The sequence below is a fragment of the Coregonus lavaretus genome, assembly GCF_964263955.1.
Source record: "Coregonus lavaretus genome assembly, chromosome: 20".
In the NCBI taxonomy this organism is placed as follows: Eukaryota; Metazoa; Chordata; class Actinopteri; order Salmoniformes; family Salmonidae; genus Coregonus; species Coregonus lavaretus.
Genome location: NC_140007.1, coordinates 15844854 through 15969953, shown reverse-complemented (window position 1 = coordinate 15969953; position 125100 = coordinate 15844854). Strand labels below are relative to the sequence as shown.

Sequence of the window (125100 nt, the reverse complement as noted above, 5' to 3'; positions counted from 1 at the left end):
TATTTCTAAAACAAGCCATAGAAAGTTGGTTGCAATTTCAATTTAATCCTCCAGAAACGACAGAACAAATAATGCAACAAATATTGTGTTTAAACTCAAATATACTAATTGACAAAAATACTTTTTTTTTTGACAAAATGTTTAAAAAAGGTATAATCTTTGTAAATGATATCATCGATAGGACTGGTGGAGTTATGTCGCACATGCAGCTAACAAAAACATATGGAAATGTCTGCTCTACCCAAAATTACAACCAAATAATTGCAGCCTTACCGCAAAAATGGAAGAGGAAAGTGGAAGGGGGAGAAAGTAAGGAACTTGTCTGTCGGCCTTGCATTAAAGAACATAATTGGTTAAGGAAAACTGTGATAAATAAAAAAAAGTATATCAGTTTAATTTAAGGACCAAAGGATTGACAGCTGTCCCATATAGATTGCAAAATAAATGGGAGTTTTTTGACGTACCGATCCCATGGCATAGTGTTTATGAACTGATACGCAAAACGACACTGGATTCAAAACTTTGAATCTTTCAATTTAAATTATTATATAAAATTCTTGCTACCAATAGAATGTTATTTATATGGGGGATACAATCTTCCCAGCTCTGCAGATTTTGCAGCGAAGAGACAGAATCATTAGATCATTTGTTTTGGTATTGTCCATTTGTAGCTTGTTTTTGGACACAGGTCCAGGAATGGCTAAAGGATTGCAATATTTACCTGGAGCTAACCCTGCAGATAGCACTACTGGGTGATCTGAAAAGTCATAGTCAATCGATCAATAACATAATAATACTATTAGCAAATATGTTTATTTTCAGTTCACAATCTGTAGAAACAATGAGAATAGAAAGGTTCAGAACATTTGTAAGACATCACAGTACAGTTGAAATATATATGGCAAATAGAAATCCTATATGGATGGTGTTAAAAGATAGATGGGAGGTGTTGAATGGAATTGAAGGATGGGACTAATAACAACTAATAACAAACAATAACAAGATAACTAATAATGTAGCCACGCTGTGTCCATAATACATACATAGCTTGGGCTTTGTCGAGTAAGGCTTAAACTATGTATTTAGATTGTAGTTAGGTATTGTAGGTAGTTATCGTGGGTTGTTGTATGTAAATATTGTAGGTTAGTATTGTATTCGGCGGTGCCCAGTGTAGCACGAAGCTAGCTAGCTAACCCACCACCTGGACTAGCTGGCGAGTAGCTATTAGCAACGGTATAGTTGTTTCACGCCTGAGAGTGCCTGTAATTACGCCAGCTGGCTGCCTACAATAATTACAATAATTACATACAATAATTGCCTACCATTCAGCTGTTTTCTAACCTCATTGTCTGAGCCGTTAACGTTAGGTAGCAAGTGGCTACTGTGCTTGAAATTTAGCTAGCTTGTTGCTACCTGGATAGCTACTAGTAAACAATAGCTGGAACGACCGATCGAACAGACGCGAACTGGCTGAGTCAATTCAGTGGCTAACTTTGCACTTGGCTAGCTAACAGTAGCTGCTAGGGTTAAGTCATAACCTACATTTGTGTTTTGTTTTTTACATATTGATAGCCCGAGTCGTTCAAGGAATTCGGGACATGGGTGACTAGTTAACGTTAGTTTGGCTCTCTCTGTGTGTTCGTGCCGTGAAAGGAGGGGTTCTTCTTTGTCTGAAAGCAATGGCTAGCTAGTTTGCTAACTATTCTAGCTAACTAACTGGCTGAATAAGTTGACGACGGACTCGCTCAAGCTGTCGGGACTAACCCACAACGTTAGACACGGACACGAACGATCTGCTTGCGTGTTGATACACTGGTGGTTTGTTGTGGCCGAGTATTGGCGCTAAACCGTGTTGTTGGAGTCCGGCATGCTAGCTGGCTGTGGCGTCTTATGACTAAGTGCCCGGACGATTTTCACTGAATAATACTGCACCTAGTTAGCTAGCTGAATAAACTAAGTTAGTCTATTCCTAGAAAACATTGAACCGCTGTAGTTTACAACAATTATAGTTTCTGAGGTGGAAGTTGGTAGAGTTATATTTGGGAGTTGTGGTGAGGGAGGCCCCGCTCCCTCCTTTCCCAGATGTTTAGTTCATTTCATTCCGATCTCCTCTGCATTATTGTAGCCATCTGCTGCAGCCTGTCAACTATGCCTCTGCCTATCCCTGTTCTCTCCTCTCCGCACAGGCTACACAAACGCCTCACACCGCGTGGCTGCTGCCTCTCTAACCTGGTGGTCCCTGCACGCACCACCCACGTGGAGTTCCAGGTCTCAGGCAGCCTCTGGAACTGCCGTTCTGCTGCCAACAAGGCAGAGTTCATCTCAGCCTATGCTACCCTCCAGTCCCTCGACTTCTTGGCGCTGACGGAAACATGGATTACCACTGAAAACACTGCTACTCCTACTGCTCTCTCCTCGTCTGACCATGTGTTCTCGCATACCCCGAGAGCATCTGGTCAGCGGGGTGGTGGCACAGGAATCCTCATCTCTCCCAAGTGGACATTCTCAATTTTTCCCCTGACCCATCTGTCTATCTCCTCATTTGAATTCCATGCTGTCACAGTCACTAGCCCATTTAAGCTTAATATCCTTGTCATCTATCGCCCTCCAGGTTCCCTTGGAGAGTTCATCAATGAGCTTGACGCCTTGATAAGTTCCTTTCCTGAGGATGGCTCACCCCTCACAGTTCTGGGGGATTTCAACCTCCCTACGTCTACATTTGACTCATTTCTCTCTGCCTCCTTCTTTCCACTCCTCTCCTCTTTTGACCTCACCCTCTCACCGTCCCCCCCTACTCACAAGGCAGGCAATACGCTTGACCTCATCTTTACTAGATGCTGTTCTTCTACTAATCTCACTGCAACTCCCCTCCATGTCTCCGACCACTACTTTGTATCCTTTTCTCTCTCGCTCTCCTCCAACACTACTCACTCTGCCCCTACACAGATGGTAATGCACCGTCGCAACCTTCGCTCTCTCTCTCCCGCTACTCTCTCCTCTTCCATCCTATCATCTCTTCCCTCTGCTCAATCCTTCTCCCTCCAATCTCCTGATTCTGCCTCCTCAACCCTCCTCTCCTCCCTTTCTGCATCCTTTGACTCTCTATGTCCCCTATCCTCCCAGCCGGCTCGGTCCTCCCCTCCAGCTCCGTGGCTTGATGACTCATTGCGAGCTCACAGAACAGAGCTCCGGGCAGCTGAGCGGAAATGGAAGAAAACTAGACTCCCTGCGGACCTGGCATCTTTTCACTCCCTCCTCTCTACATTTTCTTCATCTGTTTCTGCTGCTAAGGCCACTTTCTACCACTCTAAATTCCAAGCATCTGCCTCTAACCCTAGGAAGCTCTTTGCCACATTCTCCTCCCTGCTGAATCCCCCCCCCCCCCCTCCTCCCTCTCTGTGGATGACTTCGTCAACCATTTTGAAAAGAAGGTTGACGACATCCGATCCTCGTTTGTTAAGTCAAATGACACTGCTGGTCCTGCTCACACTGCCCTACCCTATGCTTTGACTTCTTTCTCCCCTCTCTCTCCAGATAAAATCTTGCGACTTGTGACGGCAGGCCGCCCAACAACCTGCCCGCTTGACCCTATCCCCTCCTCTCTTCTCCAGACCATCTCCGGTGACCTTCTCCCTTACCTCACCTCGCTGATCAACTCATCCTTGACCGCTGGCTATGTCCCTTCCGTCTTCAAGAGAGCGAGAGTTGCACCCCTTCTCAAAAAACCAACACTCGATCCCTCTGATGTCAACAACTACAGACCAGTATCCCTTCTTTCTTTTCTCTCCAAAACTATTGAGCGTGCCGTCTTTAGACAACTCTCTTGCTATCTCTCTCAGAATGACCTTATTGATCCAAACCAGTCAGGTTTCAAGACTGGTCATTCAACTGAGACTGCTCTTCTCTGTGTCACGGAGGCTCTCCGCACTGCTAAAGCTAACTCTCTCTCCTCTGCTCTTGTCCTTCTAGACCTGTCTGCTGCCTTTGATACTGTGAACCATCAGATCCTCCTCTCCACCCTCTCCGAGCTGGGCATCTCCGGCGCGGCTCACTCTTGGATTGCGTCCTACCTGACCGGTCGCTCCTACCAAGTGGCGTGGCGAGAAGCTGTCTCCGCACCACGTGCTCTCACCACTGGTGTCCCCCAGGGCTCAGTTCTAGGCCCTCTCCTATTCTCCCTATACACCAAGTCACTTGGCTCTGTCATATCCTCACATGGCCTCTCCTATCATTGCTACGCTGACGACACACAACTAATCTTCTCCTTTCCCCCTTCTGATAACCAGGTGGCGAATCGCATCTCTGCATGTCTGGCAGACATATCAGTATGGATGACGGATCACCACCTCAAGCTGAACCTTGGCAAGACGGAGCTGCTCTTCCTCCCGGGGAAGGACTGCCTGTTCCATGATCTCGCCATCACGGTTGACAACTCCGTTGTGTCCTCCTCCCAGAGTGCGAAGAGCCTTGGCGTGACCCTGGACAACACCCTGTCATTCTCCGCTAACATCAAGGCGGTGACCCGATCCTGTAGGTTCATGCTCTACAACTTTCGGAGAGTACGACCCTGCCTTACACAGGAAGCGGCACAGGTCCTAATCTAGGCACTTGTCATCTCCCGTCTGGATTACTGCAACTCGCTGTTGGCTGGGCTCCCTGCCTGTGCCATTACACCCCTACAACTCATCCAGAATGCCGCAGCCCGTCTGGTGTTCAACCTTCCCAAGTTCTCTCACGTCACCCCGCTCCTCCGCACACTCCACTGGCTTCCAGTTGAAGCTCGCATCTGCTACAAGACCATGGTGCTTGCCTACGGAGCTGTGAGGGGAACGGCACCTCCGTACCTTCAGGCTCTGATCAGTCCCTACACCAAAACGAGGGCATTGCGTTCATCCACCTCTGGCCTGCTGGCTCCCCTACCTCTGCGGAAGCATAGTTCCCGCTCAGCCCAGTCAAAACTGTTCGCTGCTCTGGCACCCCAATGGTGGAACAAGCTCCCTCACGACGCCAGGACAGCGGAGTCACTCACCACCTTCCGGAGACATTTGAAACCCCACCTCTTTAAGGAATACCTGGGATAGGATAAAGTAATCCTTCTACCCCCCCCTTACCCCAACCCAAACCCCAACCCCCCAAAAAATAAATAATAATAATAATAATAATAATAAATAAATAAACATTGTAAAGTGGTGATCCCACTGGCTATAAGGTGAATGCACCTATTTGTAAGTCGCTCTGCATAAGAGCGTCTGCTAAATGACGTAAATGTAAATGTAATAATAAGTGTATAGGTTGTAGGTTGGGAGCTTTTGTGAAGGAGCACAGTTAGAAAGATATGGCATATAGAAGCAAACCGGATGGACATCATGAAAATGATCAGAGAGGTTGAGAGTAGAAGAAGTTCAGGAGAAAGAACAAACAAAATGTAATTATTGTAAAATTGACTGTCCATAAAATGTAGATAGTAAGTATAAACTGGAAGTAGAGGCCTAAGCATTGTTGTTCACTAGTTTACTCCAAGTAGGGAAAGGGTGGTGGGGTTGGAAAGTAATAAAGGGGAATATTATTTTTTTAAAGGATATGTATGTGTATGTATGTATGTATGTATGTATGTGGATGTGTATGTGTGTGTGTATGTGTGTATATGTATATGTATATATATATATATGTGTATATGTATGTATGTGTGTATATATATGTATGTGTGTATATATATTACATTGATGGAAGTTACAATCTATCTGCAATATTAAGCTGATCTACCCCCCCCCCCCCCCCCCCCCACCTCCCCTCCCCAAAAAAATAAAATAAAAATAAATACATATTGTGTGTAGATGGCCGATTTATTTATTTTTTAATCCATTTTGAATTCAGGCTGTAACACAACAAAATGTGGAATAAGTCAAGGGGTATGAATATTTTCAGAATATTTTCTAAAGCTTACTTACTTTCTCATGTTCTTATTTCTATTTCTCATGTGTTTTTGTTCTACTTTACTGTATTTGATAGTACTACTGATATTGATTACTGCATTACTGGGAAAGAGCTTGCAAGAAAGTCATTTCACTGTACTTGTGCACTTGACAATAAAACTTCAAACTTTAAACTCCTTTTATGACGTGAAGGCCAGGTCTCATATTTACTCTTTCACTGGCTAAGCCTTCATTGAGAAGCTCTATCCATACTTCAGCCCTGGTGTTTATACTTCTGCTAAAAACACAGCCCCATTGGTCATTTCTCCTATCAATCACACAGACTGAATTAGTCCAGGGGAAAACAGACTTTAATTTGGATACTTAAAACATGGACCCCTCCTTCTTTCTTTTGTAAAATAAATCACTGATCTGCCATGGTAAGATTGGTGAGAGAAATTACATGGACACCATGTCTTCACCCATCCACTTACAGATCAGTGATTACCTCCAGGAAGTACAGCACATGGATGCTTTACACCACATGTAATTCATAGGAGACACAATGGTTATTAATCATTTTATTTAGATATAATCTATCATGGGATTGTAAGATGTTCTCAATGTGTTATTAAATACATTTGTCATTACTTATAATGCCAGCCATTATGAGTGTTCTCAATGTTCTTGCTCTCATTGGTAAAGTTATTCAGTAAATGTTCATATTCTTCTTGCTCTCTGAATTTTTTTTTGATTTTTATTGGAAAAATGGTGCACAGTATTTTCATGTATGTTCATTTACATTGTATTATCTCTATCCAATGTATAGCACAGACTTATTTGTATTTCTTGTAATCATCATTCCTTTCCCTTACCAGTAAAGTTTGTGAGGAGAAGGTCATGGATTTGGCCCCTGGGTGGTGTGGCAGTTACTATAACTCAAAAACACCAAGTTGAGAGTCACATTTTTCAGATGCAATTGGAACTGAGTTGATAGCCCATAGCATTCCAAAGTTAGAGCTAAAAGTCTGATGGCACCAACACCCATATAACCTATATCTTAGGTCATACTGTTATGTCAGATTAGCCAATTTCTCAGCCTCTGAGTATCACAGAAACACTTCGAATAAAAAAGTGAAAATAACAAAAATAACAACAACAACAACATTTAATACAAGTTGCTATGGAAGAAATTGATCAAAATAACTGTTAAAAACATGATTTTTTTTTTTTTTTTTACTTATGTTTTTAAACATCCATAAAAAAAAAAAATATGCTTATTTTGGGGAATGTTAACCATTTACTTGTATTACAAAAGGTTAATAAAATAAAAAGTGTTACTGCTTGACAGACAATGTCTCTTTGAAATCGCGGCAACATATTGTATAACGTTTTTCCAGTGTTACCCACCAGCTAAAAGTAGAACCTAACAAGGAATGATTTTGTCGAACATTTTTGCCAGAGGTTAAACCACATAAGCAGAGGATCAAAGTGAATTCAAGTTGGGCCTGATGTGAACTGAAGTATCGAACTGATGTTCAGCTCCAATTAATGTCTCTTCTCAGAACTGGTTCTTGTTGTAGAAGGAACGATAATGGGAATCAATGGGCCTCAAAACCATGAGGTCATCACATATGTGTGTGTTACATAGTGGACCACGGGAGGGCGATGTCACCATGTGGTGATGAAAGAGGATTGGTAGAGGAGCTCTTTATTCACTAGAACGTACTGATTGGGATTTTGTAAGCTGTACTATGATTATTGATTGGATATTATTTCCGGAATCTTTATCGATGTTATTAAATAAATCAAATAACTACACCAATCATTTACCAGAATTAAACACAGTGGTTAAAGGCACAATCTGTCCCCAAATATTGTTGGAGATTGGTAAGATGATTGACTGTTCAGGCTTTCAAATGGGCACTTTAGGATGCATTTCATGTTTTTCCAGAAATACCAAACCACAAACCTGAACAACTACAAGAGGTTTTATAGCACAGGACATGTTGGTCAGGTGCAATAACTACTGTCCTACTGACCTATGAGACGAATCCCTCTTTTAAGTGTACTGCAGCAACCTAATGGAAGGCCCTGTTCCCTTAAAGGAGAAGTTCAGTATTCTCTCAGTATTCTCATTCACTTTCAATTATTTGGGTTGGGGTTGAGGTACAAAAAATAACTGGCTTATTTACATTGCACTTTATATTGCATGTTTTGCTAACAGTGGCTAAAGCAGGCTGAAGTTTGTAATGGCTGTTTTAAGAAAAAACTAATCATGGCCCATAGACTACTTTTACGGTGAGGAACCATCTAACCTCAAGTTGTAAAATACTGAAATACAGTATGTGTCACATTAAGGACAATATCTTTACCAACATCTCGCTCGTCTGCTTTATGGCTTACATTTAAATACAATTCAATTTAGGGTGGGCAATGCCCAATCCAGCACCCTCTTAGAACCAGCCCTGGATGTGATTTCTGAACAATGTGTTTGTTTTCCAAAACAGAAGAAAAGTTTAACTTTCCTGAGCGGCTGCAAAGGACTATCTAAACTGTTGAACATTCAAAAATGCCAACCAGTTAGTTGAAACAATCTGTCACATTCAGTCCTTTCTTTATCCCACCCCTGGATTTTAGGGATTTTGCTTACACATGCAGCATAAAATAAATTCGATTGTTCAGGGAATGCGTGGCTGCAAAGTTAGGATAATTTGAAAAACAAGTACGCCTGCTGTGATAGCCACTGAGTGTACAAAACATTAAGAACACCTTCTTAATATGCGATAAGATGTAAAGCCATATGTATACTGTATATACACATTCAATACAGCTCCCACAATCTTCTTATTATCAATTTCTTTCAGCCAATTATCAATTGTTTGTGTCAGTGCAGTAGATGTTCAGTGCCTTTCTCTATAAGCATGCTGAAAGTTGTTAATTTGTTCACAAAGAAATAGCATTGTATCTGGTCAAACACAATTTTCTGATTATTGATGGACAACAATACTTTTTCCACCTCTCCCACACTAACTTTACATAATTCAAAATTACAGTGCTTTTCTTTCATTATTAGGTATTTTGTGCATGAATATGATGACTCACAGTTTGATGTTGGCATTTCATGCCTGAGTTTGCCCACTTTGCCAATGAAATAGTCATTTAAATAATTGGCAATAACAAAAGGTTTTGTGATGATTGAGCCTTCTGATTCAATGAAAGATTAAGCTGTTTTCCATCATACTTTTCCCCATCATAACATCATGGCAACCAGTCACATGGAACGTCGCATATAAATAAAATAGTATTCTATTTCTATAGACCCATTTCCAGGCTGTGTCATGAAAAGTTGTGCGCGCAATTTGGAATCAGAACGCTCTTTGCTTACCTAGCAGTGGATACGACCACATGCAACTTCAAATGCAGCTCATGCAAGTTAACAAAAACGTAATCAGATGGTTATTGTCTACAACATCGCAAATGTCATCATTAATTACCTAGAAAGCCAGTTAGGCAAGGTAAAATATTACAAATAGAGATAGATAAAGCCAGAAGAAGAATATACTTATTGAACATAGCTATAGCCATCAGTCTTGCATGTTTTCATGGTCATCACTCACACACTGTTAAGTTTGTCAAGGTCCCGACTTTAGCATTAGCTATTATCGGAGCCAAATAGGTAATATTGTATATTTGTATGTTTCCAATTCATGATGCATTTCTGTTGAATGTGTGTTTGCCATTAATCCCCTGTCAAGTGTGTGTACCCCCTCTACAGGCCAATGAAGAATTACAGTTAAAAGGCATACACGCTCCAAGGCCTACTGGGAGTGACTGGAATGGCAGCACACAGTCTTTTGACCATACCAGACCATGTTTACCATGCTGTTTGTTTATTTAGTTTAATGATCATAATTCGTTTTGGTAGAATTCTTTACATTTTTGTATCCAGAAGAATAAATAAAGTATTATTAGTTTTCAACTTGAATCAAACTCTGGACATTGGATTTGTACAGTATGCGTCAAGACTAACATGTCACCACTCTCCATTGTGGCTAAAGAATTAGAATGGAAATTGTATTGGGACAATTATATCGGACAATTTAGCCACTACAGCTATCCTGCTACAGAGGTTTTTGGTGCAGGGATGCGTGCATCACTCAAACATGAGGTTTGCTTGTAAACAAAAAAAGGGCTCTATGAAATAGGATTCTATTTCTATGTGACAGCCCCTTAAAGCGGCGTCCATTTTGACAAGCACATTTCTGTGGCCAAAGATTATTTGCAATGACTATTTTACCAGTTGGCAGCATAAAGATAGTTCTTGAATTGTGGTGGCATTTGGGAAGGGCATTTTGGAAAAAAACGATTTTTTTTTCTAGATTTGTTTTATTTAAATGTCTTTGGGTACATCTTCCCATTCTAAATCAACTAATACAGGATGGCAGCTTAATGACTTGAAATCATTTTTACCATTAGGATAACATTGTTACACCAGTAGTAACACCAATGATGGTAACACCATTGAGACATTTTAGGTTATTGATGGCTCTCTCCTGAGTCTGTAGGGGTAAAATAAATAATATTTTGCAGTATAAATGACTTACATTATGTTTTATCATTTATAAATAGTTCAATATAAACAAAAACGTATGATGTATTACTATGTCATTTTAAAGTGTTTTTCATGGGACGCCAATGCCACTCTAATTTAAGAACAACCCATATGAGTTTGACCTAATTCTGTTTAGAAAAAGCGCTGTAATTGTTGGTTGTAAACCTATCTTCTTTCGGAGTCCTTGTTTATCTTTTGAAAAAAGAACCAGTTTGACCTGACAATCGACAAGCCTCGGTGGTTGGTAAACACCTTGGTCTGTGTTGTGGTTTCCTGTTGAAAAACAATATCCCACGTATAAATACAGTAATGTACACACACTTGTTTTGAGCAAAATAGTGTTTTTTAGACAGAAGTGAAAACTTAATGAAGTAGGCCATTCAAGGAGTTGGTCTGATGGTGCCCTCTGATGTCATCGGCCACCCCTTGCTTGAGGAACAATAGAGAAGCAATAGAGAACAAAAGACGAAAGGCTCACCCCTCCACTCCTACCATGTCTTGAGGATATCTGGACCACCTATTGAGATGTGCCTTTTGTTAAGTAAATCAGGTGATAAATGAGCTGAAAAGAAGACTGGAGTAGGACTCTATCTTTTTGGTCACACTTTACTTGATACTCAGTGTCACAGTCATAACAATTTCATAATATGTCATAACAGCTGACATAACTTGTCATAACCTGTTACAGTATGGTAATAACACATATATTTAGACCTGTTGTGACATATATTGCGTTATTTTATGGCTGATTATTACACCTACGCAAGAGTGTAAAAACCCACAAAACCTACCATGGTAGTTATTTTATGGCTGGCTATGACAACTACATAAGAGTGTCAAAACACACAAAACCTACCACACAAGGCAAAACATATGTTTATGTTATATAAGATTTTTGGAAATTGTCCATATTAAATTATCATTGTAATTGCACACACATTGCTGTCAGACATGCACCTACCCAATGCTCTGTTGCTGATGACTGGGATGAATGCAGGAGCAGATTTCAGGAGCAGCACAAGACACGCTCTTTGTGACTGATGACTGACATAAGGGCATGTACCTGATAGGCCTATCTGGCTTATATGATTGTGATGGTCATAATGCTTCATGACAGTGTCATAAAGTGTATTTTCTTAGTCCAAGTAAAGTGACAAAGGATGGTCATAATGTTTCATGACAGTGTCATAAAGTGTATTTTCTACAAGTTATTTAAAATATGATGAAAAAAACATGACTGTAAAGAATCCATTACAACAACAAAGGATTTAAGAAACAAACTTTTAACTGAAAGGAAACTTCTAGGCAGGTCAAAAAACTAATTTGAATAAATGTGGGTTTTGAGACGTTTATGTAGGTATCATAACCAGCCATAAAATAATACAATATATCAAATAAAATCTAAATTTCTTGGTCACATACACATATTTAGCAGATGTTATTGTGTGGGTAGCGAAATGCTTGTGTTCCTAGTGCAGTAATATCTGACAATTCACAACAATGCACACACATCTAAAAGTAAAAGAATGGAATTAAGAAATATATAAATATTAGGACGAGCAATGTTGTAGTCCGGAGTGTATATATATATATATATATATATATATATATATATATATATATATATATATATATAGTACCAGTCAAAAGTTTGGACACACCTACTCATTCAAGGGTTTTTCTTTATTTTTTCTACATTGTAGAATAATAGTGAAGACATCAAAACTATGAAATAACAAATATGGAATCATGTAGTAAACAAAAAAGTGTTAAACAAATATAAATAGATTTTAGATTTTAGATTCTTCAAAGAAGCCTCCCTTTGCCTTGATAACAGCTTTGCACACTCTTGGCATTCCCTCAACCAGCTTCATGAGGAATGCTTTTCCAACTGTCTTGAAGGAGTTCCCACATATGCTGAGCACTTGTTGGCTGCTTTTCCTTCACTCTGCGGTCCAACTCATCCCAAACCATCTCAGTTGGGTTGAGATTGGGGGATTGTGGAGGCCAGGTCATCTGATGCAGCATTCCATCACTCTCCTTCTTGGTAAAATAGCCCTTACACAGCCTGGAGATGTGTTGGGTCAAGGCCCTGTTGAAAAACAAATGATAGTCCCACTAAGCCCAAACCAGATGGGATGGCGTATCGCTGCAGAATGCTGTGGTAGCCATGCTGGTTAAGTGTGCCTTGAATTCTAAATAAATCACAGACAGTGTCACCAGCAAAGCACCCCAACACCATAACACCTCCTCCTCCATGCTTTACGGTGGGAAATACACATGCAGAGATCATCCGTTCACCCACACCTCTTCTCACAAAGACACGGCGGTTGGAACCAAAAATCTCCAATTTGGACTAAAGACCAAAGGACAAATGTACAGTGGGGAGAACAAGTATTTGATACACTGCCGATTTTGCAGGTTTTCCTACTTACAAAGCATGTAGAGGTCTGTAATTTTTATCATAGGTACACTTCAACTGTGAGAGACGGAATCTAAAACAAAAATCCAGAAAATCACATTGTATGATTTTTAAGTAATTAATTTGCATTTTATTGCATGACATAAGTATTTGATACATCAGAAAAGCTGAACTTAATATTTGGTACAGAAACCTTTGTTTGCAATTACAGAGATCATACGCTTCCTGTAGGTCTTGACCAGGTTTGCACACACTGCAGCAGGGATTTTGGCCCACTCCTCCATATAGACCTTCTCCAGATCCTTCAGGTTTCGGGGCTGTCGCTGGGCAATACGGACTTTCAGCTCCCTCCAAAGATTTTCTATTGGGTTCAGGTCTGGAGACTGGCTAAGCCACTCCAGGACCTTGAGATGCTTCTTACGGAGCCACTCCTTAGTTGCCCTGGCTGTGTGTTTCGGGTCGTTGTCATGCTGGAAGACCCAGCCACGACCCATCTTCAATGCTCTTACTGAGGGAAGGAGGTTGTTGGCCAAGATCTCGCGATACATGGCCCCATCCATCCTCCCCTCAATACGGTGCAGTCGTCCTGTCCCCTTTGCAGAAAAGCATCCCCAAAGAATGATGTTTCCACCTCCATGCTTCACGGTTGGGATGGTGTTCTTGGGGTTGTACTCATCCTTCTTCTTCCTCCAAACACGGCGAGTGGAGTTTAGACCAAAAAGCTCTATTTTTGTCTCATCAGACCACATGACCTTCTCCCATTCCTCCTCTGGATCATCCAGATGGTCATTGGCAAACTTCAGACGGGCCTGGACATGCGCTGGCTTGAGCAGGGGGACCTTGCGTGCGCTGCAGTATTTTAATCCATGACGGCGTAGTGTGTTACTAATGGTTTTCTTTGAGACTGTGGTCCCAGCTCTCTTCAGGTCATTGACCAGGTCCTGCCGTGTAGTTCTGGGCTGATCCCTCACCTTCCTCATGATCATTGATGCCCCATGAGGTGAGATCTTGCATGGAGCCCCAGACCGAGGGTGATTGACCGTCATCTTGAACTTCTTCCATTTTCTAATAATTGCGCCAACAGTTGTTGCCTTCTCACCAAGCTGCTTGCCTATTGTCCTGTAGCCCATCCCAGCCTTGTGCAGGTCTACAATTTTATCCCTGATGTCCTTACACAGCTCTCTGGTCTTGGCCATTGTGGAGAGGTTGGAGTCTGTTTGATTGAGTGTGTGGACAGGTGTCTTTTATACAGGTAACGAGTTCAAACAGGTGCAGTTAATACAGGTAATGAGTGGAGAACAGGAGGGCTTCTTAAAGAAAAACTAACAGGTCTGTGAGAGCCGGAATTCTTACTGGTTGGTAGGTGATCAAATACTTATGTCATGCAATAAAATGCAAATTAATTACTTAAAAATCATACAATGTGATTTTCTGGATTTTTGTTTTAGATTCCGTCTTTCACAGTTGAAGTGTACCTATGATAAAAATTACAGACCTCTACATGCTTTGTAAGTAGGAAAACCTGCAAAATCGGCAGTGTATCAAATACTTGTCCTCCCCACTGTATATATATATACACAAAAGTATGTGAACATCCCTTCAAATTAGTGGATTAATCTATTTCAGCCACACCTGTTGCTGATAAGTGTATAAAATCGAGCACACAGACATGCAATCTCCAAACACAAACATTGGCAGTAGAATGGCCTTACTGAAGAGCTCAGTGACTTTCAATGTGGCACCGTCATAGGATGCCACCTTTCCAACAAATCAGTTAGTCAAATTTCTGCCCTGCTAGAGCTGCCCCAGTCAACTGTAAGTGTTGTTATTGTGAAAATTGTCTGTCATCGGTTTCAACACTCACTCTCGAGTTCCCAACTGCCTCTGAAAGCAACGTCAGCACAATAACTGTTTGTCGGGAGCTTCATGAAATGGGTTTCCATGACGGAGCAGCCGCACACAAGCCTAACATCACCATACGCAATGCCAAGAGTCGGCTGGAGTGGTGTAAAGCTTGCCACCATTGGACTCTGGAGCAGTGGAAATGCGTTCTCTGACGTGATGAATCACGCTTCACCATCTGGCAGTCCAACGGAATAATCTGGGTTTGGCGGATGCCAGGAGAATGCTACTTGCCCCAATGCATAGTGCCAACTGTAAAGTTTGGTGGAGGAGGAATAATGGTCTGGGGCTGTTTTTCATGGTTCGGGCTAGGCCCCTTAGTTCCAGTGAAGGGACATCTTAATGCTACAGCATACAATGACATTCTAGATGATTCTGTGCTTCCAACTTTGTGGCAACAGTTTGGGGAAGGCCCTTTCCTGTTTCAGTATGTCAATGCTCCCGTGCGCAAAACGAGGTCCATACAGAAATGGTTTGTCGAGATCGGTGTGGAAGAACTTAACTGGCCTGCACAGAGCCCTGACCTCAACCCCATCGAACACCTTTGGGATGAATTGGAACGCCGACTGCGAGCCAGGCCTAATCGCCCAACATCAGTGCCCAACCTCACTAATGCTCTTGTGGCTGAATGGCAGCAAGTCCCCAAAGCAATGTTCCAACATCTAGTGGAAAGCCTTCCCAGAAGAGTGGAGGCTGTTATAGCAGCAAAGGGGAGACCAAACCCTATATTAATGCCAATGGTGTCGACCTCCTTTTTTGTTGACATGTTTAACAATTATTCTGTTGCTCTCCCTTATTATTATAAAGGCTTCCTGAGGAAAGGATCCACCTTAAAGGGCACACAAATGAAAATCTCTGAAGTATCTAATGCCCGAGTTTTGGTTGCACACATGTAAATTCTCTTGATAAGAAAAGTACTGAAAAACCCAATGTAAACCTGATACACAATATGTTTGGAATGTTTGAAATATCTTTAAATAATGTCTGAGGTATGAGAAAAAAATATTCACTTAATGGGTTGAATGACCTCTGAACTCTGTTCTGACTTTCTGGTGAGGCCTGATCACCCTCACGAGAAAGACTAAAGACATTGGGTGAGATTTAAATGGGCTTTGTAAATACTAATAATTAGAAGTAGTTTATAATTTATCAATAGTCCTATGTGTGATTCGGACCACGAGAAGGACAGAGAGAGAGCGCTACCCCTGAATGAGGGACACCTGTCTCTAGTCTATTTTACCATTACCTTATGGGATACAATTAAGTTAAGATAGAGTCATCAAGGGTTGTAATTCAAATTTTATTTGTTATTTTGATTTAACAGGCAGTGTTGTTGTTTTTTTGGATGCATGAATCACGATGTGAGTCATGTGTCCAAAAGGGGAATTACCAGTCGCCTGGGGCCCTTTGGTAAATATGCAAATTGATTTTCTTCACATGCCTGCCTTTATAAGGAAGAACTATATGTTGGAAAACGCTTGACAGTTACTCCAAATGGATTGAAGTTTTCCCCACCTCAAGTGATATATGTGTATTGCTGTTGTTGTTATGTTTTGTTTTCTTAGTTTTTGTCTTGCTTCAATAACAAGTCTCACCAGATTGGGTCTGCTGGAAAGTCGGGATTTCTCCCTAAGGATTAGCCCTCTGAGTCCCTGACCCTGTAACTCTGCGGTGAGATCGCCAAGATGATAGGGGAGTATAAGCCAATTTGGGTGAAAAGAAAAATGGTTTAAACTGTGTGTTGTTATTCTATTTGACATTTGTCTTAGACATTTGTATTACGAATATTGGTAGTAGTAATAATTTGTCATACAGTGAATCATTTGTCATTTGTTATACAGTAAATCATTTGTCTGTATTTCCCTGATTCAGAAATGCCCTAAACTAAACTGTTGTTCTGGTCTGTCCGAAGGTGACCACATATGGTATCTAGATGCATGGAAGGGATAATTCGGCCGAGAACAGTGTGAACCTCACCCCCTCTAACCGGCTGAAGTAATGGCGACAATGGCTTCACTATGGTCCTTCACCACTTCTACCGTGAGACTTGAGTCCGAGCCAGCAACCTTTACACAGCATCCAGTCGAAGCTATCAACTGCCTTTTCTCTCATGCCTTTTCTCTCAGGAGTGCGACATGAGTCCACGTGGAGTGAGCATGGAGAGAGATCCCGTCCAAACGTCTCTCATGCTGCTGGTGTACTGGTAGGAAAATGGACAAAAACACAATGGACTGTAAAGGACGTGGCAGCTAAGGTGAGTGACATTATCAACGGCCATCCACTTTGAACATGTGCCATTGTGAGGATGAACTGAAACACTATCTGAAGAAGAACATGAAGAAACGGCAGAAGGATGAGTGGTGGGAGGGAGGGGGTTGTCAACCGTGCCCGTAATTGATTTAGGATTATCCTAAATTGTTTATTTGGGGTATCAGGTTGATTGTGGAGGTCTGCACACTGCGAAATGTATAGTACTTTAGACTAGAAATGCATTGAGATAGCGATCTGTCATTAACATGCCACTTGCAACAAAAGCTCCAGCTGAAATGTCATTGCCAGAATCCATAAATGAAATTGTGTAATGAAGCATATGTGTAGCTGTATGAAGCGAAGGTATTAAGTTAAAACATTCTACTGCAATGGTTTTACAAGTACAACCCAGAATGATTGTATACCCCAGAATGAAGGGTTTGAAATGATGGTGTCTGGTTTTATGTGTTGATTTCCCTTACTTAATAGAAATATGATATAGAAGCAAAAATCTAATACTTACCTTAAAATGTAATGATTATTATCACACAAGTGATAAGAGGATGGAACGTGATGGACATTTTTATGTTTGTGCTTTTCTAATAACCAATTTCTGTGTTCATGCAAGTGACTGATTGAACAAATCCTCACTATCAGTATCTGCAATTTAGTAGTACGCCCAGAACCTTGTTTTGAGAAAGGGATATCTCAGTTTCAAGGTCTCAGCTTAGAGAGAAGAAGCCTTGTGAGGTATTGGTCTGTCACATGCATGACCCGGTATTGGTCGGTCACATGATTGAAGCAAACGTTAATGATTAATTAATTATGAATGATGAATAAGCTAAATCATGCAAATATAACTATATATAAGGATCTAACGGGACTGCCCCGGGTAGAGCTTCTGATCGCATATGTACTTGGTGCATTGAGTTGGTTGGTGTGATGAGTGATTTGAAGGAGTCAGGCGCAGGAGGGTTAATCACAGAATACAGAGTTTATTCCGGAATACAGTGTTACGCAGAAATGCTTCAAACAGTCCAGTGCGCAAAACAGGCGCACTGGAACCAAACAGGCACACGGTGAAAATATACCCTGGCAATACAAAATACACGGAGCTCAACCGAGCTCCACTCTCCTCACACTAAACAATCACCCACAAGGACAAGGGGGCAGAGGGAACACTTAAACACATACTAATGAGGGGACATGAACAAGGTGTGTGTAATAAACAAGACAAAACAAATAGAATGATGAGATGAGGAGCGGCAGTGGCTAGAAGGCCGGTGATGATGAACGCCGAAGCCTGCAAGAACCAGGAGAAGAGGCAGCTTCGGAGGAAGTCGTGACAGTTGGAAACTCTCCAGCATGCTGATAATAAAGAATTATTCATTTAAGATTGACTTCAAGTGTCACTGTGTAGAATTTCCATGACAATATATATATACAGTTGAAGTCGGAGGTTTACATATACAGTGGGGGAAAAAAGTATTTAGTCAGCCACCAATTGTGCAAGTTCTCCCACTTAAAAAGATGAGAGAGGCCTGTAATTTTCATCATAGGTACACGTCAACTATGCAAGACAAATTGAGAATTTTTTTTTCTCCAGAAAATCACATTGTAGGATTTTTAATGAATTTATTTGCAAATTATGGTGTAAAATAAGTATTTGGTCACCTACAAACAAGCAAGATTTCTGGCTCTCACAGACCTGTAACTTCTTCTTTAAGAGGCTCCTCTGTCCTCCACTCGTTACCTGTATTAATGGCACCTGTTTGAACTTGTTATCAGTATAAAAGACACCTGTCCACAACCTCAAACAGTCACACTCCAAACTCCACTATGGCCAAGACCAAAGAGCTGTCAAAGGACACCAGAAACAAAATTGTAGACCTGCACCAGGCTGGGAAGACTGAATCTGCAATAGGTAAGCAGCTTGGTTTGTAGAAATCAACTGTGGGAGCAATTATTAGGAAATGGAAGACATACAAGACCACTGATAATCTCCCTCGATCTGGGGCTCCACGCAAGATCTCACCCCGTGGGGTCAAAATGATCACAAGAACGGTGAGCAAAAATCCCAGGACCACACGGGGGGACCTAGTTAATGACCTGCAGAGAGCTGGGACCAAAGTAACAAAGCCTACCATCAGTAACACACTACGCCGCCAGGGACTCAAATCCTGCAGTGCCAGACGTGTCCCCCTGCTTAAGCCAGTACATGTCCAGGCCCGTCTGAAGTTTGCTAGAGTGCATTTGGATGATCCAGAAGAGGATTGGGAGAATGTCATATGGTCAGATGAAACCAAAATATAACTTTTTGGTAAAAACTCAACTCGTCGTGTTTGGAGGACAAAGAATGCTGAGTTGCATCCAAAGAACACCATACCTACTGTGAAGCATGGGGGTGGAAACATCAGGCTTTGGGGCTGTTTTTCTGCAAAGGGACCAGGACGGCTGATCCGTGTAAAGGAAAGAATGAATGGGGCCATGTATCGTGAGATTTTGAGTGAAAACCTCCTTCCATCAGCAAGGGCATTGAAGATGAAACGTGGCTGGGTCTTTCAGCATGACAATGATCCCAAACACACCGCCCGGGCAACGAAGGAGTGGCTTCGTAAGAAGCATTTCAAGGTCCTGGAGTGGCCTAGCCAGTCTCCAGATCTCAACCCCATAGAAAATCTTTGGAGGGAGTTGAAAGTCCGTGTTGCCCAGCGACAGCCCCAAAACATCACTGCTCTAGAGGAGATCTGCATGGAGGAATGGGCCAAAATACCAGCAACAGTGTGTGAACCTTGTGAAGACTTACAGAAAACGTTTGACCTGTGTCATTGCCAACAAAGGGTATATAACAAAGTATTGAGAAACTTTTGTTATTGACCAAATACTTATTTTCCACCATAATTTGCAAATAAATTCATAAAAAATCCTACAATGTGATTTTCTGGAGAGAAAAAAATTCTCATTTTGTCTGTCATAGTTGACGTGTACCTATGATGAAAGTTACAGGCCTCTCTCATCTTTTTTAAGTGGGAGAACTTGCACGATTGGTGGCTGACTAAATACTTTTTTTACCCACTTGTTAACAAACTATAGTTTTGGAAAGTCGGTTAGGACATCTACTTTGTGCATGACACAATACATTTTTCCAACAATTGTTTACAGACAGATTATTTCACTTATAATTCACTGTATCACAATTCCAGTGGGTCAGAAGTTTACATACAATAAGATGACTGTGCCTTTAAAAAGCTTGGAAAATTCCAGAAAATGATGTCATGGCTTTAGAAGCTTCTGATAGGCTAATTGACATAATTTGAGTCAACCTGTGGATGTATTTCAAGGCCTACCTTCAAACTCAGTGCCTCTTTGCTTGACATCATGGGAAAATCAAAAGGAATCAGCCAAGACCTCAGACAATATTATTGTAGACCTCCACAACTCTGGTTCATCCTTGGGAGCAATTTCCAAACGGCTGAAGGTACCACGTTCATCTGTACAAACAATAGTACGCAAGTATAAACACCATGGGACCACGCAGCCGTCATACCGCTCAGTAAGGAGACGCGTTCTGTCTCCTAGAGATGAAATCAATCCCAGAACAACAGCAAAGGACCTTGTGAAGATGCTGGAGGAAACAGGTACAAAAGTATCTATATCCACAGTAAAACAAGTCCTATATCGACATAACCTGAAAGGCCGCTCAGCAAGGAAGAAGCCACTGCTCCAAAACCGCCATAAAAAAGCCAGACTATGGTTTGCAACTGCACATGGGGACAAAGATCGTATTTTTTTTTAGAAATGTCCTCTGGTCTGATGAAACAAAAATAGAACTGTTCGGCCATAATTACCATTGTTATGTTTGGAGGAAAAAGGGGGTAGCTTGCAAGCCGAAGAACACCATCCCAACTGTGAAACACGTGGCAGCATCATGCTGTGGGGGTGCTTTGCTGCAGGAGGGACTGGTGCACTTCACAAAATAGATGGCATCATGAGGAAGGAAAATTATATGGATATATTGAAGCAACATCTCAAGACATCAGTCAAGAAGTTAAAGCTTGGTCGCAAATGGGTCTTCCAAATGGACAATGACCCCAAGCATACTTCCAAAGTTGTGGTAAAATGGCTTAAGGACAACAAGGTCAAGGTACTGGAGTGGCCATCACAAAGCCCTGACCTCAATCCTATAGAAAATTTGTGGGCAGAACTGAAAAAGCGTGTGTGAGCAAGGAGGCATACAAACCTGACTCAGTTACACCAGCTCTGTCAGGAGGAATGGGCCAAAATTCACCCAACTTATTGTGGGAAGCTTGTGGAAGGCTACCCGACACGTTTGACCCAAGTTAAACAATTTAAAGGCAATGCTACCAAATTGAGTGTACTTAAACTTCTGACCCACTGGGGAGCCAGGCCCAGCCAATCAGAATTAATTTTCCCCCACAAAATATATTTATTAAAGACAGAAATACTTCTCAGCTCTAACTAACTATTGCTCACAGGGATGTAAACAAATATGTGCACAAAATTTGAGAGAAATAAGCTTTTTGTTGCATATCGAACATTTCTGGGATTTTGACCCTGAAGAAGGCACAGTGATGCCGAAACGTTAGTGTTTTTTTACCCAATAAATTACTGGGAGATTATGCATATGGGGTGTGCGACTCGCTTTGTTTTTATAGCTTACAGTTTATTCCCTGTTAGTCAGCACCTCTACACTAAACTATTTTCTCTGGGTGTGCGCCAGCTCATGCTTTTTATAAGGTCATGAAACATGGGATCAACACTTTACATGTTGAGTTTATATTTTCGTTCAGCGTATATATATACAGTACCAGTCAAAAGCTTGGACAGACCTACTCATTCAAGGGATTTTCTATTTTTTTTTTTACTATTTTCTACATTGTAGAATAATAGTGAAGACATCAAAACTGTGAAATAACACATATGGAATTATGTAGTAACCAAAAAAGTGTTAAACAAATCAAAATATATTTATATACTTCAAATAGCCACCCTTTGCCTTGATGACAGCTTTTCACACTCTTGGCATTCTCTCAACCAGCTTCACCTGGAATGCTTTTCCAACAGTCTTGAAGGAGTTCACCCTCCTTGGCATTTTTCCTATTTTGTTGCCTTACAACCTGACATTTTTGGGGGGTTTGTATAATTTGATTTACACAACATGCCTACCACTTTGAAGATGCAAAATATGTTTTATTGTGAAACAAACAAGAAATAAGACAAAAAAAACAGAATACTTGAGTGTGCATAACTATTGGATGGGTTCCGGTGGTGTACAGCAATCTTTAAGTCATACCACAGATTCTCAATTGCATTGAGGTCTGGGCTTTGACTAGGCCATTCCAAGACATTTACATTTTCCCCTTAAACCACTCGAGTGTTGCTTTAGCAGTATGCTTGGGGTCATTGTCCTGCTGGAAGGTGAACCTCCGTCCCAGTCTCAAATCTCTGGAAGACTGAAACAGGTTTCCCTCAAGAAATTCCCTGTATTAAGCGCCATCCATCATTCCTTCAATTTTGACCAGTTTCCCAGCCCCTGCCGCGGGGTGAACAGGCCGTGGCTCGGGTGGTTGATGTCCTTGATTATCTTTTTGGCCTTCCTGTGACATCGGGTGCTGTAGATGTCCTGGAGGGCAGGCAGTGTGCTCCGTGTGATGCGTTGGGCAGACCGCACCGCCCTCTGCAGAGCCCTGTGGTTGCGGGAGGTGCAGTTGCCGCACCAGGCGGTGACATGGCCCAACAGGATTTCCTCAATGGTGTATCTGTAAAGATTTGTGAGGGTCAGGGGCCAAGCCAAATTTCTTCAGCCTCCTGAGGTTGAATAGGAGCTGTTGCGCCTTCTTCACCACACTATCTGTGTGGGTGGACCATTTCAGGTTGTCACTGATGTGTACACCGAGGAACTTGAAGCTTTACACCTTCTCTACTGAGGCCCCGTCGTCCACGATCAGCTCCTTCGTTTTGTTGACGTTGAGGGAGAGGTTATTTTCCTGTCACCACTCTGCCAGGTCCTTCACCTCCTCCCTGTAGGCTGTCTCGTTATATGTTACAACAGGTGTAAATATATGGGTCATTACAGTTTTATTACCATATTATGACAGGTTATGACAAGTTATGTCAGCTGTTATGACATGATTATGACCGTGTTATAACACTGGGTGTCAAGTAAAGTGTTACCAAATGTTTGAGTGCAAAAATATAGGCTTAAATGAGAAAATTATGAATATTTTAAATAATAGTTAATTAGTATGTTTAGTATGCTATTCAATAAGGGGTGAATCCTAACTTCCCATTGACGTCAATGCATGACTTAGGAGGGAAAATGCAACATAAGCAAGTGGAACTTCAGATTGGCACTTAAGTATTTTAACTCTTCAGTCATATCTAGCCAAGAGGCCAAGAGACAGTCAAGCTATCCTACTGCAGAACCTATTATGCAAGATGCAGAACGTCTCGCAGAGTCTCGTTCATGACATCAGAGATACATGTGAATGGAATAGAAGAATAGGACCACTGCATTGGCCTTCACTGTACCAAAATCATCTGTTAGCTCCGTTCACAGGCCCAGAAAGGCCACTGTGCTGATAAGCGCTGTAAAAAAATTTACAACATTTTTGAATTGAGACACATTGTATCCGTGGTTTCCCTTGTCAGTGGCCCATGATTCAGTGCGAGGGTTTTATAGTTTAGTTGTTAATGGAATGGATTAATCTATTCACAGTGTGTGCTGAGCCGTGAACTGTGGAGTGAGCGTGGGGGGTACGGAGGACCAAAGACAAGAGGCTGCTGGTTAATGGAGGGTGGAGAAGAAATGGCCTTAAAGTGTATGATTTCTTTCCACCTCTGACCTGTTGGACTCTATCAATTCAGAGAAATGCTGTTCGGTATAAAAAGTAGCCCAGGTGCTTTTTGAGTTGAGCAGTTCAGAGTTAAGTAATACATTGACCATCAAATCCCTCGGTTGACAGCGCTGGCATTGACTGAGTATTAATGACCCATGCATTCCTGGATAATTCTAACATACACAGAAATAGTAATGACTGATTAACTAACCCTGACACTTCCTGTACTTGTAGCAAGGCATATTTCATATTTGAAATATACAGATCTTGAAGCACTCAAACACAAAGTTGAATGCCCCAGTGTATCCCACCAAAACTGGCTTTAAAACACAAATAACACATAACAATATTTTACAAGACACTTGTGACTTGAAATAGAAGCCCATGATAAACTTACTTTAAATGAAACCAAATCGCTTCGTTCCTATCTTGCTTTAAGCAAATTCTCCAACAGGCCCAAAGTAAACTGGGTTGCAGGTAGCTGCAGGTAGCTGGCGTTGTGCCAGTAACTGAAAGGTCGCAGGTTCTAATCCCCGAGCCAACTAGGTGAAAAATATGTCGATGTGCCCTTGAGCAAGGCACTTAACCCTAGTTAAATGTGAACTGCCATGTAGATAGTAAACATAATATTATTTTATTGCCCTCTCCGGGGGCTGGTTGGCCATCAGACTCCAGAGTGGCGCAGTGGTCTAAGGCACTGTGCCACTAGAGATCCTGGTTCAAATCCAGGCTCTGTCATAGCTGGCTGTGACCGGGAGACCAATGGGGCGGCGCACAATTGGCCCAGCGTCATCCAGGGTAGGGAGGGAATGGCCGGCAGGGATGTAGCTCAGTTGGTAGAGCATGGCGTTTGCAATGCCAGGGTTGTTGGTTCGATTCCCATGGGGGGCCAGTATGAATTTAAAAAAAATAATGTATGCACTCACTCTGGATAAGAGCGTCTGCTAAATGACTAAAAATGTAAATGTAAAAATGGTTGCACCAGTTGCGCGTAAGTGGGTTGTAACTCTACGTCCGATGTAAAAAGTGCTCTACGCCGTACCTGAACATTTGACCTGTTGCACCACCTGGGTGCAGCCCTTCTATGAGCTACGCCTGGTTCTAGATTCTATGCCTAGTAGGGAGCAGGCGTAGGGTGTTAAATTGGGACTGTTCTCTCATGATATGCACAGAAAATAATAGACATCTATATTTTCAAAAGGATGTGAGTCTAGTGTTCATGTTTCATAACCTCTACAGGCTTTTCGAGTTGCCTATGCTCGATAACAAAATAATACACTTGATTTATGCTACATAGCATGCTAAATGTGTCTGATCAGATATTAGCAAACAAATACACTGCTGAAAAAAATAAAGGGAACACTAAAATAACACATCCTAGATCTGAATGAATGAAATAATCTTATTAAATACTTTTTTCTTTACATAGTTGAATGTGCTGACAACAAAATCACACAAAAATGATCAATGGAAATCAAATTTATCAACCCATGGAGGTCTGGATTTGGAGTCACCCTCAAAATTAAAGTGGAAAACCACACTACAGGCTGATCCAACTTTGATGTAATGTCCTTAAAACAAGTCAAAATGAGGCTCAGTAGTGTGTGTGGCCTCCATGTGCCTGTATGACCTCCCTACAACGCCTGGGCATGCTCCTGATGAGGTGGCGGATGGTCTCCTGAGGGATCTCCTCCCAGACCTGGACTAAAGCATCCGCCAACTCCTGGATAGTCTGTGGTGCAACGTGGCATTGGTGGATGGAGCGAGACATGATGTCCCAGATGTGCTCAATTGGATTCAGGTCTGGGGAATGGGCGGGCCAGTCCATAGCATCAATGCCTTCCTCTTGCAGGAACTGCTGACACACTCCAGCCACATGAGGTCTAGCATTGTCTTGCATTAGGAGGAACACAGGGCCAACCGCACCAGCATATGGTCTCACAAGGGGTCTGAGGATCTCATCTCGGTACCTAATGGCAGTCAGGCTACCTATGGCCCCCCAAAGAAATGCCACCCCATACCATGACTGACCCACCGCCAAACCGGTCATGCTGGAGGATGTTGCAGGCAGCAGAACGTTCTCCACGGCGTCTCCAGACTCTGTCACGTCTGTCACATCACATGTGCTCAGTGTGAACCTGCTTTCATCTGTGAAGAGCACAGGGCGCCAGTGGCGAATTTGCCAATCTTGGTGTTCTCTGGCAAATGCCAAACGTCCTGCACGATGTTGGGCTGTAAAGCACAATCCCCACCTGTGGACGTCGGGCCCTCATACCACCCTCATGGAGTCTGTTTCTGACCGTTTGAGCAGACACATGCACATTTGTGGCCTGCTGGAGGTCATTTTGCAGGGCTCTGGCAGTGCTCCTCCTGCTCCTCCTTGCACAAAGGCGGAGGTAGCAGTCCTGCTGCTGCATTGTTGCCCTCCTACGGCCTCCTCCACGTCTCCTGATGTACTGGCCTGTCTCCTGGTAGCGCCTCCATGCTCTGGACACTACGCTGACAGACACAGCAAACCTTCTTGCCACAGCTCGCATTGATGTGCCATCCTGGATGAGCTGCACTACCTGAGCCACTTCTGTGGGTTGTAGACTCCGTCTCATGCTACCACTAGAGTGAAAGCACCGCCAGCATTCAAAAGTGACCAAAACATCAACCAGGAAGCATAGGAACTGAGAAGTGGTCTGTGGTCACCACCTGCAAAACCAGTCCTTTATTGGGGGTGTCTTGCTAATTGCCTATAATTTCCACCTGTTGTCTATGCCATTTGCATAACAGCATGTGAAATTTATTGTCAATCAGTGTTGCTTCCTAAGTGGACAGTTTGATTTCACAGAAGTGTGATTGACTTGGAGTTACATTGTGTTGTTTAAGTGTTCCCTTTATTTTTTTGAGCAGTGTAGATGAGCTGCCACCTCCACTTATTTGCCCAGAAAGAGATCAATTAACCAAATATACAGAAGGAGATTCAGTGAAACAAAATCACATCGATTGATCATTACATTTTACACATTTAGCAGACGCTCTTATCCAGAGCGACTTACAGTTAGTGAGTGCATACATTTTCATACTGGCCCCCCTTGGGAAACGAACCCACAACCCTGGCGTTGCAAGCACCATGCTCTACCAACTGAGCTACAGGGGACAATTCAAGGGCTTTTAGTTGGGATATAGCTTAGGCTACTACGTGAGTGAAGAGAAAAATAATACACCTGATATACTAGGCTAGCGTAGGCTACATAGCTAGCTAACATGCTAGCAAAATGTTCTGATAACACTGTTAGATTAGCAAACTAGACTAAAGATTATCACCATGAGCACTCACCTCAATTTGGCTAACATTATCCCTGCCTAATTGTAACCAAATATCGGAACATAGATTATGTGAGAAAAAAATCAGACATTGATTGATTTATCATGATGAGTCCCCACGCTTGTCTCAAAGCAGCGCAATAACGCTGTCCCAATCAGAACTGTGCTGAAATTATGGTTGACCACACACGGCTATTGCTTTAAAGTATTTAAAACGGTTGGATGAGTTTCAGTAAGCAACAATATGATAAATGCCTTCAATGGCATTAGCCTACTTTATTCCAATAGTTTTGTCATTCAGTGATATTCATTCCCACGGTGATTATTGATTGATCCATCCAGTTGTGGTTAAGAAAACGTGCATGCATAGGGGTGAGCTATGCGAAGTGATGGGCGAAGCGACATGCCTCGCAATGTTTAGAACTTCCACCAGGATGGTAACAGCCTAGTAATGGGCGCTGCCTAGCAACCATCATTATGAAGCATCAAATCTCATGAAAGCGCATTGCTTACGCCGGACTTAGTTACGACTAGTCTTATATTTGGTTGGTGCAACAGGTGTAGCTACGCCCGACCTAGCATTTAAGACTAACTTTTTTTTTTATGCCCAACTGGTGCAACCGGCCCCTGGAGGGCAGCGCATCAACCATAACTATCCGCTCACGTGGGGGCACCAGCTACCTCTAGCAACCAATGGAGATAAAACAGCCTTCTTTCTCATTGGTGGCTGTGTGCGCTGTTGCTTATCTTCGGTTCAGCCTCGCAACATATTATGGGCAAATGCATAAATTCCAGGTAGGAAAGTACGTTTATTAAAGGAAGTTTACCTCTGTTACTGTAATTGGCCCCTCCCTTCCTCCCGCCTCCGAGCCCCCACACCTCAGCAACCAATAAATGACTGTGATACAGCAGTATTTGTATTCCAGTTACTAAATAACAGGCGGGCTATGATAACTGTTATCACTAGGCCAAGGTATTGCTAATGGCCCAGACCCATGTCACCATAAACTGCCATGCGTAATCAAACAGACATGCTTCCCTGAAGCAAGCGGATGTGTGATACACCATTTTCCATGCCCCACCTTGTGATAAAACGACTTTGATTTAGGATGGATGTCTAGATTATCTGTTTGACGTAAAGCAACATGCAACATTAAAACCTTTTACTGCAGTGGGGTAAATCAGGGTCACACGGAGTGATTCTTGGTAGTCTTAAATAAATCTACTTTGAAACAAAAGTATTCAACTCACACACATGGTTATGGGCTTAAAAAATAAGACACCTGTACCATGTCAGATATAGAGTCAAAATGTATTCCATTTTGAATTTGCATCCCAATATTACACTTTATATACATCACAGATGACTAAAATATAACAACTGTTTGACATAGAAACACTGGATTTTCGTTGTATAAAAAAAGTAATGTTTATTCATTATGAAAGATATTAATAACATTCCACCTATGAGGCCGATTTTGGTCATTGACTGCAGGAAAGGGCTACTGTGAGGTGGTGATGTAAGCTTGTAGCCAATGGTCCAAATATCCATAGATATGAACAACTACATTTACCTTTTAGTCATTTAGCAGACGCTCTTATCCAGAGCGACTTACAGTTAGCGAGTGCATATATTTTCATACTGGCCCCTGTGGGAAACGAACCCACAACCCTGGCGTTGCAAGTGCCATGCTCTACCAACTGAGCTACAGGTTCTCTACTTGTCATCCAGTGTTTTGTGTGACTGTTCCAAATTGGAGCCAGTTTAAAGTAGGGGACTCAATGTGGATACACAAATGACTGGGGATTGCAATCAGCTTGTCAATACAGTCAATGAGGGAATTGTAGTGACAGTACATACCCATTCATATGGTGTGGTGCACTGTGAATCTGACAGAACATACTATTATAGAACCCTTGATTTGAACTTTCCTGAGAGATGGCTCATACTATAGGCCTGAAGTGTGATCACAGTATATGGGAAGGCCCTGAGAACAGTTAGTTAGGCACCCCCCCACCCCCCCCCCCCCCCACACACACACACACACACACACACCCTGGACAGGATGCTTGTCTATCGCAGGGTCTAAGAGCAGTAGCAACATCTTATTTGATTTGAGAGTTTCTGTGTGTTTGTGTTGGTGGGAGATAGGGAGAGAGAGAGAGCTATAGAGAGAGAGCTAGAGAGAGAGAGAGAGAGAGAGAGAGAGAGAGTGAGAGAGTGAGAGAGAGAGAGAGAGAGAGAGAGAGAGGGAGAGAGAGAGAGAGGGAGCGAGAAAGAGAGAGAGAGAGGAAGTAATGAAAGGGTAGAGAGACAAGAATGTGAGTTTCACTCCTGATGGAGGCTCCTTAGCCTATCCCTATCCCCTCCCCCTACCTGCCTCCCCCCTCCCCCCTCCCCCTCCTTCTCTGACACTCCCTCAAGGCCACCTTATTGTTCCCTGTATATCAATGTCATTTGTCATTTACATAGAGAGTTGAAAAGGGAGTTGGCAGAGCAGGGAAGGTGAGAGTCGACCAACGGACACAGTGAGAGAAGGACCTCCAGGCTAATACTAACGCTAATCCTCATGCTACTTTGAAGGCTTTGTGAGCACACTTGCAGCAGCTTGACTTCTTCTCCTTTAGCCTATATAGTGTAGAACCCAAGGACCAGGGAGCACTGTATAGTGATCCCACAGCTCACACCTCCTACGTGGTACCCCACCCACCCCCACACACACCCCCCACCCCCGAAGGCTGGACCAAATACACTGTAATACACTACAAAGAAAAATAGTTGGAGGATAATCTGGCAAAGTCATCACTAAACAGGTAAGGGCAAACTTTATCAGGAATTGTATAACTGTTGTTGAGTACAGTGCAAACAATGTTATGGGTTATATTTTAACACCAATACTGGGAAGTGGTAACATGAAATAAATACATGTGAGCTTGTCACAACTGGTAAATACAGGATAAAACATGATAAAACAGGATATACACACTGTAAGAGTTGTATAAAGGTTGTGGGTCCGTTTCCCACGGGGGGCCAGTATGAAAAATGTATGCACTCACTAACTGTAAGTCGCTCTGGATAAGAGCGTCTGCTAAATGACTAAAATGTAAATGTATGATATGTATTTTTTTCACGTGGGTCAATTAACTTCATATTAGACAGTGCAAGTATTAAGGAGAACTGTATGCTGTTGCACACCTCACGTTTCTGAGGATCAAGCTACGTTTACTTTACAATTGGAGAACAGGTAGAGCAGCAATGGAAGAAAGGCAGTTTAACTGTCTATAGGCTACAACAGATGACCTCACAATAAACAAAGCTGAAGAACACATTTATAGGCTACAACTAAATAAGTTCAGGAGTAAACATGTGCTTAACAAGACACATAATAAGTTGCAAGGACTCACTATGTGTGCAATAATAGTGTTTAACATGATTTTTGAATGATTACCTCATCTCTGTACCCCACACATACAATTATCTGTAAGGTCCCTCAGTCGAGTAGTGATTTTCAAGCACAGATTCAACCACAAAGACCAGGGAGGTTTTCCAATGCCTCGCAAAGAAGCACACCTATTGGTAGATGGGTAATAAATAAAAAAAGCAGACTGAATATCCCTTTGAGCATGGTGAAGCTATTAATTACGCTTTGCATGGTGTATCAATACACCCAGCTGAGTCCTAACTCAGTTGCCGGAGAGGAAGGAAACCGCCCAGGGATTTCACCATGAGGCCAATTTTAAAACAGTTACAGAGTTTAATGGCTGTGATAGGAGAAAACTGAGGATAGATCAACAACATTGTACTTGCTCCACAATACTAACCTAAATGACAGAGTGAAAAGAAGGAAGTCTGTACAGAATAAAAATATTCCACAACATGCATCCTGTTTGCAATAAGGCACTAAAGTAATACAGCCAAAAAAACTGGCTAAGAAATGTTACTTTTTGTCCTGAATACAAAGCATTATGTTTGTGGCAAATCCAACACAACACATCACTGAGTACCACTCTTCATAATGTCAAGCATGGTGGTGGCTGCATTATGTTATGGATATGCTCGTCATCGGCAAGGATAAAAAGAAACGGAATAGAGCTAAGCACAGGTAAAATCCTAGAGGAAAACCTGGTTCAGTCTGCTTTCCAACAGATACAGGGAGACAAATTCACATTTCAGCAGGACAATAACCTAAAACAAATATACAATGGAGTTGGTTACCAAGGCGACACTGAATGATCCCAATTTGTAACACAACAAAATCTGGAAAAAGTCAAGGGGTGTGAATACTTTCTGAAGGCACTGTATAATGGGATATTCATGAAAGTTATTATACAATGTTACCAAAGACTTCAAACAAGCTAAGATTCCGCTTTGTACATCTGAAACACAACACAAATCTCAAAATATCTCAGCTCAAGCAGCATGTATAGATTTGCAGGCAGTCACAAAACCAGGTCAGTCGGCTAAGCTGGCGATAGGGAGAAAACGTGCCGCTGATAGCCAAAGCGGGTCATATAGATAGTAGGCAGCACTAGTGTGCAAGGCAAAACAAAGGCTCTCCTGCCTCATGCTCCTGTGGTAGATAATAAGGTCAGATTTGCCTGAGAGAGATTAGGTTAATGACTAACTGTCATTTGTCCCACACACTAAAATGTGCCCCTAAGCACCTGATCTGTAGTCAGTGTTGTGGTTTGTTGACTGTTAAATAAACCAGATTGTTCCAGTTAAGAGTTAGGGATGGTAAACTGATCCTAGATCTGTGTTTCAGGGTTAACTTCTACCTGAAGTGCAAACAGTGGATTGGGGATCATGGTAGGACGCAGTTAAAAGTGGTTTAAACAAGTTTAATTGACAAGAAAGCAGTTGATATCAGCTCCATTAAAGTGAAGGTTATAATTAAATCCATAGGCCACAAACAAGCTGGAGATATTCTCACTAGGTCCACTTAGTGATTGTTGTCCATATTTTCCAATGTAAGAGCAGTTGCTACATTGTAGTTTGCGGAGGAGGATGGGGGGTCCACCAATCCTTATTTTTGAGGGACTTCAATTGTTACTGTCTCTGACATGGTGGTGAGAAAGAGAGCGAGAGAGGGAGCGAGAGGAGGCCTGGGCAGAGGCTGGCCCTGCAGGAATGCCAAGGGTAGATGGAGTGATGAGAGGAGAGGGGGAACAAGCAGGCACATTGTGTCAGCCGGCTGGCAGAGCTGGGGCCGGACAGAGAGAGATAGGGGTAGGGCTGCTCCCGCATGGCACGGCGAGAGGAACACCTGCAACTCAACCACCCCCCACATCCCACCCTTCCCCCTCATCACAGCTCTCACCTGTCCTGTACCTACTAGCTACCTACCTATCCTGCATTAAAGGAACACAGGTGTCAATCACACTCGAACCAATACCAGACAGTTTGTCATTTGTCAGGCATACGTAGTTACAGCTATTCTGACTGCTTCTAGTCATCAGTAATCCAGTCATGTTTTTTTAACGTTCAAATGCCCCCCCTGCGATAGACCCCCCCACCCCCCAGGACTCAATGTGTGATCTCTGATGGTGTAAAGTCTAGTGTCTTGGATATTACAAAAGCTGTACCGCAAGGATCAGTACTGGGACCTGTTCTCTTTACTATTTATATAAATAATATTGGTCTATCTGTTCAAACTTGTAATATTAATATGTATGCAGATGACACTGTTATGTGTGCCACTGCCCCATGTCAGGGGGTCAGTGTGATGCGGTAGGACAAAGTCAGGCGCAGGACACAGAGCTAATCGAAAACGTACTTTACTCGTAGGTAACGTAAATAACATAACCTCCACGCAGGGAGGAACAAACCCACTCACCAGACGACAACCAAACATGAAAAAACACGCACAAAACACAGTGAGAGCCAGAGGGTTAAATAGGGAAGAAATCAATACATGATGGGAACCAGGTGTGAACAATAAAGACAAAACAAGTAGAACACAGAAACATAGATCGGTAGCAGCTAGTACTCCGGCGACGACGAACGCCGAAGCCTGCCTGAGCAAGGAGGAAGAGCAGCCTCGGCTGAATCCGTGACACCCCAACTGTTGATCAGGCTATGTTAGTTTAGGACTCTGGTGTTGAATGAAATAATTGAGGATTGCAGTTGTTTCGATTGATTGTAGGGCTTTATTTGTTGAAATTGTGGTGTTGAGGTTGTGGTTATTTTTTTTCTTCTTGTTTTAATTGTAATGTAAATTGTTCTTCCTGTTGTGAGACAATTGTTGTACTCAGGGTACCATTGGGAATCAGACCCTGGTCTCAATTGGGCTACCCTTAAGAAAAAAATTATCAGATATAGGTTTCCAGGTCGCTCCTTGTAAAATAGGTATCTTAATTCAAGGGTCTTTCCTGGTTAAACAAAAGTGAAATAAAATATATAAATATATTATGTAGAACAAAAACGCCTTTGACATTTAGAATGACGAATCGTGTCAGTTCTATTAATGACATTTTTATCTGCAACGTGTCACAATGTTTCCCTGATGAACGTGGCCCAGACTTCAGTGGGTTTAGTTGGTAGTGAACTAACACATTAAAGTGAATGGATGTCAATCAGCCCCATACTGTATAAAGTAGAGAGTAAGCAAGAAATTAATTAGAGCTGGCATGGTCTGATATGAAAAGTAAAAAATATACAAAAAAATATATACATTTAATTTATAGACAATTAAATTCCACCAAATGCTGAATTATTTGTGACTACTGTGTAATCTCTTTAGAATAGGTCAGAATGTAATCGTATTCTGAAGGGAATAACATAATGGTATTGCAACTCTGCCTGCATGGAGACATTTAACCTACTGTATTTTATAATATGCGCTTGAATGAAATACAGACACAAAAATCCTGTTAACAGTTTGGGATTATGTCCACACTGCATGATTTTTAAAATAGATTTCACACATCATCTGAACACGTTATTGAAAGATAATCTGTATTTCCATTCATTCTCAGATAATCCACACCAAGGACAAAGAAGAGAAAGGGGGACAAAGACCAAAGGAAGGGAGAAAAGGATACAGAACATCCCTTCAAAATGGCGCAGATCCCTCAAGTGTGGCACACCCAGGAAGAGAAAGTGGATCTGGATATAATGGTGGCTGTTGGCAACCAACCCGAGTGCTCTATCTGCTACAACACCTACGACAACGTTTTCAAGACGCCCAAGCTGCTGGACTGCACCCACACCTTCTGCCTCGAGTGTCTGTCACGCCTCATGGCTATTTCACTGGGAGAGCAGGAAGGAGGAGGCAGCAGCAAGATCCTGTGTCCCTTCTGCCGCCACCCTACCCTCCTAACCAAGGAGGGTCCCCCGGCCCTGGCCACCAGCAGCGAGGTACTGTGTAAGCTGCCCAGCCACCAGCAGCACGAGGAGCCTGTGTGGCTGGACGGAGAGAAGCTGTGCTACAAGCGGGACCTGGAGGCCAGCCCCGGGGCCTCTAGCTCCACCTCGGCCTTCTGCATCTGCATCGACATAGGGGCCAGCAAAGCAGGCGAGGTCCCAGCTCAGACACGCCCCCACAACATGGGCGTTATGAGGCGTCTGACCAGCTGGAAGCGGCTGCTGCTCTTCATCGTGCTGATGGTGCTGCTAGTGGTCATCGTGCTGTGGCCCCTGCAGTGCATCGTCACCACGGGCAACATGCACTGCATGCCGCGCTCTGTGGGCTCAATACAAGGTTCCATCACCACCACAGCTACCCCATTGACCAGTTCCACAAAGTGAGCCTTTAAATAAATACATGTATGTAGTATGCCAGGTTCCCTCTCCGCCACCAACTGGGGATCTGTGTACCTGGTTCACAAGCACACATATCCCCAGAATGAGCTCTAGTAAGAGGTTGATATATGTATCCCCTCTCTGCCACCTTCTCCTTCAGCTCCACTGAAGGGCATCCAGCCACAGCCCCCCAGTCCACACAGAAATGCATTCCCTCAGTCATGAGAGGGCTAAAATACCACAGATAAGAAGGGGGAAAGATGGCCATGTAGTTAAGGCCCACAACTGAATCAAGGAAGAATGAATCTAGAACCCACCTGTGAGAAACTCTGCATACTCCATCCAATTGTTTTAACAATTGATAATGGCGTGCTCAGCGTCATTATTCTGACAAGGAAGTTACAAATTCATACGTGAATTCCACTTGCACTTTGATTAACAGATGTTTATTTTAAAAAAATCTTTATAAAGATGTTATTTTGCTGTAGAAATCAAATATGTGAATGAAATATGTTGAAATATTCAGACAGACAATCTGGGTGAAATCTATTCATATCTGCAGTATCAGATCTGATGGCCACAGTGCAACCTCTACTCAAAATGTTCAGTTTTTAAGAACAATGTGCAAGTTTAGCTGTCTTATGACTGATTAGAAAAAATGGTATGCCAAAACATAAAGCTGAAATTGTAAGTGTATATACATGTATAGTTGATTGTACTACTTTGATATATATTTTGTTTACAAAATGACAATAAATGAAAAACAACACAGGCATGGTCCAGGTTTTTCTTAATGAAAAATATTCTGTAGCTTTGTTTATGAAAAGCTTTGACCAAAATCACGTAGACATGGATGGGTGGCCGTGGTAGGAACTAATGATTACTGGCCGTTTCCCACTTCCTGTTAGGATCTTATCTGGGCACATTTTCCAAATACACAACGATTATTACTAACAACAAGGTGTTGCAAACTGCTTCAATGAAATTGAATTACAGTAAGGAGTGGTGTTAACAGTAAGGAGTGACATTTCCTGTATTTGTGTGAAATTACTGGGTAGGTGTGTATAAGAGACGAGGGTGAAGTCTGGGGGAGTCTTTGTGATGCAAGGTCACAGGTGTTGGGTCGTTCCACGAAATGAGTGACTTTTACATCCCTTTGATATTTTAAGTAGAAATTGTGCACCAATATTGAATATTTTAATATTAAGAAAGACTTGCTAAAGTGGCAAAATTCAGCATTTTAGCATGTCCCTTTGTGCACCCTCTGTAACCCCAAAATTGTCCCTAGTTTTCACCATCATTGTAAAGCCTTAGTTATTTTGTTGCTTTGACAAAGTCATTTCTGGATATTATTATTTACAGTATTTCATGTGATTAGTGAAACATTTTAAGGTTAAACAAAACCTGTCCATAATTTTAAGGTCAACCCTCTTACGTGAACTGAACTCTCGTTTTAATATGGTGAAACTATTCCTTTTGAAATATTTTTTCGAAAGAAACATTGAATAGCTAATACTAAAATCCTAGTGTTAAAGCAGGTGAGTTGGTTCTACGTTTTTTGCAATTTTCTGGTGTTTTGTGGTGGAAAACTGAGCGGGTTGAGCATAACGCACCAACCCTGTTACCCATAGATAGACAGGCTAGAAATGTTTTAACAATAAATACAAATGTGTGAAGATTGCATTAAATTGCCCCTCCCTGTTGCACACAACAAGCTTCCTCCCATTCCTCCTTTCAGAAGGGGATTTATGGCTGATTTAATATGAAATCGTCAACCCTGTTATGGTCAACACTGTTACTTTATTTGGCACTTAATATCATCATTTTGTACTGACTTTTTTATGGCAGAATGTTTTGTTATCACCGATGACCTGACATGGACCAACAACACCAACACTCTTGTCAAGAGTGCACAACAGCGCCTCTACTTCCTAAGGCGACTGAAGAAATGTGGCATGCCACCACGGGTCCTCTCCAAATACTACCGCCTCACCATTGAGAGCGTCCTGACCAGTTGTATCACGGCCTTGTACGGGAATTTCTCCGTCCACGACCGCAAGGCTCTCCAGTGGGTGGTGAAGACGGCCCAGTACATCACTGGGGCCGTGTTCCCACCCATCCAGGACATCACTGGGGCCGTGTTCCCACCCATCCAGGACATCACTGGGGCCGTGTTCCCACCCATCCAGGACATCACTGGGGCCGTGTTCCCACCCATCCAGGACATCTACTTGAAACAGGGGAAGTCCCGCAGCATCATCAAGGACCCCACACACCCCAGCCACGAGCTGTTCTCCCTTACTGTCGGTCAGACGGTATCGGACCATGAGTCTGATACCAACAGGCTCAGAGACAGTTTCTATCTACAAGCCATCAGACTACTGAATGCTTGAACTGGACTGACCACCTGCACTGACTCCCCGCACCTTAACATACATGCACTCAGACACACCCACACCAATAAATTAATGCTACATAGACATCACAACTGCTGCTACCAGACTCTTATGTACTATTGCTAATACTGCACAATTTACACACTTGCCCCCCAATCCCCCCCTTCCCTGATACATGTGAAAATATTGTACTATATATTGTGCCTTCCTGTATTATACTTATGCTAAAATGTTTACTCTATTCCAGTGGTTTCCAAACAGGGGTACTAGGACCCCTGGGGGTTCTTGGCCTATCCACTGGGGTACTTGAGAAGATTCATGAGACCATAGGCCGACTGGTAAAATGCACGAGGGTGTACTTCAGGGGTACTCTGGGCAGAGCAAAATTCAGTTGGCGGTACAGTAAGTGAAAAAGTTTGGGAACCACTGGTCTACTCTACTGAGCCATTTTCTTTATGTTCGTATTCTTATCTTGTATTATTTGTTATTGTTGTTGCAAGTAAGCATTTCATTGGATTGTGTATACCATGTGTATCCTGTACATACGACTAATAAAACTTGAACAATTATGTAAAATATGTTTTTTTGCGTTTTGCTTTTACCTAATAAATAACCAATGTCTTGCAGAAGAAAATCAGTCCACATTTCCCTGCTTAAAAGGAAAGGTTGGGCTATCTGTCCATGGACATCAGCGACAGAAAGTCACATTAAATCAGCATACAAGAAGGCACTTGACATAACAAACTAGCATTACACAGAGGCAGGAATGAGTAGAGAGCTTATGAAATATTGGATATTTCCTTCATAGATTTTTATTAAACTATTAAATATTTAATCATTTTGTTGTCATTTCTGACATTCTCATTGCATCAGCGCTATAAGCCTGGACAGAAGGCGTTTGGGCTGAGCCAGTGCAAGAGGGGAAAACAGTCTTCATCTGAATACACGAACAGTCAGTACACCACTACTCAAATCAGGCATATTGCAACCAACTATGTCGACATCATATTCAAGTAAATTAAGGAGCAGAAATAAAATAACTATAATTTCTGTATACTTTCAAGAACACCTGCTTAGCTGACAATTCATTATCATTATGCTATTATCAATGGTGTAATAAACACCAAATAGAAACAAAAAGAATAATAACAATAATTATACAAATAATCTTATACATACAAAATGCATCAATAGGAAATTTGAAACACCTCAGTAAATTAAAATAAAACTTACAACACTGATGTCATACTTCTAGCAGACTGTCAACATACTGTACTCGTTTAAAACAGCCAATGGACATCCTGACAGTCACAGATCACAAGCCTGCAGCTAAAGGATTTAGCAGTTTTCAATAGAATTTCAAGTATTGAAGTGTTAGGAGCGAATACTAATTTCCACTTCAGTCAAATTTTCACTTAGTCTCCCACTGACATCAATGCATAACTAAGTGAAAATTCATCTTTAAGTAAAGTAGGATTCACCCCTCAATGTTTCATCACATCATACAAAGTTCTGACCCATAGAGGCAAAGTGAAATACAATACAAATCATCATCAACAACAGTGCAACATAATTAAGGGCTCTACTCAATCAGATCCGCTTTAGCCGACATCCACATAGCGGTAATTTTGGCGGTGCTGGAGGTGGAACGGCATTAGAGCTGTCAAATGCATAAGCGGCTCGTAGCATTATACCTAAAGCAGACATTGCCATTGGCTGAATGGAGTCGCATTAAGAGAAATCCCATGCAGCCTTGTTTACAAGTTGGAACACTGGAATGTAAGGTGTAATCTACACCATCGATTAGGCTGAAAGAAATCCTCATTATTTTGTTTAATGATTTTCAATTTGAGCGTCATTATTTATTTATAGGCTAAACTTTCTCCTTCTGAACTAACGCGAGTGGGACAGGTGTGGCTTTGTGACAATGACCACAAGAGCAGCTGCTCACCGATTTGACAGCTCCAATGCAGTTCCACTTGCCGACACCGCCAAAACATCAGCTATGCGGGTGTCGGCTATCACCTGTTAACGCTTGATCTGATTGAATCTAGGCCTAAGAAAACAGAAACCAAAAATGTCAATTTTCATTAATTGGACAAGATTGAAAGTTCGGCAGACAGTTGAACAATAGAGAGGGATAATTTCACAAACATTTCCAGTGTTCATTTCAGTATAGCATACAGTGGGGAAAAAAAGTATTTAGTCAGCCACCAATTGTGCAAGTTCTCCCACTTAAAAAGATGAGAGAGGCCTGTAATTTTCATCATAGGTACACGTCAACTATGACAGACAAATTGAGAATTTATTTCTCCAGAAAATCACATTGTAGGATTTTTAATGAATTTATTTGCAAATTATGGTGGAAAATAAGTATTTGGTCACCTACAAACAAGCAAGATTTCTGGCTCTAACAGACCTGTAACTTCTTCTTTAAGAGGCTCCTCTGTCCTCCACTCATTACCTGTATTAATGGCACCTGTTTGAACTTGTTATCAGTATAAAAGACACCTGTCCACAACCTCAAACAGTCACACTCCAAACTCCACTATGGCCAAGACCAAAGAGCTGTCAAAGGACACCAGAAACAAAATTGTAGACCTGCACCAGGCTGGGAAGACTGAATCTGCAATAGGGAAGCAGCTTGGTTTGAAGAAATCAACTGTGGGAGCAATTATTAGGAAATGGAAGACATACAAGACCACTGATAATCTCCCTCGATCTGGGGCTCCACGCAAGATCTCACCTCGTGGGGTCAAAATGATCACAAGAACGGTGAGCAAAAATCCCAGAACCACACAGGGGGACCTAGTTAATGACCTGCAGAGAGCTGGGACCAAAGTAACAAAGCCTACCATCAGTAACACACTACGCCGCCAGGGACTCAAATCCTGCAGTGCCAGACGTGTCCCCCTGCTTAAGCCAGTACATGTCCAGGCCCATCTGAAGTTTGCTAGAATGCATTTGGATGATCCAGAAGAGGATTGGGAGAATGTCATATGGTCAGATAAAACCAAAATAGAACTTTTTGGTAAAAACTCAACTCGTCGTGTTTGGAGGACAAAGAATGCTGAGTTGCATCCAAAGAACACCATACCTACTGTGAAGCATGGGGGTGGAAACATCATGCTTTGGGGCTGTTTTTCTGCAAAGGGACCAGGACGACTGATCCGTGTAAAGGAAAGGATGAATGGGGCCATGTATCGTGAGATTTTGAGTGAAAACCTCCTTCCATCAGCAAGGGCTTTGAAGATGAAACGTGGCTGGGTCTTTCAGCATGACAATGATCCCAAACACACCGCCCGGGCAACGAAGGAGTGGCTTCGTAAGAAGCATTTCAAGGTCCTGGAGTGGCCTAGCCAGTCTCCAGATCTCAACCCCATAGAACATCTTTGGAGGGAGTTGAAAGTCCGTGTTGCCTGGCGACAGCCCCAAAACATCACTGCTCTAGAGGAGATCTGCATGGAGGAATGGGCCAAAATACCAGCAACAGTGTGTGAAAACCTTGTGAAGACTTACAGAAAACGTTTGACCTGTGTCATTGCCAACAAAGGGTATATAACAAAGTATTGAGAAACTTTTGTTATTGACCAAATACTTATTTTCCACCATAATTTGCAAATAAATTCATTAAAAATCCTACAATGTGATTTTCTGGATTTTTTTTCTCTTATTTTGTCTGTCATAGTTGACGTGTACCTATGATGAAAATTACATGCCTCTCTCATCTTTTTAAGTGGGAGAACTTGCACAATTGGTGGCTGACTAAATACTTTTTTCCCCCACTGTACCACTTATAGCAAACAACTTATAGCATGAGCATTATATCAACAACCAAACTGCAGCGAAATATGTGTCCTATAACACTTAGAACTGACTTACTGAAACATCATCTGAAGGGAAATACTGAAACATCATACTTTCAGTATTGCTGAAAGTTACTGCATTGGTGTTAGGATGAGCAAGGGATGATGTAGTCAAGCCCTAGTTGAAAGGCCTGAACACTATGTACAAGAAAAGCTCTACACAACCAGCAGATGACACTACACAGCCTCTGTGTAGCCAAACAACTGGGTCGTTCAAAAGGATGACATCATTGAGCCGATAGCTAAATCCAGTGTGAACATCTTTGACATTAGATTTTTATGCAAAATGCTAAGAATAGTTAGCATGACGTCTGTCCAGAAAGAAGCCACTGCCCATTATATATATATTACTGAAGGCTCTATGCTGTGCGGTGTCACCCTTCCTATGACATCATCACTGATGTTGGCTTTTACTCTCCAAACAAAGTCAAGCCTGGATTATAGCCATTTTGTAGATTACTTTTTGGAGACAAATCTATTCTTTAATCTTGGGCTGTAGGCCATCTGGCCCAGTAATATTTGTAAAGACTTCAGTGATGGTAGCGTGGCTAGCATCCTGACTTTTCTTCTCTCCTATCCCATTTTCTGCTACCCTTGTCTATCTCTCACTTGGCAGATGTTTAACCCTGTTTATTGTGCCATTCGATTAGGAGGAAAACCTTCGCAGACATGAAGCCAACGGGAGTCACAACCTACACAGAGAGAACGACTGCAGATCCGACCGATTTTATAGTTGAACGTTGACCTCAAATTTCCCACATATAAACCAGGATCTGCAGAGCAACTGCAAATTCAGAGAATTGTGCTTTTTGTCGATTGATAATAATGGAATTGGATCTTTCTTTATTCAGAGGCAATAACGCACTACTTTTTTTTAAAAACATTTTTAAAAAAAAACATTAAAAAAACATGTCCTGTACATTACAAAATAACACCAATAATAACAATAAAAGAAACAAGAATCAATTGAAAGGACACAGATTAAAACTAAATAAATAGAACAATTGCATGAGTAAGTTGGTGCTTCAAGCTCCCCCTCCTTGAGCTTCAAGCTCCCCCCTCCCAGCAACCACAGGACAAGAAACAAAATGGAGTCCGGAGAGGAGCTCATTATCCTTGATTGAATAGGCTCTCAGCAGCTGTGATGGTGGAACCGGTGGAACCACTACAGTAGATGAGCATGGCACAAAAGACCATCGGTGGAACCAGTAAGATAAACACATCAGCTCCCTACTGACAAAGGGCCATTGTGAATACCCTGGCTTTCCTCTTGCCTTTCAAAATGAAGTGTTTTCATAAAGGTATGGGAAAGGGTTGTGTAAGGAGTTTGCTTGTCCGTGCCGGTGCCTCTTGTGGTAGCAGATCGCTTCACTGTTCCCCCGCCATTACTCAATGCTGCAGTAATGACTGCTGCTAGCAAAAACAGAACATTGCTAGAGTCTTTGGTTCAAGTAGATGACAGCCAGCAGAGAGAGAAAGAGCCCTTTGCATTGAATTGAATAGTCCCATGTAGCTTAGTTGGTAGAGCATGGCGCTTGCAACGCCAGGGTTGTGGGTTCGATTCCCATGGGGGGCCAGTATGAAAATGTATGCACTCACTAACTGTAAGTCGCTCTGGATAAGAGCGTCTGCTAAAATGTAAATGTGATTGAGAGAGAGAGGAGCGGATTCCAACAGTGCGAAGAGAAATGGCTTAGCTTCACCCTTTCTTGTCCCGTCCACCCCATTCATGGTTGAACATGATGGAGCAAAACATCACTTGAACATTGAATACACCATTGTTTGTTTCTTGTGTCGATTTAGTTCAAGAGTCTACAGAAATAAGCAAAGGACATTTGTTGGGTTGGATGATGAGATGGAACAACTGTGGGAGGAAATAGGGGGGTTACAGACATGTCTGTAGACGAGGCACTTTGTCAGTAGACAGGAGAGGCTGTAGAGACTTGAAGTCATACAGAGGTCATAGAGAGAGAGGGGGGTGGAGATAGAAGGACAAGAGCACTGTGCTGTACCCCTCTCTCCTTGGAGAGGTAGGCTCCAGACAGCCAGAAGGGCAGCAGAAGGAGGGGGGGGGGAACTAGGAGGGGTCAGCACCACCACCTTCACCCCAGGTAGGGTCCACCGCCAGGGGGTCAGAGCTCCACAGGCCCCCCATGGTTCAGGTGCTGGCAAAGCGGCACCTCTGCTGAAACTGAAGCACACACAATGGCACATCGCTTTAGACATACACAGAACCACTCTGCATAGAAATGCACACAATAAACAAAGTAGTCCACATGACATCCTAATTAATACTATAATCACTATGATAGTCAATAGCAAAATGTATGTGTTTTTGTGATGTCTTTCCTCATCTGGAATATGTCTGGAACCAATTCATTGGAAAACACTGAACTTTCTGTCCTGTGTTGCTAGAACAAGCAAGAACAACTGCTTGTCTGTAGACACTGAGTTCTGTATTTTCTAAGGTTTACTATGGACTCAGGGTTGAATTCTGTTGAGATTTGATCCTTTATTTCTCAGCGTACCCAAGGAGCCCATATACACAATTACACAGCTTTACCCTACCTTGGTGTTCCCTGTTGGGGGAGCGGGATCTTTAGAAACTCTTGAAAGGAACCCAACAGTATGCAGAAGTGCATCTCAAATATGATGGTTTATTAACACTTCACAGATGAGATGACATAACTGCTTGCTAACATCTCTCCATCTGCGCCCACTCTCAGGGTAGCAGAGGATATATCCCAGGCCCACAACCAATGAGGACCTAACAATTAAGACAGTTATAACCAATCACACACATGCATTCTTTGATCATGCACTGAACAAGTTTATGCACATTTAACCAATGCACCATGTGCATAACACTGCTGTATATTCTCATACACAACATTCCCCTCACCCCACCTGCATTGTTTTTTCAGGTATCGGCTCTACTGTAACCATTGTTTTCAGTTGAAGAGGGCTAAATCTGATTGAAGTATTACATTTAACCACCCTGTTAAACTTGTACAAACTCCTGACCTCCACATCTTCTGTATGTTGTTGTAGTTTATGTTATGCAAGCCGTCTTTATGATGCAAAGGACATTTCTGTCAAAACAGACAATAAAATGCCTTCTTAAATCTTCTTCGCCAATAATGATTATTTTTCCTATTACTAATTAAGCTGTTTATGTTGGTTACTTTCTAAATGTAATCCGTTACAGTAACTAGTTACTTGACCAAAATTGGAATCAGTAATGTAATTACCCAAACTCTAATGTAATCTGATTACTTTCAGTTACTTTTAAATGGCGTTCCCCTAAAGAGGTATTAGAAGAAGTTTGAATGAATATTACCAATTGAACGACATTATTGTAGGATAAATCAATGTTAGAGTTTACATAGCTGGCCATAAATGGATGTTGTATTTTACTTTTTGGGATGGTTATGTAGGCTTCTTCTAACCAATTGCTTTCTACTACAGATAATAATACGATTAGGCTATATTTTTACATTAAAAAGTCTGTCAGATTTCCAGTCATTCCAATTCATTTAATACCCCTTGATCTTCAAGAATACGACTTGGAAATATGGAAATATAGATTAGCCTAATTGTTTTACCTGAGCATAAAACTAAGGACTTATTAGCCTACTCTGTTTATGATTTTGTTGTCATGGAGGACTGATTGGGCTCATTGCTTTGAGTTGAAAAATAAAGGCTGCTCTCATGGAATGGCATGCTTTGAGCGCTACCGAAAAGTGCTATTTGCATGTGAAAATGTTTACGTTTTAGTTGGTGACGCCATAGAATTAGAATACTTAATCATTTTAAATTGTCACACACTGGATAGCTGCAGTGAAATGTGTTGTTTTACAGCATCAGCCATAGTAGTATGGCATCCCTGAAGCAAATTAGGGTTAAGTGCCTTGCTCAAGGGCACGTCGACAGATTTTTCACCTTGTCGGCTCGGGTATTCAAACTAGCAACCTTTCGGTTACTGGCCCAACACTCTAACCGCTAAGCTACCTGCCGCCCAGGATCTAAGGATTTAATACGATCTCTATGGGTGACACTTTGATATCTCGATAATTTGCAGTCTATCAAAAGTGCGCGTCCATTAGGCCTATGGATTATTTTATTTATCAGCATGAATTAGATTGTGCAATAAAAGCCCCACTCGTGGTCTTTGTAAATTAAACTAGTATGGAGCACAATACCACGGAGGAGTTGGGAGGAACTCCCTCAAACTTATATTCCATAGGCTAGGATCCGCACTATGCAGCTGTTGCAAGAGCACATTTTTCACTGGCTGTCCACTGGTTGCAAAAACAAGGATTGATAGGCGGCTTAAATATCTTCAATTCAACCATTATTGGGTTAAAATACAGAAATACATTTGTGAACAGCCATTCACAACAACCACAATCCGTAAGGCGCAAATAGCTAAATGAGAGAGCAGCAGTGTGATTCACATCAATGTTCTATGTAGATATCAATAATAAATGATATCCGTATCGCCCATAGGCTACACCACTGCTGACGTCCTTACCTCCAAGTGTTTATTCAAATTGGATAATCTTTGGATGCTGACAGCAGTCACACTATTGAAAGACATAGCTTGGACTGTAGCCTACAAAAGCCTATTCCTGCTCTTTTCCCCGCGATCCATCAAACGCATTGGACGCTTTTGGTGTGTCATCATAGTGGTCTCGCTCAGGCGGAACAAACTTAAACTTGCGCCTTTTTTCAATGCTGATTTGAATGTAGGGCCCCGCATAGCTCAGTTGGTAGAGCATGGTGCTTGCAATGCCAGGGTTGCGGGTTCGTTTCCCACGGGGGGCTGCTATGAAAAATGTATGCACTCACTAACTGTAAGTCGCTCTGGATAAGAGCGTATGCTAAATGACTAAAAAAATAAATAATAATAACATTTTTTTGCAAACATCCTTTCTGAATTTAAAAGTAATCCTAGAAGTAATCTAGTTCATCAAAAGTATCTGTAATCTGATTACAATCTCTTTGCTGGTAACGTAATGGATTACAGTATTTTGCAATCAGTTACATGTAATCTGTTATTCCCTAACCCTGTAAATCAAATAGAGCAATTATATGGAGCAGTTCCACAATAAAAAGTTATAAATTATTTAGCAAAGAAAATAACAATAATAATTTACTTAGGTATGCTGGTATGATGCTTTGTAACTTGTTATAAGCAGGTATGAGCCTTTATAATGTCTTATATAATTTATAACTAAACAAGCCACAGTAATTGAATACTCACAGAGAGGTTGAGAGAGGCAGAGGTCCGTGGGTGAACTTTACTTCCTGGTGTTACTGCTGCTCCCAGAGGTACTTGGGTTCTTGATGTTCAGGTTCTCATACACGGCAGATGGGTCGTCATTGGTCACCCTGCATCACACAAAAACGGACACATGCACGCACAGACACACACAGACAGCAACAGACACACACAGACAGACAAAACATGGTGAGCTGAAATTCCGATTCATGTTCATTCGGACAATGTTCATTGGATTTGGATGGAATGATATGACAGTGGTAGTGTGTATTTAGAGAGAATAAAACAGCATTTGTCTGTTTACTATATGAACAGTGTGTATTTGCAGGGCTACTCACACAGAGGAGGAGCGTGACACACAGGTCAGTTTTGACTGGGCGCTAGTCATCTGGGGGTATTTGATATTGGAGTACTCCCTCTCCTTTGTCTTATTCCTCTGCAATGAAAGTAGCCACAAGAAACCATGTTATTTTAGCTTGAAAAATAAGATAATCGTTCAAACATTGAGACAAGATAACATAACACGCACCTGGCCAACTTGCTTAGCTGGTTGACACCTTGAAATGTAATACCTGTATCTCGGGTTCCAACTGTAAGGCAGTCACTTTAGTAAATATGTACTGCAATACTACTGTTAGTGCGTATGGTAGTTACTAGTACCTTTACAATTAAACTACTACTGTACCAGTGCTAATATAACTGTGAGTAAAATTGCCACTATTACGATTAGAATACTACTACTACCAATAACTGTAGTGGCAACATTACAGCATAACTACTTCCACTACTCCTACTACTGAGTGTTTGGTAGGTACCTGCTCCTCCTCCAGTCTCTTCTGTGCCGTGTCAATGTACTGCTGAACAGCCATGTAGATGAACTTATACTGGGCCTCCGTCTGCACCATGCCTGACCGCTGCTGACGAACCCTCTGGATGGTCTTAGGGATGTCGATGTCACAGTCTAATCCTGAAACACACCCACGCACAAAGGTCAAAAGGCAGCACATTTAGCACGGTTACACAGATTTGTCCCTAATCCCTACTACATGCAGATCCATCCCAAGACTGGATCTCAGAGCCGTAATGTTTGGCTAGGACTGATATCAAAGTTATAACATTAGGATATTACTGATATCAGAGCTGAAACGTTTGGATAGGACTGATGTCAGAGCCGTAATGTTTGGATTGGACTGATTTTAATAGCAGTAACGTTTGGATAGGACTGATGTCAGAACCATAATGTTTAAGAGTTCAACATTCTCTTACCTTGTCTGTTGATGGTGTCAATGAGAATGTCAATGACAATGATGGTGCCTGTTCTCCCGATTCCTGCACTGGGGAGACAAAGGAGTCAATAGCACTATATTACTACTATATGGTGGCATTTTCATAACAGACATAGTTACAAGTTGAATTTTGGGCATGTGCTCCTGAGTACTCCTGCACTAATACTAAGTTACACTTGTAAATATACAAATCTATATGAAAGACAGTTCATCTTTATGCTTGTGAAAATAAATACATAATTTAAACGTTAAAACAAAATTGGGATCCTTAACGTTAAGAAAAATCCCTAACCGAAAAACAATGTTTTTGGGTGGTTTTCCCCACAAAATTAAAATCACATTGCAGTTATCACAAAACATATTATTTTCTGTGTTATAGCCTAACTAGACGATAAGCTATGAAGGCCTGGGGAAAGTTGTTTAATTTTAAGGTAGAACGATATGAAATAGATGCAGAAAGTAAACAGCATAGTGGGTGGGTCAATTTCCACAACAACTAAGAGTGTTGAAGCGAGAGGTTCAATTTCTCCACTGTTTTGGTGCCCTGGCTACCATGAACCTGTACACATGCACAGATACTGTGTGTGACTGTGTGAGAGTAAAGTGTTGCATCTCGCTCATCTCAATATCCTAGCCTATTCATTGATGATAGGCCCTGCTTTACAGAAGTTGCGAGACATTGCAAGCCAAGAAATTGCGAGATACAGGTTTTTTTGATTGCAGATATATATGCCCAGTGCATGGTTCTGACTCGGTCTGCCTGGTGGCCGACCTGCCTATACTGTGCCCCTCTCTCTCCATCCCTCACTTGCTCGCTATGAAAGATGCTAGAGTTTATGTTCTCTGAAGTACGGCAACTAATCAGTCTCCTCCGTTCCAAAAATACGGAATCTTAGGAGTCGATTCCTAGTGGAACTTAATCTTGACACTCAGAAATGGTCACCGACTCGAAGAATCAATTATTTTGGAGTCGACTCTCCACAACTACGTCATCGTCGTTAACAGTTGAAAAAATGGCAGAGAAAGGCAAGTGACAGCAGCAAAGTCCTGTATGGCAATAATTTCAGATGTTAAATGAGAGGGAAATGCAAACTTTGCGAGGTGAAATTGAGGTACAGTAATGGCAGTACAGGTGCAATGCTTAAAGCTGCGACCCAACCAAATTCACATAGAAATGTTAGTTATAGATCTGTCATTCTTATTGAAAGCAAGTCTAAGAAGAGGTAGATATGTTCTATGTGCGCTATTTCTATGCTTCCCGTTCTCTAGGCCTAAGCCTATATAACTGCTTTTCAGTGACTGCTGCAACTCAACGAGGCTATTTGGTAGGCTATTCGCCATGAGCGCTGCCCAATTTTGTGCTTAAAACAATCCACAGCTCATTTTTAAAAGAAGCGAATGATCCTCTGTGGCCAAATTACGCTCTCTGGTGTAGTATTTTGAACTATTGTATTTATTTCTGTATAGGCACAAGTCATTATATAGCAAATTTTTTTGTAAATGTAATTCAATTTACTTTAAGGGAAGCTTATTTTCCCCTAGCCTATTGCATGTGCCGCCTATGCCGACATCAATGTGAAAGTAACCTAATAAATAAATCAGCATTCAGACTTACAAGGCCGACATCAAATTCAAAGCTGACCGGCAAAACGAACTGTCTGGCACTTTCTCTGAGCGATGCTCTGCATAGCCAGCCAATCTAAAGCCAGCCATCCAAACAATATGCTAAAACAGCCGTTGCATTTTAATCGGGATTGGAATGATTTTAGTCTACTTTTTTGTAGCATATTTGTAAATTTTTGGTCTTGAGTTAAGGTATGGTGTCTGCCCTGCCATACCAAACTGATGCCCCTGGACTCTTGTAGACTGTCCTAGACTACTAGACCAATAATTATATCTTTATGTTCTGCCAAACATAACAAATAAGAAACAGCCCTGGCCACCATGGTGCAGGCATTTAGACGTTTTATGACTGCCGTTATGTCAGTAAGGCTTGGAGAGGTGTTGTGTCTGATACATGCTGTCTGTCATAATGTGTGCACCCTGTGTTTTACCTGCAGTGGACCACAATGGGCCCGGTGTCTCGAATGGCGCTCTGTTTGCGGTTGACCTGCTCCAGGAAGCTGAGCACGCCCCCGGGCTCGTTGGGCACACCGTGGTCAGGCCAGCTCAGGTACTGGTAGTGCCAGATATACCTCATCGGCTCCCTCTGCAGATGGGGAGAGTTAGCGCTACAGTTTACAGGCCTATTTCAGCAGGTGTCTGACCTGGTATTTGCTAAGTCTTAGTATGACACTCTGTGATAAAAACAGGTACTTTATGTTTCTAACTTCAATTAATTAAAAAATTATTATTTAGCTATGTTTTTGTTTTGTTAAAAAAATTCACCATATTACCTTACAATGACTAAGTAAATATCAGGTAAAGTGGGCTGCAAAATAATGCAAACTCCAATTTTTACAGTGGTCAATCAGAAATGGTATATGTGGTACCTGTTCATTATAAATTCAATTTCATACAACCAGAAAGTTATACTTAAATCAAGCCCCCATCAGAAGTGGGATTATTGTGAAAGATAATGTGCCATACTAAAACAGACCAATTTATGTGGTCACCACGATGGGCTGTCTTACCCTGTCCAAACGCGTCACCTCCAGTTCCCTCAGGATGTAGTCCTGAGCCGGACGCTCCTCCACGTTCTTCACACTCACTTTCCCAAACTCCTTAGTGACATTGAGGTCAGGCCAGTAGCGCACACATTTGTTCTGTCGAGGACAAAGTGGAGCATTAGACAATCTAGAAGGCCCAACCTTTCTTCTCAAGCAGCTTTACAATCATTTTAGCTGTCATAATATCCTGGTAATCCCAACCAAGGATTTAATGTTCATTTCTCTACCATAAACCGCCTCCCATGTCATTTTAGAGAATTTGGCAGTACGTCAAGCCGGCCTCACAACCGCAGACCACGTGTAACCACACCAGCCCAGGGCCTCCACATCCGGCTTCTTCAGCTGCGGGATCATCTGAGACCAGCCACCAGGAAAGCTGATGAAACTGTGGTTTGCACAACCGAATAATTTATCGTCCTCATCAGGGTCTTGACCTGACTGCAGTTCGGCGTCGTAACCGACTTCAGTGGGCAAATGCTCACCTTCGATGGCCACTTGCATGCTGGAGAAGTGTGCTCTTCAGACAGCGTGTATGGCATCGTGTGGGCGAGCGGTTTGCTGAGGTCAACGTTGTGAACAGAGTGCCCCATGGTGGTGGTGGGGTTATGGTATGGGCAGGCATAAACTACGGACAACGAACACAATTGCATTTTATCGATGGCAATTTGAATGCGCAGGGATACCATGACGAGATCTGGAGGCCCATTGTCGTGCCATTCATCCACCGCCATCACCTCATGTTTCAGCATGATAATGCACGGCCCCATGTCGCAAGGATCTGTACACACTTCCTGGAAGCTGAAAATGTCCCAGTTCTTCCATGGCCTGCATACTCACCAGACATGTCATCCATTGAGCATGTTTGGGATGCTCTGGATCGATGTGTACGACAGCGTGTTCCAGTTCCCGCCAATATCCAGCAACTTCACACAGCCATTGAAGAAGAGCGGGACAACATTCCACAGGCCACAATCAACAGCCTGATCAACTCTATGCGAAGGAGATGTGTCGCTCTGCATGAGGCAAATGGTGTTCACACCAGATACTGACAGGTTTTCTGAACCACACCCCTAACTTATTTTTTAAAGGTATCTGTGACCAACAGATGCATATCTGTATTCTCAGTCATGTGAAATCCATAGATTAGGGCCTAATGAATCTATTTCAATTGACTGATTTCCTTATATGAACTGTAACTCAGTAAAATCGTAGAAATGGTTGCATGTTGCATTTTTGTTCAGTGTAGTATTACATTATATTGACATGAGTAGGAATGCCTGATCTAATAATTATATTTATTTCTCTGAACATATTACTTATTTTTTATTGAAAAGAGCAAACTGGGATCCACACCACGGGCGAATGTATGTGGTTCGATAGACGAGACCGATATTGCCCGACCATAATTATATTTCTATGCTCTCACCCGTCTTCTCTCCATCTCCTTGGTGGTCATGACAATGACGTGCGTGTTCTCCTGGTAGACCATCTTCCAGAAGTCCACCACAGTGTTCTGAAGGCAGCCCTGGGTGGCGATGAACACCTTGCCCTCCTCCACGTGACAGCCCTCTTCGTGCATACTCTGGGGGAGAGAAAAATACTTAATTCATTCATTTCATGTCTTCATTGGTGAGGAACATATGAACATTGATAGCCTGGTGGTGGTTCAGTCTGTTGGTGCTTTAGCCAACTCCTCACTGTGTTAGTTCATTATCATGCCAAACATAGAAGAGTTGGCTACGACAGCGCATAGGCTACAGTATGGGACTCTGCCAAAACTTTGAGGCCTGTCTGTGACAACATGTATGGATACGTTACTAGAGACATTGTGAGAAACTTCCAGAGTTTCCAATGCTCAGATCGGTTTCAAGTTACGCTACCGTGTTTCACATCAGAATATGGCCATTGATGAACTAGATAGGCATCTCACTCTGCATCACTAACAGTTGTTTATTATGGTGCTTTAATATTTAAAGCCACATTTTCACTTAATCATGCATTGATGAAGTGGAAGTTAGGATTCGCCCCTAAATGCCATGTAGATTATTCCACTCAGCAATAGACGGGTTAGTTGTTAAGCAACAAAACCGACACATGCGCAACTATGGTGCAAAACAGACGGGGTTTGCTTACATTGTTGACAACATGTAAACTATATATGTAGTTTAGAATGTTTATTGAAAACATAAATAAATGTGCACAATGAGCACTTGTTGTCTCTCAAATACATCATTACAGTTGTTGGTTAGCTAGCTAGCGAATATTAGCCATATTAGCATAGACGTGACATCAATCAAAACACCTCAAGGCATGGCATCAAGAACAAGATAAAACTAGCTGAAACGAGCCACCTACAATTCCCTACATGGCAGCTTCTTGTCATTGTTGCTAGCTATCTGACCATCCAGAATCACAACACATGGACTTCTGCACCATTGAAGAGTGCACATCGTTTTTGTGACCTTGTCAGATAACCCATCTATAAAGTGCATCACTAAATTCTTGATACTATTATTCATCTCCAGAACTCACTCTGATGTAGTTGGCATTGATGTAGTCTGAGCCAGGCACATCGGTGTCTGCTTCCCTGATCTCCACCCGCGTGGTGTCGACTGGAACACAGATACACAAGGACTAGGGTCTTTAGTCACACACACACACACACACACACACACACACACACACACACACACACACACACACACACACACACACACACACACACACACACACACACACACACAGGTCGATATTTCACTCACAAGGGAGGATGTTCTTGTATCTGTTTTTACTCTTGTTTTCCGCTGTCTGTCCTTCTTTCCTGGGGTAGAGGAGCTTACACTCCTGCTGCTGTAGCACCTGAAAGAAGACAGGAGAAAGAAGAGAAGAACAGAAGGAGATTAGAAAAAAACGAAAGGTGAGAGAAAGAAGAGATACAATTAAATCATACAGAGGCAGCATCTGAAACCGCATTCCTTCTATCTAGTGCACAACTTTTGACCAGAGCCCTAGGGTGCCATTTTTGACTCCCCCTTGTGAAGAGCCCAACGTGACCAACAGACAACCCAACTTGTGCTTTAACTATTACACTAAGAACATCGGTCTGACATGAAAGGTAAATATGATTAAATCATAAGCTAGTTCAGTTTGTTTTAGGACGGCTTTTTGTGTGTTTGACCCCACATACAGTAGGGATCACTGTGGAGAAGATGAAAATCTAATCACAGAGCTTATTATGTAAACTCTGCTAGAAAACATTTGGTCTTGGTTGAACACATCGGCCCATGAGCAGTGTGTACCCTTCCACTGCACCCTACAGGAGGCTGAAAGTAAAATCTCTCACCACAAGAGGTCACAATGAGACAAATCACAATGAGACAAATCCCTTAGATGCTGGTTATATCCTAAATGGCACCCTATTCCCTAGTGTACTACCTTTGACCTGGACCCATAACCAGACTTTGACAGGAACCAGCTGTGTCTGTCTTAGAGTTAACAATAATGTTCCTTGGGTTGTCCGTCAGAAAATGCCTCATGAACATACCGGATTTACATTCTCTTCGTATTGACTTTCATGTTTTGGAATATGAGATGATATATGTGATCTAGAATCATTTAAACACACTGGTGGTGGTACCTCAAACTCTTCCCAGAACCCTTGTTTGGGCTTCTCTGAGTTGTCCGCCACTTTGTTGAGCTCCTTTACCCTGTTCTCAATGTTGGCAGCATTTATTCTGGTGGCATTGAAGGGCTTTCATTGGAAAAAGAGAAGAGAAATACATTAATATATTAATTCAATGGATTATCATATGATCCACCATTCACATTAAATTATATGTTATAGAATTTGCAGCTTACCCATACTTGGAATTACACATAATTCCATATTTAACAGATCCAGTTTTCAGAGTAGATGTTCTGGAAACAACATGGCTTCCATTTATTTTGCAAGGACATCATTGTTTTATGTACGGCTGTTTGAATGCACTGGTCCAGTCTCTCACCTGTTTGAGGTGAACAACGATTCCACTCTTCTCCACCATGGGGTTCTTCTTGTAGTGATCCACCAGGTCAGCTAGCGTGTCAAACCTCTCTCCTCCACCCACGTCATACTTCCCATCCTGCTGGAGCCACACAGAAACTCTGTTAGTAGGGATGGAGAACATTCAGCCTGCTGCACAGTCAATATGGAGGCTGTAGTCTAGAGTGCCCGGAATTGCCTTATGTCAGATGGCATCACTCCTTCGTGACACTCGTCCCTCAATCAGTGCAGGCGGAATCGCCGTGCTATCTGACGTAAGACAATGGAGTGCCCGGCTAAATTGCGTTCAGAAGCATTTTAAAACTCTCTCCATAGTTAAAGTAGTAAGAAATACAGTTGAAGTCGGAAGTTTACATACACTTAGGTTGGAGTCATTAAAACTAATTTTTTCAACCACTCCACACATTTCTTGCTAACATACTAGTCAATTGGAGGTGTACCTGTGGATGTATTTCAAGGTCTACCTTCAAACTCAGTGCCGCTTTGCTTGACATCATGGGAAAATCAAAAGAAATCAGCCAAGACCTCAGAAAAAAATGGTAGACCTCCACAAGTCTGGTTCATCCTTGGGAGCAATTTCCAAATGCCTGAAGGTACCACGTTCATCTGTACAAACAATAGTACGCAAGTATAAACACCATGGGACCACGGGGACCACGCAGCCATCATACCGCTCAGGAAGGAGACGCATTCTGTCTCCTAGAGATGAACATACTTTGGTGCAAAAAGTGCAAATCAATCCCAGAACAACACCATCCCAACCGTGAAGCACGGGGGTGGCAGCATCATGCAGCATCAGGGGGTGCTTTGCTGCAGGAGGGACTGGTGCACAAAATAGATGGAATCATGACGAAGGAAAATTATTTGGATATATTGAAGCAACATCTCAAGACATCAGTCAGGAAGTTAAAGCTTGGTCGCAAATGGGTCTTCCAAATGGACAATGACCCCAAGCATACTTCCAAAGTTGTGGCAAAATGGCTTAAGGACAACAAAGTCAAGGTATTGGAGTGGCCATCACAAAGCCCTGACCTCAATCCTATAGAACATTTGTGGGCAGAACTGAAAAAGCATGTGCGAGCAAGGAGGCCTACAAACCTGACTCAGTTACACCAGCTCTGTCAGGAGGAATAGGCCAAAATTCACCCAACTTATTGTGGGAAGCTTGTGGAAGGCTACCCGAAACGTTTGACCCAAGTTAAACTATTTGAAGGCAATGCTAACAAATACTAATTGAGTGTATGTAAACTTCTGACCCACTGGGAATGTGATGAAATAAATAAAAGCTGAAATAAATCACTCTCTCTACTATTATTCGGACATTTCACATTCTTAAACTAAAGTGGTGATTCTAACTGACCTAAGACAGGGAATTTTTACTAGGATTAAATGTCAGGAATTGTTAAAAACTGAGTTAAAATGTATTTGGCTAAGGTGTATGTAAACTTCCGACCTCAACTGTAGCTGTAATTGTTGAGAAATCTATGAGTGTGCTTTATTAACTATAATCTTAAATCGAAATATAGAATTATTTAGACAAATTTAATTATTTTATATTACGCATTTCCCTATGGTGGACTTAACATCTTACTACATTACACAGACTAACGTTTTCACCACAAAATAATTACAAGAAATACATATCCTGTTTACCTCAGATTGGTGATGTTAGTATAAACGTTTATAGTCATAACGATCTCACAAAATCGATTGCTTAAAACAGATCAATATCTTTGGTTTAGTATCTGTGTTTTTGTCATAATGCACCAGTCCGTAGTGGAACTGAAAACGCAGCTGCTGTCATTTTCAGATCACGGGGGCAATAAAAAAATGTGGGCACTCCTCCTATAAATGTCTCTGACCTGACATGAATTCACAGGTTTTAGGGTTAGCTATCACTCAAATGAAAGCCTACCTCTGTCGCTATTTAGAAACCGATGTGAGGTGGTGATTTGTTGAAATTATCCATTATCCAGTTACTTTTTCGTATTAGCCATCTACCGAAAACATTTTCTCACAGAGATATAAGTTGATAAATGGCTACTACAGGTTCTCATCTACCGACTGTTGTATGTAGTATACCCAAGTTCTTTGAGGTTTGTCTCTTAGAAGAGGACATGTCGCCACAGATATTTTCCCAGTTTCATTGATTTCAATACAATATTGATTTGAATGATTAATTTGTGCGCGCCATTGGTTACAGTAGAACAAGCTAATCAATTCTAGTTTAGAGAGGCCGCTTGGTAAATATTGGTGGTGTGCAGTTTATAAGGTACTAATTAAGCAAAATACAAGTAATCTGAAGACAAGTGTTAATGTTTTGGTGTTCAAAATATCACTACATATTTCAGCATATTGATTATGAATTTGGACATTTAAAACCTGTGTTTTGAAACTAGCTTTAAATAAAAAATCCATGACAACAGGAAGCAGCAACAGTATCATTTTCAATTTATATTTTAGGAGTATAAATTATACTTTTAACATTATTTTTAAATGGGATTCTGCTTAATCAGTTAAACACTACTGAATGAGCCCAAAAACCTGCTATGATTTATTGATTTTGATGATATTGGTGAAATTGTGAAAATGCGTTTATCTTGCCTACTGTTAGCGCTGTTTCCTATCCCTACTAGCCTGCTAGCCTGCTAGCCCCTACTATCCTGCCAACTAGCCTGCTAGCCTTACAAGCCTGCTATCCCTACTAGCCTGCTAGCCCTGCTAGCTAGCCTGATAGGCCTAGCAATCTAGCTGGCAGGCTAGGGGCTACAAGCATGCTAGTCCCTATACTTCTAGCTGCCCTACTGGTCTTCTAGCCCTGCCAGGTAACCTGCTAGACCCTAAGCCAAAGGCCTTTCTATAACAAAAGCTAGCCTGTAAGAGTTAACCTACTGCTAGCTAGGCCCGTTTTCAATACCAATCACACCTGAAGCTAGTTAATTTGAATCAGGTGTGCTGGTGTTAGGATATATGGAATAACTGTTGGGCCCATGACTGAGGCTGAGAAAGGCTGCTCCAGCTCTTATTCTAGTAGTCTAAACAATGAAGTATGTGCTCTACAAATTGTTTATAAAGGTGTGTTATGCAGAGATGGTATATTATAGGAATAACGATTGCAGTGCCATCTGGCTCACAGAAGGCGCAGGGTAGCGAGTACCTGTCAGGTGAGCCAGCAGCGATGACACTCATCTTATTTTTTGATATTCCCTTCTGGAGACCCAGTGACGACTAGGAAAGACTAGTTGGCAACCATGGAAGTATGGTGACAGCTAGGAAACGCTGCTGACATCTGGAAAAGACCAGAGACAGGGTGTGGAGGCTTGGCAGGCTGAAGCTATGGAAAGATATATAATAAGATACCCCCAAGGTTGGGCGAGAGTGGGGTAGGATGATCGAACTACAGGACAGACCACAGTTCTGACCAACCATGACGCACAACCGATGATGGAACAGCTAAGCGATTTATCTAGGGTCTGCAGATGTGGGAAGATCTGCAAAAGCGAGAGGAGTCTGAAGATACATCAAGTGAAGTGTACACTACCCAATAGTGATGTGCAACACAAAGGGCAATCTGGTGAGACGGAGGAGAGGCCCGGGACAGGAGCCAAACCCCAGTCCCCAGACTCTCCATACGCATGACAAAAGGGGTGGCGACCGAAACATCACTGATGCATCAGAGGAGACAGATGACCAACAGGAGAGACAACCTGTATAGAACACCAACACAGGAGAGACCAGGAAGGAGCCTGTGAAATGGCCTGCTGCGTCAGCAAATAAGGAATGGGAGATGTTCGATCAAGCAATTCCGAACTATCTCACTCCTCAAGCAGAGACTTTACCACCACATGGCAGAGGCTGGAGGTGGGCATTGTGACCTGGTGCAGTCAGTGTTTTTTCTGCTGCAATGAACCTCCTTGTGCAATCAGCAGAGAAGCTAAGACGGGATGCAATACTGGCAAGCGGCATTCATGGACGATCTGAAGATTACAGCTAAGTCAGTCCCGGAAGGCATTTGGATTTTAGAGGATCTGAAAGAGCTCCCCAATGAATGGAGTTCAAAATCAAGAAGTCTAGTCCTTGAAAAGAGACGTGTCCAGGAACGGTACCAATTCAAGACCAGAGAGGAGACCAGCCTGTGAAGAGCCTGGGGAAGTGGTACAAGGAAGAGCTCAATGACAAAGAGAATGTAAAGGAGATGCTCTTGCAGGCCAACATGTGGATGACATAAGAGCGGCCTACCAGGCAAGTTTAAGGCATGCGGCTACCAACACGGGGTACTTCCCAGACTCCTCTGGCCACTGCTTGTCTATGTGGTACCTCTTTCAAAAGTGGAGGCACTAGAGAGGAAACTTAACAACTTCCTCAGGAGATGGCTAGCGGTCCCAATAAGCTTCTGCTCCATCGGCCTGTACAGCACAGGCAGCAAGCTGCAGCTGCCAATAACATCTGTGGTAGAGGAGTTCAAGGCAACAAAAGCATGTCAAGCCATGATGCTACGGGACAGCAAGGATGAGATGTTTCGCCAGGCAGAGAGAGGTCAGAATGGGTCGCAAGTGGTCAGCCAGCAGAGCGCTGAGGGATGCAGAGGAACGGTTGCAACATGCTGACAATTGATGGGTTGATAAACCAAGGCAGTCTTGGATGCACAACCAGGTCAAGCTGGAAGAAAGCAGACCCAAAAGAACACTGTGGCATGGATTAGAGGGAGGCCCCAAAGACTGAGGAAGAAAGCCGGCATGTCAGAGCAGTATCCATGAAAAAACACGCCAGCAGGACACGCTGCGAGAGCATGCGAGAGAGGGCACTCACCTGGCAAGACATCTGGAACATGGAAGAGCAGCGGATCAAGTTTCTGCTTTGCTCAGTGTACAATGTTTTGTCCACACCAACAAATCTCAACACGTGGTGGTTGGCAGAGAGCCCCAGCTGCACACTATGCAGAAGACCAGACAACCTGAAGTATGTGATCTCCTCCTGCAAAGCAGGTCTGACTGATGGAAAATTCAGGTGGCGACATGACCAAATACTGACTCAGCTGGCCGCGGGACTGACGCAAGCAAGGAGAAAGCCAAAACAACAACTCACCTGGGGGCCCCATTTCATCCACTTCTTCAGGTCAGGAGAGAGTGCAGCAAAGGGAACAAGGAACAAAGGGATACTTGCCACAGCAGGTGAATGGGAGATGTAGGCAGACCTCAAGAAGCAGCTCATATTCCCAGAGGAGATAGCCAGCACAAGTCTAAGACCAGATATAGTCCTCTGATCTAGAAGCACCAACCAGGTGGTCCTCGTCGAGCTTACAGTGCCTGGGAGGAAAGAGCAGAAGCTCAATAAATACCAGTCCCTCATCCTTGAGAGTCAGCTAAATGGATGGAGAGCCTGGAATCTACCAGTTGAGGTTGGCTGCAGGGGCTTCGCAGCCCAATCACTGGAGAGCCCTGGGGCTGCTCAGCATTGAAGGAATGGCAAGGAAGAAGCTGGTGGCTGATGTCAGCAAGCAGGCAGAAGAGGCATCCTGTTAGATCTGGCTGAAGAGGAATGAATAGTGGCAGAGCCAAGCAGGCAGTAGGGAGGCAGGGCTGAGTTGAGTGGAGGGATCGAGGGGGTAGTTCCAGAATGCTGGTTCTGCCGCCGAGGCGTGGGCTTATCAACAAAACACCGGTTAAGGGGGGTGTCCACTTGAGAACCCGATGAAGTCCCACTCCAGTTAGGTGTGGAGTGCCTTGAAGGAGGACGAATGCGTAGCGATTGCAGTGCCATCCGGCTCACAGTAGGTGCATGGTAGTGAGTACCTGTCAGGTAAGCTGGCAACGATGACACCAATCATATTTTAATATACCACAACTAGTTCAGAGAACAGTCTGAAATGTTGGCATCAAACAGTGCTAATAACCATGTTATGACCCACCTAGAACATTACAAAAGGGCATTTTAATTATACTATTATTGTCTTTGGAACATTTGGTGCCAACATGGCACCCATTAAAAGTCTACATCTCAAACATTGCTTGCCAAACTATATGCATAGGTCTGGCTCAGTGTATGCCCTAGCTGGTCTTACCTGGTATCGGATCATGACGTGGGTAACCTTGGTCTTGCGGTCCACGTTCTCATGCTTCTCCTCGTTGGTGAGGACAGAGAGCACGAAGTCGCCCGGTTTGCTCTGGCTCTCACGCACCAGGAAACTGCCAGGCTTGCCCTTGTCCGTAAGCAGCTTCTCAGCATCGCGGCCAGAGAGGTGCCCGTGGTACCACCTAGTGTAGATCGGTAGATGTAGAGTCAGACACAACTGATGACATGACTATTATGTTTGAAAATACTAATACCATTGAAAAGTAATGAGGAGCTGAAATGGAATTCACCCCGACTCCGCCGTTTACATTGAATTGTTTACTTAAGAAATCGAAAAGTGTGTTTGTTTCTGAGTTTGCACACGTGATGGCGTTACAAAGAAATCTGAATAGTGTGTGCCTCTGTATGTCTGTGTCTGTATGAGAGCTTGCATTTGTGAATGTGTAGGAGCTTCCAACAAGAGGTCTCAGCAGGTGTTTCATGGAGAAGCCACAGAAACCATGCTTGACAGAGATCACACATTTTTCTTAGAACTAGATACAAACTGATACACTGTACGTCACAATGTGCAGAGAGCCAGAGATGAGTGTGTGTGTGTGTGGTCGTGCGTGCATGTATTTGATTGTAAATGCTGTCTGTGGATGTTCATTTATGTGTGTGTGCAGGCATGTGTATGTGTGTGCGTACCTCTCGGAGGTGGGGTCTTTGCAGTTGAGTGGGTACTTGAGCTCGATGACGTCTCCATTCCTCTCTCTGAGGAGGTCATGCTGCTCTGTGTAGTACTGCACCAGCTCTGCCAGCGTGGCAAACTTCTCCCCTCCATACAGGTCGTAGTAGTCCCCCGAGTTCTGGATCTTAATATGGGTGACCTCATCATTCCGCCTGACACACACACACATACACACACACACACACACACACACCACACAGACACACGCATGCACCCACAGTATTTACAATCGCACGCGCACACACACACACACACACACACACACACACACACACACACACACACACACACACACACACACACACACACACACACACACACACACACACACACACACACACACACACACACACACACAAACACACACACACACACACATACATACACACACACACACACACATACACACACACACACACACACACACACACACACAGGGAAGAGAGGTTGGAGTCAGGGTTAGTCACAGTGCACATTGTTCAGATAGATAACTATATATTATGTAACCGGTTCACCCTGCAGTATGTAGCAGAGGTTAGGTTAATTAGTCCCTCCAGGATTTCGCAGGAAACCGTTTGTTCAACAAATCTGTATAGAATAAGACTGTTTTCCTTCTAGGAAAAACCTTATCAGACAATATTATCCCTCTATAATACCCTGTTTATTTCATATTAAAGGCTTAAAAGAGATTGAATTGGAGTGAGTATTTGAAAGCAACTGGTTTTCATTAAATGCAGGTGACTAGAGAGCACAGCTCAGACAAAGTCATAAAACAGTCACTGCCACTTTACAAGATACAAAGCCACTAAGAGACACAGTGTCACACACACAAGCATGCAAATGCACGCACGCATTCAAACACACACACACACACAGCATTCTAAACCAAAACATTCTAATCAGTATGGAAACAAGTCAGACTACTACATTTACTTTCTTTTTCAATTCTTCCATTGCAGTAAAAATATCAGAGCAATATTTTTCTGCAGCAACAAGCCAAACCAACCTTCAAACATACGCTTTGTCTAAGTACACCTACACATTCAGAAGAAGACCGTTTTTGAGCATGCAGCCAACCACAACTCCCACTCCACACACGTTTACAAAAAAGATCATAGCTAGCGATCTAACTCAGGCAGAAAAGTGACAACACTGCACATTATGCTATCTGATATCTAGTTTGAATGCAATTAGCGAGCCATCTCTCTGCAAATTGATGATCAAGTAACAGTCATGAAAAGTGTAGCTAATCATATCTCCCTCCCTCTCTGTTACTTCCTTTCTCTCTCTCCCTTTCTCACTCTGCTTCCCATCTCTCTCTCTCTCCATTTCTCTCTCCTTACATCCATCCATCTCTATCTTGCCTATAAACCTGCACTCCCTCCTTCCCTGTAATTGTGTTATGAATGTTTGAGTGGAGTAGTATGCCTCCCTGTCTGTGGCTACTAATGGCCCGTGGCGGCTGCAATGTGCGTTTGGCAGGCTGTTTGTGGGAATTTAACACGATTAATGACATCGCAATGAGCCAAAAACATCCAACTAGATTTTACTCTGCAGATGGGATTGGTCTGTTGCACATAATCAATGTTCCATACTTCATCCATTAATCTGCTAGATACTATCTCCTCTGCCTGATTATGAGAACGGCAATATCAAGTAGTACTGTTAGACAGAGTTTTTTTGGTTTAACAAATCATACAACTCTATGCACAATGACTACTTTGCAGACTGTGCAGATACAAAGTTATTATTTTCTACTGTGTAAATTAGTAAAGGCCGAACTTGGGCAAAAACGCAAAAATAACGGCTTTTAAATGTATAACTGATCAATGGGACATTATACCAGGTCATTTAATAATAAAAAATGAAAACAAAAATGAATTAATAAGATATTTGGCTCCAGAAACGCTGTATTTGGCTCCATTCATTGTGCACAGTACAGTCCGCAAAAACACAACAGCTTTTTAACTATAGTAATACTACAGTATTTAATTTGCATATACCATGCCCATTCCCCTCCCCCATATCCCAATTTGTGCCACCCATAAGTGAGAAACCTACAGTTGAAGTTGGAAGTTTACATACACTTAGGTTGGAGTCATTAAAACTCGTTTTTCAACCACTCTACAAATTTGTTGTTAACAAACTATAGTTTTGGCAAGTCGGTTAAGACATCTACTTTGTGCATGACACAAGTAATTTTTCCAACGATTGTTTACAGATAATTTCACTTATCATTCACTGTATCACAATTCCAGTGGGTCAGAAGTTTAAATACACTAAATTGACTGTGCCTTTAAACAGCTTGGAAAATTCCAGAAAATGATGTCATGGCTTTAGAAGCTTCTGATAGGCTAATTGGAGGTGTACCTGTGGATGTATTTCAAGGCCTACCTTCAAACTCATTGCCTCTTTGCTTGATATCATGGGAAAATTAAAAGAAATCAACCAAGACATCAGAAAATAATTGTAGACCTCCACAAGTCTGGTTCATCCTTGGGAGCAATTTCCAAACGCCTGAAGGTACCACGTTCATCGGTACAAACAATAGTACGCAAGTATAAACACCATGGGACCACGCAGCCATCATACCGCTCAGGAAGGAGACGCGTTCTGTCTCCTAGAGATGAACGTACTTTGGTGCGAAAAGTGCAAATCAATCCCAGAACAACAGCAAAGGACCTTGTGAAGATGCTGGAGGAAACAGGTACAAAAGTATCTATATCCACAGTAAAACAAGTCCTATATCGACATAACCTGAAAGGCCGCTCAGCAAGGAAGAAGCCACTGCTCCAAAACCGCCATAAAAAAGCCAGACTACAGTTTGCAACTGCACATGGGGACAAAGATTGTACTTTTTGGAGAAATGTCCTCTGTTCTGATGAAACAAAAATAGAACTGTTTGGCCATAATGACCATCGTTATGTTTGGAGGAAAAAGGGGAAGGCTTGCAAGCCGAAGAACACCATCCCAACAGTGAAGCATGGCGGTGGCAGCATCATGCTGTGGGGGTGCTTTGCTGCATGAGGGACTGGTGCACTTCACAAAATAGATGGCATCATGAGGAAGGAAAATTATGTGGATATATTGAAGCAACATCTCAAGACATCAGTCAGGAAGTTAAAGCTTGGTCGCAAATGGGTCTTCCAAATGGACAATGACCCCAAGCATACTTCCAAAGTTGTGGCAAAATGGCTTAAGGACAACAAAGTCAAGGTATTGGAGTGGCCATCACAAAGCCCTAACCTCAATCCTATAGAAAATGTGTGGGCAGAACTGAAAAAGCGTGTGGGAGCAAGGAGGCCTACAAACCTGACTCAGTTACACCAGCTCTGTCAGGAAGAATGGGCCAAAATTCACCCAACTTATTGTGGGAAGCTTGTGGAAGGCTACCCGAAACGTTTGACCCAAGTTAAACAATTTAAAGGCAATGCTACCAAATACTAATTGAGTGTATGTAAACTTCTGACCCACTGGGAATGTGATGAAATAAATAAAAGCTGAAATAAATCATTCTCTCTACTATTATTCTGACATTTCACATTCTTAAAATAAAGTGGTGATCCTAACTGACCTAAGACAGGACATTTTTACTAGGCTTAAATGTCAGAAAAGGTGAAAAACTGAGTTTAAATATATTTGGCTAAGGTGTATGTATACTTCCGACTTCAACAGTGCAAGTCAAGCATAGGTACATCAAAATAAGCGGTGTGACCCCCTTGGCGTTTTTCCTATTTTGTTGCATTACAACCTGTAATTTAAATGGATTTTTTATTTGGATTTCATGTAATGGACATATACAAAATAATCAAAATTGGTGAAGTGAAATGAAAAAAATTACTTGTTAAGGAAAATTCAAAAAAATGAATAACGGAAAAGTAATGCGTGCTTATGTATTCACCCTTTGCTATGAAGCCCCAATATAAGATCTGGTGCAACCAATTACCTTTAGAAGTCACATAATTAGTTAAATAAAGTCCACCTGTGTGCAATCTTAGTGTCACATGATCTGTCACATGATCTCAGTATATATACACCTGTTCTGAAAAGCCCCAGAGTCTGCAACACCACTAAGCAAGGGGCACCACCAAGCAAGTGGCACCATGAAGACCAAGGAGCTCTCCAAACAGGTCAGGGACAAAGTTGTGGAGAAGTACAGATCAGGGTTGGGTTATAAAAAATATCAGAAACTTTGAACACGGAGCACCATTAAATCCATTAACAAAAATGGAAAGAATATGGCACTACAACAAACCTGCCAAGAGAGGGCCGCCCGTCCAAAACTCAGCTGGGCTTTACGGAAGAGTGGCCAGAAAAAATACATTGCTTAAAGAAAAAAATTAGCAAACATGTTTGGTGTTCGCCAAAAGGCATGTGGGAGACTCCACAAACTAATGGAAGAAGGTACTCTGGTCAGATGAGACTAAAATTGAGCTTTTTGGCCAACCCAACACCTCTCATCACCCCGAGAATACATTTACATTTTACATTTACATAATTTAGTAGACGCTCTTATCCAGAGCGACTTACAAATTGGTGCATTCAACTTATGATAGCCAGTGGGACAACCACTTTTTTTCTTTTTCTTTTTATGGGTGGGGGAGGTGGGTAGAAGGATTACTTTATACTATTCCAGGTATTCCTTAATGAGGTAGGGTTTCAAGTGTCTCCGGAAGGTGGTCAGTGACTCCGCTGTCCTGGCGTCGTGGTGGAACTTGTTCCACCATTGGGGTACCAGAGCAGCGAATAGCTTTGACTAGGCTGAGCGGGAACTGTGCTTCCGTAGAGGTAGGGGAGCTAGCAGGCCAGAGGTGGATGAAAGTAGTGCCCTATTTTGGGTGTAGGGTCTGATCAGAGCCTGAAGGTAAGGAGGTGCCGTTCCCCTCACAGCTCCGTAGGCAAGCACCATGGTCTTGTAGTAGATGCGAGCCTCAACTGGAGGCCAGTGGAGTGTGCGGAGGAGCGGGGTGACATGAGAGAACTTGGGAAGGTTGAACACCAGACGGGCTGCGGCGTTCTGGATAAGTTGTAGGGGTTTAATGGCACAGGCAGGGAGCCCAGCCAACATCGAGTTGCAGTAATCCAGACGGGAGATGACAAGTGCCTGGATTAGGACCTGTGCCGCTTTCTGTGTAAGGTAGGGTCGTACTCTGCGAATGTTGTAGAGCATGAACCTGCAGGATCGGGTCACCGCTTTGATGTTAGTGGAGAACGACAGGGTGTTGTCCAGCATCATGCCAAGGCTCTTTGCACTCTGGGAGGAGGACACAATGGAGTTGTCAACCGTGATGGCGAGATCATGGAGCGGGCAGTCCTTCCCCGAGAGGAAGAGCAGCTCTGTCTTGCCAAGGTTCAGCTTGAGGTGGTGATCCGACATCCACACTGATATGTCTGCCAGACATGCAGAGATGCGATTCGCCACCTGGTTATCAGAAGGGGGAAAGGAGAAAATGAATTGTGTGTCGTCTGCGTAGCAATGATAGGAGAGACCATGTGAGGATATGATAGAGCCAAGTGACTTGGTGTATAGAGAGAATAGGAGAGGGCCTTGAATTGAGCCCTGGGGGACACCAGTGGTGAGAGCACGTGGTGCGGAGACAGATTCTCGCCACGCCACCTTGTAGGAGCAACTTGTCAGGTAGGACTCAATCCAAGAGTGAGCAGCGCTGGAGAGGGTGGAGAGGAGGATCTGATGGTTCACAGTATCAAAGGCAGCAGATAGGTCTAGAAGGATAAGAGCAGAGGAGAGAGAGTTAGCTTTAGCAGTGCGGAGAGCCTCCGTGACACAGAGAAGAGCAGTCTCAGTTGAATGACCAGTCTTGAAACCTGACTGGTTTGGATCAAGAAGGTCATTCTGAGAGAGATAGCAGGAGAGTTGGCTAGAGACGGCATGCTCAAGAGTTTTGGAGAGAAAAGAATGAAGGGATACTGTTCTGTAGTTGTTGAAATCGGAGGGATCGAGTGTAGGTTTTTTGAGGAGGGGTGCAACTCTCACTCTCTTGAAGTTGGAAGGGACATGGCCAGTGGTCAAGGATGAGTTGATGAGCGAGGTGAGGTAAGGGAGAAGGTCTCCGGAAATGGTCTGGAGAAGAGAGGAGGGGATAGGGTCAAGCAGGCAGATTGTTGGGCGGCTGGCCATCACAAGTCGCAAGATTTCATCTGGAGAGAGAGGGGAGAAGAAGTCAAAACATAGGGTAGGGCAGTGTGAGCAGGACCAGCGGTGTCATTTGACTTGATAAATGAGGATCGGATGTCGTCAACCTTCTTTTCAAAATGGTTGGCGAAGTCATCCACAGAGAGGGAGGAGGGAGGGGGAGGATGAGGAGGATTCAGCAGGGAGGAGAAGGTGGCAAAGAGCTTCCTAAGGTTAGAGGCAGAGGCTTGAAATTTAGAGTGGTAGAAAGTGGCTTTAGCAGCGGAAACAGAGGAAGCGAATGTAGAGAGGAGGGAGTGAAAAGATGACAGGTTCGCAGGGAGTCTAGTTTTACTCCATTTCCGCTCGGCTGCCCGGAGCCCTCTTCTGTGAGCTCGCAATGAGTCGTCAAGCCACGGAGCAGGAGGGAAAGGACCGAGCCGGCCGGGAGGATAGGGGACATAGAGAGTCAAAATATGCAGAAAGGGAGAATCAGGAGATCGGAGGGAGAAGGATTTAGCCGAGGGAAGAGATGATAGGATGGAAGAGGACAGAGTAGCGGGAGAGAGAGAGCGAAGGTTGAGAAGGCACATTAGTAGGGGCAGAGTGAGTAGTGTTGGAGGAGAGCGAGAGAGAAAAGGATACAAAGTAGTGGTCGGAGACTTGGAGGGGAGTTGCAGTGAGATTATAGAGACATACCCCAAGAGACTTGCAGCTGTAATTGCTGCAAAAGGTGGCTCTACATGGTATTGACTTTGGTGGGGTGAATAGTTATGCACGCTCAAGTTCTGTTTTTTTTGTCTTATTTCTTGTTTGTTTCACAATAAAAAATATTTAGCATCTTCAAAGTGGTAGGCATGTTGTGTAAATCAAATGATACAAACCCCAAAAAAATCAATTTTAATTCCAGGTTGTAAGGCAACAAAATAGGAAAAATGCCAAGGGGGGTGAATACTTTCGCAAGCCCCTGTGTGCAAATAAGATATTTCTGTATTTAATTTCAATACATTTGCAAAAATGTCTAAAAACATGTTTTCACTTTGCAATTATGGGGTATTTCTTGTAGATGGGGGGAGAAAAAAAATCTATTTAATCCATTTTGAATTCAGGCTGTAACACAAAATGGAATAAGTAAGTAAGTACTTTCTGAAGGCACTGTACTATAGTAAAGTGTAAATACTATAGTATACTACAGTAATATCTGCAAAAACACTAGAGTAAATACTACAGTCCACAAAAACACTACAGTAATACTACACTAAACTATAGTATTTGTTCTCCAATTCCGAGAGTGTATCAAACAGGCCTTTGAACTGATTCGTACCCATGCTGACACCAGTATGTCTGTGCTGAGGGCAGAGGCACTAACCACTAGACCACACTGGCCACATGTCTTTGTTACATAGTATCCAGTGAGAACACAATCCACTTATACAAATTAGATGTATCAACATTTTATAGGTGAAAATTGCATCCAACCAACCAGAAAAGCAAGGCGATCAATTCAGGTATTCTTGAAAGTCAAGACAATCCTTTTTTTTGCAACATTGCTTTTGTCAAATAAACCTGGGTCAATGGAAACCTGCCTACTTATCCACACATTACTCTAGAAGGGTCTCTGACTCCGAACCCTACTGGAACAGTTAACATCACAATGTTTAAACCCTCCCCATCACCCACTACCACCCCTGGCCTCCCCCTGCCATCCAGCTCCCTGCCCGGGCCAGGAAAAAAGGGAGAGGGGGAGATAAGCGAAGGGAATAGCAGGAAGAATGAGATAACACAGCCCAGTGGAGTCCCAGGGCGTCCATTACGATGAGAGAGAGGCGAGCTGGACCCCCCTCATCTAACATCTAATAACACGCTGGTAAGTAGACACTCTACTAATGACTTGTTAATTACTCTCTCGTTGAGTGTGTGTGTGTGAGTGTGTGTGCGAGTGTATGTGTGAGAGAGGGAGAGAGAGTGTGTGTGTGAGAGTGTGTGAGAGAGTGAGAGAGGAGAGTGTCTGTGATATGTGATTGTGTGTGAGTATATACGATTGAGAGAGTGTTTGTGATATCAGAGTGTGTGAGAGAGTGTGTGTGTGTGAGTACACAAGTAAGAGACAGTTAGCTTGGTCACAGGGTAAGGCATCTCTGAATAGTCACAAAGAAAACAAAGTGCAAAGAAATGTGCTTAAAAGGACATGGCTCTCATCAGTTCATTTAAAATGACTTTCATCTGTTCATGATAAATTAATACGTATGGCTTTTTGGTTTTTCCACTATCAAACAGGATATTTTATTTATTTTTTGTGTAATCTCTCAAGCAAATAAATGTGTTAGAAAATTAAATCTTATGCATTGATGTTGGCGCGTAGCCTACTTTCAATAGCAAAACAGTACAGACACAAAATAAGGCTGCCAATTCTCAATTCTAAATCATACCACCCACACACACACACACACACACACCCACACACACACACGCAGTCCTCAGTCACCACAGGCATCAGCCAAGTCAGACCTCGACATGGGCCCCCGGCCTTAACATTATTTGGAGCTACTGCCTGGCCTGCCACACTCACCACTCACTGCTGCTGCCAGCCTAACTGCTCTCTCTCCTTCTCTCTGCTAATGAGCGGTGCGCTAAAGGACGACGCTGGACATTTTCCAGGAGCTTTTTCAACTCATGAGCCTCTTAAAAGCTTCCGTTGCCAAAGCAGAGCCACTCTCGCTCTCCTCACGCTGCAGGAAGTCACAGAGGCCTGCTGTTTACCAGAACTCCACATTTCTCTTTTGTATTCAGCTCTCCAACTACAGAACTGGTCTACAACTGTTCAACTACAACTGTTCATAATTCAGTGAAATTTGATGTCATAGGAAAGGGTTAGACTTTATGATTTCATACATGGAGGTCATATTCCTCGAAGGGCTGTTGTGGCGTAAGAGTCGTTCTATATGAATTCAATCACTTTCTGACTGCACCCCTTTTGATTTGAATGAAACCTTCCATACATGTTTGCCCATGGTAGAAGTGGTCAGAAATACACATTTCAGACAGAAGATGTGGTATGTTTATATGACCTCCTTTCAAACAGTCCCTTATTTACCCATTATTTGCAGGTACACCCCTTTTATACATAGCATTGGGTAACTGGCAAATTGGGAGGGGTGGGGAGTGTTGTTAAACCATGGCGGCTGTTTGCAGTTGAAATTAGGGAGGTGTTTATGAATTTACCTGCAGAAAAGCAGAGAACCATTCACACAGATCCGATACCTGTATTTTGGTTACAGGGTCTGTGAAAATGCAGGAATCCTGACTAGGTCTATAGGTGGCTTTTATTTTTCAATGTTTTTTACCCCCTACACCTTTCAGATATACTAAAAAGCTTGTATAAAAATGCAGGCATGGTAAATGAGTGGGATTTCGGTCTGTGTATGATAAAAAGGATAAATATCCTTTTATGAGCGCTTGGCTCTTTGAAGTCAATTTGCAGTTGCTGCCACATAATTATGGACACTCCCCTCCTGCACACGCTCAGAAACACACACGGTCTCATACACTCCCTACACACCCTTCTAAACAACAATTACAGATTTCCAAGGCCAACTCTATAATGTGCGATTGTCTGAGTGGGAGAAGTGGATAGTAGTGGGGAATTGGTGGTGTGGTGTCACTTTGAGAGGTGACATGTGGCACTGGAGATAACATCTCGGGACAGATTGGAGAGGCCATCTGGAGGTCTGGATGTGTGTCTGCTATGAAAGGGATCAGTGGGACAGGGAAGAGCAAGTGAGCTGTCAGAGATCTGGAAGGTTCCAATATGATACGGGCCTTAGTCTGACGGTGATGTAAGGGTAAATCCACTTTAATTCATCACTTTAGGACAGCATCCCTTTTGATTTAAAACTTTCCATACATGTTTGCCCATGGAAGAAGTGGTCAGAAAGTGACTTTTTGGACCGGTATGCCAAAACATTCAGGAGTTAGAGGTGCTCAAAGTTGACCCATTTTGCATACCCCACCCTACCATGATACATCCATGTCTTAATCACTGAAAACGATAAACGGTTGAGTTTGATCTCATTTGAAAGCTTACAAACAGGGTTGCCAGGATTATGATTTCAGATCCAAAAGTAACTTTGTGACCACTTCTACCTTGGGCAAACATGTATGGAAGGTTTCGTTCAAGTTAGAAAATGTTGCAGTCAGAAAGTGATTTAAATCATATGTGAATTCTTGTGAAAGGTTATCGAACACCAGTTTTATATATCTTTTTCAACCGAGGGGGGAAACAAACGTTCTCCGTTTCCTAGAAACTCGGGAGAGTAACAAAGGCATATTTCAAGCTCGGATTCCCACAAGCTGCGACTGTTCACTCAAAGGCTCTCATTCGCTCGCTAGTTTGCTAATTGAGGAGCGATTATTTCCCATTTCAGCTCGGCCAACTACGCACAGATGACATGCGGCTTGACTCCTGCGCTCATTAAAATCGCTCAGCCGGCCCCAGGAGACAATACAACCGAGTTTGGTTCTCTCTGAATGCTGAACTTGACATCAGTGGCAATGTTGTGTAGCATAGGTGGCTAGGTATTGGACAAATAACTTTCTCACAAATATTCTGGGAACCAAAATGTAACATACTGGTAACATGGACCCTCCTACCTGACAGAGAGAGTAAAATCCCCCGGGTTGCTCTTGCTTGGCCGGGCTAGGAAACTGCCGTGGACCCCCCGCGTCAACAGGAGCTGCTCTGCCTCGATGCCGGTGATGTTGGGGTGGAACCACCTTGAAGAACACATATAGATAGAGTAAGCGAGATAAAGAATAGTTTTGAACACAAAAGCCAAATCCAGAGTTTCTCAATCCATCCCTAAGGGACTTCCATGGGTATATATTTGTCTTCTAGCCCAGCACTAATGCACCTGATTCAACTCATCAACTATCAACCAAGTCCTTGTTCTGAGAACCATATGTTTCTTAGAGCTTGGTGAGAGCGTGGTTGTCCTATGGTTATTTCGTACACCTTCTGGGAATGGTGCAGGATACCCAGCTAGCACATAACGTTCTGAGAACCATTTTTCTTAGGTGGGAATTTCAGTTCTTCTGTATAACATTTTCTACAGGTTTCCTCATGGTTCTATTTAAAGTCATCTTCTCAGAACATTCCGAGAATGTTAAGAAACAATGTTCTTCTGTGGGAATTTCAGTACTACAGCACAACGTTTTCTACAGGTTTCCTAATGGTTCTATTTAAAGTTACGTGCTCAGAACGTTCAGAGAATGATAAGAAACAACGTTCTTCTGTGGGAATTTCAGTACTTCGGCATAACGTTGTGGACTAATTCCATGGATAGAGAACAGAAGATCATAGATTAGAATCTCACTGACGCTGTGCCACAATAAAAAAGAAATGTGTTTGCATTAATGCCTAAGCAGATTCATTTCCATTTGTCCTCTCTGTACTTGGAGTTCAAAACATTTAACCCAAACTAAGCAAGCAGTGTTATTAAAAGTCTTATTGAAACATGTTCTCAGAATGTTATTTAATTACCTTCAAATAACCTATAATTTCCATTCTCAGAACGTTAATAAAACCTCCCAGGAAAACTGTTAGGACCTCCCTGCAACCTAAACATTTACATTCCCAGAACAGGCAAAACGCTTAAAATATTTACATTTTACCGGTCAGGAAACGTATGGCTTTGGTCCCAGAACCAATGGGAAACCAAAAACGTACGTTCCAACAACTTCCAAAGAACCAAATGTGCTAACTGGGTCAGTTTGGTGACAGTAGTTAGATACACATAAAAAGTGAGATATAAACATTTGGAGAGCAGAACACCAACATTTACAGAACTTAATATAAATGGGAAATGTTTACTTCCTGTGTTATATAACCAAGCAGGGAGTAAAACATAACATTTCCTCTATCCAGCTCACATTTTGATAAACCCTATCGTCCTCTATCAACCATTACACATTTGATGTTACATGGTCCTCCAACTAAAAAAATATACAGAAATACACACCATTAAATCCAAAGCTCCACAGCGGAGATTGGAGAATCTGTCCATAGGACCAATTTAAGCCATACACTCCACAGAGCTGGGCTTTACGGAAGAGTGGCCAGAAAAAATACATTGCTTAAAGAAAAAAATAAGCAAACACGTTTGGTGTTCGCCAAAAGGCATGTGGGAGACTCCCCAAACATATGGAAGAAGGTACTCTGGTCAGATGAGACTAAAGATTGAGCTTTTTGGCCATCAAGGAAAACGCTATGTCTGGCGCAAACCCAACACCTCTCATCACCCCGAGAACACCATCCCCACAGTGAAGCATGATGGTGGCAGCATCATGCTGTGGGGATGTTTTTCATCGGCAGGGACTGGGAAACTGGTCAGAATTGAAGGAATGATGGATGGCGCTAAATACAGGGACATTCTTGAGGGAAACCTGTTTCAGTCTTCCAGAGATTTGAGACTGGGACGGAGGTTCACTTTCCAGCAGGACAATGGCCCTAAGCATACTGCTAAAGCAACACTTGAATGGTTTAAGGGGAAACATTTAAATGTCTTGGAATGGCCTAGTCAAAGCCCAGACCTCAATCCAATTGAGAATCTGTGGTATGACTTAAAGATTGATGTACACCAGCGGAACCCATCCAACTTGAAGGAGCTGGAACAGTTTTGCCTTGAAGAATGGGCAAATATCCTAGTGGCTAGATGTGCCAAGCTTATGGAGACATATCCCAAGAGACTTGCAGCTGTAATTGCTGCAAAATGTGGCTCTACAAAGTATTGACTTTGGTGGGGTGAATAGTTATGCACACTCAAGTTCTGTTATTTTTGTCTTATTTCTTGTTTGTTTCACAATAAAAAGTATTTTGCATCTTCAAACTGGTAGGCATGTTGTGTAAATCAAATTTTAATTTTTATTTTATTTCACCTTTATTTAACCAGGTAAGCCAGTTGAGAACAAGTTCTCATTTACAACTGCGACCTGGCCAAGATAAAGCAAAGCAGTGCGATAAAAACAACAACACAGAGTTACATGTGGGGTAAAACAAAACATAAATTCAAAAATACAACAGAAATATATATATACAGTGTGTGCAAATGTAGCAAGTTATGGAGGTAAGGCAATAAATAGGCTATAGTGTAAAATAATTACAATTAGTATTAACACTGGAATGATAGATGTGCAAGAGATTATGTGCAAATAGAGATACTGGGGTGCAAATGAGCAAAATAAATAACAATATAGGGATGAGGTAGTTGGGTGAGCTAATTTCAGATGGGCTGTGTACAGGTGCAGTGATCGGTAAGGTGCTCTGACAGCTGATGCTTAAAGTTAGTGAGGGAGATAAGTGTCTCCAGCTTCAGAGATGTTTGCAGTTCGTTCCAGTCATTGGCAGCAGAGAACCGGAAGGAATGGCGGCCAAAGGAGGTGTTGGCTTTGGGAATGACCAGTGAGATATACCTGCTGGAGCGCATACTATGGGTGGGTGTTGCTATGGTGACCAATGAGCTAAGATAAGGCGGGGATACAAACCCCCAAAAGATCCAGTTAAATTCCAGGTTGTAAGGCAACAAAATAGGAAAAATGCCAAGGGGGGTGAATACTTTCGCAAGCCACTGTATGCTAAAGTAGTAAAGCAGAAAGCGTGTCAGTGAGTCAGTTGTATGGATTTGCAGCTCATGGTTCAGCCAGTTGACATGGTTAAAACCTCTAACTCAGGGGTCTCCAACCTTGTGTAGCATGAGAGCTAGTGATGCTAGTGTCAGCTGTTTGTTCACCCGCACCCACCTGCATTAGCTAATAACCTGCAACCGCCCGACTATATGTGATGAAGTGAAAATCTTAGGCACGCACCTGATCCTAACCCGCAAATATAGAAAATGCAGAGATAACGGAATTAATTTTTGACAGGTCCTTTTATATATAGGCCTATGTTTCTGCTTATAATTTCCAACAATTTGTCAGTGGTGTAAAGTACTTAAGTAAAATTACTCTAAAGTACTACTTAAGTCGTTTCTTTTGGTATCTGTACTTTACTTTACTGTTTATATTTTTTGACAACTTTTACTTCACTACATTCTTATAGAAAATAATGTACTTTTTACTCCATACATTTTCCCTGACACCCAAAAGTACTCGTTACATTTTGAATGCTTAGAAGGACAGGAAAATGGTCCAATTTAAGCACTTATCAAGAGAACATCCCTGGTCATCCCTACTGCCTCTGATCTGGCGGACTCACTAAACACACATGCTTAGTTTGTAAATGATGTCTGAGTGTTGGAGTGTGACCCTGGCTATCCGTACATTAAAATAACAAGAAAATGGTGCCGTCTGGTTTGCTTAATATAAGGAATTAGAAAATATTTATACTTTTACTTTTGATAGTTAAGTATATTTAAAACCAAATACTTTAGACTTTTTAGTCATTTAGCAGACGCTCTTTTCCAGAGTGACTTACAGTTAGTGAGTGCATACATTTTCATACTGGCCCCCCGTGGGAATCGAACCCACAACCCTGGTGTTGCAAGTGCCATGCTCTACCAACTGAGCTACAGGGGATTACAATTTTCCTCAATTAGTATTTTACTGGGTGACTTTCACTTTTACTTGAGGCATTTTCTATTAAGGTATCTTTACTTTAGGACAACTGGGTACTTTTTCCACCACTTCAATTTGGTAGGCTATTTGTTAGTCAACTTGACTATAATTAGATACATGCAGCTTCTCTTCTGTCATTACTTGTTGCCCTATAAGACTAAATAAACCCTTGCTCACAAGAATAATGTCATAAATTGTCTCTCATCTCTGCTTCTCTCGTGCAGCAAAGATGTTTAGGAACCGGGAAGAAAATGCAATACGAATTCACTATTGTGGCTTTTCAAGTCTTGTGAAAGTGCAGAACTGTGAATCCATTTGCATTAAGCATAATAAATCAGGCCTACATGACATTAAAACAACAGCTAATGTTGATGAGCCCATTGCAATTATGTTGTGAATGAAAAAGAGAGCTCATGGTCCGTTTTGTAGATGCACAAAACACTGTGTTGAATATGGTTGGATACGCTCTTAGATGAATATAGTGCAATATTCTGGTATCAGACTTAAAGGTGCAATCTGTAGCTTCTTGGTCTGCTGTGGCCACGAGACAGGTTGCACCAATGGTTGACGCTTAAACAAACTCATACACACTCAAAAAAATATTTGTTCAATTTAATCCAATCAGTGCGCAGTATCCTCACAAAGGCCCTCGTCCTTAGTCCTGCCAGGTCGATAAATGACAAGAAACAAACAAACTAAGTCGAGTGGTGTTGTGACACTGTCAGTAGCCTGTTACGCCTCAAGACCTGGTTCACTGCTTTACAATACCACCCTTTCCTACAAGTGCTTGCTATTGCACATCTCGATCAGTTGCTTCAGAATCCAAACCATTTAGCTAGCACCAGCACAATATCTAAGGTGCGTCCTGATTCTCCACACGTCTCTTAAAGTATGCACAGGCACATTCCCCGTCATGGATTTACAAGCATTGGATTGGTACTGTACAAGCTTTGGGAGGGGGGGTTCCCAACATTGTTAAATCCATGACTAGGAGTGTGCAAGTGCACACTTTAGGAGAAGTGTGAAGAATCTGGACGTAGCTACAGTGATACAGTGTATGTAGTGGTGGTGTAAAATACACCAATACTTTCAGAACACTGTTTACAATGTGTTAAGAAAAACACTGCTGGGGACTTTTTGAGAATGGCTTAATACAAAATATCAGCGATAAGATGGGAATTTTGGTAAATGCCAGTGATTCAACATGAGTGGGAAAAGAATACATTTTGGCACTGCCATTTATAGAAACAGTGAGTCACATAGCACATTCATTTCCACAGCAAAATATTGCTTTCCTTCCCTACGCTTCCCAAAGAAGTATGGACAGTGATACATGCAGCGAGCGCAACAACAAGAGATCATTTTATTAAACTCCACATACAATCTTTACTAGATCAAGTTTCTATGCCCTGGCACAGTAATATGTATTTGGGTATTTTCATGTTCATATTTAGGACCATAAATCCATGACTAGTGATGGGTTTTTTTTCTCAAGTGACTGTATTCATAAGATAAGGACATCAACATACATGTTAACACTAGATCTACTTACAAGCCTTGTGAGACTTTCGTACAGCCTTCAAGTAGCCGTGAAACACACATCCTTTCATATTTCTGTTTGATGGCAAAACTGTGGATCCAATTTAACCGGACTCGTGGGGAGCTTGAGCTCAACCGCTGGGCAAACATCTAAATCGATAATGTCTCTACAAAGTCAAACGAGTAAACCCAGTCCTTGGAATGGCGGGTCGTTGTTCTGTGCCTTCGCTCCGGACCTCCGGTGGAATGACACTCAGATCAGGATGAATCACGCTTTATTGACGGCTTGTCATTCACAAAGCAGATTAACATGAGAGAAAAAGAGAGAGACAAAGAGAAAGAGAGAGTGACGTCGACAGTAGACAGTAGTGGAGCTGAGGGAAGAGGGAACAGACGGGGCCAAAGCCACAGGAAGCTGCAGACATCTGGGGACTGACACTGGCCCAGATTGCACCTAACCCCCTCATCCACCCGGGCACCATGTTTTTTCTCATTCCAAGCCCAGGAGATTACTGAGGAACTTTTCAAACAGCAGCAGCAAATCATAACCGATTACCACCGGCATTCACCAAGGGATTAGACACAAATACAGTGGCTTGCGAAAGTATTCACCCCTCTTGGCATTTTTACTATTTTGTTGCCTTACAACCTGGAATTAAAATGGATTTTTGGGAGGTATCATCATTTGTATCATTTGATTTACACAACATGCCTACCCCTTTGAAGATGCAAAATATTTTATATTGTGAAACAAACAAGAAATAAGACAAAAAAACAGAAATATTGAGCGTGCATAACTATTCACCCCACCAAAGTCAATACTTTGTAGAGCCACCTTTTACAGCAACTACAGGGTTCCGCTGGTGTACAGCAATCTTTAAGTCATACCACAGATTCTCAATTGGATTGAGGTCTGGGCTTTGACTAGGCCATTCCAAGACATTTAAATGTTTCCCCTTAATAATAATATGCCATTTAGCAGACGCTTTTACCCAAAGCGACTTACAGTCATGTGTGCATAAATTTTTACGTATGGGTGGTCACTAACTGTAAGTCGCTCTGGATAAGAGCGTCTGCTAAATGACTAAAATGTAAAATGTAAATGTAAATGTCCCGGAGATCGAACCTACTACCCTGGCGTTACAAGCGCCATGCTCTACCAATTGAGCTACAGAGGACCTTAAACCACTCAAGTGTTGCTTTAGCAGTATGCTTAGGGTTATTATCCTGCTGGAAGGTGAACCCCCGTCCCAGTCTCAAATCTCTGGAAGACTGAAACAGGTTTCCCTGAAGAATTTATCTGTATTTAGCGCCATCCATCATTCCTTCAATTCTGACCAGTCCCTGCCGATGAAAAACATCCCCACAGGTCACTGTACCACAATTCCAGTGGGTCAGAAGTTTACATACACTAAGTTGACTGTGCCTTTAAACAGCTTGGAAAAGTCCAGAAAATGATGTCATGGCTTTAGAAGCTTCTGATAGGCTAATTGACATCATTTGAGCCAATTGGAGGTGTACCTGTGGATGTATTTCAAGGCCTACCTTCAAACTCAATGCCTTTTTGCTTGACATCATGGGAAAATCAAAAGAAATCAACCAAGACATCAGAAACATGTTTTTAGACCTCCACAAGTCTGGTTCATCCTTGGGAGCAATTTCCAAATGCCTGAAGGTACCACGTTCATCTGTACAAACAATAGTACGCAACACCATGGGACCACGCAGCCGTCATACCGCTCAGGAAGGAGACGTGTTCTGTCTCCTAGAGATGAACGTAATTTGGTGCGAAAAGTGCAAATCAATTCCAGAACAACAGTAAAGGACCTTGTGAAGATGCTGGAGGAAACAGGTACAAAAGTGTCTATATCCACAGTAAAACGAGTCCTATATCGACATAACCTGAAAGGCCGCTCAGCAAGGAAGAAGCCACTGCTCCAATACCGCCATAAAAAAGCCAGACTACGGTTTGCAACTGCACATAGGGACAAAGATCGTACTTTTTGGAGAAATATCCTCTGGTCTGATGAAACAAAAATAGAAATGTTTGGCCATAATGACCATTGTTATGTTTGGAGGAAAAATGGGGGTTGCTTGCAAGCCGAAGAACACCATCCCAACCGTGAAGCCCGTGGGTGGCAGTATCATGCTGTGGGTGTGCTTTGCTGCAGGAGGGACTGGTGCACTTCACAAAATAGATGGCATCATGAGGAAGGAAAATTATGTGGATATATTGAAGCAACATCTCAAGACATCAGTCAGGAAGTTAAAGCTTGGTCACAAATGGGTCTTCCAAATGGACAATGACCCCAAGCATACTTCCAAAGTTGTGGCAAAATGGCTTATGGACAACAAAGTCAAGGTATTGGAGTGGCCATCACAAAGCCCTGACCTCAATCCTATAGAAGATTTGTGGGCAGAACTGAAAAAGCGTGTGCGAGCAAGGAGGCCTACAAACCTGACTCAGTTACAACAGCTCTGTCAGGAGGAATGGGCCAAAATTCACCAAACTTATTGTGGGAAGCTTGTGGAAGGCTACCCGAAACGTTTGACCCAAGTTAAACAATTTAAAGGCAATGCTACCAAATACTAATTGAGTGTATGTAAACTTCTGACCCACCGGGAATGTGATGAAATAAATAAAAGCTGAAATAAATCATTCTCTCTACTATTATTCTGACATTTCACATTCTTAAAATAAAGTGGTGATCCTAACTGACCTAAGACAGGGGATTTTTACTAGGATTAAATGTCAGGAATTGTGAAAAACTGAGTTTAAATGTATTTGGCTAAGGTGTATGTAAACTTCCGACATCAACTGTAGCAATGAAAGGATCATTTGCCAAAGTATACTTTTTTTGCGTGTGGAGACTCAGAAACACACCTGACGTACTGTAGAATAGGGGTCACTCGATGATCCACCTGGTTCAAAAACAGTCAGTCAGTAGGCGAATAGAGAAATTACGAGTACATGACTGTTACCAGTACAATACCTTGTATTGCTGTAGTAGCAAGATGACAGCAATGTAGTGTTTTATTATTTTTATGTATTTGTTCTTTTTATGTGAGTTGTTGAGCACTGAATGAGCACGTTTGACATTTCTAACAGTCAACTTTTTCTCTGTTTGAAATTTCAGCAGCACCATGCTCCATCTACCAAGCTATAATAACTATACATCCCATTCTCTGTGCAGAAATCAATGTTTCTGTCAAGGTTCGAGAGACACACCAAACAGTTTCCATTCTGTGTATTACCACAGGCCTCAATGTTCCATGACTGCCATGACCTCAAGACAAACAAAACCAAATAGCAGGGTCGTATTTACTAGGCATCAAATGTAAGAAAACAGACTGAAACAGTGAGGGACTACCTGGACTTGTCGAATAAGATACACTTATTTTGTTTTCCTTTGTTAACCTTTTTGTTAATCCAGGCTCTGTCGCAGCCGGCCGCGACCGGGAGACTCATGGGCGGCGCACAATTGGCCCAGCGTCGTCCAGGGTAGGGGAGGGAATGGCCGGCAGGGATGTAGCTCAGTTGATAGAGCATGGCGTTTGCAACGCCAGGGTTGTGGGCCAGTATAAACAAATATGTATTCACTAACTGTAAGTCGCTCTGGATAAGAGCGTCTGCTAAATGACTAAAATGTAATGTAAATGTTTTTGCTACAATGTGCACAAATGAATACAACCCAGTATGTGTGAAAACGTGACATAAAAAGGCGTTGCAGTTCCTTGTTTCAATCATAGCGGGTGAGAATCAAGTTAATCTCTACTATGCAGTATAGCCTCATGTGCCAGTCTTCTAGATTATCCTACGATACAATGCAAGTATGGCGTCAGGCTTTGCGAAACCTAATTATGCACCTTGAACTGTTTACTCTACAGAGAATACCATACGGCAGAGGTTGGACATAGCTACATAAAACTGTTATGTCTTCTATAATACTCGATTTTGTATGACAATACCTTTAGCATTCAACAAATCAGTCTTGTACTATTCTATAGTAGGCTATGTGGCTTAGCTCTGCAGAAGAGGGAACTATTGTTCAGTAGAGGGAGGAAGAGGAAAAAAAACGAAATGTAAAGAAGAAATACTGTACACAGTAAATTCCATAGTGTTAAATATGCAGTGTCAAAGTACATTGACTCTTACAGAGTTATTACTACAACAGTTGGAGTAAGATACCGCCCAGTGTTGGTGAAAAAGTACGTTGTTAAAAGACGCAGTGTCAGACGTACTCTGGAAAGCTCCGCCCACCTACGACTCGTCTCAAACGGACCACACATTTTCACGGCGCCATTTTCTTCATGTGGAATGACTGCGGTAAGTTTCTCCTAAGCGACTATACACACATTATTTGTCATTTTAACAGAAGCAGCATTTAAGAATTACTTTATATCGTTGCTAACAGTGCACTCTAGTTGGTTTTAGGTCTTAAAATGTCGAATTTTAAAAAGGCTAACGTTAACATGTTGTGACTGACTTCTGTCCAGTCCATGTGCCAGCAGTATTAAGCTAACGTTAATTAACATTAACTGACGAACATAACGTTCAAACTAGACAATGTCAGCCCGATTTATTGTAAGTTATGTTAATACAACGTGGAGGGGGGATTGTGTACTTCTTGTTAACGTTCAGATATTACAGGAACATAGCAAAGACTAAGGGGAGTTGGCTAAACTAGCTACAGTTAGCTACGTTAGCTTGACTGGCTAACTATGTGCGGGTGGCATGGATTTATTATGTTAACGGCGGGTAGACATTAACCTTGGACACTGCTTAAGCGGTGTGCCTTTATTTTTTTCCTGGATATTATACAAAATGACTTTCGGGTTTCAAAGCAGCAGCAGTACTGTTAAAATACTTAAGCACTATCTTAGCACACACTTATGGTGTAACGTTTAGCTAACATTATTCAATTCAATGTTATTTATATTGTCAAATCATAACAAGAGTTATCTCAAGACACTTTACAGACAGAGTAGGTCTAGACCACACTCTATAATATACCAAGACCCAACAATTGCAGTAATTGTGCGGGCAAGGCGGTAACATTAATGTTACAAGGATGAAAATCAGACGTTATCCTTTTTAATGTGTTTGACAGTAACTTCAATTTAACTGGCCATTTCTGCAAAAGTGCTGATCATTTCTCAGCACTTTGGTGGCTTGAAACAATATTTTTTCTTATATTTGAGGAAATACTGCTAAAATAAGACCATCAACTTTTTAACTGTGAGAAATTGTACTGATACTATTTGCAGGGAGCATGCTGCTTAAAGCTAAACTTGGAGATGTCCAAAAATTTGTCAGAATAACTGAGCCAAATCTGAAAGACTTTTTGATTGCAGGTAAGAATTTGACAATGTTAGTAATAACTGTCTGAATTTAGCTGTTTAAAATTGATATACTGGAATATTCCTAAAATGATGGGACATGTTAAGTTCTCAGGTTTTTGGAACTGGTCCATTTTTGTACGTCTAAATTTCTTCTGTTTTGCCCTTGGTAACTACACTTTAATTGTGGATGCATTGCTTAAGGTATAGTTATGATGCTACAAAAAAAAACATTTTAATCACTTAATAGTGTTTGTTTAAAACCTATTTTATAGGGTAAGGTAGGTGTACACAGTGAAATTATTATATAAATAATGATTTACTTTTGTTTACACAAGCTTTTATCCCTGTTTTTTCTAGCATTTGCAAAGTTTGGTGTCCCAGCTGTAACAGAAGGTGTGAAAATTGTTGACAGTTCAGGGACTGAATTGGATGATGATGTTTTTGAGGATATTATAAAGGATCCCTCAACTGGGGTGCTAACCATCAAATATGACTCAGGTTTGTTTCAGTTAATTAGACTAATTAATGAATACGTTATTTCTTTGTTTTATGAAGTTCATGGTGTCTATTAAATAAGTGTCTTAGATTATGAGGGAACTATATATAATTCTTTTTCTTCTAAAAATCATGGTTAGAATCTGTCTCCATGGTGGCCTCTTCTGAGCAATCCCAACCATCATCCCTTGATACCTTGGACTCTGAGGATACAGTCATTATTTCAGATAGCCCCTCCAGAAAACGCCAGAGGCTGGATACAGAAGGCAAGCAAGTAAGACAATTCTGACATTTTAAATTCTGTTCTTGAATCTGTTCTCAGAGAATTAAAATTACATTAATATACATTGTAAATTACATGGTTTCAAAACATTTTTGAAGTCCTGATTAGGGATGTCCCGATCAAGTTTTTTTAAGCGCCCTATCCGATTAAAAAAAGTATCTGCTGATATTGAGTCCTGATCAGATACTTTTATTTATTTATTGATAATACAGTGCACACTTCGAGTACATTCAAGTTATTGTCGCTGTCTGGAGGGAGTTTCTTACCATTATTGGCTTTTTCATTGGATTTTTGTAGCACTTGCAATCTTTGAGATTGGATCGGGACATCCTCTGACATCATATTAGTTTATTTCCAGTTTATTTGCAGTGGACATAACATGCAGAATTGTTATGCATTTTGTTTTAAGTTGGTGGAATCAGCTCTTACCAACAAAACCGGTGGGGAACGTATAATAAATGAATACAACCGAACCAAGTCCTTGACGGATGAAACAAGACGCAAAATGGTGAACATGCTGGCAGCTGACATGACAGAAAAGAATGGGTAATTTGTTAATAGTCCTTGTGTTCTCAATCTGTAAATCTAAATCTGAATCTAAGTGAATATGACTGCACAATCCTTTCTTCTTCAATTTTGCAGTACATCTCCACCCAGACAGGTGAAAGAAATGTATGCCAAAGGAATAGTGACCTTATTCCCGTACCTCAGTGACCCATTCTCTAAGAATGGCTATGTGAGTTGCACACAGTAATAGTTGTAATGTTAAATGCTATTGGAAGTTTTTGAATCCTACCAGACCATGTTGTTTTCAATGAAGTATCCATTTTTGTTATCCTTTCATCCTTCAAGGAGCATTATTATGATGGCGAGAGTGGAACTGGGTACTTGGCCTGGAGGATTAAAACTATTCAGAGAGGCACCGCCAAAGACAGGCGATCATCATTCGGAGGTAATACTGGAAAATGTATGGAACAAAACAGTTGCTAGATCAATAATTGCATTTGTTGCACTATTTCTCAGACATATAGTATAATGTGTAACTACATCCTTCAATTCTGCTAGCTCCCTCCCTCTTAGCAAATTTAAAGAAAATATGCATCAGAGACCTACAAAGGACTGTGACATAAGGGGGGGTTGCCTCGACACTGACTGGTCGAGGCAACCCCTGGCAAACTGGCCTTGCAAACTTTAGGGTGATTTAAACCAGTAGATGGCATTTTCATACATTTTTCAACCCACAAACTGCAGATTTCATAAATTGTGAAGAAATAATGTCAATATTAACACCAGCATTGATGCAGGGCTCCACACTAACTTTTTGTCTTGGTTGCACTTGTGCGCCTAACTTTTTTATTTAGGTGCACCAGCACAAAATGTAGGTGCACCCAAATTTTTTCCTTGCGTCGCCATTAACGCCACAATTTCAAGGTCACCTTTTTATCACGCTCCATATACATTCATATATATCATGTAACCACCCCCCCCCTTTGCTGTCCTCTGCCCCTCAGATGGCCAACACCTGTAATTTGGCCTTCTTCCCATTTGGCCTTGGCTAAACCAGCTTGCCACACTCCCTAGCATCAAACATATCATTCATATCATTTAGTTTACAGCTCAAAAAGTATATTTTACAGTGGAGTACTTCCTTTAAAAGTTAGCCAGGCTACTAAAACTTTTGACATGATTGAAATTTTCCCGTGTTGTGTAGAATCAGCCAAAGGATCAACTGGTGAAGACATGTCTGGAGGACCGACTGTCAGACGAGAATCCCAGTTTGTTCCAGAGACTGCCCTGACTGATGATGAGTGCAACAAAGCAATCTCACTGATGAAACATTCTGCTGATGCAGACACAATCAAGAAGAAAATGGAACTGACGTTTGTGTATCGCCGCAAAATGATCCTCGACCCCCAGCAGTCAAGCAACATACTGTCTGAGTTTCCACGTTTTAAAGACGTCAAAAGCTTGGTAATTATGTTATTTTGAAAATACTATGACAAGTGAATTGTTTTGTAAGACATTGTAGTGATACTAGCTAGCTAAACTAGCACGCAATACAATTTGATTGGCTGTCAAATAACTGAAATTGTCACCAACACCACCCCACTCCAGGTTGAACAGGATTTTGTTCTAATGTTCGGAGAGGATACCTCAAGCAAGCTTCTGGAAAGGTGGCCGGTCACGTTCAAGAAAAAGATCATCAAACAATGCAGAAAGCTTCCATCCACAAGTGAGCTTGAAGAACTCTTGCTGGCAGCTGATCCTCCTGAGGATGGCACTGAATTGGATGTTGACTTTGGTAAGATGCTTGTAAGCCTACCTTTTGTGTTGTATTGCAATATCAACATTATGTGTAAACATTTAAATATCAACATAATACTAAGAAGCTGGATCTGTGAAAGATTTACGAGTACGTTCTGTAGCAGTATATTGAACAAAACTTTTGAGATTTGACTCAGCCCTGTGGATGTTTTAGTTAGAGAACTTCTTGTGATGTAGAACTGCTGTCTGTCTGGGGGGTCTTTTGTAAAGAAAACAACGTAACTGAAGTGTGTTAACATTGAACTTGTGTTGTTACAGGTTGGGACAGTGATCTGTCATCGGTTTTACTGCTTATACACCTGATTCCACCCTCCGCTCAGGGTCGGAAGAGACCAGGAAAGGTTTCCGCATCCCAAGCAGAGAAACATCTTGTGGTATTCAAGAAGGTTTGTATTTTTTCTAATTTGTGGTATGAACACCTAATATTAGGCTACAAGTATTCATTCAATATTCATATTCAATAAGAGTAGTGTATTGGCTCTTTCTGCATATTCTACAACTACTTGGCCATTAACTACAGTTTTCCCTCATTTGTCAAACATTCAAGAGCATCTCGATGCCATCACTACTAGCGCTCAGCCCTATCTCCTAGCTGTTGGAGTTAAGAAGAATGCAATCCACCAGTTCTTCATCATTATCGACAAGAATGCCATACCTTGCAGGTCAACCTCTTCTCTTGTTGCTTTTGACGAACTATTTAAGGCACATTTTGTGTTTGGCACATCCTACAACACCATGCTCCACAACATGTACACTTTCATCCAAACTACAGTGTACAGCATCGATGCTGGCAAGGTCAAAGAGAGCCCTCGTGTTGCTGAAATCAGGGCGAGGTTACTTCATTAGTGCTTGAAGTTTCTCCTCGAACATGAAGTGTTTTGTTTGTCAGGCTGAGTTATCGAGTTCAAATATGCTTGTTAGGCATTTACGATTAGTTCACGGTTACTTGCCTGGAAAAAATCTCCGGCTTAAATGTGCTCAGACTGGATGTGGCTGTGCGTTTGGTACGTTTTCTGGTTTTAGGAAACATTTAAACACAAAACACACTGAGTATATTGACCAACAGGTTGACCCTGATGTTTATTTAAGCAGCATTGGAGAGGCAGTGACCACTAATGTAGAGGAGACAGCTACAACGTCACGGACAGTTAATGAACACGAGGTAGCCACATCTACTCTGTTGAAAAAGTCCAACAGGAGCACTCTAGATATGTGTGCCTCTGCTGTTGCACAACTAAAAGCAGCTGGATTAAGTCAATCTACTGTAAATAGTTTTGTTTCCTCCATGGAAGAAGTGTTTTTTGAGATTCAAAGTCAAGCTACAGATGCAGCTTTGCAGTGCTTATCTCCACAGGAAACTGAAAATAAGAACAGAATAGAACAATCTTTGCAAAAGTTGGAAAACCCTTTCACACCCTTAAATTCAGAAGCTAAACGAAATAAACACTTCAAAGAGAAATGGGGAATCGTAGAACCTGTTGAAAAGGTGCTTGGCACAAGATTTGACAGCAGAAGAAACAAAACAACTGGGACATACGATCAGGTCGTTGTAACTGACAAGTTTGCATATATTCCTATTTTAGAAACACTAAAGGCCATTTTTCAAAACCCAGAACTTGCAGACATGTTCAAGCCCAGGCACATGCCCAAGGAAGGTGTGTATGCAGACTTGAGAGATGCCGCCTATTTTAAAAAAAGTCCCTTATTCTCTATAGAAAAAGATGCCATACAGATCCAGCTATTTTATGACGACTTTGAAACAGCAAACCCCTTGGGGTCTAAAAAGGGTATACACAAATTAGGTGCTATATACTTTACATTAAGGAATTTTCCCCCAATCTTTAATTCATCATTGATAAATATTCATTTGGGTGCTCTTTTCCATGCGCAGGACATCAAGCGTTATGGTTTTAATTTGATACTTGAGCCACTTGTCAGTGATCTTAAAGTACTCGAGACAGAGGGACTTAAAGTTCCCAGATTGAAAGATGTGATTCACGGTACCATAGTTCAGGTCACTGGTGATAATCTTGGGTTGCATGGTTTATTTGGCTTTGTGGAGTCATTTGGGGCAAGGTATTGTTGTCGTTTCTGTCTCCTTGAGAAAGATTGTTTTCAAACTGTGTTCTGTGAAGATGATCCAAAAGTTGTACTACGAACTATCGAGATGCACAAACTGCACTGTCAAACTTTACAAACAGATCCTACACTACCTCATATCTATGGTGTCAAACGCATTTGTCTGCTGAATTCACTACAGTATTTTAATACAGCCAACAATTTTTCTGTAGATATAATGCACGATATTTTAGAAGGAGTTGCTCAGTTTGAAGTCAAACTTGTCCTGCAGTACATTAAGGAAAACTTCCTAAATGCTGAACAACTGGCTGGTAGAATACATGCTTTTGACTATGGATACAATCAGCAGCGAAACCGTCCACCTAGAGTAAAGTTGTTTGATGGAAGTAATGATTTGGGGTTGAATGCTATACAGTCTTGGTGCTTATTACGTAATATGCCTTTGCTATTTGGTGATTTAATACAGTCAGATGACCAGCACTGGCATCTTCTACTTTTGCTTCTACACATTGTTAACATTGTATTTTCCCCAGTCCTTACAGAAGGCATGACCATTTACCTCAAACATTTAATCATTGATCATCATCAGCTCTTCAAGCAGTTGTTTCCTGCAATCAATCTCTTACCAAAGCATCACTTCATGATTCATTACCCTCGTAATATAAAAAACATCGGCCCAGTTCTGCACATGTGGTGCATGCGTTATGAAGCTAAACATAATTTTTTTAAGAAGCAATTAAAAAGCTTTAAAAATGTAACAAAAACATTAGCCAAAAAGCACCAAAGTTGTATGGCAATGTATCGAGAGTCCTTTAGCAAGGAAAGATTAACTTTAGGTTCGGGGAAGATGGTAACACTTAGTGAGCTCAAAGAAGGTCCCGAGATTGCTTTAAAATTTGGGTCTGTATTGTCTACCAGTGTGTTTTCTGCCAAGTGGATCAAACATCATGGTACAGAGTACCGCCGTGACTTCATTATCTGTACTGAGGTAGCATTTGAGATGCCTGTATTTTGTAAAATCAAAATTATTGCTGTGAAAGATGACTGTGTATTGCTCTGTGGAAAACTGATGGAAACAGTGTGTTTTGATTACCATTACTATGCCTTTAAGGTCAGGATGCATCCAGACAGGGTTCAAAAGGTGATCAACATTACTGAACTGTGTTACTTTAAACCTTTTGATGTTCAAATGAAGTATGGAACGACAGATTCCTCCTTGTATGTTGTTCCCTATTGCCATTTTATGGAAACCTAAGGTCAATGTTTTAAAAAGGGATTTGTATTCTTAATATATTTTAGCCTGACATAGTTGAGCTGTTAATAAAAATTTGAAATGCATTATTTTGTGGTAAGTTGTGATTTTTACTCACTTAATGGAGTATTTGGTGTAATTTGACACTAAAAAAGTGTAAAATGAATACTGCTGAGATTTATTTCCGTGACACTATACGGTGTTAGAATTTGACTCTATTTGAGCTTGTTTTTCACTGCAAGATAGTCAATTATCAACACAATAGTGTGTAACATCAACACTTATCAGAGTTATTTTAACCTTGAGTGTCAACTCCATGCAGTGTTAAACTGGACTGGAATCAAACTCAATCAGAGTTGATTTGTTATTTTAGAAGAGTAAATGATTAACTCTTCCAAGGGTAATATTTACACTCTCCAGTGTTATTTAACCTTTAGTGTAAAATTAAAATAACACTATTCAGTGTAAGCGAGTGTTAAATTTTTACTCTATTTAGAGTTAATTTAACTCTAAAATGTTAACACTATGAAAAGAGTCAAATTAACACTATTTCAGGGTGGGACCATATACACTCAGAAATAGTGTTAAATTTAACTCTTTAAGTGTTACTTTAACACTTCAAAATTTACTGTGTAGCACACATTTTTTATGTCTATTAGATTTATGCTGTACAACCAGTAATTTTATACAGTATTCCATAATGTAGTAATAAAAAAAGTGGTCATCAAAATAAATAACACTACATGCATCCTCCAGATCCCACCACTTCCCACCAGTTGTTACTTTCGCTATGAGTATGTGCAACATTCTATTTACATATACCAGTGGAGGACCATCCTACTAAGTGAATTTCATAAAAATAAAAATTGTAAAACATTAAAAAAGTTATCCATTTGAAATAAAACTACAGTATACTAAATATATTCACATATTCACCAAATAATTGATTAAAACACACTGTTTTGCAATGAAGGTCTACATTAGCCTCAACAGCACTCTGTAGGGTAAGTCGCTCTGGATAAGAGCGTCTGCTAAATGACTAAAATGTAAATGTAAATGTAGGGTAGCACCATGGTGTAGCCGGAGGACAGCAAGCTTCCGTCCTCCTCTGGGTACATTGACTTCAATTCAAAACCTAGGAGGCTCATAGTTCTTACACAGTAATAATGACAACTTCTGGAGGACATCCTCCAACCTATCAGAGCTCTTGCAGCATGAACTGACATGGTGTCCACCCAATCAAAGGATCAGAGAATGAATCTAGTCCTGAAAGCATAAACTACAGCTAGCTAGCACTGCTGTGCATAAAATGTGATGAGTAGTTGACTCAAAGAGTGAGAAAGACAATAGTTGAACAGTTTTTTACAAATTAATTTCTTCCAAAATGAAGGAGAAGCAAGAGAGAGACAAAGACAGAGAGCGGTTTCATTATTGTTTTTCACTTTCAGTTTTACTTAAAGTAGCTAGCAAATGCAGCTAGCTAGTTTACCCTACTCAAACACCCTGCTCAAACAGAGGGATGCTATATTAGCTAGCTGGCTATGACTATCCAACACAACACTGGAACTCTTCCAAGTCAAGGTAAGCTTTTGGTTTTACTAATTTATTGCATGATTGTAGCGAGTTTACTAACGCATTAGTTCTATTAGCTATGTTGACTATGATGTTACTTTAGTTAATATGGTGATAACAATGTAGGCTGTGTGTAGCGGTTACGATATGGTTTGGCTTGGATTTTTTTTTGTTGCCTGGTCACATACAGCTGATGTGTTGTGCATTGAAGTCCACAAGTGAAGAGAAAAGGTGAGAGGAGGAGAGCGCATAGATGCGAGAAGGAATACAATGTGGCTGCTATGAAAGTGAACTGTGTGTCACGACTTCCGCCGAGGCTGCCCCCCCTCCTGGTTCGGGCAGGCTTCGGCGTTCATCGTCACCGGAGTACTAGCTACTGCCGATCCCATTCTCATCACTCCACTTGTCATGTCTTGTCAATATAATATAATATAAATATATAATATGCCATTTAGCAGACGCTTTTATCCAAAGCGACTTACAGTCATGTGTGCATACATTTTTACGTATGGGTGGTCTCGGGGATCGAACCCACTACCCTGGCGTTACAAGCGCCATGCTCATTCCCCTAATTAGTATGTGTATAAGTGTTCCCTCTGTTCCCCTTGTCTTTGTGAGTGATTGTTTTGTTGTGAGAGCGTGTAGCTCGGTTGAGCGACTTTTCACTGTGTTATTGCCAAGGTGGATGTTTTCCCTTGTACAGTTTCGTTTGACGCTTGGGGCGTTTGATTTATGCAAACGGATTAAACTCTGGACTTCGGTATTTTACCTCCTGCGCCTGACTCCTTCTTTCACACCTCGTCACAGAATCACTCACCCAATCTGATTATGGAGTCAGCAGGAGAAGACCACATGCCTGGAGTTGTGGCAAGGGTCCAGGAGCATTCCTCGATGTTGGCCAGCTTGGGGGAAGCGATGGATCGGGTTCTTCAGGTGGTGGAACGCCTGGAGAGGAGAGGATCCGATCAATCGAGACCAGCTGGTCAACCGGATCGAGCCACCTACACCCCAGCCCCTGGAGGGATACAGATATCCCGGCCACCGGCGTTTGACGGGACTGCAGCGAGATGTAAGGGATTCCTACTCCAACTGGAGTTGTATTTCTCCAGCATCAGGCCGGAGCCCCGGGAGCGGGAGAAGGTATCCGTCCTCGTTTCCTGCCTTTGTGGGAGAGCCCTGGAGTGGGCCAACGCGGTATGGAACGAGGAGGTACCACGTTGGAGAACTACGGGAAGTTTGCTCGCCTCTTTCGGGCCGTTTTTGATCACCCACCTGAGGGTCGAGAGGCGGGCGAACGACTGGTTCATCTAAGGCAGGGGACGGGGACTGCTCAGGAATACGCGCTGGAGTTTCGGATGCTGGCAGCGGGGTCCGGGTGGAACGAGCGGGCCCTGATAGACCATTTCCGGTGCAACCTAAGGGAGGACGTCCGATGGGAGCTAGCCTGCCGGGATGCCATGCTATCGTTCTCCCAACTGGTGGACATGGCCATCCGGCTGGACAATCTGCTAGCAGCCAGAGGACGTCCTGGTAGGGGTCTTCCAGTTCCCACTCCGGACGACCGACCCTGAGCAGATGGTAGAGAGAGCGCAGGAGGACAGCGACAGTGCCACTCTGGTGGCACGAAGGGACAATCCACCTCACGTCGCAGTCAACGTTCTTTTGGGTCTGGAGGCAGTAGGCAGGGTACTCACTCATCACCCCAGGTAACGAACATCCAAACGTGTTCAGAGCCCTTTGCGACACACTGTACTTTATCTATCTCCTTTCCCGATCACTTGGTAGGTTCCCAGTGTAAGGCGCTAGTCGATTCAGGCGCAGCTGGGAATTTTATGGACAGGGCATTTGCACACCGTCAAGGCATTTCATTGGTTCCCCTAACCATTCCACTCCCCATCAGAGCACTAGATAGTCGACCATTAGGGTCCGGGTTGGTTAAGGAAGTTACTGTACCAGTCACCATGATTACACACATGTTGAGCAGATCACCTTTATGATTATTGAGTCTCTTGCTTACCCTGTAGTCTTGGATATCCCGTGGTTAGCCCTTCACAACCCCAATTTCTCATGGCCGCAGAGGGTTCTTACGGGGTGGTCGCGTGAGTGTTCGGGTAGTTGTCTAGGTGTTTCCGTTGGTGCGACCACGGTGGAAAGTCCAGACGGTACCCCCACCTTGCTCATTCCCCCCGAATACCATGATCTGGCGCTCGCATTTTCCAAGACACAAGCGACTAAATTACCACCTCATCGGGAGGGGGATTGCGTGATAAACCTTCGGGTAGATGCTGTACCTCCCAGGAGCCATGTGTATCCCCTGTCACAGGCTGAAACGGAGGCTATGGAAATATACGTCACCGAGTCCCTGCGCCAGTGGTATATACGTCCCTCCACTTCACCTGCCTCCTCGAGTTTCTTCTTTGTGAAGAAGAAAGATGGCAGTTTACGCCCGTGCATTGATTATCGACCACTGAATATGTCACGGATTCTGCCGAGGCTGCTCCTCCTCCTTGCTCGGGCAGGCTTCGGCGTTCGTCGTCCCCGGAGTACTAGCTGCTGCCAATCGATGTTATCGATGTCTGTCTAGTTTTGTCTGTATTGTTTACACCTGTTCCATATTATGTTTGATTGTTGCCCTATAATTACCCCTGTCTCTCATCGGGATCTTGTGTGTGATTGTTTCCCTTCACTTATGTCGTTTGTGAGCGGGTTATTTCCTCCCTGTGTGGAGTTATTCTGTGTTCATCTTTTCAGTATCGGATTAAAGTACGTTTCCGAGAGTTCCGTGTCCTGCGCCTGACTTCTTCAACCGCATCTCACTGACAGTCGTGACAGAATCACACACCACAACATGGAGTCAGCAGGAGCGACGGCACCGACCGGATCACTCGAGGAGCGCGTCCTACAACAGGCAGCTATGCTTCAAGATCTTGGTGCCGCCATGGCACCGCAGCCGGAGTCCAGTGGGATTCGGCTCTCGCTCCCGAGGGCTTATGATGGCACCGCAGCCGGGTGTCAGGGTTTCCTGCTCCAGGTGGAACTTTACCTGGCAACCATTCACCCGGCACCCTCAGGATACGAGAGCGTGTCCGCCCTCATCTCCTGTCTGTCTGGCAAGGCACTGGAGTGGGCCAACGCCGAGTGGGGAGGAATAGACGCCGCTACTGTGAACTATGCGGAGTACACCCACCGCTTCAGGGCGGTGTTCGATCATCCCTCGGAGGGGAAGGCGGCGGGTGAGCGTCTGTTCCACCTCAGACAGGGGAGGAGGAGCGCGCAGGAATTCGCACTGGACTTCCGGACTCTGGCTGCCAATTCGGGATGGAATGATAGGGCCCTCATCGACCACTACAGGTGTAGCTTAAGAGAGGACGTTCGTCGAGAGTTGGCCTGCAGGGACACCAACCTAAGCTTCGATCAGCTGGTGGACATGTCGATTCGCCTGGATACCCTGTTGGCTACCCGCGGACGTCCGGAGCTGGGGCCGTCCATTCCATCCCCCAGCACTTCCGAGCCGAGCCCTATGGAGCTCGGGGGTGCTGTTAGTAGGGAGGCCAGGAGAGAGGCTGTCCCCTGCACCAACTGTGGCCGCCGAGGACACACGGCGGTTCGGTGCTGGGGAGGGTCTCCTCGGATTCGAGGCAGCAGGCAACGCACTGATGAGTCAATCCAGGTGAGTAAGGCCACAACTCACCCAGAGCTCTCTGTTGTTCATATGTGTATTCAAGTTGTGTTTCCAGAGGTTTCTTCTTACTCCCAGCATAAGGCGCTAGTCGATTCAGGCGTAACTGGGAATTTTATCGATCGCCATTTCTCATATAAGTTAGGAATCCCTATATTACCAGTCGATGTGCCCTTCCCTATCCATGCCCTAGATAGCCGGCCTTTGGGGTCGGGATTGATTAGGGAGGTCACAGCGCCACTGAAGATGAAGAAGCAGAAGGGTCATGAGGAGACTATACAGTTGTATTTAATTGACTCTCCTGCGTTTCCTGTGGTGTTGGGGCTTCCCTGGTTAACATCTCATGACCCCAACATTTCATGGCAACAGAGGGCTCTCAAGGGATGGTCTGATCAGTGTGTGGGGCGGTGTGTAGGTGTTTCCGTAGGGGCAACGACGGTGGAAATTCCGAACCAAATGCCTACAATGCACATTCCTCCTGAGTATGCCGATTTGGCACGCGCCTTCTGTAAGAAGAAGGCGACTCAATTACCACCTCATCGGCAGGGGGATTGTGCAATAGACCTCCAGGTTGGCGCTGCGCTCCCTCGTAGCCATGTGTATCCTCTGTCTCAGGAGGAGACGGTTGCTATGGAGACATACGTCGCCGAATCCTTGAGACAGGGATACATACGGCCTTCCACTTCTCCTGCGTTTCTTTTTTGTGAAGAAGAAGGATGGGGGTTTACGCCCGTGTATTGATTACCATGGTCTCAATCAGATCACTATTAAATACAGCTATCCTCTCCCTCTGATTGCTAGTATGACGGAGTCATTACACGGGGCGCGCTTCTTCACAAAATTGGATCTCAGGAGCGCTTACAACCTGGTGCGCATTCGGGAAGGAGATGAGTGGAAGACAGCATTCAGTACCACCTCGGGTCACTATGAGTACCTCGTCATGCCATATGGTCTAATGAATGCTCCTTCAGTCTTCCAATCATTTGTGGACAAGATTTTCCGGGATTTGCATGGACAGGGGGTAGTGGTGTATATTGATGACATTCTGATATACTCCGCTACACGTACCGAGCATGTGTCCCTGGTACGTCGGGTGCTGTGTAGACTGTTGGAGCATGACCTGTATGTGAAGGCAGAGAAATGTCTGTTTTTCCAGGAGTCCATCTCCTTCCTGGGACACCGGTTGTCTGCGTCAGGGGTGGAGATGGAGAGTGACCGCGTTTCAGCCGTGCGTAATTGGCAGACTCCCACTACGGATAAAGGAGGTGCAGCGTTTTTGGGGTTTTGCCAATTACTACCGGAGGTTTATCCTGGGTTTTGGACAGGTAGCAGCTCCCATTACCTCCCTGCTAAAGGGGGGCCCGGTGCGTTTGCAGTGGTCGGCTGAGGCGGACAGGGCGTTTAGTCATTTGAAGGACCTGTTCACCTCGGCTCCGGTGCTGGCACATCCGGATCCCTCTTTGGCATTCCAAGTTGAGGTGGATGCGTCCAAGGCGGGGATCGGTGCTATACTGTCTCAGTGCTCGGGCACGCCTCCAAAACTCCGCCCAAAGCTCAGTCCGGCGTAATGCAATTATGACGTGGGGGACAGGGAGCTGCTAGCGGTGGTCCACGCCCTGAAGGTGTGGAGACATTGGCTTGAGGGGGCTAACCACCCTTTTCTCATTCAGACTGACCATTGTTACCTGGAGTACATCCGGGCAGTGAAGAGACTGAACCCTCGTCAGGCTAGGTGGGCCATGTTTCTTGCCCGGTTTGTATTTAAGATCACGTATATCCCAGGGTCACAGAACGTTAAGGCAAACGCCCTGTCCCGACGATATGACACAGAGGAGAGGTCCATTGAGCCCACTCCCATACTACCGGAGTCTTGTCTAGTGGCACCGGTGGTGTGGGAGGTCGACACGGAAATCGAGCGGGCGTTACGTACCGACCCTACTCCCCCAGAGTGTCCAGAGGGACGGAGGTACGTGCCGCTCGAGGTCCGTGACCGACTGATTTATTGGGCTCACACGTCACCCTCCTCTGGTCATCCTGGTATTGGTCGGACGGTGCACTGTCTTAGCGGGAAGTACTGGTGGCCCACCTTAGCCAGGGACGTGAGGGTTTACGTTTCTTCCTGCTCGGTGTGCGCCCAGTGTAAGGCGCCTAGACACCTGCCCAGAGGGAAGTTACAACCTCTACCCGTTCCACAACGGCCGTGGTCTCACCTGTCGGTGGATTTTGTCACAGACCTTCCCCCCTCCCGGGGGAATAGCACGATCTTGGTCGTTGTGGATCGGTTTTCTAAGGCCTGCCGTCTCATCCCTATGCCAGGTCTTCCTACAGCCCTACAAACGGCCGAAGCCCTGTTTACTCACGTTTTCCGGCACTACGGGGTGCCTGAGGATATAGTGTCTGATCGGGGTCCCCAGTTCACCTCTAGAGTGTGGAGGGCGTTTATGGAACGTTTGGGGGTCTCGATCAGCCTTACCTCGGGTTTTCACCCTGAGAGTAATGGGCAGGTGGAGAGAGTAAACCAAGATGTGGGTAGGTTTCTGAGGTCCTATTGCCAGGACCGGCAGGAGGAGTGGTCGGGGTATATTCCCTGGGCAGAGATAGCCCAAAACTCACTCCGCCACTCCGCCTTTCCAGTGTGTGTTGGGCTATCAGCCGGTTCTGGCACCCTGGCATCAGAGCTAGATCGAGGCTCCTAAGGTGGATTAATGGTTTCGGCGCTCGGAGGAGACATGGAACGCTGCGCATGTCCATCTGCAGCGGGCCATCAGACGGCAAAAGGCGAGCGCCGATCGCCACCGCAGTGAGGGTCCGGTTTATGCACCTGGAGATCGGGTCTGGCTCTCGACCAGAAACCTGCCCCTTCACCTGCCCTGCCGGAAGCTGGGTCGGCGGTTTGTGGGGCCATTTAAAGTCCTGAGGAGATTGAACGAGGTATGTTATAGGTTAAAACTGCCTATTAATTATCGCATTAACCCCTCGTTCCATGTGTCTCTCCTCAGGCCGGTGGTAGCTGGTCCACTCCAAGAGAATGAGGTACGAGAGGCCCCTCCGCCCCCACTAGACATTGAAGGGGCTCCGGCGTACACGAGGCGTCGGATGGGGGGTCTGCAGTATCTCGTGGAGTGGTCCTAGGGATCCTAGATCCCTCCCTGTTGACAGAGTTCCACCGGAGTCATCCGACTCGCCCTGCTCCGCGTCCTCCTGGCCGTCCCCGAGGCCGGGGTTGGCGCACGGCTGGAGCCGCGCGTCAAGGGGGGGTACTGTCACGGATTCTGCCGAGGCTGCTCCTCCTCCTTGCTCGGGCAGGCTTTGGCGTTCGTCGTCCCCGGAGTACTAGCTGCTGCCGATCGATGTTATCGGTGTCTGTCTAGTTTTGTCTGTATTGTTTACACCTGTTCCACATTATGTTTGATTGTTGCCCTATAATTACCCCTGTCTCTCATCGGGATCTTGTGTGTGATTGTTTCCCTTCACGTATGTCGTTTGTGAGCGGGTTATTTCCTCCCTGTGTGGAGTTATTCTGTGTTCATCTTTTCAGTATCGGATTAAAGTACGTTTCCGAGAGTTCTGTGTCCTGCGCCTGACTTTTTCATCCGCATCTCACTGACAGTCGTGACAGAATAATGTGACGGTGTGATTTAGTTATCCTCTTCCCCTCATTCCTTCAGTGATTGAGTCAATGCTTGGGGCCCGTTTTTTCACCAAATTAGACCTCAGGAGGATGAGTGGAAAACAGCATTCAGCACAACCTCAGGGCATTATGAATACCTGGTGATACCCTACGGTTTGATGAATGCTCCATCCATTTTCCAGTCCTTTGTGAACTAGGTATTTCGGGACATGCTTGGTCATGGTGTGGTGGTCTACATCGATGACATCCTGGTGTATTCCGCTACGCGCGCCGAGCATGTGTCCCTGGTTCGCAAAGTACTGGTCCGACTGCTGAAAAATTATCTTTATGCCAAGGCAGAGAAGTGTGAGTTTTTCCAGCAGTCAATCTCCTTCCTCGGATATCGCATTACCACCACAGGTGTGGAGATGGATGGAGACCGCATTGCAGCCGTGCGTAATTGGCCGACTCCAACCCCGGTAAAGGATGTGCAGCGCTTCCTTGGCTTTGCCAACTACTCTCGAAGGTTTAATCTGGGTTTTGGCAAGGTCGCAGCTCCCATTACCTCCTTGTTGAAGGGTGGGCCATCCCGGCTCCGCTGGTCTGCTGAGGCAGATTTGGCATTCAGTAGATTGCAGGGTCTGTTCACCTCAGCCCCGGTACTGGCTCACCCTGATCCATCATTACCATTCGTAGTGGAGGTGGATGCGTCCAAGGTAGGGATAGGAGCTGTCTTATCCCAACGCTCAGGCATGCCACCCAAGCTCCGCCCCTGTGCCTTCTTTTCTAAGAAGCTCAGCTTGGCAGAGCAGAACTACGGCGTTGGTGATCGGGAGCTGTTGGCTGTTGTCCGAATCCTTGACGGTCTGGAGACATTTGCTCGAAGGGGTGAAACACCCTTTCCTCGTCTGGACAGACCACCGTAACCTGGAGTACATTCGGGCAGCGAGGAGGCTGAATCCTCGCCAGGCCAGGTGGGCCCTCTTCTTCACCCGGTTTGATTTCATACTCTCATACATTCCGGGTACGAAGAACGTGAAGGCAGACGCACTGTCTCAGCTGTATGACACAGAGGAGAGGCCCAGAGACAACACCCCCATACTCCCGGCCTCCTGCATTGTGGCGCCGGTTGTATGGGCGATGGACGCAGATATAGCGCAGGCATTACGCACAGATCCATCTCCACCGCTGTGTCCAGCTGGGCTGCAGTACGTGCCTGCGCTTATCCGTGATCGTCTTATCTACTGGGCACACACGTCACCTCCTCTGGTCATCCAGGTATCGGTCGTACAATGCGCTGCCTGACCAAGAAGTACTGGTGGCCTACCTTGGCTAAGGACGTGAGGGTGTATGTTTCCTCATGCTCAGTGTGCGCCCAGAGTAAGGCACCAAGGCACCTCCCAGCGGGTAAGCTACAACCTTTACCAGTTCCACAATACCATGGTCTCACCTGAGTATAGATTTTCTCACTGCTTTTCCCCCCTCCCAAGGTAACACCACGATCCTGGTCGTTGTGGACCGCTTTTCAAAGTCCTGCCGCCTCCTTCCTCTGCCCGGTCTCCCCACGGCCCTACAAACTGCGGAGGCTCTGTTTACCCACGTCTTCCGGCACTACAGGGTACCAGAGGATATAGAGTCCGACCGAGGTCACCAGTTCACGTCTAGAGTCTGGAAGGCGTTCATGGAACGTCTGGGGGTCTCGGTCAGCCTGACCTCTGGTTTTCACCCCGAGAGCAATGGGCAGGTGGAAAGGGTGAATCAAGATGTGGGTAGGTTCCTGCGGACCTACTGTCAGGACCGGCCGGGGTAGTGGTCGGTGTTCCTGCCATGGGAAGAATATGCTCAGAACTCTCTCCGCCACTCCTCCACTAACCTAACACCCTTCCAATGTTTTTTGGTGTATCAACCGGTCCTGGCACCGTGGCACCAGAGCCAGACCGAGGCTCCCGCGGTGGATGACTGGTTTCAGCGCGCGGAGGAGACTTGGGACGCTGCCCACGTTCGCCTCCAGCGCGCTGTGATCGTCAGAAGGCCAACGCTGACCGCCACCGCAGGGAGGCCCCGGTGTTCGTACCGGGGAATCGGGTCTGGCTCTCGACCAGGAATCTGCCCCTCCGCCTGCCCTGCTGGAAGCTGAGCCCGCGGTTTGTGGGGCCGATTAAAGTCCTGAGGAGAATAAACGAGGTAACATACAGGTTGTTACTCCCCCCTGATTACCGTATTAACCCCTCGTTTCATGTGTCTCTCCTCAGGCCGGTGGTAGCTGGTCCGCTCCAGGAGTCTGAGGTACGGGAGGTTCCTCCACCTCCTCTGGACATTGAGGGGGCCCCAGCGTACTCGGTCCGTTCCATCCTGGATTCGAGGCGTCGGGTGGGGGGCCTTCAGTATCTCGTGGAGTGAGATGGGTACGGTCCGGAGGAACGGTGCTGAGGCTGCCACCCCTCCTGGTTCGGGCAGGCTTCGGCGTTCGTTGTCACCGTTGTACTAGCTTCTGCTGATCCCATTCTCATCACTCCACTTGTCATGTCTTGTCAATCACACACACCTGGTGCTCATTCCCCTAATTAGTATGTGTATAAGTGTTCCCTCTGTTCCCCTTGTCTTTGTGAGTGATTGTTTTGTTGTGAGAGCGTGTAGCTCGGTTGCCAAGGTGGATGTTTTCCCTTGTACAGTTTCGTTTGATGCTTGGGGCGTTTGATTTATGCAAATGGCTTAAACTCTGGACTTCGGTATTTTACCTCCTGCGCCTGACTCCTTCTTTCACACCTCGTCACACTGTGTTTACTCGTGATCAGGGGTGTATTCATTCCATTGATTCTGTTGAAAAAAGTTTCTTAAACGGAAGCAAACAGAACGAAACGGGGATAAACATTCCTGAATTTGTCCAGTAGAAACTCTTGTTTGCAACTGTTGGACTAATGATTACACCTTAGATCAGCTAGATGCAGGCAAGAGTGTGCAAGGCAGTATTGAATGCGTCACTGTCCATGTGTCGCTGTCCACCTCAACATTTTATCTTGACCTGGGTGCACCTACGTTGTAAACTTTCATTCATAGGCTAGGTTGTAGCAACCTCATGATGGGTATAGGGAATATTTTAGTTTCATGTAGTAGCCTAAACCTATCACTGATACAATGAACTGGGTGAATGGAATATGAATGACAGTCATCCAATGTGCTGTAATAGAAATAAGGCCATGCTTTTGAAAAAAGAATCGTCCTCCCTCATCTTAAACATCACCGACCACCACTGGGACATACAGTATATTCTGGGGTGCTGCTATCTTGAAAACACAGTCCCGTAGAATAGAGTACACCACTTGGGTTTTATTGTGTTGACTGGGGTCCAGATTAGGCTTAATACTGTTATTAATCTGACCTTTTTTACTGGGCCATGGAAAACAAATCTCTACCAATCAGAAAATAATGCCATGTGTTACTATAGTAATCCCAGACAAGCAGCTTCTTAAGTCAGCCCAGCATTGCTGTCCCTCATTTTTGATGAAACAATGGCAGCCCACTCAGACCATGCAGTCTCTGAACCTGTTCAAGCATAAAACAGACACATTCGTTGACCCTGCGAAAATCACCATTGCTCTGTAATAACGACTAACAACCAACATTGAAACATTGCAATATTACTGGTATCTTTTCTGCACAATTTATACAACAGTTTTGGAGTGAATCACATGGGGGCACTACACATGCAACAATGTTCAGAGAGCTTTGTTTTGTTCGTTTTGAAATTGAAACAATGGTTTGTGCCCATTGCAGGTCAACGGGCAAGAGAGAGCAGTCAGTATCACTTTCTATTTTGGGCTTTAGTCCGTCTAGTCTGCAACCCCCACCCCAACGCACTTAAACACGCACGCACACATACACTCGCCTGCCTGCTAATGTGGATCAGGCAGGAGGTCACCCCCTGTTCGACCCCTGACCCCTCAATAGAACAAAGAGCACCAATTACTGCACTAATCGTCCTCTCTCTCCCTCCCTCCCTCCCTCCCTCCCTCGCCTGCTCTGACAGGGACCACACTGCCCAGGTCTATCCCCAAACACTTAACAGTTAGCAGGCTCACTTCCCTCAGAAAGCCCTAACACCTACCACACGTCCACACGTCCGCACACCCACCCAGTCCACTCCAGCCAGTCCCTCCAAAATGCACACAAGGTTATGAACTGTCAACCATTGAAGCATGAGACCAACTTGACCAAGTGCGTTGCACTAGCAACACAACAGCAGCATTCTACTGGTAAGACCCAATGCATGTGGGTGGGAAAAAAAGGCGTTAATGAATGTCAGAAAGTGAATGAGAGTTTTTCCAACCAACCTAACCATTCTGGTCGGAGCTTGTCAGAGCCCCCCGGTTCAGTTGCCTCAGAGTTTAGTAATCCAGCCCTGGCACGGTTACACAAGGAGGGGAAGGGATGGAGGGAGGGAGGAACGAGGGGGGAGGGCAGGGACTTGTAGGAGTGCTGCCTCTGCGGGTTGAAGCAAGAGAGGCGGGGGCGTTTAATCTGGGATTTGGATGAGGGCAAGCGGCCCTGATAGGAGCGCCGTATTCGTACTATCAGCCTCGGAGCGGCTATCAGGCCGTCCCTCTGGGGACATACATGACACTGCACCGTCTCCACGCCAACTGAAGACTCCTACTCCTCCTTCAGTCTTCCTTCCTTGTGGTTGCCAATTCCCAAATCAAGGCCTATTGAAAGGCCTTGTCTACATGCGCAGTAGGACATTACTGACCTCCGGGCCTAGTAAGGATGTATAACATAGAAAACTATGCAAAGTCTCTATGCTCTCTAGTGGCATATTGGAGTCTATGTTGCTGTTATATGGGAGACAATGGTGGACATACAGTACTGGTGGATACAGTAGCTGGCCTACATGAGTTAGGTCCAATACCTTAGTTCTGGCATTTGCGAATGATGCTGATGCCTGATGAAATGCTTAAATTACATTCCAACACAATAGTAAATGCATTTTCACCACAAATTTGAGACTATCTCGAAATGATCTAGAAATTGATCAAATCGGATAGACGATGAAAGCTCTGAAATTAGATATACCAATGATTGCACTCTCTTTTGCATTCTCTTTGAGAATGGCAAGATATATGATTATTTATGTTTGAGAGGAATAATCACTATGGAAAATTGCTACTGCATGTCAAGAAAGACATGGTGGATGAATAAAGATAGACATGACGAGGACAAAACCGAACATTTTAAATTCTAGCAGCGTTCAATGCTCACCCATGCCATCAACTTCTCCAATAAATAAAGAATAGAGATTATAATTATATAGGTCACACTGAAGTCAAGAAACCAGCAGACTTTCCCCAGAAAGCTCATGTCACTAGCAGCCTGTGCCCAGACATGAAACCTTAAGGCCAGTTTATTAAGAGTTTCCTGTTTTAAACCCTGTGCTTAAGCTTGATCCAGTCCCAGGGTTTCTATTCAGTCTGCCATGAAGACGCTAATGGTTAACAAGTTCACCCTCAAGACATGAAGCCTGCAGGCTCCTCTATTGCCTTTCATTGGCATTGGTGCATAGAGAGACATTATAAGCATTGTTCTAAGAAATTATAAAGGCTAATACATGCTTATAACAAGTTATTAAGCATTATACCTGAATGCTTTAGCTGAAATATTACAATGGCATACAATACACCAATGTGATGTGGTATGAGTGGGCAGCCATGCCGTGTACCTTTTCACTGAAAACCAGAATGGTATTTTTTTGTCAAACTATGATTTGGCTGGTTATTGTGTAAATCTGGGGCAAATGTGTTTGCCTTTCTCCTTTTCTGTATGCAGAGTTGAATGATTAACTGGTAGAATCCATGCTTGCCCCATCTCTCACTGAGAAATCGCTTTCGGAAATAGATAAAATTGTCCAGATGTGCGCCACCAAAATGGAAAACCTTGTTTCTCGTTTTGTTTACCTATTTAGACAACTTGACTTACTGTGCTATAAATTACACAAGTTAAAAATACAATTAGACGTATTAAAAGACCTGAAGTATGCCCTTTCTGTGGTGTCCTCATGCTACAAATATCATACTTATCTCCACAGAACATGACTGCAGGAGTGACTCAGGCCTTTCCAAGAATAGGCTTTCCTTTGACAACTACCAGGCGCTTCACTTCCTCGTATTATGCATTGAGCACCGAGAGGGAGAGGGAGAGAGAAAGAGAGCGAGAGAGAGAGAAATAAACTGTCATTGAGAGACTTGTATAAAATAAGACATACAGAGAGTGAGAGAGCATGAGGTCGAGCGAGAGATAGAAGGGTAGAATAAGGGAAAGAGAAGACGGGAGAGCAACACAGTCAAAGAGCCATGGCTCAGCGGGCAAACACAGCACAGAGCAGAGCGCTAGCTTGCTCAGACAGACAGGGGAAACAGAGGCCCCACGTGCATCCAGCACGCCGGCTCTCTATCCTCTTACATAATGTCTCAAGTTCAATACAGCCATGGCTATTTAAAGTTCTGGCTAGGCCTGGTGACAAAAAGGTGATATACTTAGTGCCCCGAATGCTGCATGAAAGCCCCATTAGGGCTATATCGGTCACAGACAAGCCCTGGGGTGTGGATTTTGGTCATGCTGCTGGTATTTTTAGAACAGCTGATGATCCTGGGGTATTTACATTCAGTGCAAACCCACCCTCATCGGATAGATGCCTCACATCACTATGTAGCCAGCTAGCGTCTAGAAGCTAGCAGTTAACGTAGCGCTTTCATGTTGCGCATGATAGCCGTATATATAACTATTTGAGGGATATTATGGACTAGTCCCCTCTGTTTTCAGGGGATGGCTAACTAATCTGCCTGATTCTGTGCACTGATATTTGAAAATCGGGGGAAAAGGGGGCTTTTAGACTTAAAGGACAATCCATTTAACTTGCATGAGCAAGCTAGCACAGGCTATGCACACACAGTTTGAAGAGAGCACAAACCATGCTACTCTGGTTACATGGAGCTACAGGTTAAACTATGGCCAGACAAGTAGCATTGGTGTTTTAATATAACCTGACCGTTATACATTGTCTGAGAGTGTTGCGCTATCTTTATGAATTTGATGCTGGAAAAACCTCATGGCCCATGCCTTGATAACCATCATTGCACATTTGTTGAAGCAACAGGTTGATCAGTCATAATTTAGAAGAAAGCAGATATGAAAAACTGACAGTTAAAAATAACCGTAGAACGCCTAGACAGCTCCACCTTCTTCAAAATTCAACTTTAGCCACTGGTAGTTAAAATGTATGTTATTGTAGTTCCAATTGGCCCAATATTATGAAGTCAAAAATGTACACATTTAAAGGGATAGTTCACCCCAAATCAAAGTTTTTCAGAAAGTTTTTCATATTTCAAACTTTGTTTTGGGCAGTTGTGAGCTCCCCCTTTAAATGGCATTAGGTAGTCATTAGCCAGTAACAGTGACTTCCGACTTCCTTTTTTCTCTGACCTAAACCTGTTGCCTTTTTTCGCCACACCCACCCATGTGGAAAATCCAAGGCTGTGTGAAAAACAGCATAGACTTTGAATCATATACAGCTACAAATAACAGAATCAACTAATTTCATAAATCCCATTCAGAACAAACCAACCAACTAAATGACAAACTGGTGCATACATTTGAGAGTGCTGTGTTTATGCATCAAACAGGTGCTGGAAATGATATCAAAATATGATAATCTAAATCAAACACAGCAGGAGGGAAGATTAAAGGATTTGATTGCATTGGTAATTTAGTACGACTCGACTTTTTCCCATAACAGCTCTTATTGTGAATTCCTGGTGATGAGAAAAAGGGCTTCACAGAGTGTTGGAAACATGAGTACTGCTAGTGCTAACGAGAACATCAATTTGGTGCAAAAGAAGTGTGCATCTTCGGTGATATGGCAGTATTTCGGCTACAGGCAAACCGATGTCAACCAAATGCAAGTGTTGTGCAGAAAGTGCCTCAGAGTTGTGGCGACAACAAGAGGCAACCCGACACATTTATTGAATCATTTGAAGAAGAACCAGCCCTTAATTTACGACGATTGTATGGTGAAAAAACACAGCAGCACATTGCGTTTTCAAGTGTAATGCCCTATGAAAAAACATCCCGCCAACACATGGAAATCACAGAGGCTATCCCCTATCTTTCACATAGCCAAAATACATGATTCCTATTTACACTGTCAGCAAAGATGGCTTCAAGAAGACGATAAACAAGCTGGACAGGAGATTAAAGATTCCATCTCACACATACAGTGCTTTCAGAAAGTATTCGCACCCCTTGACTTTTTCCACATTTTGTTGTGTTACAAATTAAACACTAATACACTGAGTATAGCAAACATTAGGAATAACTTCCTAATATTGACTTGCTGGCCCATGCTGACTCCAATACTTCCCACAGTTGTGTCAAGTTTGGCTGGATGTCCTTTGGGTGCTGGAACATTCTTGATACACACAGGAAACTGTTGAGTGTGAAAAACCCAGCAGCGTTGCAGTTTTTGGCACACACACAAAATCCATGTCTCAATTGTCTCAAGGCTTAAAAATCCTTCTTTAACCTGTCTCCTCCCCTTCATTTACACTGATTGAAGAGGATTTAACAAGTGACATCAATAAGGGATCATAGCTTTCACCTGGATTCACCTGGACAGTCTATGTCAGTGTTTCCCAAACTCGGTCCTGGGAAACCCAATGGGTGCACGTTCAGCTGTGTAGCGCTAGGGCAAAAACCAAAATGTGTACCGCTTGGGGTCCCCAGGACCGAGTTTGGGAAACACTGGTCATGGACATGGAAAGAGCAGGTGTTCTTAATGTTTTGTTGAGTATTCAACCCCCTGAGTCAATATATGTTAGAATCACCTTTAGCAGCGATTACAGCTGTAAGTCTTTCTGGGTAAGTCACTAAGAGCTTTGCACACCTGTATTGTACAATATTTTCACATTATTCTTTAAAAAAGTATTCAAGCTCTGGTTGTTGATCATTGCTATGCAGCCATTTTCATGTCTTGCCATATATTTTCAAGCCAATTTAAACTGTAACCAGGCCACTCAGGAACATTCAACGTCATCTTGGTAAGCAACTCCAGTGTTTATTTGGCCTTGTGGTTTAGGTTATTGTCCTGCTGAAAGGTGAATTTGTCTCCCAGTATCTGTTTGAAAGAAGACAATGTGCTTTTCCTCTAGGATTTTGCATGTGCTTAGCTCTATTCTGTTTCTTTTTATCCAAAAAAACTCCATAGTCCTTGTCGATGACAAGCATACCCATAACATGATGCAGCAACCACCATGCTTAAAAACATGAAGAGTGGTACTCAGTGATGTGTTGTGTTGGATTTGCCCCAAACATAACGCTTTGTATTCAGGACATAAAGTATATTTCTTTGCCAGATCTTTTGTAGTTTTACTGCAGGATGCATGTTATGGAATATTTTTTATTCTGTACAGGCTTCCTTCTTTTCACTATGTAATTTAGGTTAGTATTGTGGAGTAACTACAATGTTGCTGATCCATCCTCAGTTTTCTCCTATCACAGCCAGTAAACTATGTAACTGTTTTAAAGTCACCAATGGCCTCATGGTGAAATCCCTGAGCGGTTCCTTCCTCTCCGGCAACTGAGTTAGGAAGGACGCCTGTATCTTTGTAGTGACTGGGTGTATTGATACACCATCCAAAATGTAATTAATAACTTCACCATGCTCAAAGGGATATTCAATGTCTGCTTTTTTTTACCAATCTACCAATAAGTGCACTTCTTTGCGAGGCATTGGAAAACCTCCCTGGTCTTTGAGGTTAACTCTGTGTTTGAAATTCACTGCTCAACTGAGGGACCTTACAGATAATTGTATGTGTGGGGTACAAAATCATGTTAAACCCTATTATTGCACACAGAGTGAGTCCATGCAACTTATTATGTGACTTGATAAGCAAATGTTTATTCCTGAACTTATTTAGGCTTGCCATAACAGAGGAGTTGAATACTTATTGACTCAAGACATTTCAGCTTTTCATTTTGTATTAATTTTAAAGCATAATTCCACATTGACATTATTGGGTATTGTGTGTAGGCCAGTGACACACAATCTCAATTTTAATCAATCTAAAAGTCAGGCTGTAACACAACAGAATGTGGAAAAAGTCAAGGGGTGTGAATACTTTCTGAAGGCACTGTATTTCTCCCAAATTGCCATCGCAACACTTTATAACAAAATGAAGTGAGAAGTTCAAACAGAGCTCACACATGTTGATTATTACCTTTGGTCTAACAGAACAACCGAGCCCTACATTAGTTTAAAAGTACACTTTATTGATGAGAAGTTTCAATTGAAAGGTTGGTGCTTGCAAACATCATAGGCTACTTCCCCGGAGATCACATGGGAGAAAACAACGGTCTGGGCTTGAATGAAGCTTTAGCTGCCTGGGGCCTGAATGAGGAGCAGCAAGTGTGCATAACGTTAAATGCCATCGCGTTGAATGACTGGACCAGACTCCAATGTTTTGGACACAGGCTGCACCTTTGCAATCGGTAGGCTACGTGTTACATGTTTTTAAGGCACTTTGACTTAATTTCAATTATAATAATGATTGAGCCTACTTATACATAATTACACAATCATAAGCTTCTTATTCCATTTGCAGCCTATGGCTGCCCGACTAAATAATTAACTTAGGTTATTTAAGAACTCATAATGGTAAAATAGGAAATAGGAACTCATAATGTTATTAATTAATTAATTAAATAGTGCTGCGCTTATAGCACACAATATTTTGATGATCATGTTAAAAATGAATGTTTGTTTTGTTAATATGTAGGTGTAATAATACTATCTATTATCATATGTATAACAATGTTGTTTAAATTGGTTTTGTATTCAGTTAGCACAGTATGTATTCATTCATATAATCTTATTTTAGAAGTGATGTTCTCTAACCTGACACTTGTTTTTACCATGACTGATGGAATTACCAAGTTTTCCCCCAGGTGCTTGAAAATCACAATTCATAATCGCAATTACAATATCCGGCAAAATAATCGCAATTAGATATTTTGTCCAAATCATGCAGCCATACTATCTCTATTAAGAAAGCAAAATCAAGCTACCTTTTAAGCTCCCTCTCTGACTCTGCTGGTGATCCTTAAAAAAACAGTAAATGCACTGAAGCGTACAAATTCATCTTCTTCCCTGGCTAAGCAAGTTCTGTCTGACTCTGGCATCATAACTGATAAGAATGGCATAAATGATGCTTTTAATCTGCATTTTATCTCGGCGTGCTTTTTATTTGAGAGAAACCGTGGTTTTATTGACCCTGGTCAGTCAATCGACTGCTCTTCCCTCTGCCAGCCTCTAGCTGACTCGACGGTTAACCCGTCAACTTCTAGTGAATCTTTGTTTTCATTTAAACAATTTACTTCCTGTGATGTGCTAGATGCCTTCCTTAAAGTGGAACTGACAGCGGTTTAACTACTTTGCAGATATGAAACAAACAGACAATCGTAATATCAGTAAAAAATATCAAATTCCCAGTTAATGCTTCAAAACCAACATTATAAGAGGTTTTAAAAATAGGTTATATTTGACTCAAAATTCATGACGTACAGTAAGGCATTGTTGGCAGAATAGATACAGTTAAATGCATGATTAATATCATTCACCAATACATTTCTTGGTAGTCCAAAAAATATTGCTATCAGGTTGTAAATCACAGCCTGGTACATTGTTTGCTGCCTCCACCCATTCGGGATGCACTGTTTGAGTTTCAATATTTTGAACAAAAACGGACGATCGTAACTAAGGCTGGGAATGTCAATACAATCAACTATCAGTACATGCACATGTGTGTGTACTGACATGTATGTGTAACTGATAGATGCACACACACACTACATGGTAATGTTTTTAAATGTATGTAAATTGTCTTTTGTCTGTAATTTATTTTTCGCTATATGTCAGACCAAAGTAAGACTAGCTGTTGCCACTGGCGTTGGCTAATGGGGATCCTAATAAATCAAATCAAATCAAAAGTCAGTCATAACGTGGCTAATAGGCTAACACACATATCAAACACAAGGCCCGCAGGCTTAATAGGACACACAAGCGAGTATAAATGAGTCAATAGTTGAGTCATCTACTTTATGAAATGACAGCCTGATGCACTCGTATCGGTGAATTCAACTTCAATTGCGCTGCTGTTGTGTCTCCCGTTTACAGCATGCAGCAGAGGGTTTATTTATTTAGCAAGCTAAAAACACAGCGCCTAACATTAGCTATCTAGCTGCTGGGAAGATGTCATGTCATTGGAGGAGTGGGTGAGTGACCGACTTTTCCCCCTCATATCGTTTTTCGGTGGCTAGCAAGAAATGTGAATCGCTTTGCTAGCTAGCTAGCTATGTTGAACTTGAATGACTGTTATGCACAGTTAGCATATCTCTTAGTTGTCAATCAAATGTGTTTGGCATCGATCAAATGGGTGGGCAGGCAGGCAAGTTCCCATTCAGTTGTCAAAACATGGGTTGGGACAAGCATGCATTGGCAGGCAAGCTGCAGAAGAACGAGCAGGCTACTATTCCCCATCGTTTATCAGTGCAATTTTGATTGCCAACTAGCTGAAAAAGTTTGAGAGGGTTTATCTAATGTTCCCTCGTTAGATTTGAGCTCCTATCGCTCTGGCTAGCATTAGTTGTTGATCTTGTTGTTGTTGATGTGCCTAGGCAACTGAGAGAGAGATAGCCTAACTTTTCATGGTTGTTTGATCAATAGGACTGAAGTTCCCAAATGTAAGAGGACTCCCGTGGTATTTACATATTTGCAGAAATCCATTCAGGTGTATTTTGTGGCCTTTGGCGAATGCATTCTAATGATCTAAAGTCGCGCTGTTGCTACTGCCTGTAAACACACAGTCCAGTCCAGTTCAAATTGAATGATTGCAGGCCCGTGTGGCAAATGGGTTATTTGCATATAGGCCTACTGTAGCTCTGATTGGCTATGGCGCACCGGTCTGCATAGACTCCGGTCCTGGACAAGACATATGTTTTTATTAGGTTTTATTTACTGCAGTGTCTATTAATTGTCGAAACACACGGCCGCTTTCCCACTCTATAAAATGACCAAATCTAGGTGCTCTCTTGTAAAAAAATTAATAAAAAATAAGTGTCCTATTCTTCCTGGGGGTATATATGAACAGATTTTAATACGATTTCATGTTGCTAAAACGGTGTCAGTTCCACTTTAAGATTTATGTAAGAAAAATCCACTGGGGCTGATATGCTTGATACATTTTTGCTGCAACTCTTTGCCCCCCTAATTGCTGAATCATTAACCCATATTTTTTACCTGACAATTATACCTGGTACTATCCTCAAGGTTTGGAAGGCGGCCCATGTACTGCCCCTTCACAAAAGTGGTGACCCTTGTGACCTAAATAATTATTGTCCTATTTCTAAACTTTCTTGCCTAGCTAAAATATTACAATCCTCAATTAATTCTCAGCTAAGATCTTATCTTTGAAATGTATTCTAAATGGACATCAGTCTGGTTTTAGACCAGGTCATAGCACTATCTCGGCTGCATTCCTAGTTATAAATGATGTGGTTAACTGTATGGATAAAAGGCAACATTGTGCTGCTCCCTTCATTGACCTGTCAAAGTCCTTTGATTCTGTTGATACTGCTAATTCAGAGGCTTTCTTCAATTGGCCTAGACCAGGCGGCATGTAACTGGTTAAAAAAAATTACTTGACAGATAGAACTCAATCTACTGATGGGGTTTAATCCGGTTTTCTGGACATAACGAAAGGTGTCCCGCAGGGGTCAATTCTGGGTCCGGTACTTTTTACTGTTTACATTAACAATATTGACTTGTCTGTAAAAAATGTTTACCTGCACTTGTATGCCAATGATACTGTTCTGTATGCTATAGCCCCCACGGTTGACCAGGCTCTATCTGAACTACAGTCTGCCTTCATTGTATTACAGAAAAACTTTATTGACCTTAAATTAGTACTGAATGCAGGTAAAACTAAGTATATGTTGTTCTCTAGAGTGCATAAAAATAACTCTGATGATTTAAGCATATGCACTTGAGAGGTGTACATATTGATCGTGTCCCCCCTGCTTACAAATATCTGGGCATCTGGATAGATGAAAAGCTGTCTTTTAAAAAGCATATTGATGAGTTAGTTAAGAAGCTGAGAATAAAAATGGGTTTTTTCTATAGAAATAGGTCATGCCTCTTGCTAAATAGTATAAAGCAGATTATTCAGTCGACGTTCCTATCGGTCCTAGACTATGGCAACATCATCTATATGAACACAGCTGCCACTTCAATAAAGCCATTAGATGCGGTTTATCATAGTGCACTGTGCTTTATTACAGGTGACAGTTTTAGTACTCATCCCTGCATTCTCTACCAGAAAGTTGGTTGGCCCTCTTTGATGTCACGTAGGTTGATACATTGCTATGTTTTCATTTATAAAGCCCTTTTACAAAACCTCCCACTGTACCTAACATTACTAAACTTTAGACATATGAGTTACCACACCCAGTCTCAGGGATGGCTAACTCTGGAAATTCCTTTGGTCTCTACTGCGTTAGGTAAATCAACTTTTAGTTTTCTTGTACCTTATTTGTGAAACAATCTTCAAAATGTTCCTGAATGTAACGTTCTGGAGCCTCTAGGGCAATTCAGAAAGCTGATTGAGGACCTTATTACTGATGAATGTGTTCATTTTTATGACCGTGTTTTTCTTTCTTTCTGCTTGCATTTTGTATTTATACTGAGTGTACAAAACATTATGAACACCTGCTCTTTCCATGACATAGACTGACCAGGTGATTACAGGTGAAAGCTGTAGATGAAGGGGAGAGACATGTTAAAGAAGGATTTTTAAGCCTTGAGACAATTAAGACAATGATTTTGTATGTGTGCCATTCAGAGGGTGAATGGGCAAGACAAAAGATTTAAGTGCATTCGAACGTGGCATGGTAGTAGGTACCAGGCACTGCAACTCTGCTGGGTTTTTCACGCTCAACAGTTTCCCGTGTGTATCAAGAATGGTCCACCACCCAAAGGACATCCAGCCAACTTAACACAACTGTGGGAAGCATTGGAGTCAACATGGGCCAGCATCCCTGTGGAACGCTTGACACCCTTATAGAGTCCATGCCCCAACGAATTGAGGCTGTTCTAAGGGCAATAGGGGGTGCAACTCAATATTAGGAAGGTGTTCCTAATGTTTTGTACACTCAGTGTATATTTTGATGTGTGTATTTTCTGTCATTTCTGTAGATCAGGGCTCATCTGTAAAAGACACCTTGGTCTCAGTATGACTGCCTGATAAAATAAAGGTTAAATAAAATATACAGCACCGGTTTTAGAAAGTTTGGGATGTGACTTACTGAAAATGATACCGTTCATTGAACTCAATGTCACTAATAGTTATAAACTACTTTGCATTTGATAATAAAAGGTAATAGAGGAGGAACGTGATAACTATTAATTATTGGTTGATCTGAAGTGAAAACTGAGACTAAAAAGTTTTGACTGCTAAATGGTAAATTCGGTTTTTCCAAGATGGCACCCAGGCTATTGTTCAGATTAATGTGTCAGAAACTGTTCTCCTGTGGCTCACAGGAGCAGGAAGTACTGAGCCTGACACTAAACAGAACCGATGACAAAGGATGGAAAAACACCCACTAACCAACTAGGTTTTCACGATACCAGCATTATGATACCCAGAAATATAAAGGAAAGGAAAACTAAACATGAAGCAGACTTCTTTCTTGAGAAAAACAATCCTAATGTCACTCAGTCACATTGCATATTTTCCAAGCTATACAGGACTATTAAGGTTGGTCTACCTAATGTTTTCCTTTTATTTGTCATGGGAAATACAGTATCATATTATTTTGATACTGGTATCGTGACAACCTATAACCAACTAACTCCAATTCAATACTACTAGTGTTTCCCTTACCATTACTTAGGTGAGGAAGCTTCTCTGCATTGCAAATTGACATTGTTGTTATCTAACATCCATTAATTTGTTTGCACAGCTTTACTTCCACCATACAGTGGCAATCCCGCTTTTGGAAACTTTGATGTGATGCATCTCTCTCATTCAGAGCATACTCATATAGGGGTGTCTATGTACACTGTCAACTCTTAGATTGCTGACATGGTGTATTTTGAGTCCATACTCTTCATAATAAACACCTCTTTGTCCACAGACTCTGCAGAACATTGGAAAATACTGCCCAAGTCAACATTTGTGGGCAAATCCCAAGTCTACTTCCGGACACCTTCATCTGTATCAATCCAAAATAGCCCTACCCTCCACTATTATTTTACATTTATTATATTACGGTACAACTGGTTACAAACCACACAAGCCTAATGGTTTGTTTCATATGTTGTCAAATATTTGATGTTTATGAATGTTATTTTGTGTACTGTGGGCCAACTCGGCTTGCAGGTATATACAGCTGCCCACCTTTAGACTAGATGTCAACAAAGGCATTACCAAGCTCCTACCTATGCCTCTCTTTGGATTGGAGGATACACCTCGTTAATGGAATTATTTGGGGAATATTTGATGAGGGGTGTTGATGTCAATCGCCTGTATTCAATGCAGAGTGGGATGATATGCTAGTCTCATGAATATGCATATACAGTCTCGAATTTCACTTATATTATATCAAAATAAGCCTCAAATATCAAAATTGTAATTCATGTTTATCTTGACTAAATTTGACACTTTCTCATTGCCCCACATACAAAAACTCCTCAACTGCTTAATAATTAAGGATCTGCTTAAAGTGGACAGATTTTGGGTAGAGATAGGGCTCTCGGTTTGCCTCTCTCTCTCTCTCTGGCATAACATAACCACACCGAAGGAGATATATGAGTAAATGTACACACTTACCACAAAAGCATAATATACATATGGTATGATGGTTTGACCTAGTACAGAAAATGTAACAAAAATGTCTTGATTGATATTGCAACTAACAGCCTTTGCTGAACTCAAATACAACCTGCATTTCTGGCACTTAAGTGGTTGTGCTACAATTAAAGGCGCAGTAGGCAGCTTTTTGGGGCGACCCCTGAGAGGAAGAGGCGAAGCAAGAGGTTTCACGCTTGCCAGAATCTGTCAAAAGAATGTGCCCAATGTGTTTCTATGGGCTTATTTTGGACCTAAGCTTGTCGCCTGCTTTCCTCCCTTTGGGACAACGACTCCCATTGTTAAGGCGGAGACATGAACATCTCATCATTATCCAGATCTCTGGCAACCCGACCAAATTCACGTAGAAATGTGAGTTATAGATCTGTCATTCTCATTGAAAGCAAGTCTGAGAAGAAGTAGAATCGTGGTGGCTACATTCAGATTATTTTTGTATTTTCTTATAAGGCGACTGACACTACCCACTGGGCACAGAAATCAACTCAACATCTATTCCACGTTGGTTCAACGTAATTTCATTGAAATTACGTGGAAACAACTTTTATTCAACCAGTGTGTGCCCAGTGTGTACATTTAAAAATGTCTTATTTACTGCAATAAATAAGATATGAGGGGCCACATTTCAATTAATAATTGAACATCCTTGTTGCATTCCAACTACAAATACAGAGCACTCTGCAAAAACCATGCACCTTGATATCAAAGGCCGACTTCTGCCCATTTCCTACACAGCAGAGAGAGAGAGAGAGAGAGAGAGAGAGAGAGAGAGAGAGAGAGAGAGAGAGAGAGAGAGAGAGAGAGAGAGAGAGAGAGAGAGAGAGAGAGAGAGAGAGAGAGAGAGAGCACTGGTGCTATAGCAAATAAGACCCTCGTTTAAAGAAGATCCATCCACTCAATGAACAGTCTCTTTTTAACAATCTATTATTCTGCGGCACATTAGTTTTGCCATGTCCCATAGCTTACAAGCGTAAAATTATCAGACGAAAGTAATAGCGTATTCAACCTAATTGCCAATTACAGTTTTATTGCAACTCTGAACTCACATTAAATAACTTTTGTCATACAAATAGTCTACAAGATGCCGACAAAGCGAAAAATACCACTAATTGAAGCAACCATTGTGGGCTTTGTGCGTTTTAAAGGGTCGGAGGAAATGCAAAGTACTTTTGCTCGTAAGCGGAAGGTCCCACACATGTCCTGTAATAAGTAATGAAACGCTGTTTATAATGGGTGAAAGGACTATTCCCGGTTCGTTCCATGGTTTTCGATAAAGCCCGTCTTACCTGCGAGACGTCATAGCAGTCTTAGAAGGCTTAGAAAGCTGTCTTCGAATGAGAAGGGAAAGTCAAATAAAGTGAGCCTTCCCTTTACGCCTTCGCGGTGTCGCTGTTGGACAGCATGCACTCAGGAGGGCGTTTGTTGAACAATGTTCAACTCCAAAGACATATATTATTGCCGCATACGCCGCCTCCAAAGCCCACAGTCATATTCATTCTACCACGCGGTCCCGGCAGCTAAAACATAGACTGAAAATGTGTAGCTTATTCCAGGGGCAGAACTTGATGTGGTGTCTGGGGGTCCTCCCATTTTGGGGGCATCCATGGCCCTTCTAGCCTTCTCTATTTAGAACAACATAAAGTCAGCAAAAATGCCCAGTCATCAAGCTATGTAAGAGATCATTATTAAATATGTTTACGTGATTGATAAGACTGAACTAGATCAATTTTAATTCAATAATCAATATTATATTGTGTTGCACATTTAATCAATAGCCTAACAAATGAATAACAGTCTCCAGTATACAGTATATCAACATTTCCAAGCAAACAAAAGCAGGGAGAAGGGAGAATCTGTAGACATGCTGAGATAAAAGAACATACTCTTTTCCAGAATTCAGCGGGCCTTCACAAGACCATAGTATATGCAAATATACCCCCTTTTGTGTTTTACACCTCCAGCAGAATAATTACATTTCTATGTGCATGATATTCAGTTTCACTGGCATATACTACATTCTGTGGATGGTCATAAACGGCAGTAATTTATGTCTGAGATTATGTGAACATGACTGGGCATTCTAACGTCTCTGTATCCATTCATCATCATCAATAGCTTCTACCAGGTCTTCCTCACATTTTTGTTTTACATGTTTTGTGTCATCGGGAAAAGCCTCAATCAACCCTTGATACAGTTTGGAAATCAACTTTAGAGGTTTGTCAGACTGCTTTAAAATAGTTTAAATCTTTGAAGCTTCTTGCTTGTCCAGTGTTTGCAGCACAGAGAAAATAAAGTGTTGTATGCAAAAATTCACCTCAGCTCCGTCACAGACGGCTGCCTGACCCCGATGAGACCCCTGTCACCATCTGATCCTGCTTAGATGAGGCATGACAAAGAATTACATTGGTGTACATTTATACATTATATTGACCATGAATAGAATCAATGGTTCAACAATTTAAATTACCATTATTCCCAGATCCCAGACTGTAGCCTACCCATCTATTCAACATGGAACTTTGTATCCATTCACTGATTGTTATAATATAATGCAAAATTCACCTGAGCTCTGTAGACTGGTCTTCCCTGGCTGTCTGACCCTGCTGGGACACCTGTCACCATCTGATCCTGCTAAGACATTATGAGCATAGTGTTGTGTACTGACTGTGCACCATGACAGTGAAGCCTGTAGAGCTGTTTATACCGTGTCAGTGTAAAAAGTAGGGAATTAGCTAGGGAAACTGACAGATCAATAACGTTACATTGCTATACTGACTAATAAAAACTCACATTGCACTGAAAAAACGTCCGAATATCGGTCTTCAGTCGTTTGGCCGCTGGTTTCATCGTTTGATTCAGGTCTAGTGTGATTGAGGCAAAAATAATAGCTAAAATTAGTGCGCTAGCTAGCTAGCTAACGTTAGACAACTTTTGGCTAGCTCTGCTAGTTAATGGTACAATTATACCTCAACAAATGTACTTCTGTTGAAACGGGACTAAACAAAAGCTACAAAACATTTACATACACAGCCTCAGCTGTTAGATACCTAGAGGCTAACTAGAGCTGAATTGGCTGTGGGAGCTACTAGCTAGCTAACTACTGGAGCTGCTAGTAGTTCATTCACTTCAGTCAAGAGGGGATGTAACATTAGCTAGTTACACTACTAGCTCAGCACTGGGAGTATATTTTTTCCTTCTGTCAAACAGCAGTTAACTTGCCAGCTAGATCAGTCAACTAAAGAGTAGCCAGTTTCTGCTCTGCTTGCTTTTACAACTCAGAGAAAAAGCGCAACACAGACAGCAGCTGCCTCTGTTCGTCTCTCCTGTGCTGGTCTTATACGCCAGCCTTTCAGAAGCTTTGCCTTCACACAGCTTGTCTGCATGCTATGTGGTGTCTGTGTGGTCCTAAATCCAGCCCTCTGAAACCGGCAAACAGCCTACTGACCGCTCTGCATTGTCCTAAAGCACACTGGAGCCATGTTTTCTATCACAGTGCAATTTCAGAATGTGTGTGGGGGGGGTGTCATGTTCACGTCATATTCCCATGAATGCAAGTTGTAGGTTGCAGAGAGAGAGGGAGAGATAGAGTAACCTTGAAAAAACATATAGTAAAAACCTGGAAATCAATCAATCCGCCATCATTAACACAATGGAAAAATCTAATGATTTATTATTCAAATAGCATGGGCGACCGAGAAAAACTAATTGGTAGGCTACAAGTTAGGCCCTGTGTCAAACAATAATACAGGCAGGGATGGGTGTGAGCATGTGGGTCTGGGCAGATGAAATGTAGTCGTAAATTATGCAGACCCCTTAACTTTTACCACATTTTGTTAAGTTACAGCCTTATTCTAAAATGGACAAAAATATATATAATGACAAAGCGAAAACCGTTTTTTAGATTTTTTTGCAAATCTATAAAAAATAAAAAACAGAAATACCTTATTTACATAAGTATTCAGACCTTTTGCTATGAGACTCAAAATTGAGCTCAGCTGCATCCTATTTCCATTGATCAGCCTTGAGATGTTTCTACAACTTGATTGGAGTCCACCTGTGGTAAATTCAATTGATTGGACATGATTTGGAAAGGCACACACCTGTCTATATAAGGTCCCACAGTTGACAGTGCATCAGAGAAAAATCAAGACATGAGGTCGAAGGGATTGTCTGTAGAACTCCGAGACAGGATTGTGTCGAGGCACAGATATGGGGAAGGGTACAAAACAATTTCTGCAGCATTGAAGGTCCCCAAGAACACAGTGGCCTCCATCATTCTTAAATGGAAGAAGTTTGGAACCTTCAAGACTCTTCCTAGAGCTGGCCGCCCCGGCCAAACTGAGCAATCGGGGGAGAAGGGCCTTGGTCAGGGAGGTGACCAAGAACCCAATGGTCACTCTGACAGAGCTCTAGAGTTCCTCTGTGGAGATAGGAGAACCTTCCAGAAGGACAACCATCTCTGCAGCACTCCACCAATCAGGCCTTTATGGTAGAGCGACCAGATGGAAGCCACTTCTCAGTAAAAGGCACATGACAGCCCGCTTGGAGATTGCCAAAAGGCACCTAAAGACTGTCAGACCATGAGAAACAAGATTCTCTGGTCTGATGAAACCAAGATTGAACTCTTCGGCCTGAATGCCAAGCGTCACATCTGGAGGAAACCTGGCACCATCCCTACGGTGAAGCATGGTGGTGGCAGCATCATGCTGTGGGGATGTTTGTCAGCGGCAGGGACTGGGAGACTAGTCAGGATCGAGGCAAAGACGAATGGAGCAAAGTACAGAGATCCTTGATGAAAACCTGCCCCATCGCGCTCAGGACCTTAGACTGGGGCGAAGGTTCACCTTCCAACAGGACATCGACCCTAAGCACACAGCCAAGACAATGCAGGAGTGGCTTCGGGACAAGTCTCTGAATGTCCTTAAGTGGCCCAGCCAGAGCCCGGACCTGAACCCGATCAAACATCTCTGGAGAGATGGATCTGCAGAGAAGAATAGGAGAAACTCTCCAAATACAGGTGTGCCAAGCTTGTAGCGTCATACCCAAGAAGACTTGAGGCTGTAATCGCTGCCAAAGGTGCTTCAACAAAGTGCTGAGTAAAGGGTCTGAATACTTATGTAAATTTGATATTTCACATATAAATCAGCAAACATTTCTAAAAACCTATTTTTGCTTTGTCATATTGGGGTATTGTGTGTAGATTGATGAGGGGTGAAAACAATTTAATCAATTTTAGAATAAGGCTGTAACCTAACAAAATGTGGAAAAAGTCAAGGGGTCTGAATACTTTCCGAAGGCACTGTATATTGTAGTTCATATGTGTATGTTTGTAACTGATGTGTTTATTTGTATTTTTAACGAAAAATAAAACAATTTTTTTTAAAGAGAGAAAGAGAAAAACAGAGGGAGTGAGAGTGAGGCAGAGAGAGAGAGAGAGAGAGAGAGAGAGAGAGAGAGAGAGAGAGAGAGAGAGAGAGAGAGAGAGAGAGAGAGAGAGAGAGAGAGAGAGAGAGAGAGAGAGAGAGAGAGAGAGAGAGAGAGAGAGAGAGAGAGAGAGAGAGAGAGAGAGAGAGAGAGAGAGAGAGAGAGAGAGAGAGAGAGAGAGAGAGATCCCCTCACGCCTCGATCACACCGACAGTGTCATTGCATTTTGGTACACCAGAAGTACATTAATTTCCAATGGAACGCTGCATTTGCCTTGCAGCATTGCGTTGCAGAGGCAGTTGCAGTGCGTTCTTCGTGGTGCATACGTTGGATTTATCGAAGGTGTGCGTCAAACTGTATGCGTAGACGGCTTGACGGAAATGGTAGCAGATGGTGAATGTTGAACTGTTGTTGCACACGTATCCAGATGATGCTGCATTCTATTTTGCGCAAATCACTATCGGTGTGATCAAGGCATCAATCAGAAAAGAGGTGCTTCCATGGCTGCAGCATTGACGTCACCAGGCTGTGTTGTTATCAGCAGAGGTTAATCTGCTAGTGGATGGGGTTATGCAATATCTGAAGCCACAGGGCTTTCTCTCTCTATGGATTTGCTTTGCACTGATAAAGTTTGACCTGCCGGGCCGCTGTAGTGCAACTGCAATGTGGTCCTGTATGGCTCAGTTGGTATGAGCATGGTGCTTGCAATACCAAAGATGTGGGTTCGATTCCTGCTGGGGCAACCCATATGTAAGATATATTCACACATTACTGTAAATTGCTTTGGATAAAATTGGTTGTTAAATGGCATATATTAACTAGACTAGTAATGACATCTTTTTGTAGGCACTAACTCTGTCATGGCTCGTAGAGCAAAGCCTATGGGAAAATTGAGTTTTTATAGGGTTTTTCGATAAACACTGAATATAAGGTCAGTGGTAAATACAGGCTTAGGAGATCTTATACGTTTTGTTCTATGAGATAATCTTCATCAGCTGACGTCACATTTTGTGACATTTTAAGCATATATGTAATAATATATATAGGGCTCCCGAGTGGCGCATCGGTCTAAGGCACTGCATCTCAGTGCTTGAGTGATTGAGTGACTGTGTGAGCTGCTCAGTGATTGTCGCAGCTCACACAGGGCACTTAATGCCCTGCCAGGTTGACCTTCTGGCTGGACAGTGTCCTCAGACACAAACTTCGATGCGAGGAAGCTATATTTCTGAAGCACTGTGGTTGAGATGCTTGCTGGATCCATCGTCCTGGCATCTTCCTGGGGTCCTGCTGCTCCACGGCTGTACTTTCGGATTTGCTGAAGTACAAAAGAGTCTGCTTCCCTCATCAGTGGCTCGATCTCTGTTGAGCGAAGTGCCAGAGACACACTTTGGTCCATCAGGCAAGCAGCTGCAGGGGTTGGATCGAAGTTGGCTGCCAGAGGATTCAGTATGCATGCGAAGCACTCATGCCGTGACTTCAGGAGGACCTGTGAAAACTGTTTTGCAACAGTAGTTGACTGTAAGTGTGTGTCAAGTTTGAGAAGGCACGGCACCACATCAGACAGAGACTTGCTGTCAGTTTGAAGTTGGTCGGTGTGGATTGCGAACGGCTCCAGCAACTTCACAAGCTGTTCTAGCTTGGCCCAGTCATGCTAGAGATAGCTAGTGATAGTGATGCACAAGGTAGGCCTATTTGAAACATCGGCATCTACTGGGAGTATTTACCCAAAAGATTCAGAAGCTCAAAAACTCCATTCGAAAAAAGTTTGAAAACCCCATTAGATTTTTGACCAAAGTTTAGAAATAAAAACTCAAACTTAACAGTTTGTGATGTTTTGCAGTCAAAGATAATAGTTTCAGTATAGTTTTTCCAATTTAGTTTTTAGTTTTATTTCGGTTTTCGTTTACTGTAATAACCTTGCCATGGAGAACAATTTTAAAAAAATGCATTTTCACTGCACAGAATATTCTGTGGAAATGTTTGAGGTCGAGTTTACTTACAGGATGTTGAGTATGTATAGAGGACACTGTTGTGCAGACCAAGGCTGTGTCCACATACCCTGAAATGGTTTCCTTTACCCATTTCCACTCCCTCACTCATAGTTGAACTGATTGATCCACTAAAATGGACTATAATGGAATAAGCAGACTAAATCCTGTGGGACATGTCATTGACAGAAAGGTGTGGTGGCGGGGAATGAGAAGTTCCAGATTCCAGACCATTCGTTGGAGTGTGAAAAAATACTCTAATTCAATTAGGAAACATTTAGGCTTTTCACACTGCTGAGCTGAATGGAGTCGAGCCAAACCAAGCTGCATTGAGCTGGCCTGGATACGCATCCACCCTAGTTGCTGGAACCATGCAAATCATGCCCTGTTTGGTTTGGGTCAGACAATAGTGTGAAAAGGGTAGTGGATCAATGGGAACTCCTGAAAATGTCTCCATCACAGTGTATTTTTGGCAGGGAACTGTCACGCCCTGGCTCTGGGGACACTGTTATGTTGAGCCAGGGTGTGTAATTCTATATTTGTATTTCTATGTTGGCCTGAGTGACTCCCAATCAGAGGCAACGAGTGTCAGCTGGTTGTCTCTGATTGGGAGCCATATGTAACTGTCTGTCTTTCACTTTGTGTTTGTGGTTTCTTGTTCTTATTTGGTTTGTGTTCAAACCGTAGACATCACGTTTTCGTCTGTTGTTTTGATCGTGTGATCATTCTAATAAATATAATGTTCGCATTCAACGCTGCGCCTGGGTCTCTCCCTGACGATCGTGACAGAAGAAACCACCAAAACCAGACCAAGCAGCGTGTCCAGGAGCCATCGCTAGCAGATCTCCGTGGCAACCTCGACTGGGTCAAGCCTAGTGAGGAGCAGAGAGGGTGGACTTGGGAACAGTTGAGGAAGAGCTTCGACTGGGTCAAGCCCATTGAGGAGCTGAATAGCGGGAGTTGGAGACAGAAGAGCGAGAGTTGGGCGAGAACGATAGAGGCCTGGCCCACGGGGAGGAGAGACCCCCAGACATTTTTTAGGGGGGGGGCTCACGACGTCGGGGCAGCAGGAGGCCGCGATAGAGCGGTCCAGCGGGTTGGCAGAGGAGGCCGCCAGGTTACGGGGGCCACTGGTCGAGGAGGGGATGGAAGGTGGAGAGGCACGGCGAGAGGTACTGGGGTGTGTTACCAGTCCGGTCCGGCCCGTTCCAGATCCCGATGTAGGGCCAGTGGTGTGTGTCCCCAGTACGGTCCGGTCTGTTCCTGCTCCCCGCACCAAGTCAGTGGTGCGCTTCGTCAGCCCGGCTCGGCCCGTTCCTGCTCCCCGCACCAAGTCAGTGGTGCGCTTCGTCAGCCCGGCTCGGCCCGTTCCTGCTCCCCGCACCAAGTCAGTGGTGCGCTTCGTCAGCCCGGCTCGGTCCGTTCCTGCTTCCCGCACCAAGTCAGTGGTGTGCTTCGTCAGCCCGGCTCGGCCCATTCCTGCTCCCCGCACCAAGTCTGTGGTGCGTTTCGTCAGCCCTGTCCGGCCCGTTCCTGCTCTCCGCACCAAGTCTGTGGTGCGTTTCGTCAGCCCTGTCCGGCCCGTTCCTGCTCTCCGCACCAAGTCTGTGGTGCGTTTCGTCAGCCCTGTCCGGCCCGTTCCTGCTCTCCGCACCAAGTCTGTGGTGCGCGTCGCCAGCCCAGTCCGGCCCATTCCTGCTCCCCGCACCAAGTCTGTGGTGCGTTTCGTCAGCCTTTGTTGAAGCACCTTTGGCAGCACCTTTATTCAGGACTTTGTTGAAGCACCTTTGGCAGCGATTACAGCCTTGAGTCTTCTTGGGTATGACGCTACAAGCTTGGCACACCTGTATTTGGGGAGTTTCTCCCATTCTTCTCTGCAGATCCTCTCAAGCGCTGTCAGGTTGGATGGGGAGCGTCGCTGCACAGCTGTTTTCAGGTCTCTCCAGAGATATCGGTCGGGTTCAAGTCCGGGCTCTAGCTGGGCCACTCAAGGACATTCAGAGACTTGTCTCGAAGCCACTCCTGCGTTGTCTTGGCTGTGTGCTTAGGGTGGTTGTCCTGTTGGAAGGTGAACCTTCACCCCAGTCTGAGGTCCTGAGTGCTCTGAAGCAGGTTTTCATCAAGGATCTCTCTGTACTTTGCTCCATTAATCTTTCCCTCAATCCTGACTAGTCTCCCAGTCCCTGCCGCTGAAAAACATCCCCACAGCATGATGCTGCCACCACCATGTTTCACCGTAGGGGTGGTGCCAGGTTTCCTCCAGACGTGACGCTTGGCATTCAGGCCAAAGAGTTCAATCTTCGTTTCATCAGACCAGAGAATCTTGTTTCTCATGGGCTGAGAGTCCTTTAGGTGCCTTTTGGCAAACTCCAAGCGGGCTGTCATGTGCCTTTTACTGAGGAGTGGCTTCCGTCTTGCCACTCTACCATAAAGGCTTGATTG

At 43.0% G+C, this 125100-nt stretch overlaps 3 protein-coding genes across 4 annotated transcripts; 2 read left to right on the top strand and 1 right to left on the bottom strand.

Moving 5' to 3' along the window:
• Positions 1–34333: 34333 nt before the first annotated feature.
• Positions 34334–35023, top strand: LOC311147627 (RING finger protein 223-like; the record flags this gene model as incomplete). Its single annotated transcript, XM_084184360.1, has 1 exon — positions 34334–35023. The coding sequence occupies one exon, from the start codon at positions 34334–34336 to the stop codon at positions 35021–35023; it is 690 nt and encodes a 229-aa protein (XP_084040486.1).
• A 6030-nt stretch (positions 35024–41053) lies between these two features.
• On the bottom strand, positions 41054–116645 carry LOC311147393 (tyrosine-protein phosphatase non-receptor type 11-like; the record flags this gene model as incomplete). 2 transcript variants are annotated; one of them, XM_084184089.1, is made up of 16 exons in its annotated part: positions 41055–43470; positions 46546–46673; positions 46902–46999; positions 47379–47530; positions 47830–47897; positions 49904–50058; positions 50483–50614; positions 51945–52100; positions 53051–53130; positions 53281–53377; positions 54156–54269; positions 54523–54642; positions 60622–60814; positions 61320–61514; positions 72146–72268; positions 116533–116645. In XM_084184089.1, the coding sequence occupies 15 exons, from the start codon at positions 116544–116546 to the stop codon at positions 46583–46585; spliced, it is 1788 nt and encodes a 595-aa protein (XP_084040215.1). In that variant the 3' UTR covers positions 41055–43470; positions 46546–46582. The 2 variants fall into 2 exon arrangements, with proteins under 2 accessions (XP_084040216.1, XP_084040215.1); XM_084184090.1 differs by lacking the exon at positions 116533–116645 and having other exon boundaries at positions 41054–43470; positions 54523–54639; positions 72146–72282.
• Positions 81768–113960, top strand: LOC311147567 (uncharacterized protein; the record flags this gene model as incomplete). The annotated part of the gene is made up of 8 exons (XM_084184317.1): positions 81768–81968; positions 83342–83482; positions 83620–83753; positions 84172–84308; positions 84405–84498; positions 84615–84714; positions 85474–85686; positions 113920–113960. The coding sequence occupies exons 1-8, from the start codon at positions 81953–81955 to the stop codon at positions 113958–113960; spliced, it is 876 nt and encodes a 291-aa protein (XP_084040443.1). The 5' UTR covers positions 81768–81952.
• Positions 116646–125100: the final 8455 nt, after the last annotated feature.